The sequence below is a fragment of the Crocuta crocuta genome, unplaced genomic scaffold (genome assembly GCF_008692635.1).
Source record: "Crocuta crocuta isolate KB4526 unplaced genomic scaffold, BGI_CrCroc_1.0 scaffold256, whole genome shotgun sequence".
In the NCBI taxonomy this organism is placed as follows: Eukaryota; Metazoa; Chordata; class Mammalia; order Carnivora; family Hyaenidae; genus Crocuta; species Crocuta crocuta.
Window position 1 is genome coordinate 356,084 of NW_027530999.1, and position 111,553 is coordinate 467,636.

The following is a 111,553-nucleotide window of genomic DNA, read 5'->3' on the forward strand; positions in this document are numbered from 1 at the left end:
GATTATCTTCAGGTTGCTTTTAAAGAATTGCTATTTAGAAAAGAAGCATATTTTCATAGTAAAAAAAAAGAAAGAAAAATACAAATATATTTAAGAAAAATTATCACCTATTCATAACTCAGAGACTACTGTTGATTTTCTTACTATATTCTTCTAGTCTGTTTTTTGTGCCCATATGTAAGTTTTTATTTTTTTAAATAAAAATAGATCTACCATAGTATTATCTTATTTACTGTCTTCTCTTACCAATATATCAATATATGATTCTGCAGCCACAACCCAGCTTTACATTTCAAAGTTTCACTTTGAGAAAAGTTCTCAATTTCTAAGTGTCCTAATTTGCTTTTCTGTAAAATAGAGATATTAGTACTTTACAGTGTTGTCATAAAGGTTCATTTTTAATATATGAAAAATGCTTAGAGCAGTGCCTGACACATAGTAAATACCAAATAAATATTTAATAAATGAAAAAAATACTGGAGCAAAAGACATGCATTTTTAAAGGATTTGCATGCATATTACCAAATTACTTTGCAGAAAGATTCTACTGATGTACAGTTATTATAGCAGGATGTAAGTGGAGTACCCACTTTCCTGTTCTCCCATAGCAAAGTGGTTAAAAGTATGGGAGGCCAGCCCACCATATCTCAAATTCTGGTTTTTCACTCAGTAACCATGATATCTTGACCATGTTAAGCTTATTTTCCTTTTTGTAAAATGGGACTGACAATATCTACTTCACTGGAATGCTGTGAGGCTAAGACAAGTTGATATAAATAAAGTGCTTAGTATAGTGTCTAGCATAGAGAATGGGATCCATAAATGTGAACTATTAATGTTTGTAGTGTCTCCATTTTATTTATTTTTATGTATGTATATATGTCTTTAAAGTTTATTTTGAGAGAGAGGGAGAGAGACAGTGTGTGTGTGTGCGTGCACTTGCGCGCGTGCATACACACACACACACACACACACGAATGGGGGAGGGGCAGAGAGAAAGGGAGAGAGAGAATCGCAAGCAGATAATGTGCTGTCAATGCAGAGCCTGATGCAGGGCTCCATCTCACAAACTGTGAGAGTGTGACCTCAGGCAAAATTAAGAGTCTGACACTTAACTGATGGAGCCACCCAGATGCCCCTCCATTTTAAAGATAAGAAAAATTAGGACCAGAAAGTATGTCATCCATAGCTGAGGCACTAAGGTAATAGGTCAAAATGACACAGGAAATCCAGAGAGAAAAAGGAAATATCTGGTTTTGGGCAATACATTTTTTGCGCATGGCTGATCAACATAGACCCCTTTTAATACGTATTTTCAGAATGCCTTCCTGGGACTGCTCAGCATATGTTAATTAGTGACATGGACAGCGAGGGCAGAAAGTATGTTCATTAAACCTGCCAGTATAAGGGAGAGAGTGAGCAAACTTCATCTTGAAAGGAAGAACCAAGAAAACATGATTCTACAACGAAAAGTAGTAGATGGCTACCTGAAAATAAAATCATTTGCCTAAGTGCCAAATGGGGAGTGAGATTATGCTTAAACTAGGAAGCAAAAGTTGTATTTACCAGTCTGTGCAAAAAAAAAAAACCAAAAACCAAAAAACAAAAAAACACCCCAAAAAACAAAACAAACAAAAACTTATGATGAATATAATTCTACAACTTATATTGACCTAGGAGACTTGAGTTGATACACTGACAATGGGGTGGTATCCTTCTCTTTTTGGGCACCACTGATGAGCTTTCTATAAGTAACAGGGTGGATTGGGTTCCCTAATTAGCATCTTGCAGAGTATAAGATGTCATCAGAGATCTATAATACAAATGGCTGGAAAGATAAAAGGACCTAGCATTATTCACTCTGGGGAATTTAAGTCAGGCAATTTTGATATTCTTTCAAGTACGGACAAGACTCTCTTAGAAAGAAAAGTGTACAGTTGTTTATTTCTACTGAGAATAGAACTATAGGAAGTGGATTTCAAACTCAGCATGGAAGATTTAAGTTGGAAAGACTGAAAAAATTATTAGTAATATGAACCATAAAACATTGCAAATGATTACCAACAAAAGCTATGTAATCTCTTCAGAATTATTTAAAATAGGACTTTTTTGTATTGGTTTTAAATTATTTTAGTAGGTATTAACTAAAGGCAGGAGAATTGGCTGGGTAGACTCTCAAGGCTCCTTTCTATGATTTGATGATAAAAAAGACTTGATCCTACAAAGATTGCTCTGGCTTCCTTTCTATTGCAGCTACCCAAGGAACAGCTGTTGCCTTGACAACAAGAGACATTCTTAGGTTCCTCATATGCTAATAGGAAAACGGCCAATTTTCTTGTTCATAAAAGAAAACTGTTGGTTAATGTGTGCATCTCTCTCTCTCTCTTTTTCTCCTACCATTACTAGCTACCCTTACGTGAACCTCAGTGAGAGGTAGAGTTAAAAGAAAGAGGGTAGAATAGTTTGTATTTTCAGAAATCCTCACTGGAACTTAAGAAACTCATTCACAAAGGAGTTTGGAGTAAGATAATGACATGGAAATAACAAGAAATCAGCATTCAGTGTGCAGAGAAGAAAAACAATGGATAGCATAAAATTCTAAGTCCACAGCAGAGTATAGGCAGGCACACTGAACAGATTGCAAAAGGAAAGATTCAGTATACCTTCACAGATGTCTCAACACTGATGACATCTGTCAGGCAGTTTCAACCACTTCCAACTATCTAGGTGCATGTATATGCAGACATCATCAACTTTCGACTAAACTGAGTAGATTTTATGTGAATATTACTTCCAAACACAATTCACTAAAGTAACAGGCAGCAATTAGTTCTTCCAGGGCAAAAAACAAGGAATAATCCCTGCTTCCTCCTTTGGTATCTGAAAGATAGCCAAATGCAGGCTAAGAAACACATTGACAGCTGAAAAAAATGCTTTGAGTAAACTTAATGACATATTACGTGGACAGCTATAGTTCATTGAATAAAAGCAGGCCACCTTTCTGCAGTGTCTTTTAAAGCTTGAACTATAAGCCAAGTTTCTTAGCCCTATGGAGTGGTGATTTTTCCATATAGCAGTATAGAAGGTACAGGCTGCAACCCCATACCAGCCTTGTTTTTATACTGGGTTCACATGGATGGTGTGTACAGCATCATGACAAACACATACTTCCTTGTATCTTTACCCTTTGTTTTTCTATATAGTAGTTATATGGTGGGTATGTTTTTGTTTTCTGTTTTCACTACTCCTCTTTGCTTCCTAAGGATTCTGGGGGGTTGGATATTGTTGTTAAAAGTGTTTTTCTTCTGATTTTAAAAATAACTCATGCTCAATATAAAGGTATAGAAAAGTTTAGAAAAGAACAAAGAAGGAAATGAAGGAATCTTTGTGTTACTTTGAAAAGCAATGCTAGACGCAAAGGGGCCCATTACCAGTCCATTACCAATATTTCTTTTACTAATTGCTAGGACAGCATAAGACACAGGTTATATACTTCCTCTCTCTGTCTTTCTGTGTCTACCATAGACCCTGGATAATAACACTCTCATGATGTACACAAACATGCAGGTACCTGTGGATGTTACTATGTACTCTGATGACTTAAAGAGTAGGATTGTCAAATACATGGGAGAATACATAAGATTTGGAAAGCTAGGTGAAAACACATTTACAGTTTGGCAGTATAATTTTAAGGAATTTTGAAAACTTTGCTATTTGTGGCACAGTATTGCTGGCAGATTTTGGAGCTAGCTTTTCTTATCCCAAGCCCACTGGTCCCTGATATTTCCCACAGGATGAGGAGACTATTTTCTTGGTTAGTCCTACCTCCAAAAAGTCACAAAGTCTTACTGTCTGCTTCTTTTATTTCAGATCCTCATTACTAATCTCTTTTCCATTTGTGTCTCCCAATCACAATTATTTGATGTATCCCTATTTACAAGAAAATATTTTTGTGAGCTGGTACCTTTCAACTTTCCCTGCCTCATCTCCTGTTACTCTCCTAGGCAAATGCTACGCCACAAAAATCACCCCATTCCCCATTCAGCAGTGTTGAACTACTTGTAATTTCCCACCTCCCTTTATATCCCAGGTTCAAGATTTTCCAAAACTTTTTTCCTCAACTTTTCACCAGGAACCTTTGTATCTCATCTTTGAAGTTTCAGGTAAGACCCTATTCAATAGGTGACTCATTTATCCCTGATCCCTTCCCACCTGGAGACAGACATGCTTTTCCTGATGATTCCTGATTGCTTTTCCAAACTGTATGCACTTGGTCTACTTTAGTTAATTTGATGAAAGTTATGGAAGGTAGCATCCTAGTTTGTTCTGTTCACTGATACATGTCCCTATCACTTATTACAGGGAGCATGTCACACATTAGGTGCTTAATGACTATGCAATGAATCAGTGAGTGAATGTCTACTGTGTGCTTAATGCTGGGAAGCCAGGGTTAAATAAGCTAGACACTCTCTGACTTATGCTGCTTATAGAGTAATAGAGGATGTGGAGAAGTAAAAAGTGTAAGTGCCATGACAGTGAAAACATGATGCTGGGGAAGCACATATAGGTCAGGGAAAGTTGACATTTGCTGGGCAAATATGGGAAGAGTGCCCAGGCAGAAGAAACAGATATGCTAAGGCTTGAAGTAGGAGAGACCTTGAGGAAAAGTGAACAAATTTATTTGAGCTAGAATCCCCAGTGTAAGGTGAAGGAGAGTTAGAGATGAGACTGGGGAGGAAGCAGGGCCAGTTTGTGAGGACCTTGTAAACCATGTTAAGGAAGCCACTGAGCTGAGGAGAGGTTTTTAATTGGGAAGGATGATGTACTGAGATTTGAGATTTAGAAAGATCTTTTTTTTCTGAGGTGCGGCGATGGTATTAGGTCAAGTAAGAAGGCAATTACCAGTTAGGAGGCAGCTTCTCTACTTAATGGTTGGTTTCTCTACTTAATGGTTAAACTCTCTGAGGAAAAGAATAACTGCATTGTCAATTTTGTAACTTAAGGGTTAGGTCAATTTTTTTTAATTAAAATATTTTTTAAAGTTTATTTATTTTTGAGAGAAAAACAGAGAGAGCGAGTGGTAGAGGGGCAAAGAGAAAGGGAGGAGAGAATCCCAAGCAGGCTCTACACTGTCAACACAGAGCCTGATATAGGGCTTGAACTCACAAACCATGAGATCATGACCTGAGCCAAAACCAAGAGTCAGACACTCAACTGACTAAGCCATCCAGGCACCCTGGGCTCGGTCAATGTTTTAAGAAATGTGATGTCTCTTTTATGAATGAAAAACTCTGCTTATGTCCAATATCATATCTCAGAAAGATAAAAAGCCACTTCCTTTAAGACGCTGTGTTCCTGTGGCTCATCTAGTTATTGGGTCAATGTTACTGCTTCCAGTTAAGCTAGTTACAAAGGAGATTTAGTGGCACCCAACCCTGACCTTGCTCTCAGTAGACATATAAGTTGATTTATATTACCTTACCTTATATTATAACTGACCATATGAATTGTGTGTGTGTGTGTGTGTGTGTATTTTTTTTTTTTGCCTTTGTCATCAAGATGTCATTCCTAGATTAAGATCATGGCTTTTTCATATTGTGTAGCCTGCTTAGGAATAATTGATTCAATTTTGCCTCCTTCAAAAGGCACTGGTCAAAGAGTGCCTTTGACCTCCTTTGTTCAAGGACTGGTCAAAGAGGTAATGAAAATATGAATAAAGGAAAGCATAAATGACAAAATAGTCAACTGAAAGGTTACTTTTGACTCCCTTATATTTGTATTAAAATCTAGTCCTTAGAGTGATCTAATTCACTGAATAAAATCATTTTATTAAGCCTTTGGTCAGCAGATTATTAATACCCATATTATGTATAGAACTCATCTGAAATTAGTGACTACAGCTCTCCTTTTTCTTTGGATACAATGAAAGGAGTAAAAAAATTTAAATAATGTGAAAGGACGTTATGAAATCATATCAAAGTTAACTGAATCAAAATTTAATATAATAAATTAATACAGTACTGAAAATGTTCTAATTTTTATAGTAGTAGTTGATGTCCCCTTATCCTTGATTTATACTACAATGATTTCAAAGCATTTTGAATTTGTTAGCTAATAGCATTACAATCTGCACAGCAAAAGGAGACAAAAAATATATAACTTCTGATTCAGATTATATGTCAAGTTTAGTTGTGTTTATAATATGTAATTAACATAAATTAACCATTTGCAGGTTGCTGGGTGATACAGATTATTTGTGCTGATACCTATATAGAGTCTCTACTTTTATAAAGCTTTCAGGTTTTGATGATTCACAAAGAAACAATTTATATGGTTAAGCTTAATTGCTGATTTAACAATAAATTTTATCTTTATATACCTATGTTTTTGCCATCTTTTATCTTCTGACATGGTAAATTTACATATTGGTCTACCCATTACAATCCTAAATTTAAACTTTCATTGTTGCTTATTATCATTTTTATGGTTGCTTAATAATAATAGCAAGTAGCAATATTTAGAAGAATAAGAGGAATTCTGACCCAGCATCTGGATGTTTTTAATGGATGACATACAATTCTCTGTGACACTGAAGATTTTGTCATTTTAGAGTGAGAAGGAGCTGAGGACAAAAAAAAAACCACACACACAAAAACCCTGTTAATAGATTGTTTGGTTGGTATTTGGTCCACAATTATTTCTGGGGGGTTTTCTCCTTAAGTACATCTTTAATGCTACACCCAGAGATTTGGCTCAGATGTCAGGAATAATGAGCTTTATTATAATAGTAAACCTTGAGGAGAGTTCTGGCTAAAAAGGAGAAAAGATAGAAAAGAAAAAAATACATTTGCAGTACTTTACATATACAGACATGTAGCACCATCTACTGGATTAGAGTAAATGAATAAAATCTGTAAAATCTGTATTTCCACTAGCAAAAGGATGAACCCATGAATATCAAAGCTTCTTATAGTATTGGTTTAGCCAAATCTTTGGTTTTAAGGTTTGTTTTTTGGATAGGTGAGAATATTTTGATATGAAGGAGCTTTTTTTCCCCCTTTGTCCTTGTAGCTAAGAAATAGTCACAGACAATTGTTGGCTATTAAAGTTACCCATCTACAGAAATTGATTTTACACGTATGCACTTGTGTGTATGCACACGTGCGTGTGTGCACACACACACACATACACATACCCCTTACTGTTCCCGACTCAATCATGTAACACGTTTTTGCAAGGGAGTGGTTACCATGGGCAAAATAAATTTCGTGAACATGTATTTCTTAGAAAAGGATATTAGTCTGTAAGTAGAGAGGTTTTTCTTTTACTATATCTCTGTAATAGAAAGTGTTTTAATGGGGCGCCTGGGTGGCTTAGTCGGTTAAGCTTCCGGCTTTCGCTTAGGTCATGATCTCGCGGTTTGTGGGTTCGAGCCCCGCGTCGGGCTCTGTGCTGACTGTCAGCTCAGAGCCTGGAGCCTGTTTCAGAGTCTGTGTCTCCCTCTCTCTCTGACCCTCCCCTGCTCACGCTGTCTCTCTCTCTCTCCTAGAAATAAATAAAAATAAAAAAAAAAGTGTTTTAAGTATAGTTATGGCCCCCTGTTACCAGGAGAAATAAATCGTTGGGAATAATCCATCTTTACTTTAGCAAGCATTAAGTAATTATTGTGTTTCAGAAACAATGATAAAAACATTGGAAAAAAGAGCAATGATTTTAAAAGACTGCATAATACTGGGCTGTGAGGTGAATGTTCCTTTGTAAAGACTTACATCGATCTTCTTTATTAACAGAGAGCATCAGAACAGCCAAATATCTGAGACAGCCTTATGAAATGTACAGGTTTGCAAGATGTTATAGATAATGGTCAGTATATTCACCATTACAAAAGTGTTTCACACAGGTAGGGAGATTGAGGAACAGCGCAGTTATAAGAATCCTCTGACATTCTTCCCAGAAGACTGTTGTGTCATTATCCAAGTCATTATCTGTGTATATTATTGATTATTCCTCTGGAGGGAGTGACTACCTCAGCAGCAAAAGCGTGAAAGAATTGCATGGTGCTGAAGGGCATGTTGTAGCCACTGACGATCTTGGAAGTTTCTTCTGAATATATAATTTATATATATTTAAATATCATATTTATATGTAAATATGATATTTAAATATATATATGTATATAATTACTTATATAATATATATTTATATATATAAATGCTCTGAAAATGAATCATATGCGACTATATTAAGAATGAATTTCATAAAAGAAAATCTGAGAAAATGGAGACATTCACCATTTTTCTGAGTAGAAAGATAATAAAAGTTTTAGTTTTCTGAAATTATTAAGTATATTCAATGAAATTTCAATGAAATCCCAAGGTCCTTCTCTTCTTTTGGAGGAGGAAGAGGGACTTAATTTGATTTCAAAGAAGTGTTTGAGAATAGACAAAAAATAGTTGTGCTGGTGGTGATAGATGGTGTGTTTGGCTCTAGCATATTAAGAAGCTATGTTACTCACAACAGTGTGGTGCTTTTACAAAGATAGATAAATACATCAATGAAATGCCACACTTCCAGAAACATACCTTTGTATATACAAGAAATGAGTATATAAAAAGGACACATTTGAAACCAAAAAGCAAGATAGACTGTTTAACAAATGGTCCTGGGAAAATTACTATTTGTTTTTAAAAAGAACTATGAATCTACTTCCTCTCATCACAAACATCAGTTTTATGTGCATTGAAGTTTTAAGACATAATTATAAAAGTACTAGAAAAACTATTGGAGGTCATTTTTATAGTCTTCTGGAAAGGGCTTAGTGTGGTGCAAAACAAAAGTTATTGAAGAAGACTGACAGATTTAATTACATAAAAATTTAGAACTCCTCTTTTAATTCATATGTTTATTCTTTTGGCAGACTTTTATTGAGCACCCCTTGTATAGGCATTGTTCTAGTTTCTGAATATAGAATGAACACAGTACATGTTTCCTACTGTCATGCATATTATAGTCTAATGGCAAAGATAAAAATATAAGCAAACAAGCAAATAAAAACATTCACTACCAGTTGTGGTGAGTTGTCAAGTGAAATTACTAAATGTGAAAAACTTGCTTTAAAAGGAAACAACAGGAGGGACGCCTGGGTGGCTCAACTGGTTAAATGTCTGACTCTTGATTTTGGCTCAGGTCATGATCTCACAGTTCCTGAGATCGAACCTTGTGTTGGGCTCTGTGATGACAGCCCGGAGCCTGCTTGGGATTCTCTCTCTCTCTCTCTCTCTCTCTCTCTCTCTCTTTCTCTCTCTCTCTCTGCCCCTCTCCTGCTTATGTGCTTTCTCTCAAAATAAGTGAATAAACTTAAGAAAAAGAGGCAATAACAGGAAAAAGCTACATTGGATTAAACGGGCAATAGTGATCTATATAAGGAGGGTATCTGTAAACTGAAGACTGTGGAGCCCTGAAGAATACTATCTATCAGTGAAGGAAGGAAAATGTTCAGGGCAGAAGAATTAGCAAAAATGAAGACCCCAAGGCTCGAAGACATCTTAGTTTTTGAGACTTTAACAAAACATTTTTAAAAATCCAGAGTGGCTGAAACACAGTGAAGGAAAGATGGCAAGAGATGAGGTTGGAAAAAAAATAGGTAGGGATCAAATCACATAGGACTTTGTAGACAGGTTAAGAGTTTGGATTTAATTCTGACTAAACTGGAAATCCATTGAAGAGTTTTAACCTGGAAGTAATCTAAGTTTTTTAAAAATATAGCTCTTAAAATGGTACAACTGCTTTGAAAAAAGTTGGGCATGTTTTTATAAAACTAAACATACATTTTACCCTGTGATCAGCAATTGCATTCCTTGTTTAGGGGAAATAAAAACCTATGTCCTTGAAAAGGCTTATACTAAGTGTATATGTTAATAATTATGGAACTAGTTTAAATGTATATTGAGGTTGAAGAAATAAGTAAATGGATGATGAGTAGGGGGAGCAAGGTTTCTCACTGTCAGAGGGAAGGGCTGGAATAAACTCTGTGGTACTGGATTGGTGTTACAGACGTCAGTAGGTACTAATGCTTACTTATAGAGGTAGATAACTACACAGGCAATTATAGATATGTATGAATTCCTGGGTCAATATACATACATATATTATCTAATTCTGTCTGTGGAGAGGTCCCAGAAACCATGACAACCCCATAGCAGTATATATACCCAGGGCTCAGGCCTTGGTTTCTGAATACCATTCTCCAATAAAAGGAATCAGGGCTCCTTAGAGAAATGGCTAATTCTTAGGCTGGGTAAGGAAAAATACAGATGATTCTGGGGCATTTTGCCGTGCCAGAAAGTAAGGAGGTGCTTCAAAGGATGAAGGCATGTCGAAGAGATATGGGGTCAATGGCTAAAGATGGAACAAATTGACAACAAAATAGCATAGTTTGGATTACAATCCAAAGTATAAAGTATATATCAATCCATAGGGATATAAATAAATAATTGAATAAATAAATGGAGAAGAGATAATCTTATGTACAAAAAAATTTCAAATAATGTATGTGGATACCCTTAGGAGTTAGGGTGTGATCTCCCTCCTTGAGGGCAGGCTGAATATTGAATCATTTAGAGTTTGGAAGGGAAAATAGTAGCTTTAAAATGGGGTGAAATAGATAAAGGGGATTAAGAGTACATTTACCTTGCTGAGCACCGAGTAATATGTATAAAGCTGTTGATCATTATTTTGTGTGCTTGAAACTAATGTAACACTGTAGGTTAATTATATTTCAACTAAAAAAATGGAGAAACCTGGCAATTGCTACAAGAGGATCAAGATTTCATCATGCGCTGCCTGATATGATGTGATGAGAAGAGTCATCTCTATGGATTTCTTTCTTAGAGCCCATCATTCTGGCATAATCATGAGAAAACCATCAGATAAATCAAGATCATTCTGCAAAACAACTGACCATTGTTTCTCAATTCTGTCTGGGTCTTAAAAAAACAAGAAAAAACTGAGAACTTGCCACAGACCAGGGGAGACTAGGGAGACATGACAACAAAATGCAGTGGTACACACACTGGACTGGATGCTGGAAAAGAAAAAAGAACATTAAAGGACTGAAAAATCTAGACTTCAGTTCACAGCAGTGTATCGGTGTTGACTTCTTTGTTTTGTGAAACGTACTACAGCAATGTGTAATGATTACATAAGAAGAAACAAACTCGATGAGGAATATACAGGACCTCTATTATCTTTGCAACTTTTCTGTAAATCAAAAGTTATCCTAAAATAAAAAGTGTTTAGAAAAGACTTGTGAAAGCGTGTTTATAATAGCTTTATTCATAATTGTTCCAAACTGAAAACAATCCAGGTGTTCATCATTAGGAGAATGGCTAAACAAAGTATGTGATATTATCCAAGGGAATACTACTTAACAGTGAAAAGAAGGGGCGCCTGGGTGGCTTAGTCGGTTAAGCGTCCGACTTTCACTTAGGTCATGATCTCGCGGTTCGTGGGTTCGAGCCCCGCGTCGGGCTCTGTGCTGACTGCCAGCTCAGAGCCTGGAGCCTATTTCAGAGTCTGTATCTCTCTCTCTCTCTGCCCCTCCTCTGCTCACGCTGTCTCTCTCTCTCTCTCTCTCTCTCTCCTAGAAATAAATAAAAATGTTAAAAAAAAAACAGTGAAAAGAAATAAGCTATTGATACCACAATATGGATGAATATAAAAAATATGCTGAATGAACAAAAGTCAAATATCAAAAAGTACACACTTGTATGAGTCTGGGTACAGTCAGGAGGGAGAAACCACATAGTAATTTAATAGGGAAAGTTTAATATAAAAAATTGTTAACTATAAGAGGATTAGAATAACAAGATGTTGGCTGTTGAGATGTAAAGACCATTCTAGGGGCACCGAGCTGGCTCAGTTGGTTAAGCGTCCAACTCTTCTCAGGTCATGATCTCAAAGTTTGTGAGGTAGAGCCCCGGATTGGGCTCTGCACTGACAGTGAAGAGCCTGTTTGGGATTCTCTCTCTCTTCCTCTCTCTCTGTCCTTTGCCCGATGGTGTGCATGCTCTCTCTCTCAAAATAAACTTTAAAAAATGTAGAAATAGCAGATATAAGGAGCAGTCATCATCCTTAATGCTGAGATACGGTGTCCAAGGAAGAGGACCCTGTCGGGGCTCACTGAACGGCAGAGAACTCATTGTGCTGCTGGTGAACTTGCTATGGAGTGAGAGGGGAGATGTCTGATTAGAGGCACTCTGCTGCAAAACTGCCCAAGTTGGGGTGGGGATAGGTGTTAGGGGAAGCTGCTGTGCACTGTGGGAGCTGGGAACTGGAGAAGTCACAGGCACAGCAGGAACCTGATGCTAGAGATACTGCCTGTACAAGGCAGGAACTGGATGCTGGAGAAGCTGTGCGTGCTTCAGGAGCCTGCCATGTGGGAAAACTGGAACCAGGAAGAGAAAACACATTTTCCCTCCCCTAGTGTCTCTGCTGTGCCCCCTGTTGATAAAGCTTGATTTTGTACCAGTGGTCAAAGGAGAAGTATTTCTTTATTTATTAAAAATTTTTTATGCATTTATTTATTTTTGAGAGACAGAGACAGAGCACAAGTAGGGCAGAGAGAGAGGGAGACACAGAATCTGAAGCAGGCTCCAGGTCCTGAACTGTCAGCACAGAGCCCAGTGTGGGGCTTAAACCCTCGAACTGTGAGATCATGACCTGAGCCGAAGTTGGATGCTTAACCAACTGAGCCACCCAGGTGCCCCAAAGGAGAAATATTTAAAGAGCCCATATCTGTTTTCACCGAGCAGACAAAATGGGTAAATTTGGAGCTGAAAGGCAATACATTGTAAAATAGCACAGCATAGGACCTTTCCATTTATTTGAAGTTTTAAAAGAAAAGAAACTAATTTATGGGATAGACAAAGCATCAGAACGGTAGTTGCCTCTGGGGGTTGGGGAAGGTGAAAGCCAGGATTGACTGGAAAGAGGCAAGTGGGAACTTTTAGAGTAAGGTTAAGTTCTACATCTTAAGAGTTTAGGTCAGCCAGATGTATGCATATGTCAAAACACAAGATTTGTGTATTTCCTTGTATATAAATGTTGCTTATATAGGAAAGAATGTAAACAAAAGTAACCGTATGTGTGATGACGTATTTGGGGTGAGTTTATTGGTTCTTGCAATTTACTTTGAAGTGTATCAACACAGACGGAAAAATGAATAGATTGATAGACAAGTGTAGTAGAAAGTTAATGGTAGGATCTAGGAAACATCTAGATCAAGGGGATATTGGTACTCACTGTAAAATTATTTCAACTTTTCTGTATGCAGGAAACATTTCAAAATGAGCTGTTGGAAATAAAAATTACCTGAACTGTCCAGGGAGAATGGATTTTAGCAGAACAAGAGTGGAAGCGGGGAGATTGTTGAGGAGGCAGCTGTTGCAGTGCAGTGAGACATGATGATAGTCTGGATTGGAGTGGTGGCAGTGGAGATGGAGACAAGTAGAATCAATATAGAAGTGATATGTCCTAGTGATGCATTGGAGATGGGAGGTGAGGAAGAGGAAGGAGTCAGTATTGACAGCTGGGATCTGACTTTGTACAACTGGACATATGGTTTTGGTTCTACTGTGCTAGGGGAAACTGAGAGAGAGGTTTGAAATATGTGTGGGATGAAATCAAGAATTCTGTCTTGGACCTGTGTATTGGACTCAAGACATCTCATCTAAAAGACATCTCAATGGAACTGTTAGGAAGGCAGTTGGTTATATGTTTGGAGTGTAGAAGAAAGATCTGGGACAGAGAAATACTAATGGGAGTCATTAAAGAAATCTGTGGTATTTATCATTTTTTAAAAATTTAATGTTTATTTTCTGAGAGAGAGAGAGACAGAGTGTGAATGGGGGCGGGGCAGAGAGAGAGAGGGAGACACAGAATCCAAGGCAGGCTCCAGGCTCCAAGCTGTGAGCACAGAGCCTGACACAAGGCTTGAACCCACAAACTGCAAGATCATGACCTGAGCCGAAGTCAGATGCTTAACTGACTAAGCCACCCAGGTGCCCCAGAAATCTGTGGTAGTTAAATCCATGAAAGTGAATATGATCACCTACGAAGCAAGTGTAAAAAGAGAAGAGTAGAGAGGCAAGCTTTGGGTCTTGTGGATACCAACATTAAGAAGCTAATCAGGACAGGGGCGCCTGGGTGGCTTAGTCGGTTAAGCATCCGACTTTCGCTTAGGTCATGATCTCGCGGTTCGTGGGTTCGAGCCCCGCGTAGGGCTCTGTGCTGACTGCCAGCTCGGAGCCTGGAGCCTATTTCAGAGTCTGTATCTCCCTCTCTCTCTGACCCTCCCCTGCTCACGCTGTCTCTCTCTCTCCTAGAAATAAATAAAAATATTAAAAAAAAAAAAGCTAATCAGGACAAGATAAAGCAGCAAATGAGACTGAGAAGATTAATGGGAAACTGACAGTCCTAAAAGCAGAGAGAAGATCTAGGGAAGGAAAAGCTGACCTGAATGCAGCCCACAGATCTGGTGAGTTGATGATAAACTTACCTGTGGGAATATAAAGCATACTAATGGTGACAGTAGCAGTTTCTGAGGTGTTTATGACAAAATATACCAAAAATAAAGTTGTAAGAACCCCCAATACAGATTGGGAGAAAGATATTGTTCATGCACACGTCAGATACAGACATACACAGAGAATACTGTCCATAAAATAGAAAGCACTGCTATAATTCAAAAAGAAGAGACAGCCTAATGAGTAAGTGGACAAAGGCTATGATGCATTTTATTTACTCATTTTTATTTTTTTTAAATTCCAGTATAATCAATGTACAGTGTTCCATTGGTTTCAGGTGTATAATATAGTAATTCAATAATTCTGGACATTACTCAATTCTCATCTTAAGTGTAATCTTGAGCCTCTTGACCTGTTTCACCCATCCCCCACCCACCTCCCCTCTGATGACCGTCTGTTTGTTCTCTGTAGTTAAGAGTCTTTTTGTTTGTCTTTTTTTCTTTGTTCGTTTTGTTTCTAATTCCACGTATGAGTGAAATCATACGGTATTTGTTTTAGGATATGACAAATTCTTAGCATAAGAAATGTGATGCTCAGTCTCATGATTATAAAATGGTCAATGAACAATAAGGTATCATATTTTTCTCTTTAGGTTGTAAAATATTACTTCATAACATACAGAATATGCAAGAATACTGCCATATTCTGTTGGTATGTAAAGTCTTTTTGAGAGATAACTTAATAGTATATATCAAAATAACATTGCTTATACATGTTTTCCATTAATTTTACTTCTAAGAATATGCAACACACATATGTGTGTGTGCATAAATGCAAGGTTATATCTTATTCACCAAATTGAAGATACCACTGATTGAAATATGTATCCCAATTTTAGAGATACTAAAATGTGAAAATAAGTATACCCCAGACTTGATGAAATACAGTATTAAAAGATGTTCATTGTAGCATTGTTTAAAAAGTTAAAATTGATGGATAATATTGAATTTTAAGCTGCCATTAAACGACCAATGATCTAATGTACTGATATGGAAACATCGCCACTATGGTTAAGTGATAATATGAATCTGCAAAAGAATATTTATAATATGATTCTGTTTCTATAGAAAAAATTAATATATCTATATACTTATAGCTTTATTTTTAAAATGCTGGTAGGACACATGCCACAGTGGCAACCTCTTGGGAATGAGGTTGACATGGAGGCGAAGGTTATCTTTTCCTTTTCCTTTATACACCTTCATCCTTCCTTCCTTTTCTTTCTTCTCTCCCTCTTCTTTCCTTCCTTCATCCCTCCTTTTACTCCTTTCCTTTCCTTTCCTTTCCTTTCCTTTCCTTTTCTTTCCTTTCCTTTCCTTTCCTTCCTTTCCTTTCTTCCCCTCCCCCCTTTTTCTTTTTTTCTTTCTTTCATCACATTATTTTTGCAAAACCAAAATCTCTTCATATTTTAGCCTGAACAGTGTGATTTGGATGAAGTTATCTAGTTGGGAATGAAGCAGTAAAGGGATAGCATCTACCTTAGCATTTTTGGGATTGAGTATTTCATGGTCAGCAACAGGGCTTGCAAAACTTTGGATTTTGTGTCCAAGTCTATATCTGAATGAGTTCAAGTAGAGTTATAATCTAGAAGTTGTAGAATTATAAAAGGTGGAACTAGATGATGTGGAATGCTGTGGTGATGAGTTGGAGAAGCAGGAGTATCATTTTAAGGCAGAAATGTAGAATTAGGAGAAGGCACAGACATTCTGCACAAAATTCAACATTGTTTAATTGTCATCCTGAAATTCAGAAGATAGAATCCTTGAGATACAGGAAACGTGACTCTGCATAGATTTGGCTGCCAGACTTCTTATGTCCTCGGGCCTACAGAAGTAGACAGCAAAGACAGCTGCAAGCATGCATTTGGCAGCTCCTGCTAACACTGAGAGGGGTGGATCAACAGATTGGCGCAGGCCAAGGCAGCTGCCTCAGTATTCACATTAGAAATGGGGATGAGAAATTAGAAAGGAATGTTTAAGAAACATTAACAGTAACAACACTAATAATTTTAGGAAGCACACTGCCATAACACATCTCAAGTATAAATAACTATATGCCATCTTAATATATGCTGAATACTAACATTTTCATTAGTAGGAATGATTAAATTGTTATAAAATAGAAGATCATCTTTTATAAGGTTATTTAGACTCTAAAATTCCATTATTCCAAACAGGTTGAAATTTCCTTTACGAGGTGTCTTTCTCCTCCATCACGTTGGGAATTTAGGCATTGCATAGGTAAGGAATAATATGCCATGCTAATTCTACCACCTATTGAAGGTATTTCTAAGAATGCTGTATATGTGAATAAGTACAGCGTTTTTTAAAAAAAAAATTTTTGTTTATTTTTGAGAGAGAGAGAGAGAGACAGAGTATGAGTGGGAAAGGAACAGAGAGAGAGCGAGATACAGCATCTGAAACAGGCTCCAGGCTCTGAGCTGTCAGCACAGAGCCTGACGCGGGGCTCAAACTCAGAACTGCGAGATCATGACCTGAGCCGAAGTTGGCCCTCAACCGACTGAGCCACTCAGCAGCCCCAAGTACAGCATTTTTTACAGTGAATGATTTTTCACCACACTGTGCTGCATTTTATATGGTCCATTAAGCCACACATATCAAAATTCTTTCTAAAAATGGTAGTTGTATATACAGATAAATATAGTATTATTTCAGTGAAGGAATGTGTTCATTAAACTTTGATGAATGGAATACACTATGTATAGTCAAATGTATAAAAGTCATTGCTAAGAATAATAGAACTCCTTTGCATCTGAGTAATGCCATTCAGTGAAATAATGTCTGTTTCATTTATCTAAAATATGCCATGTGTATAAAATGTTTCTAGTGATAGGATGTATTTATTTATTAAAAAAATTTTTTTAATGTTTATTCATTTCTGAGAGAAGGAGCACAAACCGGAGGAGCAGAGAGATAAAGACAGGGAGGTTCTGAGCTGTCAGCACAGAGCCAGATGCAGGGCTCGAACCCACCATCCATGACCTGAGCCGAAATCGGACGCTTTACCAACTGAGCCACCTAGACGCCCCTCTAGTGATAGAATTTAAAAAGATAAAATGATTTTAAGAATACAAAAAGTTAAATCTAGTCTTTGAGACTAGACCAATATTCCATATAATTCAATATATAGAAACCATGTAAACACAAAGAGACAAAGCTACTACAAGATTTCAAAAGCATAATAACAGGGGTGCCTGGGTGGCTCATTCGCTTAAGCGTCCGACTTCGGCTCAGATCAGATCTTATGGTTCGTGGGTTCGAGCCCCGCATTAGGGTGTGTGCTGATAGCTCAGATCCTGGAGCCTGTTTCAGATTCTGTGTCTCCCTCTCTCTCTGACCCTCCCCCACTCATGCTCTGTCTCTGTCTCAAAAGTAAACTATGAAAAATTTTTTAAAAAACCAAAAGCATAGTAAAAAAACCAATGGTAAAAAGACATTTTCAGGACAATTGAAGAATAAAAATATGAAATGGTTATTAGATGATATTCAAGAATTGTGATATTATTTTTGACAGATGTGATAATTATACTGTATTTATGTTGGAAAACATTGAATGTTAAACATTAGTGAAGCATGCTTAGGTAGTTGGGGCAAAATATGATGTCTGTGATTTATTTTAAAATACAAAAAAGGTAGATGAAGTGAAGGTGGCAAAATATGAGAGTTAAATCAAGATAATGAGTATGTGGGTGTTCACCATACCCTGCTCTCTATTCTTATATATATATTTAAACTTTTTTATAATTAAAAAATGTAACAAAATAATGGTAAAATAAAATTCAAAAGAGCAAAAAAGGCTAAAGATTGTTGGTTATTCGATAAGCAAAGTTAATTTATGCTCATAATGCCGTAGTAGAGGGTATTTCAGCCAAGAACACCTCTCATTACAGACAGCATAGTTTGTAGTAGATTTATATCCTTGTTTAGGTCTTGCTGACTTTAATCACTTCACCTCAGGGAACCTCAGTTTATTTGTTTGGAAAATAAAAGGATTAGATTAGTTGATTGTTTTATCCTTTCCAGTTCTGAGATGCTGACCAAAAGAGGCCATAAACTCAAATACCTACCAGTGCCCAGCAGGTAACTCAAATTACTGTATTGGTGAGGTGCTTGCCACTCTAACTGGGACGCCTTTTCAGCCAAATGCCTTCATGATAATGTGGACTCAGTGTTTCCTAGCCTTTTTGGAGATTAGGAAGAAATACAGATTTTTATGTGAAATTGAAGGTTCATGTACGTTCAAAGAAAATATAGGGGCACCTGGGTGGCTCAGTCGGTTGAGTGTCCGACTTCGGCTCAGGTCATGATCACCCAGTTCGTGGGTTCGAGCCCCGTGTCGGGCTCTGTGCTGACAGCCAGCTCAGAGCCTGGAGACTGTCTTCAGATTCTGTATCTCTCTCTCTCTCTGACCCTCCCCTGCTCACGCTGTTTCTTGCTCTCAGAAATAAACAAAACATTAAAAAATAAATAAATAAAAGAAAATGTAGAGAGAAAAGTGTAGGACTGGCGAGAGCGGGGGAGACCATGAGACCCTCCTGCAGTCCACTGCAAAGGGCAGATGAACATTGAGAAGACCAGGAGATTAAAACAAAAGATCGAAACACACATCAGTGATTCCAGGGAATGAATTATTCCTCAAAATATCAGTCTCCGTCAGCCTACAAGCTTTCGTCTACGGATGAAACTCAGGAAACACCACTTGAAAAGAAAAGTCTGTTTTCGATAGCTCTCATCTTCTGCGTGCGATCCGGCAGCTGCGGGGCGCAAACGCCATTCCCGCACCCGGTGTCCCCCGGAGACCGCAGGCGCCACAGCCTTTACACTCTCCGGGAGCGCCCAGGGGGACGACCCTGAGCTGCAACTTGAGGGAAAGTTAGGCTGGGGCCGCCAACCCCCCAGAGAACCTCTGGAGTAATTGCTTCGCTTCCTTGGAAGCTCAAGAAGAAAATCGGCTCCGGATGCAGGCAAGAATTCTCAACCGGAAGGTTTGCTTTCCTGCTTGAGCACTTCCTGTTTGGTAACTAAGGACGCGGAGCGGTTGCTAGGGCTGGGGTGGTAATTCCCCGGGAGATTTGCGGGTGTAAGCGAGTTGCCTCGCGTGCTGCTCCCGGGCTCTACGAGAAGGCGGGTCTTTCCTCCACACCCTGTCAGAGGCACCCTATACTTCTGCCATCATGAGTAGCGAATTCTTGGCGGAGCTGCACTGGGACGATGGGTTCGCTATCCCGGTGGCAAACGAAGAGAACAAGATGCTGGAAAATCAGGTAAGGATCAGGTGAAGAAGGCGGGGGCAAGAAGGGGTAGTTTCTTGGTTGGCAGGAATACTTCAACCCTTTTCTTCTTCCCTTTTCCGTCCCCAGTTTTATCTCTTTTCTGTCTAACGCTCACCGCACCATCTCCTTTCTCCCAAATCTGTTTACCCCTTACGGTACTTGAAAAGCATCATTGAAACGATCATTGATTTTCAAGACTATAAAGCCTGAATTGTTACTCTCTCGGCTCCCATTCCATGTCGCCTCCTGGGCGGGAGAGGAAAGGCTGGTTGCTGCGTCCGCTTTTTCCTTCTTCAGAGTTAAGCGCGCCTGCAAAGGGCCTTCTGAGGTTTTCGTAGCAACAGTTGTTTGCGGATGTTTATAAGCAAAACACGCTCTGGTTGACATTACTTTTTGAGTTTCTGCCTATGACATTTACAGTTGAAAGTGATTTCAAGAAATACTTTCAAGAGAGACGTTCTAGTAAGAATGTAAAATGTGCAGTGTACAGCTTTTCAAAGTGAGGATGCTGTCACACAGTGATTTAAAAATATTTTACGTTGTAAGGAGTATTTTACCCCGGCTTGCTACCAGTGCGTAGTAGTTGTTAAAAATAAAATTGCAACTAGCTCAGAAAACTTTTAAAAACCTTTAGCAATTAGTCTAAAGTTCTGTCACATGGCAGTGTGTTGCGTTGAGGAGGATCCAAGAACAGATAATGTTTACATTGCTTCATAGAGTGGAAGAGAAGGTTTTCTTTCCTTGGAAAAGAAAATGAAAGTCCTTCACTGTCTTTTGAAGATTTTTTTTTCAAAATATTCTGACCTGTTTACTCATGTCTAAATTAGATAGCTGCAGGTTTTTTTCTTTTTCTTTTTTTGCTTTTAATGAAGGGCAACATTAAGAAATATATGAAATTTGGCACTGAGTATTGAGGAATAAGAATATTAAGAAGCTTCCAGCCCTGGGTTCAGATCCTATTTACCAGCAGTGGGCCTGTTTCTTCTTATATAAACTGGAAATAAATTAATCATGTCACAGGATTGTTATACAGCTCTAAGGACATTAATGTAGGTTAAAGTTCCATTCAAATATTAGTTTTTATTATTGCCATATTATTTATCTCATGATTTTATATACATATATTAGCTTTTTAAAAAAGATTAGGGAGCAATAAAAAGAAGAGTGAGGGCCATAATCACTTTATCTGAATAAACAGTGGCATTGAAAAGGCAACTCTAGTAAGTTTAAGATATTCAAACAGAAGGGTATAAAATAGAAAATAGGATATTCCTTCCTCAAAATACCCACTCTTGACTCTAGAAATGGCTTTCATGGCATTAAACAAATATTCCAGACATCATAGTCTACAGATGTATAGATAGAAAAGACAGACATAAGTATTATTTTATTAAATTTAAATCCTAGTTAACATATAGTGTGATAATGATTTCAGGAATAGAATTTAGTGATTTATCACTTACATATAATACCCAGTGCTATCCCAATTATGCCCTCCTTAATACCCTTCATCCATTTAGCCCTTCCCTCTACCCAACACCCCTCCAGTAACCCTCTGTATTTAAGAGTCTCTAATGGTTTCTCTCCTCTGTTTTTATAGTATTTTTGCTTCCCTTCCCCTATATTCATCTGTTTTGTATCTTAAATCCCACATATGAGTGAAATCATATGATATTTGTCTTTCTCTGACTTGCTTATTTTCCTTAACATAATACACTCTATTCCATCCACATGGTTGCAAATGACAAGATTTCATTCTTTTGGATCACCGAGTAATACCACATCTTCTGTATCCATTCATCAGTTGATGGACATTTGCGCTCTCTCCACACTTTGGCTAATGTTGATAGCCTGGCTATAAACATTGGGGTGCATGTGTCCCTTTGAAAGAGCACTCCTATATCCTTTGGATAAATACCTACTAGTGCAATTGCTGGGCCGTAAGGTAGTTTTTTTTTTAAATTGTTTGAGGAACCTCCATCCTGTTTTCCAGAGTGGCTACAGCAGTTTGCATTCCCACCACCAATGCAAAAGGGTTTCTCTTTCTCTGCATCCTTGCCAACATCTGTTGTTGCCTGAATTGTTAATGTTAGCCATTCTGACAGGGGTGAGGTGATATCTCATTGTGGTTATGACTTGTATTTCCCTGATGATGAGTGATGTTGAGCATCTTTTCATGTGTCTGTTAGCTATATGGATGTCTTCTTTGGGAAAGTGTCTATTCATGTCTTTTGCCCATTTCCTCACTGGACTATTTGGTTTTTTTGGGTGTTGTTTTGTTAACAGATCTTTACAGATTTGGATACTAACCCTTTGGATACAAAAATCTTTACAGATTTTGGATACTAACCCTTTGGATACAAAATCTTTACAGATTTTGGATACTAACCCTTTATCTGATAGGTCATTTGCAAATATCTTCTCCCATTCCATCAGTTCCCTTTTAGTTTTGCTGATTGTTTCCTTCACTATGCAAAAGCTTTTTATTTTAATGAGGTCTCAATAGTTCATTTTTACTTTTATTTCCCTTGCCTCTGGAGACATGTCAAGTAAGAAGTTGCTGCAGCTGAGGTCAAAGAGGTTGTTGCCTATCTTCTCATCTAGGATTTTGATGACTTCCTGTTTTACCTTTAGGCCTTTCATCCATTTTGAGTTTATTTTTGTGTATGGTGTAAGAAAGTGGCCCAGGTTCATTCTTCCTGCATCAGACAGAAGTATTATTAAAATGGAATCCTACTATGTGTACTGTTTTTAACATAAAAATTTTTATTTAATAAAAAATTTAATTTTACTTATCTTAAGAGACAAAAAGAAAGGAATTATTGAATTTCACGTAAATATTACTCTTTACAAGAAATAGTAATTGCTAAACAAATTTCTTAACATTAAGAAAAACTATAAGAAAAAATGAAATGGTTAAATTATTGTTTAAAAAATTCTTTGTTTCATTTGTAGACCGTATGGGTTGACTCCTTGCCTTTTCATTTTTCATTTTTAAAACAAATAAATTAGTTCTCATACTTCTTTGCACCATCTTTTACACTGTTAAAAAATAGTGGTTTTATTATTTTTATATTATCAAGCTTTATTTTATTTTTAATTCCATTTAGTGCCTTTAATTTACTACAAGTGTTTAGTCTTAGTTTTATATTTAAACTGGTTTAATGGTCCTAATTCAACCACTTTTACTCAGTTTATCTTTTCTTGGATTTTTCACTTTGATTCATCTTTTGCCTGGTTGGGTTCTATCCTTACATAGTTGTTTCAAGAAAGGACTATTGTTTTGTGCTTTTGATTCCTTGCATCGTTGGTTGCCAATTGGTTTCTTGCATTGTTTCTTGCATATGTTTCCCTTGGGATCTTTTTACTTGTTTATCTTGATATCTTTCACATGATGTAAATTCTGATGGTCCTTGCATGTCCTTTTATATTTAAAATAGGCAGAAAAATGGGAATTCTATGGGGAATAAATGATCAACTTGTGGAGAGTTAGTCATTATGCTTCCATTAGGAAAGCATATGCTTTTGCTCTGGGTTCATTATGCAATCATAAAAGTTAGTAACTGATGAAGAAAATAAAAGTCATAAAGCTGTATACAACAAACAAAATAGCAACTAAGTACATAAAAGTAAAAACTATTATAAATACAAGTAAACTTTGACAAAAATACAGGTGTAGTAGGATACTTCAATATTGACTTCAGAATTGGACAGTTCTAATAGACAAAAATAAGAATATAAATGTATGAATAATATCTTAAAAACATAGACAGCATATATCCCTTAAATAAACCCGTTTAAAAATATGTCCGTAAAACATTTACAAAGGTGGATCATTTACTATACCAGGATGAAAACATTAATGCATTAAAAGTGAATGATACACCTTAAGGACATTATACAAAGTGAGATAAGATGGACACAACAGGACAAATACTGTATCATTCCACTTATATGACATACCTAGAATAGTCAAGTTCATAGAGACACAAGTATAACGGTGATTTCCAGAGGCTGGGGGGAAGAGGAATGGGGAGTTAGGGTTTAATGGGCACAGAGTTTCAGTTTGGGAAGATGAAAGTTTTTAGGTGGATAGTGGCAGGGGTTGCACAACACATGAATGTATTTATTGCCACTCCACCCCCTCCCCATTCTCCTCCTCCTCCATTTATTTATTTATTAAATAAATAAAGGAGGGGCAGAGAGAGAGAAAATCCTAAACAAGCTCCATGCTGCCAGTGCAGAGGCAAGGGGCATGGGGCTTGAAGCGAGTTGGATGCTTAACTGGCTGAGCTACCTAGACAACCCAATTAATGACACTCTTCTTAATGTACACCGAAAAATGGTTAAAATGATAAAATGTATGTTTATGTATATTTTACCACAATTAGAGAAATGAGTGGTGGGAATTTTATTTTTTTTATTTTTTATTTTTTTTACAAATAGTTTATTGTCAAATTAGTTTCCACATAACACTCAGTGCTCATCCCCACAAGTGCCCTCCTCCATGCCCATCCCCCTCCCCCCACAACCATCAGTCCTCAGTTTTTGTCAGCATTCAAGAGTCTCTCATGGTTTGCTTCTCTCCCTTTCCCCCACCATTTCCCCCTTCTTCTCCCCCTTGTTCCTCATTTAAGTTCCTCCTAATCCTCCTATACGTGCAAACATATGATATTTGTCCTTCTCTGCCTGACTTGTTTCGCTCAGCATAACACCCTCAAGATCCATCCATGTTGCTACACATGGCCAGATTTCATTCTTTCTCATTGCCATGTAGTATTCCATGGTATAGATAAACCACATCTTCTTGATCCATTCGTCAGTTGATGGACACTTAGGCTCTTTCCATGTTTTAGCTATTGTGGAGAGTGCTGCTATGAACATTGGGGTACATGTGCTCCTATGCCTCAGCATTTCTGTATCCCTTGGGTAAATTCCTAGCAGTGCTATTGCTGAGTCATAGGGGAGTTCTATTGTTAGTTTCCTGAGGAACCTCCATACTGTTTTCCAGAGGGGCTGTACCAGTTTACATTCGAGTGGTGGGAATTTTATAGGCCACATTTTTCTGATCATAAACCAATAGAATTTATAATAAATAATTTTAAAAATTATCTTCATTTTATGGACTGAATGTTTGTCTGCCCCTCCCATTCATATGTTGAAGCCCTAATCTCCAATGTGTTGGGATTTGGTGGTGGGGCCTTTGGCAGATAATTAGGCTTAGATGAGATCATGAGAATGTGGCTCCCATAATGGTATTATATCTTTATGTGAAGCGGAAGAGAGACCAGAGCTCTCTCTCTCCACTGTTTGAGGATGCAGCTAGAAGGCCCTGTCTGCAAGTCAGGTAAAGAGATTTCACCAGAACCAAATTGTCTAGTACCTCAATCCTGGGCTTTCTGGTCCCCAGAACTCTGAGAAATAAATTTTCTGTTCTTTAAGCCACTCAGTCATGATATTTTGTTTTGGTGGCCTGAGCTGACTAAGACATCCATCTTAAATACTTAGGCCAATTTCTCAGAAACCTAGATAGCTCTTCTATCATGAAGAAATTGAAAGGGAAAAGTTAACTTTTAGAAAACAATAAAGACTACTTCACGTCTGTATCCACTGGAAATAGCAAAAATATTAAGGAAAACTTACAGGCTTAAGTCCCTTAAATGACTTCATTTTTATTCAGTGCTTTAGTCGGCTTGGGTTGCTATAACAAAATACCATAGACTGACTGAAAAAACATTTATTTACTTATTTATTTATTTTAATGTTTTTAAAATTTATTTCTGAGAGAGAGAGACAGCATGAGCAAGGGAGAGTCAGAGAGAGCGGGAGACACAGAATCCGAAACAGGCTCCAGGCTCTGAGCTGTCAGCACAGAGCCCGATGCGGGGCTCGAACCTACGAACCGTGTGATCATGACCTGAGCCGAAGTCGGACACTTAACTGACTAAGGCACCCAGGTGCCCCCCAAAACATTTATTTATTAAAAAGACATTTATTTCTCATGGTTCTGAAGGCTATAAGTGAAGATCAGGGTGCTCTAGTGAGAGCTGTCTTCTTGGCTTGCAGACGTCTGCCTTCTCGCTGTGTTCTCATGTGGCAAAGAGAAAAAAGCTCTGGTCTCTTTTCTTCTAATAAGGACACTAATTCCATCATGAAGGTCCTACCTTCATGTCCTAATTTAAACCTACTCACAAAGGCCCAACTCCAGATACCATCAAGTTGTGGATAAAGCATATGAATTTGAGGGTGACACAGATTTAGTCCATAGCAATCAATGTGACAAAAAAGTAAAAAAAAAATTAAGAACTGCTCTTAATAAGTTTTTGAAAAAGAATGACAAAGTGAACCAAAGAGGGAATTAAAAGGAAAACTGAAATTAATGAAATAAAAGCAAAAATACATATTTAGTATGATTTAGTATGTTTAATGGAATATAGGACATAACATACAGTACATTAGTATTTTATTACTTCCTTATTTAAAAAATTCAAATAGGGTCTTTTGCATTTCAGTCGATCTTGTTGTGCAACTCCTTGGGTTGTAGCCCCAACTTTGGGAACCACAGATCAAGATTTTTGTTCTGTTGAGTTTTTTTTTTGTTGTTTTTTTTTTTACAAATAGTTTATTGTCAAGTTGGTTTTCATATAACACCCAGTGCTCATCTCCACAAGTGCCCTCCTCCATGCCCATCTCCCCCCTACCTCCCACACCCATCAGTCCTCAGTTTGTTCTCAGCATTCAAGAGTCTCTCATGGTTTGCCTCTCTCCCTCTCCCCCACCATTTACCCCCTTCTTCTCCCCCTTGGTCCTCTGTTAAGTTCCTCCTAATCCTCCTATACGTGCAAACATATGGTATTTGTCCTTCTCTGCCTGACTTATTTCACTCAGCATAACACCCTCAAGGTCCATCCATGTTGCTACACATGGCCAGATTTCATTCTTTCTCATTGATTTGAGGGGTGACATATTCTAATTGTCCTGGGAATCTATTTTGTAGTTTCCTAAAGTTTTTTTGTTTGTTTGATTGTTATGCATTTACAATGATTTGTTTCTATTCAGGGTTTTAATTCAATGACATACAACATACATTAAGAAACAGGTCCTAAGCACATGGAAGTCTGTTGTTCTGTTAAACGTTGCCCTAAATCTATTGATTTTGAATAGTTCAAGGAGGAGTTTGTTATACCTGGTGTCCGCTACTTTTTGAATTTATGGTTCATGTTCTGTGTTTTTGTTATGTCTGTTATTATGCTCTTGTTTGTTCTAGAGATATTGTGGTTTAATTATGTAATAGGTTCTCATTTTTTCCCCTGTAAGTACTGCTGTATGAAAATTGTGTTGCAGCAGTGGTCCTTGAGAGATTTCTATTGTTTTAATATAGTACTAATTTTCCCACAGTAATGTCTAAATTACCACACGTATTATTTACAGTTGTCAAAGCTGCAGGAGGAAAGGTCAAGCTTGCAAGGTCAGCTACGTGACTATGAAGATCGAATTAATGCTATGACTTCTCACTTCAAAAATGTTAAGCAAGAGTTTTCATTTACACAGGTATGATAATGTTGACATTCATGTTGAATATGTCATGTGTGGTCATGGAACATTTCACATTGCATATACATCTGTAATTTTATTTTGGAGATACAAGAAACTTTAGCATAGCTAAACTATTGTAAACATAACCTTGAACCTGAAAGTAGATAGAAAAAAAAAAGACTTTTGAGGAACTCACTACTGTCACCAAGTTCAAGGAATAATTCATTCATTTGAAAGAAGAAATCATTCAGCCTAATGTAATATTAGGCAGCAAATTATATGAGTAGGGTACAGTGATGACAATGAGAAATGATTTCAAGCCAAAATAGACCTACATAGAATTTCCACCTTGTTTTCACTTTTACAGCACAACCCACTGCGGCCTTTTTGAGTGGAAACAAATAGTTCACACATTTCAGTAGCCCTTAGGATGCCACATTATTTTAGGATCCTGAGATAGTAGAAAAGTTAAATTATATTTAAGACACTAAGATAACTGGAGAAATGCATTTTAGAAATATTACTACAAGTAATAAAATTTAAAACTTAAGAGTGATTAGTTAAGTATATTTTTTTATGGACAATCTATTCATGTGTAGAACATCATTCCCTGACAATGCCCAGCGTATAGCTCGGCAGGTCAGCATTGGAGATTTTACTAACTTCCATCTCAAACTATTTTTTTTTAAATGTATCTGCCTTTCTTTGAAAGGTATGTAATTCTTAATAGTGAACAAAACATGTTTTTTAATAACAACTTATCATTAATATTGGTAAGTAACCATTTTGTAGTTTAAAGATGTTATTAGGAAGCAGCAAATTTATAAACTTTTAGAAGCAATACTTGAGATTTTTGGATCCTGATATGATTAATTAAAAAACTGGAACATCTTTTCTTTCTTTAAGTTATTAAACCATTGAGTTGGGGATTTGATAGTCAGAGATTCTAGGGGTGACTGGGTGGCTCAGTTAAGCGTCCAACTTCAGTGCAGGTCATGATCTCATGATTCATGTGTTTGAGCCCTACATCAGGCTTGCTGCTGTCAGCCTGTCCGCACAGAGCCTGGAGCATGGTTCAGACTCTGTCTCCCTCTCTCTCTGCTCCTCTCCTGCTCACTCTGTTTCTCTCTGTCTCTCAAAAATAAATAATGTTTAAAAAATTTTTTAAGTAAAAAAAGAGTCAGAGATTCTCTGTATGTATATATTTCATTGTAGTCAAACCTCAATTAAATCAGATAATAGATATATAGAAGACAATAAACTTCCTATAGCATTAACAGCTCTAATAATGTAAAAATAATACTGATGTTGATAACTTAGAAGCACTACAAACTCAGTAGTCGATAAATAATATTTTATTAAGTGAAGCTTAACATGAAGGCATGATTGTTTATTAATATATTCTGGGAAATATTTATAACCATCAATGTTTATGTAGTCATTTATAAATTATCTCTGTAATCAGTTTACATCATCAGTTTATAGAAACAACCCATTTCTTAAGTATTTTTAAATAAATTTTATTTATTTTTTAGGTAAGTTATAAATTATATCTTTTTAACTCCTACCACATAAACTTTGATTTTCTGCAGTTTCCCTAGACCAAATAAAATCTAAAAAAGTATTTTCTCCTAGGTCATTCCATGAACTGACACTTTCTTACAACTAGTAAGCAATACCAACTACACTGAATTACAAAATCTAACATGGCTTAGGTTTCAGTGAACTGGAATTACTAGAACTTAATCTAAGTATTTTGTGGGAACTTTTGGGGGGCTAATGGATTATTATAAATATTGTATAATATTAAATTTTAAAAATCTTTCTATCTTGTAACTTATTCTGTAGTCTCTTTGTAAAGCCAGAGAGCATGAGATTGAAAGCGAAGAGCATTTTAAGATGATTGCCGAGAGAGAACTGGGACGAGTGAAGGATGAAATCCAACGACTACAAAATGAGATGGCTTCAATACAGGAAAAGAAAAGTGACAAGGAAGTATGTGTTAAAATGTTACTTAAAATTTTGTGCTATTGTTCCTTTATTCCTCACCAACAAATACTGATTTCTTTTTTTTCTTTATGGGAAGGGCATTCATTAGTTTTCTGACATTTACAAAAAACATTGCTTTTTGGACAATGAAAGGGATGCGGAGTTGTCATTTGAATGAAACAATGGTAGAATGTTACATTTATTTTCCTACTATTCATTTGCCAAATAGTCCTTGCGCAGTACCATGTGCAGAGTACCATACTGGCTATCTACTATGCAATGCTAGGCATCATTTATTCATAAGTATCATCTGATACTAGGTATATATAATTTATTCATATATTTTAAAAGCAACATTAAAAAATTATTTTTAACATTGAGTTTCATTTTTCATTCAAAATTTTTATCTTTCATATTATTTTATCAGCCTATGACTCTAATATTAAGCCGCTGTCATCTCTTTTTCTCTTTTCCTTCATTTTTACTTACCTGATTTGGGAGTTCTCTCCAAATTTGATTCTTCTCTTTACATATGGATATACATGTAGAAATGCACATGTATATGTATATGTATGCATGCATATTTTACTATATTAATTTATACTTGTTTGCATATTCATTTGTTTTCTTTTGTGAATCTAGATTTATTAAATGAATTTACAGAAATATTTTTATTTCCTTAACAACTGTATTTATTTCAATTAGAAATGCTTCCAAAATTTCCATAGAAGAGACTACTTAGTGGCAGCTATGTGATTGGAAATGGAGCTGAAGGGGACTTGTGTTGGGCTTGAGTTAGCATATCAAGTGCACTATTTTTATTAAGATTTGGTGGAGTGACTAATATTAGAGATTGCTCTGGGGGAGTCTCCCTAAAGCCTTTTTAACCAACCTATGGCTCAACTAAGATTCTTATCTTTTATAATCTTCTCCCTTTTATTTCATAACTAAAGAATTAAATACAATGTGGTAGGTACATGATTAAATATGGTATGTTATATATACATATATATGGAGGTATAAACAGGATTTCTTTCCTTTTTAATATGTTCTATAGTATGTAATGTTATGTTTTATTTTAGTTTGTGTAGTAAATAATATTTTGTAATCTCTCCCTGCCCCTTTTCTTTGGAAATTAGACTAACATATTTAAAACTACTCAAAAATTGGATAGTTTGAAACGTCAGATGAACTGGGACCAGCAAGCCTTGGAAGCCTGGTTAGAAGAATCAGCTCATAAAGATAGTGATGCTCTCACTCTTCAGAAGTACGCACAACAAGATGATAATAAAATTAGGGTGAGAAATTACAAATTGTAATGTTAGGTTTTTTCTGAATCTGTGGTACGTGAACCATTTTACTTAGATTTATAATTTTAAAGCAGTAGTTCTTAAACTTTTTTGAGTCAGATACTCCTTGTACAATCTAATAAAGCCAAGGATCTTCTCTTTAGAAAAATGACTGTACTCAAATACTTATAAAATTTTGCTGAAACTTTTATAGATCCTCTGATACCCTCTGACTATTTCGGGATCCATGGACTCAATTCTGATTGAGAAGAGTTCTCAAAAGCATTTCAGAGAAGAAAGTTTTATACTAGAATTCTGTATAAGTATTTTAACTACTTTTGTCTAAATAACAGTTTGAAAATAACACAGTGTTTGCTGATTTGAGACTATAGTGCTATTGATCACTTACTATATTATTATAACCATTACTTAAAATCTACTTGTAATGAAATCTGTTAATACTTTTGTATTATGAAACATGCTATTTTCTAATAGATATAATACCAAATGCATTATTTTAAATAATTTAAAATGAAAAATTATTTTTTTCTAATTAAAAAGTATTAAAAATCTTTTTAGAAACAATTGAGTTTTCACTGTAACCCTTTGAGGGTTTTAGATAGCAAACAAATGTGTATCTATAATATAGTACTTAATGTATTAATGTAAGGTATGCTTAATGTAAGATATGCTAATAGCTTTTAAGTTAATAAAATAACAATTATGAATATTTTTACATGTAACTCCATCATAGGCACTGACCTTGCAGTTAGAAAGACTGACCTTGGAATGTCATCAGAAAAGAAAAGTACTTGACAACGAACTTACAGAGACTCTAAGTGCACAGGTTAGTTTAGTGAATAATTTTATTTCTTGTCAAAGTGATGTATGCAAAAGCACTTAAATTCACAAAAATGTTATTTGCTCTGTATTTGACAGTTAGAATTGGATAAAGCAGCACAAGATTTTCGTAAAATTCATAATGAAAGACAAGAACTCATTAAACAATGGGAGAACACAATAGAACAGATGCAGAAGAGAGATCAAGACATTGATAACTGTGCCTTGGTAAAGTAGTTTGGTCCTTGCAATGTTCAACTGTATTATTCTCTTTTTTGTTTAACTCATTCAGTTCAAATGTAACTCACATTTGTAGTTGAAAGTCACTTTTTTAGCAGGGTTCAATGGTTTTGGTAAATGTTTTCCAAGGCTCTTTTCATTTAGATATGTGATTTTTTGAAGATTATTTGCTTACGGTATTATGATGCTGAAAACTGGATCCTGCCATCTCTGAAATGTGGAACAAGAGAAAGTCAATAGATAATATTGGTGCCGTAAACGCAATACTCTGACTTACACATGGTTATCCACAGTGCTTTGTTTTAACATATGTGCCATTTGGTAGCAATCACTGGTGTAGGGAAATGAACCTCATGGATAGTCAGGAAACGAAGAGGTAGAGTCAGGAAAGAAACTTAAACTGTGATAAAGTTTCACTTTTGAAACTGAGGCACCCATAATAGGTTAGAAGCATGGAAGGGAAGGAATACCACGCTGAGTAAACACAGACCTACTGTTATCTTTTGCTATTTTAAGAGGTAATTTAGAAGTTTTTTTTGAAAATCATTAAGGAGCAAAATAGTGGTGAGCAAAAATGGGAAGATTAGGGAAAGTTGGGAAGGAGAAGGAATTGAGGAGGAAAGAGAGCAAATGAGGAGATGTTTTAACCTCCATTCTGAATCTACTGCATGGAAAGGCATTTGGCAAGCAGCTGAGGTCATTGGGAGTTTTGAATCCTCATAACTGTATGGGGTTTACTTGTTATATGTGATTTGTATGTAAATATGTTATTATTTTAAGTTTCAGTAAGTAACCAACATTTTATCAACAAAGTGGCCTATGCCTTCCTTGGAGGGACAAAGTAGAACCAGTTTTGACTAGGAGTCCCTCGTAATTCTTAATGCTGATCTTGGTTTCAAACATCAAGTCCTGACTGCTTTCTCTGTGTAAATCAAATGTGAAAGATCCAAGATTGTAGATCTATCTGCAATAGAACTGCATTCTCCTGCAACCCCACAGCTAAACCGACTCAGCCTGCTGATTGAGCAGAATATACAGCTTGTAGGTCTCTGGTCATATTCACATTGGTTCCTTATTGACACCTCCTGGTTGTCTGTATTGGAAGAGAATAGGGAGGGTGCTAAGAAGTGGTGTACTTGTAAGTGTTTAACAACTGGCTCCCCATTTGTAGCATTTCTGATTTCTGTGGTGAAACTACTTCCATACCAACATGACTCCGCTTAACACAGAGTTGAAAAGAGATTTGTCAGTCAGTTTTGGTGAGCCAGTGAGCCAGTTCATACTACTAGAGGATTTAATCACTTGTTCCTTTTCCTCCAAAACAGCTCCTGTCTTCTTAGTGTCTTCTTGGCAGGAGTCTGAGCATATGAACCTGAAATTAGCTTTTTTTTTTTTTTAAGTTTATTTATTTATTTTGAGAGAGAGAAAGAACGCTTGTGGGGGAGGGGAGAGCAAGGGAGAGAGAGAACCCCAAGCAGGCTCTGGGCTGTCAACGTGGAGCCTGATGTGGGACTCCACCTCACAAACCATGAGATCATGACCTGAGATGAAATGAAGAGTAGAACGCTTAACTGAGCCACCCAGGCAACCCTGAAATTGGCTTTGTAAAAGAAACTTTTACATCATTTAGAAAAGGAAAACTATTTTTCTGTTATGCTTTTATTCCAGTGTAGAAATTTTGGAATATTACTGTACTTTTCAGCATCACCTACAAAAACTTAACTGTGAGTAGATAACACAGTTAAAAAATGTGAATGTTGAATGAAGTAGGTATTAGAGTATCTGATTAAGTGGTAGAAAAATCAATATAAGGCAGGAAATTCTAGAATGGTCATTTGACATGTATAAACTTAGGAAGTTATGATCTGTCTTTGGTTGAATATACACAGTAGATATATAGAATGCTACATTATAGAATGATAATTGTTATAGAAAACATATGAATACTAAATTGAGTAAATTAAAAATGTTTTTTAAAATGTATATTTCAGATATATATCCATTTAATATGCTAGTATGTACAATATTACATGCAGCATTTCTAAAATTTACTGATTCCAGAACATATACCCTCCCCAACCTGATTTTCTGTGATTAGTTGTTTGGTGGGACCCCATTTTGGAAAACTTGAAAGAAATACATTTTAGGGTAAATTTTCCTTTTCCCTCCAATTCATTCAATATATTGCTGCCAACATCACTTGTAAAAACCATAGATGACTCTTTTATTCCTCAGCTCTAAAACTTCTTTGTTCTACATTGCTTAAAAATTGAACCTCTTATGGGATCCTGGATGGCTCAGTTGGTTGAACATCCAACTCTTGATTTCAGCTCAGGTCATGATCCCAGGGTTGTGGGATTGAGCCACGCACTGGGCTCTGCAGTGAGCATGGAGCCTGCTTAAGATTTTTCTCCTCCTCTCTCTCTCCCTCTCTCCCTCTGGCCCCTCCCAAATTCGGGCTCTCTGTCTCTCTTTCTCTCTCTCAAAAAAAAGGACAAAAATTTAAAAATAATTGAAGCTTTTTAAGATGGCAGTTGAAAAATTGAATTTCTGCACAGTTGGACCCTACGCTCTAACTTTCCAGCTTCATTCCTTTCATCTGTACCTACCTCTTCTTAATATATCCCCATTCTATGCCCGACTTCCCACCCTACACCTTAACCACATTAGAACTTTTTTTTTTTTAATTTTTTTAAGTCTGACTCTTAGGTGATGCCGTTTAATAATTCCTCTCTGGTAGACTTCATCATCTCTTTGTTCCTATGGTCCTTTGTTTACATCTCTGTTTCTACTTTGTATATTTTATCTATTTTGTATCCCCAAGACCAAAGGTCTTGAGTGAAGGTATTCCTATTGAAACCAATAACTAAAATGTTATTCTCAAAAGATGAAAAAAAAAAAAACCAACCTAGTCCTGTGAAATATTTGGAAAAACCATTGAAATCCAACTTTCTATGTAAAAATATTCAACAATGTTAATGTTCTTTTAGAGTCACCTTTTGTTTATAAAAGATTGACATTTTTCTCATCTCTTTAGCAAAGTACCAGATGAAAGAAAAATAGACTCTTTAAAGAAAATATTGTCTTAAGAACTTTTGATAAAATACTGAATATAATTTAATAGAAAAATAATAACTAGTTTCCTTTCAGTTTGTTTTGTTCATCCTATTAAATATATATTCAACATATTTTTAATCTTAGGCATTAGCAAGGATAAAGCAGGACCTAAGAGAAAAAGAAAATTTGGTTAAAGAAAAGATCAAGTTTTTGGAAAATGAGATTGGAAATAACACAGAGTATGAGAAAAGAATTTCTGTTGCTGATCGTAAAGTTTTAAAATCCAGAACGGAGTATCAGCATCATGAAGCTAATAGAAATCAGCTGAAGGATGAGGTATGTTAACCAACAAGACTGGTTTGTGTGTTTGTGACAAATTACTATAAAAATAAGCATAAAAGCTCTCCTTTGACTAAGGAATCACCTTATAATTCTTTGTCTTATATCCCTTCATGTTGTGGAAATTTTAGGGTATTCCAGTTGAGCCCTGTTTGGTGAAGGCAGCAGGGGGCCAGTCACATCACAGGTGGTATGAAGGGTTCCCCTGGAGTTTTATAGCACACACTTTGCCTGTCATACATGACGTTTTGTAAGTGACTTGAGGCAAAAGGCTCCTGAGGGGTCTAGACTGCAAATCATAATTATAACTTGTAAAGGGGCAGATGTGAAATGAATATTGTAGTGATAACCTGCAGTGGACATGATAACATGTCCAGTGCTACATGGTATGGTGGTTTTAACTCAGATTTTCAGCCTACATTCAGTTTCTCACTTTGTGAAGGGATAATATTTCAGTCTGGTAGTGAGACAGTGTAGGGGTAAAATACCTTGAACAGAGAGCAAAACTTCTGCTTTGTTCATTTCTTCTTTTGCAGACACACATGCCCAACTAGATTGTTCCATAGGGAGTGTTAGAGATCCCTTCAGTTAGCAACAAAGGGATTTTTATGAAATTTATGTCTTCAGGTCATGTTTTCTGAACTTACTGCTATTTCACCAGGAAATTGGAATATTGTAGAGCATTTCATTCTATAAGTTGTTATACTTTTTATTTCTGATACAGAAGGAAAGATTATTTTCCTGTCCAAAAAAAAAAAAAAAAGAATAATTACTTAGGATCCTAAAAAAGTAAAATAAGGAAACTTCTTACCTAAATTAAATGTCACTGCTAATCGTTCTTTCTTAAAAACTTTAAAGTTTAAACCAATTGCATAAAAGAATGCAAGGATTCATTCATTCAATCATAATTTGTTTATTGAGATATAATTCACATATAATAATTCACCCTTTTGAAATAGATCACTTAGTGGTTTTTAGTATTTCATAGAATGTACAACCTTTACCACTATCTAATTTTAGACTGTCCTTTTCTTTCAAAGAAACTTTTACCCATTAGCAGTTACTCTGCTTCCCTCCTCCTATCCAGTATGGCAACTACTAATCTACTTTCTGTCTTCATGGATTTGCCTATTTTGGACATTTCATATAAATGAAATCACATAATACAGAGCACTGTATGTCTGGATTCTTTTACTAAACTAATGTTTTCAAGGTTCATCCATGTTATACAGCATACATTAGTACTTTATTTTTTTTCTCCAAGTCTTAAATTTTTGGTAAAGTACATATAACATACAGTTTACCATCTTTTAAAAAAATATTTATTTATTTTTAAAAGAGAGAGAGCGAGTGAGAGAGAATGGGTGAGGAGCAGAGAGAGAGGAGTATAAAAAATCCAAAGCAGGCTCCAGGCTCTGAGTTGTTGGCACAGCAGGGTTCATACTCACAAGCTGTGAGATCATGACCTGTGCTGAAGTTGGGTGGTTAACTGACTGAGCCACCCAGGTGCCCCTACAGTTAAGCATCTTAATCATTTTCCAGCATACAGTTCAGTGGTATTAAATACATTCCTAATGCTATCCAACCATCACCATCATCCATCTCCATAATTCTTTTCTTCTTGTAAAACTGAAACCCAGTACTTATTAAACACTAACTCCCCACTCCCCACTCTTTCCAGCTCCTAGCAACTATCGAACGATAGTTTCTGTCTCCAGGAGACTACTCTAAGTACTTCACATGAGTCAGACAGTATTTATCTTTTTGTGACTGGCCTATTTCATTTATTTTACTTAGTAGAGTGTCCTCAAGGTTCATCTATATTGTAGAATATGTCAAGATTTTGTTACTTTTTAAGGCTGACTACTATTCCACTTTATGTGTAGACCACATTTGGCTTACCCATTTATCTGTCAGTGGACACTGGGTTGTTGCCATGTTTTAGCTCTTATGGATAATGCTGCTATGAACATGGGTGTACAATTACCTCAGGATTGCTGGATGGTAATTATGGTAATTATATTTTTAATGTTTTAAGGGGCCACCATACTGTTTTCCATAGTGGCTGTACCATTTTACATTCCTACTGACAGTGCACAAAGGCTCTAATTTCTCCGTATTCTCACCACCAGTTGCTATTTTCTTTTCTTGGCAGTAGTCATCCTCATGGAAGGGTGTGAGCTGGGATTTCATTGTAGTTTTGACTTGCGTTTCCTTAATGATAGATGATGTTGAACATCTTTTCGTGAGCTTATTGGCCATTAGTATATCTTTTGGAAAAATGTCTATTCAAATCCTTTGCTCTTTTTTGATTCAGTTTATTTTTGTTGTTGGTGGTAAGTTTTAGAAATTTTCTATATATTCTATATATTAATCCCTTAGCAGGTATATGATTTTGCAAGTATATTCTCCATTCTGTGGACTGCGTTTTAACACTGTTAATATTGTCTTTGGATACACAGAAGTTTTTAATTTTGATGAAATAAAATGTGTCTATCTTTCCTTTTGTTGCCTGTCAGATCCAAGAAATCATTGCCAAATCCAATACTGTGAAGCTTTTGCTTTATGTACCTGTAACACATATATGTGGGACCCTATAATGTGCCAGTGTCACATAATAAGTTATTGAAAATGTAATATCAGATCAAAAAGAAAAACTGTTAATATGTATTATGGAAACATGGTTACTGTGTTTATAGGTGTGATGTAGATTAAAAATTAATATGTTCAGAATAGAACTTCTCAAAAGTGAAATTCCTTTATAAGATATAGAGTACAATATATAATTTCTGTCTGTTAACTAATGAATAGCTGGATTCTCTAAAAGCCACTGTGAATAGGAGTTCCAGTGACTTACAAGCTCTGAGGAAAAACATTTCCAAAATAAAGAAGGACATTCATGAAGAAACAACAAGGTAAGAAAAATATATTTTAAAATGTTTATAGTTTTGGACTACTTCTAGAAAAATTATTGAGTATTTAAGTTTTTATTTAAAAAAACTGCAAGATTATAGCTACTAAATTATTAAATTGAAAATAAATTTTCCTGGGTTTTTCATCATAAAGGTTTAAGAATAATATTTTTATGGCTTATTAAATATGTATTTAATAAATAAGGTTTACATAAATGTAGTAAGAAGATGTATGGCAAAAGAAATCCTCAAGTTATATGAAGATAAACTATTCCTTGTTTGTACGTGTTACTTTTTAGACATGTTTTCTATTTTTTCTTCATAAATTATCTCCAGGTTACACAAAATTAAAAATCATAATCAGATTGTAAAGAAAAAATTAAAGCAAATTACTGAGAAAACTATGTCTGTAGAAGAGAAAGCTACCAATTTGGAAGATATGCTAAAGGAGGAGGAAAAAAGTGTAAAGGTAAAGTTTAGTTTCTGTTTTTAAAGAGTCACAGTACATTTAGCAATAGTGAATGAGACTCTTGCTATCAGGGGGTAGGAGGTCTTTTCAGAGGCTCTGCTTTCTGGTGTGATCACATTTGTAATTTATAATCAAACTTTGAGTTATTAGACCTCTTTTAACGTGGGGCTTCCAAAAATGTTTCTGACCTTCTCTCTCCAAGCTTCTAATTCTCCTTTAGCTTCACTCTCAGCATTTAATATTGATGTTTCCTAGGGGCGCCTGGGTGGCTCAGTTGGTTAAGCATCCAACTTTGGCTCAGGTCATGATCTCACAGTTTTTGGGTTCGAGCCCCGCATCAGGCTCTGTGCTGACAGCCAGCTCAGGGCCTGGAGCCTGTTTCAGGTTCTCTTTCTCTCTCTCAGAAATAAACAAAACATTAATACTGATGTTTTCTTTTGCAGGTTTACAGGTAGCCTCCCTACCTTGGATTTCATGCCTTCCCAATGCCTAGTGTGTCCACGTCTCTGCTTTTCCTTCATATATATGTTCTCATATTATAAATGTACTTTGAAAGATGCCTGTTTTATAATGAATTTCCACCTTTACAGTTGGCTGTCAGTTTTTGTGTGTTTGTGATCAAATTCCCCCCTATGGTCTACATTCATTACCTGTATTTCTTTATCATTTAATGTCTATGACAGTCTGGCACCATTTATTAGTAAATGGGCTCTTAAGTGCTTTACTTTACTAACTCTATTGGACTCTCTTTGACATCTTGGTAGCATTTAGGTCAGTTTTGAGGAGCGGGAAAAGGCTGGTTCACCATTCCCACTTTGAAAACTTAAAAGTGACTTTTGTGACCTGACACAATTTGCACTACTACTCGCTTTTATGCTTTCTCTGAGGGGCAGCTGAGGATCATGGCAATAATCCCCCATTTGCTAAATACCAAGTATGGTTTCACTTATATTTAGATACAATCCAGCTTCCTCAGTGTGCTGTTGTATGTTTAAATTCCAAATAATGAAGTCAAGCAGCAATATGGACTTGAGCAGTATTTTGAGTCTAAATCACATAACATTATTTTTAAAAAGTTTTGTTTTTGTTTGTTTTGTTTTTCTCCTAAGACCATAATTTTTGGTAGTCCATGAGATGGGACTGTATTAGAACTTACTAGAAATCTGTAAAGACTAAAATTCATATGAAATAGAACTTTTGATTATGACATTAAAAACAAGTGACATTGTTGAAGAAATTAGCTAAATTAGAAGAAAATAGGATTGTCAGCGTATGTGCTGCTTGTGCTATAGCAGGGTTATATTCACAGTCTTGAGTTTTGTAGCTCTTTGTCTGGAAAAATCCTAACTCTATATGTTTTGGAGATGTACTGTATTATTCACCACCAAGCACTGGCTTCAAAACACTGGGGGGTCTTTGGGAAGGAGTTAAAACTAATGAAAATAGTCTATTATATAAAAATGCATTTTATAAGATTATATCAGATTGTATTTATTAATTTGTGTAAATTTAAATGTGCCTATCACAGATTTTTTTTTTTCATATTGAAGTTTATTTGTTGTCCAAGTGAAATATGCTTATCTGGCTGTGAGAGCACAGAGAGAAATTATTTTAGCATTTTAAAGTGATAACTTTCAGGGCACCTGGCTGACTCAGTCAGTAGAGCATGCACTCTTGATCTCGGGGTTGTAACATCCCATGTTGGGTGTAGAAGTTACTTAAAAATAAATATTAAAAAATTACAATGATAACTTTCAACAGATGTTGGCAGAGAAGATCTGTTTGAAGCCTTGAGCACGTGGTTGTGAAGCCTTGAGGTTAAGACAAATCTACCTCTTGAGAAATGAGCAGTGAACTGGAAATAAGAATAGGAATTGGGGACTGGTTTCTATTTCCTAGAAGGCTACACGTGTAAGGAGGCCAATGGAGGCAAGGTGTGAGTAAAGGGTAGTACCAGTAGTGTGTTGAGCCCACTCTTACCAGCTTACAAGAGCTGATAATTAAATTTTCTGGGATGTTGCAAGTCAGCTGCTAAATGTAGCTATTATTAAAAATTAAATTATATAGACTTATAATTAAATACATAATATTAAAAACAAAGTAATTAGCACTGAGTGTTCATCACTTCCAAATTATTTTACTATATTTTACTATTACCTATTTATGCTCTTAAGTTAACTTAAGAGCTTACATCTGTACAGTGGAAATGCTACATAATGATCTGCTACTGTATATCTCTTCCCACCTCTGCATTTAGGGAATAATGTTAGTAGCTTGAAATTGGCCATATTGGGAATATTTATACAGTGAAAATCAGCTTCTTCCCTCTAACCTCCCATCCACTGGAAAGCTGGTGGTGGTGGTTAAATATTTACCTGCTCACCACTGGATAGTGCCCAGAAGAAGGTGGGAGATTGAGTGGTGTGATTTCTTCCCTGTAACACTCTCAAGATTTTAGCAACTTTTGTGAATTTACAAGCTGTGTGTCACCAATATATTTTCTTTATTTAATGTTCATTTATTTTGAGAGAGAGAGAGAAAGAGGCAGGCAGAGAGTGAGGCACAGAGAGAATCCCAAGCAGGCTCCACGCTGTCACCGCAGAGCTTGGTGTGGAACTTGATCCCACAAACCATGAAATCATGAACTGAGCCAAAATCAAGAGTTGGGCGCTTAACTAACTGAGCCACCCAGGCACCCCTATTTTATTTTCTAAGGAAACCTGTGGAATATCCAAATTCTAAGGTCAGAGTGACATGGGGTAGAATTAAAGATGATAGATGAAAGTACATGATGTGGGGATAGAAAAGTGCTATTCTAATCTGATGGAATAGAGTAGACTACAAGAAATATTGGAGATGTATTGAAATTGTGGGAAGGGCATTTTTATATTCTCAAGGGCTAAATGTTGGGAGGTTAATTTGTGTCCCCCAAAATTATAATGTTCATATAATAAAACCTTTCAAAGTATTATAATTTCATTGATCACTGTTATTCTTATCATCAGGAAGTGGATGTTCAATTAAACATAGTGAAAGATGTGCTATTTAAGAAAGTTCAGGAATTACAGACCGAGACAACAAAAGAAAAAGCCATTGTATCAGAAATTGAAGGAACCCGTTCCTCTCTAAAGCACCTCAACCATCAGTTACATAAACTGGATTTTGAAACCTTGAAGCAGCAAGAAATTATGTACAGTCAGGTAAATGATACTCTTATTAATATGTTGGTTCCATATTGATTTGTTACAGTTGTGATGGTGATGATACTGCAGTGTCCTGAAAGCACAAAGATTTTTAAAGCACTCTTGGAGGGATAGATGAATGATGGGGTTTCGTGTTTGGTCAGCCTTGAAAACTATTTTTTTTCTTGATCTCAAATAAACAGGTAAGAGGACAGACTACTCTAGTGAGGAACAACCATATTTTATTTAAAGGAACCTGGGCAGCTGGGCCTGGACAAAAATAAAACAGGGAGTGAGATATCTGACACCTGGAAAACTGTATGTTGAGTCTTAGTTGTGCAAACATAGGCGTCCCCACCTCAATCCCTAGCTAATATTTTAAAAGTTTTTTCTTATTTGTTCTATTCATAGATTTTGTCTCATGTCATTCCCTTAGCGTGATCCCTCTCTACATCTTAGTTTCCCCGTCTAATGTATTCATAGTTTCTCAAAATTACAGATGCTAAAGTATTATTTAAAAAATAATTCATTGAAGTTCATTATATTTGAGCCATTCGTGGCTAACAATTTGTGACTCTTTTTCTGTGTCCCTTGGAAAATGTACCCTCAAAAATCCATGTCCATGTAAATCCAGTGGATTTACTCCATCCTGGTCATAGGGGAAATAGCCTCCTAGCTGACTTCTTATATTTTCAGAAGATTTCTTACTTCTATGTCACTATCATGTATCTTGGTTGTTGAATAGTTTTCTGTTTCTCCTCTTAGAGTTAAGAAGGATTTTATGTTATACATTACTGAAGGATTAAAGTGACTTTAGTAAATGATGACACCTAAGACTAAACTTATAAGAAAGTGTTTATTGTGTTTTTCCATTTATAGAAATGGTTTTAACTTTGTTTCTCTTGACTATCTGTTTTTAAAATACATAATAGGATTTTTACATTCAACAAGTGGAACGCCGAATGTCACGGTTAAAAGGAGAAATTAATTCAGAAGAAAAACAAGCTCTTGAAGCAAAAATTGCTGAACTTAGAAAGACATTGGAAGAGAAAAAATCTACATTTGGCCTTCTGGAAACACAGATCAAGAAGCTTCATGTAACTTAACCAAAATACTTTTGATGCTTCAAATATCCTAGTCATTAGTCATTATGTTTTACGCTTGATCTTAGCCAAAAGGCTGAGAAGCGATTAGTCATTCTGTTTTAAATCAACATGTTCCTAAGACTTTACTTTGGATAGGATGATTGCCAAGCTACCTGCATATAAAACAAATGTATGACCTAATGTTCGTGTTTCTATACTGATTATGAGAATATAACATTATTATTGATTATGCATTTAGTCTATGTATGTATCAAATCTTGTGAAGGAGATATTATTATTCGTGTGACAGATTAAGTAGCTTGTCCTTGGTTACACAACTAGTATGTGGAGAGCTAGGATTTGAACCCTGTTCCATAGGACTTCAAAGTACTCTTAAATAGTCCACAACTTAAAACATTGATAAATTCAATTTTCAATTTTGTTTTTGCTAGAATAGCTTGATTGCTGTTTATCACTGAAATGACCCTTTATGGATCATCTGTTGTTGTTATTCATGTATTGGTTACAATATTTTGACTATTTTGTTAATAAGGTAAAAATGTTCTTCATCTTTCAGTATTTTAATATGTATGGTCATGTAAAACCTGTACTAGGGGAACCTATGTAATGGAAGAGTGAAGGAGTGAGATCATGGAGCTGAATGAGAACCCCGAAGAATTTAAGTGTCATGTACAATTTGAAAGGCTTGTGATGACTGTCCTCTAGTGGTTATAAACAGAATTGCCCTGAATTCCTTTAGGACAACCAAGGTGAAAGGGAGCTCTTTTTTTTTAAAACAAACAAACAAACTTTATTTATTTATTTAAATATTTTTTTATTTAATATATAGTGTAGTAATGGTTTCAGGAATAGAACCCAGTGACTAATCACTTACATATAACACCCAGTGCTCATCCCAGCAGGTGTCCTCCTTAATGCCCACCACCCATTTATCTCATCCCCCCACCCAACACCCCTCCAGCTCCCTCAGTTTTTTCTCTATATTTAAGAGTCTTATGGTTTGCCTTCCTCCCTGTTTTTATCTTATTTTTCTTCCCTTCCCCTATGTTCATCTGTTGTGTTTCTTAAATTCGACATATTAGTGAAATCATATGTTAAAAAAAGAAATCATGTTATTTGTCCTTCTCTGATTGACTCATTTTGCATGGCATAATACACTCTACTTCCATCCATGTTGTTGCAAGTGGCAAGATTTTATTCTTTTTGATCACTGGCTAATATTCCATTGTGTATATCTACGTCTTCTTTATACATTCATCAGTTAGTAGACATATGGGCTCTTTCTCTAATTTGGCTATTGTTGATAGCTCAAATGAATTTTTAAAGATTTAAAGCTAGTTAACCTTCTAATGAAGGTTTGCTCTTCTAATAGCAGCATGACATTGTGAAGTCATTCTGCATTACTTCTCCCATGCCACCTCTCTACTCTTTTGCATAATAGAAACTAAGTCCTGGTTGAAAATCACCTTCAGTTAAAATTTCTAAAAGTTAATTTTATGAAATGACATGTTTCTACAAAAAATTTTCTACTATCTTAACTACAATCTTAGGGCTTAAAAAAAAATTTTTTTTTTTTGAGAGGGAAACAGAATGTGAGCGAGGGAGGGGCAGAGAGAGAGAGGGAAACACAGAATCCAAAGCAGGCTCCAGGCAATGAGCTGTCAGCACAAAGCCCGATGGAGGGCTCAAACTCATGAAATGTGAGATCATGACCTCAGCCAGAGTCAGAAGCTTAGCTGACTGAGCCACCCAGGTGCCCCTACAGTCTCAGGTTTTGATTCCTCAGAGAAATACAGGTAATGAGAAAGGCAGAGGAGGGAGAGAGACAGAAAGAGAAAGAAAAGACAGAGGGAGAGAGGAATAGAACTAGATCTTGGAACTAGAAAGTTTTTGCTTTAGGTACCCAGATGGGACTGAGAGCACAAACTTTGTTCTGAGCTCTGGATGAGTGGAGAGGACAAACTGTTATAAAGCCAGAAAGCTGGTATGTGGGTATGTGTGACACAGTTAAGCATCTGATGGAATTAGATCTTTTCTAGCATTTTTCTCTCTAGTAAGATGTGATCATACACGTAATTAGATAATAGTAATAATACATGACACTTCTATGTCAAATACTACAGTAGCCCAGGGAGGTAGGTATTGTTATCATCTCCATTTTAGAGATAAGGAAAACTGAGGAAGAGATTGCCCACCAGGGTCAGATGACTAATGTGTAATTAAGGCCATCTGCTTCTAGAGCTTGTACTATTAACAAGACCCTATGCTTTTTTAGACTGTTAAGGTTTTTACCTTCTGTGACTTGGATTGAATCAAATAATGAACTTCTTCCTCATATTTCTACCCATAAGTGGCAATCACTCAGTAATTGAGGTTGAACCATACATAATATTTCCCAGAATAAGAACCTAAACCAAATCCAAAGAATTAATAGGTGATAAAATGAAAATGTTTCTATGTGAATATATCCATGTGTATTGTATTAGAGACATTAGAACGTGAAGAGTGAGATTTAAAAATCCAAGTATCATAAGTATTCAATGGAGCATATAATTTAATGTAAGATATGTTTAGTGCTATGTGTTTAATGTTATTTAAAATCTGTATTTATGTACCCTTTTCTCCTTTTACAGAACGATCTTTATTTTATCAAGAAGTCACATACTAAAAATTGTGATGAAAAAGAATCCCTCATGACCAAAATAAATGAACTAAACCTTTTCAATGACAGATCAGAGAAAGAATTAAATAAAGCCAAAGCTTTGAAACAGGTGCAGTAAAATCATATATGTATATAATATTAAAAACCACATGTTTTAATACTAATTATAGAAAAAATTTAAAATACATCAATTTATAAGTAAGTAAACTAAGTCACCATAGTAACTGTATACTAGGGAAGGTGTTAAAGGTATATTATTTCCTTTCAGTCTTTTGAGGAAAATTGTCGTTATATATGTTATTTAAAAAATTAAAAATATTTGTTTAAATAAAAATGTTTAAAACATTTTTTCTATTATGTTATATTCCATAATCTTTCTTTTTTGGATTTCTAGTTTATTATCTTGGCCCATATTTCCATAAAATATATATATGTGTATATATAAATAAACATTTTTAAATATTTATTTTGAGATAGAAAGAGACAGCATGGGTGGGGGAGGGGCAGAGAGAGAGGAACGCACAGAATCTGAAGCACGTTCCAGGCTCTGGGCCTATAGAGCCCGATGTGGGGTTCGAGCCCATGAACTGCAAGATCATGACCTGAAGTCTGATGCTCAACCGAGCCACCAAGGCACCCCAGGAGTTGCTTTGCAAAAGACCTTTATACGTAAAAATATTAACTCTGTCATAAATATTGTCAATATTTTTCCATTTATGTTTAAGTTTTTATTTAGTGTTTTGACATTAAAAATGTAAAAAAAATTTTTTTTTGTTTGTTTTTGAGAGAGGTAGAGACAGAGCATGAACAGGAGAAGGGCTGAGAGGGAGACACAGAATTTGAAGCAGACTCCAGGCTCTGAGCACAGAGCCTCATGCGAGGCTTGAACTCACAAACCATAAGATCATGACCTGAGTCGAAGTTGGACATTTAAATCAACTGAGCCACCCAGTTGTCCCATTAAAAATTTTTTTTGATATCAAAAATTTAAGTGTTTTTCCCTGCGTAAGTTTTATGTTTAGGAACTTCTTTGTCATACTAAAAATCAAACAAATGTTACATTGGTTTCATCTCTTACATTAAGTTTTTCATGCTTCTGGAATTTATTTTTGGTACATTTGAGATGTGTGGATCGAATCTATGGATCTGTGTTTTGAAATAATAAAGTCTTACATTCAGGAGGGTTTGTTTCTGTTCTGAAAATTGATTTATTTATGTATTCTTGTATTAGTACTCTATCCATGACTGAATTGTTCAGAATAAAAATTTATTTACACATATTTTGTGAGATTTAATTTAGAATATAAAAGTGTTTATCCATAGGACTTTATGTATTTTCCTGGATAGTAAATTTCAATTTTTAGGAATAATTCTTTTTTCTTTTTGTAAAAATTAAATTTCAAATTGAATTAAATAAAGACTTGAAATAACATAACTCCTTCTTAAAATAAAAACTGAAGAAAAACCTAATCATCACTCAGAGTAATTTAAATTTAATCCTAATTATTTTTGGACAGTGGTCAAAGTAGAAAATGTTATATTTTCAAGTTTGGCTTATGTGGCAATAAGAAAAAATTTTGGTTTGGGTATAACTAATTATTTCAATGTCTGACAATTTTGTTATATTGATAGGATCTGATGATAGAAGACAATCTTTTAAAACTTGAAGTTAAACGTACTCGAGAAATGCTTCACAGTAAGGCAGAAGAAGTCCTTTCTCTGGAAAAAAGAAAACAACAATTACACAGGGCTATGGAAGAAAGAATTGAAGAAATTAAGGTTCATAAAACAATGCTTACATCACAAATAAGATATGTTGATCAAGAACGGCAGAACATAAGGTAATAATTCCAGTTTAAAAATACTGCTAAAAGTTTTTGAAGTGTAAGGGTGGTGTTAGAAGGACTGACTAGATGTTTATCTTTTTCTTGTTTGAAAGGCTTTTAATATGTAGTGCATATTTTAGTCATAAATCTATTCTTTTTCCTCTCTCTTTTTAAAAAATTAATTTTTTAAGTTACATCCAAGTTAGATAACATATACTACAACAATGATTTTAAGAGTAGATTCGTTAATGCCCCAGCAACCCTCTGTGTGTTCTCTATATTTAAGTCTCTTATGTTTTTTCACCCCCCCTTTTGTATTATTTTTCCTTCACTTCCCTTACATTCATCTATTTTGTCTCTTAAATTCTTTTTTTTTAATTTTTAATTTATTTTTTTATTAGTTTATTGTCAAGTTGGTTTCCATATAATACCCAGTGCTCATCCCCACAAGTGCCCTCCTCCATGCCCATCACCCCTCTTCCCCTCTCCCCCATATCCGTCAGTCCTCAGTTTGTTCTCAACATTCAAGAGAATCTCATGGTTTGCCTCCCTCCCTCTCCCCCCCATTTACCCCCTTCTTCTCCCCCACGGTCCTCCATTAAGTTCCTCCTAATCCTCCTATACGTGCAAACATATGGTAGCTGTCCTTCTCTGCCTGACTTATTTCGCTCAGCGTAACACCCTCAAGTTCCATCCATGTTGCTACACATGGTCAGATTTCATTCTTTCTCATTGCCATGTAGTATTCCATGGTATAGATAAACCACATCTTCTTGATCCATTTGTCCGTTGATGGATACATAGGCTCTTTCCATGTTTTGGCTATTGTNGGAGTCTGTTGGGTTTTCTTTGTAGGGTATCATGTCGTCTGCAAAAAGTGAAAGTTTGCCTTCTTCTTTGCCAATTCTGATGCCTTGTATTTCCTTTTGTTGTCTGATGGCTGATGCTAGGACTTCCAGCACTATGTTAAACAACAGTGGTGAGAGTGGACATCCATGTCGTGTTCCTGATCTCAGGGGGAAANTGTATGTTAGGGTCCTTCTATCCCTAGCTGCTTTCAGAATTCTTTGTCCTTCTATTTTGCCAGTCTCACTATGATATGTCATACAGAAGACTGATTCAAAATTATGTCTGAGGGGAGTTCTCTGTGCCTCTTGAATTTCAACGTCTACTTCCCTCCCCAGGTTGGGGAAGTTCTCTGCTAAAATTTGTTCCAGGACTCCTTCAGCACCTTTACCTCTCTCTTCCTCTTCTGGGATTCCTATGATACGGATATTGTTCCATTTGATTATATCGCTGAGCTCTCGAACTCTTCTTTCATGTTCCTGGATCAGTTTATCTCTTTTTTTCTTGGTTTCTTTTTTTTCTATAATTGTGTCTGCTAAATCACTTATTCTACTTTCTGCCTCTTCAATCCGTGCATTGGATGCCTCCAGTTTATTATGTATCTCATTTATCACATTTTATAATTCATCATAACTATTTTTAAGCTCCATAGTGTTTGTAGCCATAGTTTCTCTGATGTCCTCCATGCTTTTTTCAAGCCCAGCGATTACTTTTATGATTATTGTTCTAAATTCTTGTTCAGTTATGTTGCTTATATCTATTTTGAGCAGTTCTTTAGCTGTCAATTCTTCCTGGAATTTCTTTGGAGGAGAGCTCTTTCATTTCGTCATTTTGGTTAGCTTTCTATCTCTTGTTAGTTTAAAAGCTTGTTATGCAGTCTGCACCTGTGAGCGCTGCTGTACCAAAGAAGGCTCTTTGACACTCCAGGGCCTGTCCGTTCAGAAGTTGTTCTTTGAATGGTATCTCTTGGTCTCTCTTGTTGAGACCTTGGTTATTTTGTTTTCCTTCTCATAGTGGTATTTAGGAGTCTCCATCATGTGTATTTTGGCTTGTTTCTTGAGGTAGCCCAGGAAAAGAAATCAGACAGACAAACACACAGGGAACAAAGGCACACAAACTTACAGACAAATCCAACAAACACGCAAACCGAAAGGGGAAATTAAAAAGAAAAGAGAAAAGAGGAAGGAGGGAAGGGGAATAATCAGAGATAAAAATACATAAAAAAGAAGAAAAGAAAAGGAAAAAAGAAGAAACCCAGTGGACAAAGAACAGTTTAAAGCATGTAACCAGATTTCCCAGCTACAAATAAATAGCCAGGTGTATGCAGTGCTGGTGGAAGAGCAAAGAGAACGAGAGAGATGACAGGGCGGGGATGAAGTGAAATTGGAAATGAAATGAGCAGACAGAAGTAATAAGAGGCTTTTTTCAAAGAGCGAAAGAGTGGAATATCATTGGAGAAGAGGCAAAAGAAGTGATGATGATGCTATCCAGAGAAATTATATAGTCTGATTACTCCAGAGAGAAAGAGATGAAAAGGTAGGTAGGTGTAGAATTTACATCTAGAGAATGGATTAAATGTGACTGTTTAAGCAAGCCAGTGGCCACAATTAATGAGGGCAGTGCATCCATGTTGGTCTTGCCTTGGCTCTGGTTAAAAAAAAAAAAAGGAAGAGGGCAGCTCTCTAGCAGGATGGGTGTGGTTTCATCCAGTGCGTCCCGCGGGAGTCCTGCTTTGGTGGTTGTGGGTAGAAGCGTGGCAGTGCCCCAGTCCCTTCTTGAACCAAGTGTTGCAACTCACATTTTTAGGTGTGTAAACTCCCGGTGCTGGGGGCTTAGCTGAGGTGGGCGGTGCTCTATATCCTAGGCCAGGCCTCGTTTCCAGATATCAGTCTGCTCGTCCCATTGAAATTGCCAGAAATGTAAACTCGCAGGCGAGCCCCTCAGGGTAGTTTTTCCCCCTGGGGATTGAGCCAGAAGCTGCTGCTCCCCTCTCCTCCAGGTCAAGCTGTCGGGCGGGGAGCAGTTTCCCCAGGGGTCGCCTGGGACAATTGCGTTCCGCCTAGGGTCAGCTGGAGAGCAAGAAACTCTCTGTGTCCTGTCGCCCGATTATAAACTTGTGGGCCAAAACTCTCAGAAGTTTTAAGCCTTTCGGCTACCGCCTAGGGATCCAGCCAAGCCAGAAGCACAAAGGCGCGGCAGCCACGTGTCCCCTCCAGGTCTAGCTGGTGAGTGGGGAGCAGTTTCCCTGGGGGTCGCCTGGGACGAGTGTGTCCCGCCTAGGGTCAGCTGGAGAGCAGGAAACTGGATCCCTCTGTGTCCCAAGCAGAGGTTTTTTTCTTCTCCAGCGACAGAGACAGTATCTTGAGCAGTTTCGGCCACTCTCTCCCCCCTCACCCCCCAGCCTCACCGCAGCTCCCTGCAGAGGAGGATCCCCCCTCCCCCCCCGCGTGTCTCTGGTCCTGGCCCGATTTTATCTTCCCCTGTTCGCACTCACGCTAGATGGTTTTCTCAGCGGACTGTGTCTCTTTTTCCTCCCAAACTCCTGGATTCTGTAAGGGTTCCTTTGCCTTCAGGCCTTCTCCGTGTGAGATATGGGGGCAAGTGAGATGTAAGGAGTTCCCTACTTCTCCACCATCTTGCCCTGAGGCTCTCCTCTCTTAAATTCTTCATGAGTGAAGTCATAGGATATTTGTCTTTGTCTGGCTAATTTCACTTATCATAATACTCTCCAGTTACATCCACTTTGTTGCAAATGACAAGATTTCATTCTTTTTGATTGCTGAATAATACTCCATTGTATATACACCACATCTTTATCCATTCATCCATTGATGGACATTTGGGCTCTTTCCATACTTTGGCTATTGTCGATAGCGCTGCTGTAAACATTGGGGTTCATGTGCCTTTTGGAAACAGCACACCTGTATCCTTTGGATAAATAACTAGTAGTGCAATTGCTGGGTTGTAGGGTTGTTTTATACCTTCATACTGTTTTCCAGAGTGGCTTGCACCAGTTTGCATTCCCACCATCAGTGCAAAAGAGATCCTCTTTGTCTGCATTCTCGCCAACATCTGTTGTTGCCTAAATTGTTAATAGCCATTCTGACAGGTGTGAGGTAGCATCTCATTGTGGTTTTGATTTGTATTTCCCTGATGATGAGTGATGTTGAGCATTTTTTTGTGTGTCTGTTTCGCCATCTGAATGTCTTCTTTGGAGAAGTGTTTATTCATGTCTTTTGCTCATTTCTTCACTGGATTATTTGTTTTTTGGGTGTTGAGTTTGATAAGTTCTTTATAGATTTTGGTTACTAACCCTTTATCTGATATGTCATTTGTAAATCTCTTCTCCCATTCTGGTGGTTGCCTTTTAGTTTTGCTGACTGTTTCCTTTGCTGTGCAGAAGCTTATTTTATTTTGATGAGTCCCAATAGTTCATTTTTGCCTTTGTTTCCCTGGCCTCTAGAGATGTATTGAGTAAGAAGTTGCTGCAGTCGAGGTCAAAGAGGTTTTTGCTTGCTTTTTCCTCTAGGATTTTGATGGCTTCCTATCTTATATTTAGTTCTTTCATCCTTTTTAAATTTGTGTGTGTGTGTGTGTGTATTGTGTAAGAAAGTGGCCCAGGTTCATTTTTCTGCACGTTGCTGTCCAGTTTTCCCAGCACCATTTGCTGAAGAGACTGTCTTTATTCCATTGGATATTCTTTCCTGCTTTGTTAAAGATTACTTGGTCGTATGTTTGTGGGCCCATTTCTGGGTTCTGTATTCTGTTCCATTGATCTGAGTGTCTGTTTTTGTGCCAGTACCATACTGTCTTGATGATTACAGCTTTGTAATAGGTCTTGAAGTCTGGGAGTGTGATGCCTTCAGCTTCAGACTAATTAATTTTATTTTGGAGAAGTGTCTGTTGATATCTTCTGCCCATTTCTTCACTGGGTTGTTTGTTTTTCGGGTGTGGAGTTTGGTGAGTTCCTTATAGATTTTGGATATTAACCCTTTATCTGATATGTCATTTTCAACTATCTTTTCCCATTCTGTTGGTTGCCTATTAGTTTTGTGGTTGTTTCCTTTGCTGTGCAGAAGCTTTTAATCTTGATGAGGTCCCAATCATTTATTTTTGCTCTTGATTCCCTTGCTTTTGGGGATGTGTCAAGTAAGAAGTTGCTGCGGTGGAGGTCAAGGAGGTTGTTTCCTGCTTTCTCCTCTAGGGTTTTGATGGTTTCCTGTCTCACGTTCAGGTCCTTTATCCATTTTGAGTTTATTTTTGTGCATGGTGTGAGAAAATGATCTNCATTTCATTTCGTACAATATTTGGTTTTTGTTTCCTTTCTGAAAAGTTTTGTGATGCTCTTTTTATCCTTAGGGTTTCAGAATTTCCCTATATGTCTGGATGGTTCTTTTCATTTTTTGTTTTCCATTTTTCTTGTTTGAGTTTTGGCAAGCTCTTTCAATTTCATTCATGCTTTTCTTCAGGTCAGAAAAATATTTTTCTAGTCTTTAATTTTTTTCTCATACTTTGTTTTCTGCATTTGTTGCTCGTTTTTAGTGGAGGTTGGTCTTTTTAGATCTGTCTTCAAGATTTCTTAACTTTCATTTTAAACTTTCTGTTCTTTTTATTCCACTTTTTAAGATAGTCTCATTCTCTCATTCCCTCTACTCTTCCTTTTTGCCTCCTCTCCATTCTCTGCCCCTTCTTTCTCTTCTCTCTCTCAATCACTGATTTAATTTTCTTATTTACTATAATTAAATTGAAATTTAGGTCTGTGAAAGAGTAGAATTAGATCTTTCTTGAATTTTCAAAGATCTCGCCAGCAAAGCTGTTGGAGGCCGTTTTTTCTCCTTCAGATTTTAAACTATTGGTTCAATTTATTGGCTGTAGGACGATGCATACTTTTTAAAATTTCTTCTTGAATCAGTTTTAGTAAATTAAAATTTTCCCTAGGAAAAAAATTTCCATTTCATCTAAATTTTCAAACTTATTGCCATAAAGTTGTTCACTGTATCATTTTATTATTTTTTAATAGCTATAGTGTTTGTAGCTTTTCATTCTTGGTAATGGCTTGGGACTTTTCTGTTTTAGAAGGGATAATCTTTCTAGTAGTTAATGAATATTATTACTATTTGAAAAAGAAACATTTCTTGATTTTTTTCTATTATGAGTTCATCTATTTTATTAGTTGCTGCTGTCACATTTACTGTTTTGTCTATTTTTTGTGGGTTTGTGTTGATGTTCTTTAACTTTGTGAGAGAAGTGCTTAGCTAATTATAATTTTCACCTTGAAGGCTAAAACAAGTTCTTTAAGTATTCCTTTAGCTATACCTCACACATTTTTTTTTCTTTAAGGGCCAAATAGTAAATATTCCAGGTTTTGTGGGTCTCTGTTGCAACAACTCAACTCTGCCATTGTAGAGTGAAAGCAGCTATAGATAGTATGCAAATAAATGAGCTGGCTGTGTTCCAATAAAGCTTTTGGACACTGAAGTTTGAATTTCATAGTATTTCCACTTTTCATGAAATACAATTTTTCTCTTGATTTTTTGGAATAATCTTACATTTAAAAATGTAAAAGCCATTCTTTGCTCATGGGCAGGGAGGCAGGTTTGCTGACCCCAGATTTTTATCACTGAGTAGTAATATTCCATTGCATACATTTACCCCAATTATGTGTACATTTACTTGTTGATGAACATTTGAATTATTTCTGGGTTTTGGCTATTACAGATTACATTGTTATGAATATATGTTTTCTTGGTATGAACATATACTTCCTTTTCTCTTGAGTCAATACCTAGAAGTACATCGTCTGGTAGGTATTCTTTTTGTCTTTCCAGTCTTTCATTGGTTTTACTGAATTTTGTTTTGTTGCAAGGATTCTTTTTTTTTTTTTTTCCCAAATCACATTTATTTTATTTATTTATTTTTTTAATAGTTTATTGTCAAATTAGTTTCCACATAACACTCAGTGCTCATCCCCACAAGTGTCCTCCTCCATGCCCATCCCCCCCTCCCCCTGTTGCAAGGATTCTTGTTTCATCATTGGTCCTTTCTTTTTATAGCAGCCCGTTCTTGTTTTATGGATAGTTTTGGATCAATATTCTCTCATCTTTTAGGGATACTAGAATACTTTGGAAGTTCTCTTTTGTTCCATGCATTATTTTTGTATCTCCTAAGGTATGTTCTGTGTTTGCTAAGTTTGTTCTTTTCATTCATCCCGTTAACTTCCCAGAATGTCTGATAATCCTTGGCTTTCTGTTATATTTATTAACAAATGTTTAATTAATAATCATGGTGATTGATATAGTTAGCTAGTATGTGTGTCTTATGCAATTAGGTACATCTTTTTTTCCAGCTGGTCTCTCCTCTAAAGGGAGGGCTGCTTGTAGGTGCTGGACTACTCTGTCCCTTAGGGGTCACAAGGAGTTTTTCCCTTAAAAGGTTTATTTTGGTTGATAAAGCTTTATTTTCTTTATGGATGGAACTTTATTTTTTAATAACCTCCACTTTTCTGGGGTCCTGGAATTACATCATGCTCTTTTCTACTTTTCTCTCTAGCTCCAATGTACAATGTTAGGAACTCTGGTAATTTGGGAGGTTATCATTGGAGCAAAAATAATTCCTGTATACTTTGAGGTGTTGAGAGTGGCCCAGATGTTCTGTAGGCAATCCTTTTATTAATTACCTTAATAAATGGCCTCAGAGATCATTCTTGCTCTTTTTCTTATTTCTGGGCTTGAATTTTCTACACACTTCTTTGGTGAAACATGGCTCTTTTTTTAAAAAGAAAAATTTAAATATTTATTTTAGAGAGACACAGAGCCTGAGCAGGGGAGGGGCAGAGAGGGAGAGACAGAATCCAAAGTAGGCTCCAAGCTCTGAGCTGTCAGCAGAGCCCGATGTGGGGCTCAAACCCATGAACCACAGATCATGACCTAACCCAAAGTCAGATGCTTAACCAACTGAGCCATCCAGGCACCCCAGTGAAACGGCTCTTATTTCCCCTGCCAATCATGTCCCATTTGTTTCTCAGTTTTTTCATGGATTCATGACAAAAATATGTGTCTTTCTTATTCCCAGAGCTGTGGTGAGTTTTTTCCCTTTTTATTCTTTTCCATTTTGGGAAGGAGGAGAGATATACTTGTGCTCAGTCCACCGTCTTAAACTGGAAGGCCAGTCATATAAAGGATGAGTATTTTTTGATAATACAACAGTAGTACTGTTACTACAAAACTATAACTTCTGTCACTTAATATATTTTACCACCAACTTTAAGAGTAGAAAAACTGGTAGGTTGAAGATTTCTGTTCACCACAGTTGGATGGTATACCTTCATGAGGTTGTAGTAGGCAAATGAGTCATTCTTCATGTTGCCATGCGTATATTAGCATTGTATTATTATAAAACAAGTTTTAAAAAGTTCATAAAATAGGAATTTGCTGGAATAAAAGGAAAAAATAATCAGCAGAAAAATATTCTAAATCTTGGGAGACAATTCTTCCTGGGTTTGTCATTTTTTGGTATGCCTTGCAAGGAAAGACACTAACTTTCCTATTCTGGACTATCTTTAAAATTTTTTGGTAAAAAACATAAAATTTACCATCTTAACCATTTTTAAGTGTACAGTTTTGTACTTAATATATACTTAATATTCACATTGTTATAATAGATCTTCAGAACTCTTTCATTTTCTGAAACTGGAACTCTATATGCTCTACATGCTAAGCTTCCATTTCCTCCTCCCATAAGCCCTGGGTAACCACCATTTTTTCTGTCTATGAATTTGATTGCTTTAGACTTTTCATATAAATGGAATCATGTAGCATGCTATCCTGAGGCTGTGATGTGATACTATGGTTTTGATTTACATTAAACTATCTTTAAAAAATATTTGGATAGCAAATAGCTTCAGAAGCTAGAGGCAGTATCCTCCCTCTGGAGTAAAGATTGGATATATTTGCTTAGTTTCCATTAAATTATTTGGCTTACCTAGCTTGAGGTTTCTCAGCTATGATGTAAACCTGTGGTATGTGTAGCATCCATTTGAGCCCCTTCTCACCTGCATGGGATTTCAAGAGCACTGAAAGCAGGAATTTCATGCTGCTTGGTATGCCATAAATGATAAAATCCTTTTTCTCTGACCTAGGAATCTTGTCTTCTGCCAACATCCGTGAAACTATGGCAGGCTAACTAACATCTTAGCTTTCAAATAGGGTAAAGCCTGAGACCCCTCCCACTAATTATAAACTGAAAAGGGAGAACATGTTTAACCTGTTGGAATTCAGTAGTAGTAATACAAATGTCATATATAAGAACACTGTAGTCCTTTTAAAAAAAGCATGTTATTTGTTTTTCAGTGTTTAATTTTTTTCTTTCCACATTAGCGCTGAGTTTCATGAGAGGTTAAGTAAAATTGATAAGCTGAAGAACAGGTATGAAATCCTTACTGTTGTTATGCTGCCTCCTGAAGGAGAAGAGGAGAGAACACAGGCCTATTATGTAATAAAGGTAATCTTAATGAATTCATAGTTGTGATAAAGTGAAGTATATATTTTTTGCTTCACTTTGTTAAAAACCAAAATGTCATTTTCTCTTTTTTGCCATGTAATTTCAAATTTCTGTCACTCTCATAGCTACTTATACTCGATTAGAGCTGTAAAACAGTAGCTGTTAGGTAGAGATACTGAAGGTATTATTTTTATAAATAATATAAAAATTTGACCTCGAGTTCATGAGGTCAAAGAGAGGTCTGGATGACTTGGATCCTTTTTTTTTTTTGCTATCATTTGTGTCATGTCATTTTCTCTCATTTACTCAAGATTTATAATCGGCTTTATCCTGAGACCTGCATGTCTTTAATAAATACTCATGTAACAACCTGTTCAACAGCTCAGGCTCCAAGCTTTGCTTACCCAAAGCTATCTGCTCATATGGCTATATCCTAGACTATATCATCACCTGTAGCTACACTACCTATGAAATCTTATTCTCTAGTTTACCACTGCAGCTCTGGTAAGGCGGATATCAGAGAGGAAGAGGGCTCCTTTGCCTTCATGTTAGATGCGAGACAGACAGGTCAGGTGAATCTGCTCTGTTCTGATGTTTGAGAGTTGTCTGCCATTTCATGGTTATCTTTACCTAGTAACCCATAAGGAGATATGGAGAAGTGATCAGGAATTGGATGCATTTCCTTTCTGAGTAGTGCTATATACATCTTCCCCATGTAGAAAATACCCTGAACAGGTGTGATTTACTTTACACAGAGGCCTGGGAAGTTACTCAAGACACTAAAAGAGAGTGGAAAATTTAACTTTAATTCATTTTTCCTCTATCATACACTGATAGGAATGGGGACATCTCCCAATTCACACCTTTATAGAGGATGGCCCTTGTGGATGGATGTTCCCTTTCCTTTGACTTGTACTTAATCTTCCAAGTTTCCTTCTATAGCCCTTCTTTGAGTGTGCCCTTAACACATGCACGGAGTAGGATAATGCCTGCCACTCTACCTCAGCAAATCCCACCTTTATGAGAAAGGAGTCCCAGCTATCAAACCATTCTTGTAACTACTCATCAGTCTGTATTACTTGAGGCTTTTGCCCTATACTAATGAGACTTTCCTCTTCTCCCGTTCTGAAAATTCCTGAGGGGTGAAGGCTAGGCTCTACTCTGTTCAGTGTTGAGAAGCAGGTAGATGTTGCAATTCCAGTTGTTTGCTTGTAACAAGGGCTGTGATGAGTCACCTAAACGCACTGGTGTTAAGAGTGCCTCTGTCCATATTTTGGTTCTTTCATTAAGTAAATGATCTTGAATAAGTTATTTAATCATTTGAGGGGCTTAGTTCCCTCACTTGCAAAATAAGGATATTATTAATTTTATCGTGAGAAGTAAATGAAGAAATATGTGTAAAGTCCTTAAACAGTGTCTGGAGTAAAAGGAGTCCTCAGTAAATTAGCTGTCATTATTTTTATTGCTGTGATGGTGGTGGTGGTGATAATGCATCCACTTTTCAGGAAAACAGGCACATTTTTTGAGGAAGAGTATTATGTTTTCTGCTCACAGTGAAGTTGCTAGATAAATGTCACTATAAAGGGTATATAAGATGAATTGAGATGATCAGTTACCGTTCCAATTTCCTAATGCCATTCTTCACTTTCCATCCACTCCATGGTCCACAGCTTGCCACGTTATTCCATGTTTCATTGCATAGCATATTTAAATGTTTTAACACTTCACTTGTGCCAGATATATTAAAATGAAACTTTATTTCTTTGTAACTAAACTCCATGTGTCTTACACAGTCAAGGAAACAGCTCAAATCTGACCACAATTTAATGAAACTATTAGAAAATGAAATTACTAGAACATGCTTTAAAATGCTGAAAGAATAAAAAAATTCATTCTAATATCAAATTTTTAATTTATGGTAAAAGGTATATACTCTGATTTTATTTTTAATTTTTTTTAACATTTTGGGATTGCTTATTCTAGCTCTGTGAAGAATGCTCATGCTATTTTGATAGGGACTGCATTGAAAGTGTTTATTGTGCTGGGTGGTTTCGATATTTTAATCGTATTTGTTCTTCCAATCCACAAGTATGTAATGTTTTTCCATTTCTGTGTGTCTTCAATTTCTTTCAGAAATCTGTAGTTTCCACGGTATGTATCTTTTACCTCTTTGGTTAGTTTTATACCTATGTATCTTACGGTTTTTGGGGCACTTGTAAACGGGATTGATGCTTTGATATCGCTTTCTGCTGCCTCATTATTGGCATATGAAAATGAAAGTGATTTCTGTACATTGATTGTATACCCTGTGAAGTTGCTGAATTCATGTATCAATTCTAGCAGTTTTGGGGTGGAGTGTTATGAGTTTTTCATGTATTGTGTCACCTGCAAGAGTGAAAGTTTCCTTCCTTGCTAATTTGGATGCTTTTTACTTCTTTTTGTTGTTTAAGTGCTGAGGCCTGGACTTCCAGTACTATGCTGAGCACTAGTGGTGAAGAGTGGACATTCTTGATCTTAGGAAGAAAGCTCTCAGTTTTTCTCCACTGGGGAGGATACTAGCTGTGGGCCTTTTATATACGGCTTTTATGATGTTTGGGTACCTTGTATCCCTCCTTTCTTGAGGGTTTTTTATCAAGAAGTGATGGTGTATATTGTCAAATCTTCTGTCTGAACCCACTGAAAGGATCATATGGATCTTATCCTTTCTTTTATTAATGTGGTGTTTCACTTAATTGGTGAACATTGAACCAGCCTTGCAGCCCAGGAATAAATCCGACTTGATGATGGCAGAGAATTCTTTTGATACAGTGTTGAACTCAATTTGCTGGTATCTCTTGATAAGTTTTGCATCCAGTTTCATCAGGCATATTAGCCTGTAATTCTCGTTTTCAGTGGGGTCTTTGGTTTTGGAATCAAGGTAGTGCTGGCTTCATAAAATGAGTTTGGAAGCTGTTTTTCCATTTCTATTTTTGGGAAATGTTTGAGGAGAACTGGTCTTCTTTAAATATCTGGTATAATTCCGCTGGGAAGTCATCTGACCAAGGACTCTTATTTGTTGGGAGATTGTGGATAACTGATTGAATTTCTTTGCTGGTTATGGGCCAATTCAAATTTTCTATTTCTTCTTGTTTGATTTTGGTAGCAAAAATCCTTTATATAGCAAGGTTGACATTCAGAATAGGAGGAGAGATAAAGTGATCATCTTTCCTAAAGGAGACGATACCTTGTAAGAGCGGTGGTGGCATAGACTGCATCTTTGCCCGAGCCCTGTCCTGCAGTCTGGTCAGCAGGATGGCTGGCTGGCTGGCAGCCAGCTGGCGGGTCTGTTAGAGATGGAGTCACAGCGAACCACTGCTGGCCTTCCTACCAGCGGCAATACCGCTCCTGGGCCTGGTCACATTGGCTGTTGCCTCTAATCTCTGATTTAGAACCAAATAGGATCATGGAGTTTTTAGAAGTTTAAGGTGTATATGGAATTAGAACAGGAAATATATATAAATGTACAAATTCTGCCCCTTTGACAAATAAAGAAACTGAACTTGGAGAAGAAAAGTGAATTATTTAAGATTAAATAATTATTAAATGTTAATTTAACTCACTTGTGAGAAATCCTACAGCTAAAACCTAGCTGTTTTGATTCATTCTAGCTTTATCCCACTACAGTATTTTTCAAATAAAAATCTTGCCAATTCTATATTCAATGTACAGGGATTACAATTTATCTAAGACTTTTTTTTTGCTAAGCTATATTTTTTAATATGTACTATTTACTACAAAAATATGTGTAACATATTTTGAAGCATAATAAATACAAGTGAAAATGTTAAGAGTTAAAGAATTATCAATCATTTTTTAAATGACCACTTTCTGGTTTAAATACACATACCTAGGGATTGAACAAATTAACAAATTATTAGTTGATTTTGATTAAAGATGTCTTTTGGCACACGCACGCACGAACTATCCCTGTCAACCTTTAATGAGAGAGATTCTTGAAACTTTTTGGATTCAACTCTAGACACCCTAGCCCAGTGACAGAGTTAAGCTGGAAAAAGTTACTCAGTATGTCCACTACTGAGGAATTTTTGTTTTTCAGCAATTTATAGACTGCATTTCCTCCCAGCCACATTTAGCAATTATCTTTCTCTAATTTTTAAAATGTGGTAAAATATACATATAATTGGCCGTTGTAACAATTTTTAAATGTGCAGTTCAGTGGTATTAGGTACATTCCCACTGTTGTGCAAACACCACCAACATCCATCTCCAGAATTTTTTCATCTTCCCAAACTAAAACTCTCTACCCATTAAACAGAGTCACCATTTTCCCCTCCCCTCAACCCCTGGCAACCATCATGCTACCTTCTGTCTGTGAATCTGACTACAGTAGGCACTTCATGTAAGTAGAATCATGCAGTATTTCTTTTAAAAATATGGAGTGCTTCACAAATTTGCACGTTATTCTTATGCAAGTGTCACGCTAACTTTTTCTATTTCTGAGTTTAGTATGTGCTGTTGGAGTGAGTGCTCAGATTTTAGTGTTACTTAACTGTTAAAAGATGTTGAAATCCTGGGTTGGAAATAATAAGCATTTACTTTCCTAAGTGTACCTTGCTTACCACTTTTATCCCTAAGACTTAAAATGAGAAAGTATTCCTAAACCTCTTTCGGGCTAGAAACATACATACTCCTAACTGAATATCTAGTCTGAAGCCAACTCCAAGTTAACCCTATCTCTTCTCACTAAAGTTTATACCTGGTTAACTTTCTGGTAATTTTTGTTTAAAGTCTTTAATGTAAACTTTGGTTAGTTGCTACACTTCCATCACAGTTTGTATCCTATGTGCTATATTTTGAAGGTCTTGGGGATTTAGTCTTCTACTCTATATCAAGTACAAGAAATAAATGCTTGATGCTGCTTGTAGGCCCCAAGGTAAATTGGTATTGTGAGTAAACTATTTCTTGCCCTGAAAACAGACATTCTCCCCCATAATAAATAATTTTATTTAGTCAGTTCTATTTTGTATTTCATAGGCTGCTCAAGAAAAAGAAGAACTTCAAAGGGAAGGTGACAGTTTGGATGCTAAGATCAACAAAGCTGAAAAAGAAATCTATGCTCTAGGAAACACCTTGCAAGTGCTGAGAAGTTGCAACAACAATTACAAACAGTCTTTTAAAAAAGTGACTCCATCTAGTATGTGGGAGTTACTAAAATTTTTTATGAATATATGCAGTTAAAGTTTTAGCTATTTATTTTAAAAAGAAGAACACTGTGAGGCAAGGAAAACAAAAATGTACCATCTTTGATGGAGTCATAAAAACTAATCACCTTCCCCCTTTAAAATAAGGGCTAAGGTGTTATTTCCATTATAGTTCTAGTGATACTCAATATCACTTCTCTAGGGAATTTCAAATGTGAAGAAAATTGCAGCACATTGGCTGCTCTATGTTGACAAAACAAGAATGGCTACTACATGACCAAATTGTTTTTCACTAAGTAGACAAAGAATTTAACCTATTACAAAAAATGTTAGAAGTTTAATATATAGAATACTTGAAGCTTGCTTTCTACACAATTATGTTAAGAATTTAAACTAAGATTTCTCTAATTCTAGGTGATGAGTATGAACTAAAAATCCAACTAGAAGAACAAAAAAGAGCTATTGATGAAAAATACAGATACAAACAAAGACAAATCAGGGAACTACAGGAAGATATCCAGGTAAATTCTACAGGCTTTGGTAATAAGTCCTTTGTAAAAGTTAACTGTCATTATTATTAGAGCTACTGTCTCGTTATCTTGTACAAAGAAGACAATTATTTTAGATAGTAAAAGTCTCATTTAAATGAGAAAAAAGTGACCAAAGAATTAAATAAATTAATTAAAATCACAATACTAAGCACAGGATGGACTGCTGATAATGATTTATTAATTAGCTGATGAATTTATAGCTGGTTATCTCTTAACTTTAATAAATTTTTATTTCGTTTAATTCCTTAAAGATCACCTTAAAGATTGCTACTTAAATACAATTTGAAAGATAAAAATAATCTGGTAGAACACAGTTAGTAAACCACATTACTGAAAGAGAAAACAATGTGCTTGGTAAAGCAAGCTTTATATAAAACAAATGAATTTTAAATTAAATGAATACTTGAAAATTGGCAAGTTGTAAGTTATTGATTCTAACCAGTAAGTACGTTAACACTTTATTTTCTGCAGAGCATGGAAAATACTTTAGAAGTTATAGAACATTTAACAAATAACGTCCAAGAAAAATTATCAGAGAAGCAGGCTTTTTCATCACAGCTAAATCGAGAAACCGAAGAGCAGAAGCCAAAATTAGAGAGAGTAACTAAACAGGTATTGCTGTCTTTTTAAAAACTGACCTGTCATATTTGTATTTTTTGGAGTTCCAAATGGTAACTCCAGATCCTCCTTCATCCATCCATCAAAATATATTAAGTTCTGGAAAACAGGTTTAAATAATAATTGACTACTATTGACCAACAGTGTGCAAAACTCACCAAGGAAATCCGACTTTTGAAAGACACAAAAGATGAAACACTAGAAGAACAAGACATCAAACTTCGTGAAGTGAAACAGTTCCACAAGACCATTGATGAAATGCTAGTCAATGTCACAGAAGAAAATGCTGACATCCGTATTATCCTTCAAACATATTTTCAGCAGGTAATAACCACCTTCTAGTTAAAAATATTTTTTGAATACTTCATGAAATACAGTTTCTGGCACTTATCGTAAAGTGAAGTCTAAAAATATTCTTCTGAAAATGCAATGGTACTAATGATTGCTGTTGAATATTCTTCCAGAATGGTTTAGAACTACCTACAGCTGGTAGGAAAGGCAGTCGCCAGAGTTCTAGATCTACTTCACAGACTTCACTGTTATCAGCAAGGTAAGTGGATGGTTAGAAACCATCTCATTAATAACCCTCTATCCTGTGCAGAGACAGAGCCATTGGAACTGCCCTTGCTGTCCTTACCCTTACCCACCTTTGTAGGTCAGTGTCACATATGCAGAAAAAGCCAGCAGAGTAAGACTCTTTCCTTCTGATTTCTGTCTGATGTCAGTTCCTATTAGAGCAATGGAGTGCTTTGGGACTACCAGCTACTTCGGTATGATAACAGAATGAAATTCTGCAGGTTACATCTTGCATTGTCAACCCTGAGTGGGAGAATTTTTTAAACCACAAAAAGGCAACTTATATGTACAAACATATGGAGTATGATTTTTATAATTAAAACCACATTATACATTTTTAAGTAGTCAGAATTATACTTTGTTTTTGCTGCTTTATTTTCCAACAAGAAAATGATTCTTTACTTCGGCAGTTTAGTTTTATCCAGAATTCTATCAAGTAGATAGATGTTTCACCAACACTCTTGTACTTTGCTGACAAAATGAAATTAATGATAATCCTAATTTTAAAATTTCTAATCTCCTACACTCAGTAGCTATTTGCTTTTCATTAGTCCCCATAGAGTTTTCAGAAAAAGGGAACATCAGAAAACATTATGTTTAAGTAAAACAAAACTGTTTCTAAACATGGGAAGCAGTCACCTGAACATTGCTGTACTTTCATATTTTTAAAACTTAGCATTTCAGAATTCTATAGCTAGTTATGCTTTTCAAATGACCCCCCCGCCTTTATCCTGTCAATAGGGCTCTCATTTTCTTATCTTAAATTACATAACCTATTATTATAGTTATTCTTGCCAGCACCCAAATTCCCATAGCTCTCTTCTTTTATCTTTCACACTTAATGATTGTTGCAAAACTTTTAATGCTTAATGGTTCCACTTCTAAAATGATTATAGTTGAAAATATTTTTCTCAGATTTGTTGAACTAGTTGAAACTCTATATTCTTACCTTTTTTCTTTAATTCTTTTAAGGGTTATGCTTTTAAAATTTAGTAGTACTATTAAGAATATATATACTTTCTGATCTCTTTATTTTCTTGGGGGGATTATGGTATCATTTGCTATTAGTGAGAGGGTCTCTACTAAATTAAAATTTTGCTTTTTGTTCCCTCTCTAGATCATCCAGAAGTACAAGTACTTCTGCTTCTCAGACTTCGGTTAAAGTATTAGAGCTGAACTTCCCAGACTCTTCTCCAGGAACTAGCAACGGAAGTAATAGGCCAACAAGTGCTACCAATATCTCCAGTAATGATAAAAACAAAAAGGGCCGCAAATAAACATTTTTAATCTCTTTTATAGAAGCTGTAAACACAAAAAAATCTTTTAAAATAATGACTCTCCCCTATGCTTTTGGGTGCTGTGTAATGTTATGATCGAGGCCTACTGAAATCGTGTTTAGAAATACGTAATGACTAGACAAAAGTTTTATCCAGTGAAAGATGTGACAGCTGATGGTTAAAAAAAAAAAAAAAGTCAAGCAATTTAGGTCCAAATAAGTCAAAGAAACATTTAATTTTCTTAGCTTTTGCCATACTGTTTTCTTCAAAGGAAAGCAGCAATAGCAGATTCTTAACAAGGCCACATGTTCTATAAGCATATAGAGAAAATTATGTTTTTCACTGTTCTTTTGATATTTGTTACATTATTAAATAGTTTACTTCATTATTTCACGCTAGCCACGAAACTACACTCAATTCTAATATAACACAATCTTTCTGGCCATTTATGAAGATTCACTGTCTATGAATAGTTTATAACACTAAAATTCTCACTTACCCTAAAAAATCCTGAAATTAAATTTTCTTTATTCAAAGAAACAGGTTTTTGGACTTCTGGGGGAGAAGTCTGTTAGTGTTTTCTTTTGATATGATTCTAAAACTTAACCAAAAAAAATATAGCATTCCCCACCGTCCGCACCCCCCCAAAGAAAACAATGAATAGGAAAAAAGCACTGTGTCAATAAAAATGCAGTCTAATTTCCTAGAAATTACTCAACTCTGATCTTGAAAGAAGTCAAACACATTAAACATTTTACTCTCAAGATACAACCAAGCATAAAGAATAAGAATGTATTTTAAGACTTTTTTCCCCTAAGACTTTCTTGATTTAGTAAACAAAGAGAGCTAGGGGTGATTTGATTTGCAATAAGAATTCCACAAATTTAGTGGAGGTGTCCCACCAGATTTAGAATTAGTTATTCAATTTGTACTTTACTATATAACATGTGCCCAACACTTCTGTACTCTTAGAACAGAATGTGGATTATGATTGTCATAAAACTGGCTTTTATATAAATGTATTAGAATCTATGTATTTTAATGGACAGTGTTTCTCCTTCAAACCTTGGAAGTATTTATGACAGTTGTCATTGCTTAAAAGTGTCATTTGCAGTTCCTTTTGAAAGGTAGTAGTGGCAATAAACCTGTTTTTCCTGATCATTATTTGAATATTATTATTTTTAGAAATAGGAAACAGTATAGCCAAGTCTGATGAATAATATTTTTTTGTAAAACATAGTTCTAAATGCATGAGATTTATGAGCTCTAAAACCGGGTTAATTTTATGGTCACTTTGTATGTTCACTAGCTCTTATTCTCTGTCCTCTATTACTTTGTAAATTACTTACAACTTGCATTTCAATATTAAACACTATCTTCTAAGGAGGCAGGGATTGTCTTACTAGCTCTGTGATCTTGGGAAAGTTACTTCTCTGTACTTTTTTCCTTATTTGTTATACTGAGACAGTAAGTTACTTACAAGTTTACTGAAATAAATAATATATACAAAATGTACAGGGCCTAACACATAGGAACCGCACAATCCTGAATGTAACATTAAGCCACAAAGACACCTTGGACAATTACAATGCGGGTTCACAGTGATACTGAGATTATAGTATATAAAATGGCATAAGTAAAATACGAAAGATGTACTAGCAATTCTTAAAGGTCAAAGACTATGTTAAGATAGTTTTCATGCTTTACAAAAACCACTATGTAAGACTGTACAGAAGTTATAGGAGCTACACAGAAAGAGCCACAGACTCTTTTAAGATGAGTTTTTTGGTACAAAGATGAATGTCTGAGTGACCTTTCTACTGCTATCAACTATGATTTTTGACCAGTTTTTCTCTGTTCAACTGCAAAACAAACTTTAGCTTTTTCATTAGGCTCCCAATGCTGAAGTCTGGAGGCCACAAACAGTACATACTTAGTAAGAGTGACTTAGAATGATAGCATTGAAGGTCTATTGTCATTTATAGTGTCTAGAATCTGAAATTGGAAAGATTCTAAAGACCATTATAAATGAATCCTCTATTTCCAAATCTGTTTTCAAATTTGGGAGGATCTTTAGATCCAAGTCACTTCTTCAGCTCTAGTTGCTAGAATTTAATCGGAGTAAAACCAGGGTTTGTTGACCTAGTCATTTATTCAGACCTATGAAAGGAGGCATGAAGGGAAGCATCAAGAGAGAGATATTAAGAAAAGAAGACATGCAGGCCAGTTCTAGGCTAATTTAAAACATGCCCAGTGCCTTCCCAGCTGAACACATGCAGTACTAGGACAGTTTCTGAATTTTCTTACCCTTAGGAGAAAAGCAGACTTACAGTGTGCTTCTATTGCCACTGCTGTTTTTGCTAAAAGGATTCTTTTTTATTCTGATGTATTCTTGCCTGGAACATAGTCTCTAAGCGTCTTGCCAATACTTAAGAAATCTCTTAACCTGCTAATAAGGTTAAAAAAAAAGAGTGAGAGAAAAAAGCAAAATGGGCCCCTATTCAATTTTCATGGCTTTATTCCTAAGCTGGTGCACACACCATTTTTAATTAAGTCAAGCTTCAGAGGTTGTTTAGGCAAGACAATCTATGTATAATCTTAGAAGTTATACAGAAATTGTACTCAAATAAATGATCAGTGAAAAAAAGTATGTAAGGAACAATCAAATACTGTAGATATCTTTCAAAAGCTGAGGGAAAAGAGTTTAACAGAAAATACCATAAATAATTTTTGAAGAAAACAATCCAAGTCTTCAGTGAACAAATTTAATTTTCTTTCAAACAGCAGGATAAGATGGACCCAAGAAATTCTCATACACTTTAACACAGTGAAGAAGCAACACTTTGAGAATTATCTTTAGGTGAAGTTTAAATCATCACAGTAAGAAATACTGTACACATGAAATACACATGAAAAGCCTAAAAATCAAGCTGTGAGAAGGACACCCACAACTGAAACAAAAATACTTTGAGAATAGCTGAAAAGCATTTGCTTTCTGCAATCTCTACAAATAAAATAGCTTTTGGAGCAGAGATTTCTGCACTGGACTACAAGACCCAAAACTCTCATTAACAGCCTTTTGTGTAACAGTGCTAATTCCATTGGCATATTAATTTTTTGGCTTATTTCCTTTTTCTTTTTCAAATGCAGCTATCTGATTAAATATATTGAGTAAATTTTGAGGTAAATTTTTTTTAACTCCACTTTCTGACTGCTCTTTGCTATTTAGTTCATCTGCTTCTGGAACCTCTGTTTTAATGTCCTCCTCGTAATTATCCTCTATATCATATTCTCCTTGATTTTTATTTAATTGGTATCTTTGTTCATGCCTACCAAAATCACGTGATCCAGAATAAGGATATTTTTTATATTTTTCAACTGATTTATAAGAGTAGTATGAGCTGGCTGGTGAAGTGGAGTGCCTCACGGAACCTGGCTCCCACCTTCTACAATGCTCTTTTCTTCCCTCTGTATCTTTTTCAAATCTTCTGTAACCATAAGTTTTCACCTTGTCCTCTGAATTCCTATAAAAGGAATCTGAGGAATCTCTTCTACTGGAGAAATGTTTTTCTGATTTATATGGTTTTTCTGTTTTGCTACTACTTGCCTGAGTATAAAAATCTCTTGGATCTTCAGACCTACCTCCAAAATCATCCGGAATTTCAACTGAAGATGAAGAGACAGGGCATCTATCTTTCTCTTTTACCTGTTTCTTTTGATATGGTAACCTGTCCTGCTTTTCCAGTAGTTTTTCCACTTCTTGCTTTTGGTTAAGAAAAGATGCTAAAGTATTGGTTGGAACTGGGAAGAACTCATCTTTCCTATTCTGATCTATCTGACTTGAGGATGCCTTATTAGCTAAATGCCTTCTGGAACTTCGAGAAGACTCTGAACGGTTCCTCCTATGTTTCTTATGCCTTTTGTGACCAGAGGAGGAGGAAGATGATGATGAAGAACCAGATTCATCAGCAGAAGAGACACTTGAAGAAGAGGAAGTTGATTTTCTTCTTTTCTTCTTTAGCCTAAAAAACACAGTTAACCCATCAGATATATTAAGTACAAAAATGTTTCTTAATTATTTATAAAGATTTTAGTTCTATTTTGTTCTCCTTAAAAGTTTCCTAAGATCTATGGGTTAGATAAGCAATTACTGTAATAATCTTAGTTACTACAAGGTCCAATTTTACCAGAAGGCATGACTTTGGGAAAAAATACTGTGTAGACAGTTGTCACTGAATGTAAATCCATCATTTCTGAAGACAGTCACATTTCCAACATTATCTAAAAAACTTAAGCCCGTCTGAACACATATAGAAGAGAACTGAAATTTTACATCTGGCTAGCTGTAATATACGAGGTTTCTTCACCTCAACACTATTGGTATTTTCAGCTGAATAATAATTTGTTGGGAGAGTAGGATGATGGTGGGGAGTATCCAACAACATCACTGTAGGATGTTCAGCAGCCATCCCAGACCTCTAGCCATTATATGCTAGTACTACTCCACAGTTATGATGACCAAAATGTATCTGCGGGAAGGGGGTGGGTAGGTTAAAGCTGCCCCCAGTTGAGAACCATTGCTCTAGTTCTAGAACATTTCTCTCTAAAATACAAATAATTAAAACTTATTATAGATTTTAATCCTAATTATTATTTTTTTTTTTACAGAATTCTACCTTTAGATGCCATTTTCCTTAATTTCTATCACAGAAAAACTTGTGGTATATATACTTACAAAGTATCACTTATTATGACTCAACACATTTTTTTTTTTTTACTTACTTTATGGCACTGTGGTTCAACTCAGCAGTTGCTTTAAGTTAAAAAATACTGAATGTTATAGTTTACCTTTTCTCCTCTTTTAAGAGCTTACGCAACTTTTCTGCACTTGTTTCTATTTTCTTTGTTTTCTGCTTTTCTTCCTTTTCAGCTTGTTTTTCTCTTAATTCCAAAGATTTCTTTTAGAACCCAGATATCGGAAAAAACCACACGTTAAAAATAGCAGAATACATAAAACCAAGTTTTCAAAAGACCACCCACCCCCAAGCCGGAAATCAAATGGGGTATACCCAAATCACCATATATCCAGCATTAATGAAATATTTTTAACATATAAAAATTAATCATACATGTGTTTGGCATTAATCATTGGAAGAGCCAGAACAGCATTGAGGACCATATTGCAGTTGGCAGTCCATGAAAAAAGGGGAAGCCATTGCATTGGTACCCATGACCCAGAGTGCAGGAAAGGGAAAAAATAAAATATATAATACGTGAAAAATTAATTTAAAAAAAATTAAGAAATTTAGGACACAAATTTTATAAATAAAATTCAAATAAATTCCATTGAGGTGAATTGAGGGGTATCACCATGTTCAAATACAAACCATTTAAAAAATAGCACAGCCCAGTTGGATGCATGATTACATAAGAAATCATTTTCCAGTTTGAGGATGGGGATGAGCAGCACCAGATGTCACAGACACAGCAGCAATGGTCCAATTCAGAAGAAAATGCATGAGAAAACATTATCATCAGTATTACAGGAAAAGATAGTTTAAAATATTTCTCAAAGAGGTTTTTATAATTAACTCAATTATAGCAACAACACTGAATTTGTAACTATGAAGAAAGCGCACTACAAGGACAATTCCCAAAACCACATACCACAAGTAGGTAGTAGGAATTTTCTCATAGGGCTATTTTTACTTTTGAGTACCAACAAAAAGGAAGAAGCACTATGAAACAATGTTAAATCCAATTAGGAAAAGCTGTATCTAAAAAGATTAACTAAGTAATCTAGAATAGTTTTCCCTAGAAGAAAGTTAAGTTTTGGTATTACTTTCAAATATCACTAAATTTCTAAGAGGAAATAAAGAATCACCTGCATATATTTATGAAGCTTCTGCAAAGCATCCTCTGCATCTTTAAAAGTCTCATCCAAAGCCAAAGCTTTCTTATAGTAACTTTCAGCATTTAAAAACTTTTCTTCTTCTTCTAACCTAAATTTGAAATAAAGGTTTAGCTTTTTTCAAAAACAAAACAAAAAAATATTCATACAGGTCAGAGGCTTATGAAAAAACTTAAAGAAAACCATTTTTAGCAAATCATTTTCCAAACTGACCAGTACTTAAATCATGTACTTTTTACTATTTCTTTGGTAAAAAGACCACATAGAACAAAAAATCAACTCAGATACAGAGAACATTATTGGGCTGGGGGCAGGGGGTGGGGTTGGCAAAATGGGTGAAGGTGGTCAAAATGTACAATCTTCCAGTTAAAAGTCCAGGGGATGTAATGTACACCCTAGTGACTACAGTTAATAATACTGTACTACATATTTGAATACTGTTGGGAGTAGATCTTAATAAGTTCTTACAAGAAAAAAAAATTGTAACTATGTACGATGATGGATGCTAAGCAAACATTGTGGTGATCGCTTTGCAATATATACAAATACCAAATCATTACGTTGTACACCTGAACCTAATGTAATGTTATATTATCAATTAAGAAAAAAAAAAAAACAGAAAAAAGAGAGGAATCCATTACTGGTAACTAAAGCTATACTGAAAGTCCAGCATTGGGATTTTAGTCTGATACATGAAAAAATATCATCAGCCAATGTCTTCAGTAAATTTAGTATAGTCTTGAGATTTAGCATAGATTACATAGGTTGGGGGCACCTGGGTGGCTCAATCAGTTGGGTGTCTGACTTCGGCTCAGGTCATTAAATATGAGATATGTCTCATGGGTTCAAGTATCACACTGGGCTCTGTGCAGACAGCTCAGAGCCTGAAACCTGCTTTGGATTCTGTGTCTCCCTCTCTCTCTGCCCCTCCCCAGCCTGCATTCTGTTTCTCTCTCAAAAATAAACAAACATTAAAAAAAAAAAATTTTAAGGGGAGAGGGGGGCAAGATGGCAGAGAAGCAGAGAGCTCGGTGCATTTTGCTAGCCCCCATCTCTCAAACAGAGAAGGCCTGAAGCTATAAGACACTAAGCCGCAGGAGTTTGGGAAGAAAAAGAGACAGAGTACACTGGGAAGGCAACCTCATAAGTACGTGAGTGGGACTGGGGAAGATAAAAGCTGGCCAGGACCGGAGATATGGTGGGAGGGAGCCCCGGTGAGGGGAAAAGAACGAGTGGCTGAAAATGCTCATAGAACTGTCCCTGGAGAAAAGAAAAACCTTGGCTCGGACGGAGAGTGTTCTTAGTTCTAGCTGGGATGCTTTGAACTGGGTGCCCTGGGTCCCAGGTGGCGCCCGGAGAAACAGCTCTGCTGCTCCCCCAGCTTGACACCCCCCTGGCTCCTCCCCCCCCCACAACCCCAGCAGCGGGAAGCAGCCCACCTGAGGTCGCATCGCTGCTCCCCCTGCTCGACCTTGGCAGTGGCCCACCTGAGACTGCACCGCCACTCCCCCAGCTTGACCCCTGGTGGCAGGGAGGCAGCTGACCTGTGAGACTGTGTTTTAGGCAGTATCAATAAAGCAAGTGAACTAGGACCTGGAAACGAGGTGTGGTTTGGGACACAGAACATGGCCTAACTTGGCTGCACCCAAGGCACAGGAAGACCGGACCCAAGGGAGTGATTTATGGCACTTGGTTCCAGAGGGGACTGGGGCACTGGCATTTTGCTCCCCACAACCACCAAGGTGGGACCTCAGGGAGCGGCTGGCGGGGACTGCAGTGGAGGCTAACACCTGCCTACACCAAACCATGCCCATCCCCGCTAGAGAGTTTTTGTTTTTTTTTTTTTAACCGGAGCCTGGGGCAAGATCTACATGGATGCACTGCTGTGATTAATTATAGATTAATTCTAATTCAATTCTTTTTATTCAGATATATTTTCCCTTGTCTCATTTGTATCCCTCCCCTCTGCTGGACTGGTCACTGGTTTGCTTAAACAGTCACATTTAATCTATTCTCTAGATGTATATTCTACACCTCCACCACTACCTTTCTATCTCTCTTTCTCTGGAGTAATCAGACTATATAGTTTCTCTGAGTAACACTATCCTCATTTCTTTTTCCTTGCCTCCTACCATTATTTTCCTCTTTCTTAGAATTAAGCCACTTAGTCTCTGCCTGGTCATTGTCCAATTTCGCTTTCTCCCCACCCTTAACATTTCTCTGTGTATGCTCCTCCATCAGCACTGCATACACCCTGCTCTCTATTTGCAGCTGGGAACTTTGGTTTTATACTTTTAGACTGTCCTGTTTTTTGGTTTTTTTTTTCCTTCTTCTTATCTTCTTATTCCCTTTCAGTTTGCTCATTTGTTGGATTTGTCCATACGTCTGCATGCCTTTGTTCCCTGTGTGTTTGTATGATTTCTCTTCCAGGGCTACCTCAAGAAACAAGACTAAGTACACATGGTGGAGAGTCCCCAATACCACTACAAGTAGGGAAATAAAATAGCCAAACAACGAGAGAACAAGAGACAACATTAAAAGAACACTTCCTGAACACATAGGCCCCAGACAGTCAATAAGCCTTCCTTAATATAGCAGTACTCACAGATGCAGAGCGCATAACAAGCTTTTAAAACTAACAAGAGACAGAGGCGCCTGGGTGGCTCAGACAGTTAAGCAACCGACTTCAGCTCAGGTCATGATCTCACAGTTCGTGGGTTTGAGCCCCATGTCAGGCTCTGTGCTGACGGCTAGCTCAGATCCTAGAGTCTGCTTCAGATTCTGTGTCTCTCTCTCTCTCTCTGATCCTCCCCTGCTCACGCGGTCTCTCTCTCTCAGAAATAAACAAACACTAAAACAAAACAAAACAAACCCCCAAAAAACCACTAACAAGAGAAAGAAAGATAATCAAAATGATGAGATGGAAGAACTCTCCTCTAAAGAAATTCCAGGAAGAAATGGCAGCTAAAGAGCTGCTCGAAACAGATATAAGCAACATAACTGAACAAGAATTTAGAATAGTTATAAAATTAATTGCTGGGCTTGAAAAAAGCATAGAAGACATGAGAGAAGCTATTGCTACAAAGAGTATGGAGCTTAAAAATAGTGGTGATGAATTAAAAACTGCTATAAATGAGGTGCATAATAAAGTGGAGGCATCCAATTCACAGATTGAAGAGGCAGAGAGGGCAATAGGTGAATGAGAAGTCACAATTATAGAAAAAGAGGAAGCCAAGAAAAAGAGAGATAAACTGACCCAGGAATACGAAAGGAGAGTTTGAGACTTGAGTGATACAATCAAAGGGAACAATATCCGTATCAATATCCCTATCACAGGAATTTCAGAAGAGGAAAAGAGAAAAGCTCTGAGGAGTACTTGAACAAATTATAGCTGAGAACTTTCCCAATCTAGGGAAGGAAACAGACATTAAAATCCAAGAGGCACAGAGAACTCCCCTCAGACGTAAATTGAATTGATCTGCATGACATATCATAGTGAGACTGGCAAAATAGAAGGACAAAGAGAGAATTCTGAAAGCAACCAGGGAGGGATAAAAGGGCCCTTAACATACAAAGGGAGACCTATCAGAGTGGTGACAGACCTATCTACTGACACTTGGCAGGCCAGGAAGGAATGGCAGGAAATCTTCAGTATGATGAACAGAAAAAATATGCAGCTAAGAATCCTCTATCCAGCAAGCCTGTCATTCAGAATAGAAAGAGATAAAAGTCTTCCCAAATAAACAAAAATTGAAAGAATTTGTCACCACTAAACCAGCCCTACAAGAAAGCCTGAGGGGGACTCTATGAGGGAAATGTTGCAAGGAATGCAAGGTACCAGAGACACCACCACAAGCATGAATCCTACAGAGAACACAATGACTCTAAACCCATATTTTTCAATAACACTGAATGTATATGGGCTGAATGCTCCAATCAAAAGACACAGGGTGGCAGAATGGATTAAAAAAAAATCCATCTATTTGCTGTCTATAATAGACTCATTTTAGACCTGAGGACACCTTCAGATTGAAAGTAAGGGGATAGAGAAATATATACATGCTATTGGAAGTCAAAAGAAAGCTGGACTAGCCATACTCTTATCAGAAAAACTGGATTTTAAAGTAAAGGCAGTAACAAGGGATAAAGAAGGGCATTATATAATAATTACAGGGTCTATCCATCAGGAAGAGCTAACAATTATAAATGTCTATGCACCCAATATGGAAGCACCTAAATATATAAAACAATCACAAACAGAAACAATCTTATAGATAAGAATGTGCTAATAACAGGGGACTTTAATACTCCACTTACAGCAATGGATACATCAACTAGAGAGAAAAATCACTGAAGACACACAATGGACTTGAATGACACATTGGACCAGATGGATCTGACAGATATATTTAGAACTCTACATACTGAGGCCATGGAATTCACTTTCTTCTCAAGTGCGCATGGCACATTCTCCAAGATAGATCACATACTGGGACATAAAGCGGCCCTCAATAAATATAAAAGAATTGAGATCATACTATGCACACTTTCAGGTCACAATGTTATGAAACTTGAAATCAATCACAAGAAGAAGTCTAGAAAACCTCCAAAAACATGGAAGTTAAAGAACACGCTACTAAAGAATGAATGGGCCAATCAGGCAATTAGAGAAGAAATTTAAAAATATATGGAAACAAACGAAAAAGAAAATACAACAATCCAAACTCTACAGGATGCAGCAAAGGCAGTCCTAAGAGGAAAGTACATTGCACTCCAGGCCTATTTCAAGAAATTAGAAAAAGTGCAAGTAAAAATCTAACAACGCAACTAAAGGAACTAGAGGGAGAACAAAAAGAGCACCCCACACCCAGCAGAAGAAGAGAAATAATAAAAATCAGAGCAGAAATAAATAATATAGAATCCCAAAAAACAGTTGAACAGATCAATGAAACAAGAATTGGTTTTTGAAACAATAAAATTGACAAACCTCTAGCCAGGCTTCTCAAAAAGACAAAACAGAACACTCAAACAGACAAAATCATGAATGAAAATGGACTTATTACAACCAAGCCCTCAGAAATACAAGCAGTTATCAGGGAAATCTGTGAAAAACGATATGCCAACAAACTGATCAACTTAGAAGTAATGGACAAGTCCCTAAACACACACACAGTAGCAAAATTCACACGGGAAGAGACAGAAAATCTGAACAGACCCATAAATAGTGAAGAAATTGAATCAGTTATCAAAAATCTCCCAACAAATAAAAGCCCTGGACCTGAGGGCTTCCCTGGGGAATTCTACCAGACATTTAAATCAGAGTTAATCCCCATTCTTCTCAAGCTATTCTAAAAAAATAGAAACAGAAGGAAAACTTCTGGACTCATTTTACAAAGCCAGCATCACTTTGATTCCGAAGCCAGACAGAGACCCAGCAAAAAAAGGGAACTACAGGCCAGTATCCTTGATGAATACGGATGCAAAAATCCTCAACAAGATACTTGCAAATTGAATTCAACAGCACATAAAAAGAATCATCCACCATGATCAAGTGGGATTCATTCCTGGGTTACAGGGCTGGTTTAATATTTGCAAATCAATTAATGTGATACATCACATTAACAAAAGAAAAGATAAAACCCATATGATCCTGTTGATAGATGCAGAAAAAGCATTAGACAAGATACAGCATCCCTTAGTAAAGACCTTTGAGAAAGTCGGGATAGCAGGAACTTACTTTAACATCATCAAAGGCCATCTAGGAGAAGCCCTCAGCTAACATCCTCAATAGGGAAAAACTGAGAGCTGTCCCCCTGAGATCAGGAACACTACAGGGATGTCCACTCTCACCACTGTTGTTTAACATAGTGCTGGAAGTCCTAGCATCAGCCATCAGACAACAGAAGGAAATAAAAGGCATCAGAATTGGCAAAGAAGTCAAACTTTCACTTTTCGCAGATGACATGATAATCTACATAGAAAACCTGACAGACTCCAAGAGAAGCCTACTGGAACTGATCCATAAATTCAGCAAAGCTGCAGGGTACAAAATCAATGTACAGAAATCGTTTGCATTTTTATACAGCAATAATGAAGCCAACAGAAAGAGAAATCAAGAAACTGATCCCATTCACAACTGCACAGGAAACAATACCTAGGAATAAACCCGACCAAAGATACAAGAGATCTGTATGACGAAAACTATAGAAAACTTATGAAAAATTGAAGAAGACACAAAGAAATGGAAAAACATCCCATGCTTATGGATCGGAAGAATAAACATTGTTAAGGTGTCATTAATACCCAAAGTAATCTACACATTCAGTGCAATCCCATCAAAATTGCACCAGCATTCTTCTCAAACCTAGAACAACTATCCTGAAATTTGTTTGGAACCACAAAAGACCCTGAATAGCCAAAGTAATACTGAAGAAGAAAACCAAAATGGGAGGCATCACCATTCCAGACTTTAGCCTCTACTAAAAGCTGTAGTCATCAAGACAGTATGGTATTGGCACAAAAACAGACACACTGACCAATGGAACAGAATTGAGAACTTGGAACTGGACCCACAAATGTACAGCCAATTAACCTTTGACAAAGCGGGAAAGAGTATCCAATGGAAAAAAGACAGCCTCTTTAACAGATGGTGCTGGGAGAACTGGACAGCAACATGAAGAATGAAACTGGATCACTCTCTTACACCACAGACAAAAATAAACTCAAAATTAATAAAGGACCTGAATGTAAGACAGGAAACTATCAGAACCCTAGAGGAGAAAGCAGGAAACAACCTCCTTGACCTCAATTACAGCAACTTCTTATTTGACACATCTCCAAAGGCAAGGGAATCAAGAGTAAAAATGAACTACTGGGACCTCATCAAGATAAAAAGCTTCTGCACAGCAAAGAAATCAATAAAACTAATTGGCAACCGACGGAATGGGAAAAGATAGTTGCAAATGGCATATTAGATAAAGGGCTAGTACCCAAAATCTTTGAGAACTCACCAAACTCCAGACTCAAAAAACAAATAATCCAGTGAAGAAATGGGCAGAAGACATGGACACTTCTCCAAAGAAGACATCCAGATGGCCAAAAGACACATGAAACGATGCTCAACATCTCTCCTCATCAGGGAAATACAAATCAAAACCACACTGAGATACCACCTCACGCCAGTCAGAGTGGCTAAAACGAACAAATCAGGAGACTCTAGATGCTGGTGAAGATGTGGAGAAATGGGCACCCTCCTATACTGTTGGTGAGAATGTAAACTGGTGCAGCCCCTTGGAAAACAGTGTGGAGGTTCCTCAAAAAATTAACATAGAACTTGCCTATGACCCAGCAGTAGCACTGCTAGGAATTTACCCAAGGGGTACAGGAGTATTGATGCATAGGGGCACATGGACCCCAATGTTCACAGCAGCACTCTCAACAATAGCCAAAACATGGAAGAGCCTAAGTGTCCATCAACTGATGAATGGACCAAGAAGATGTGGTATATTTATACAATGCAATACTACATGGCATAAGAATGAAATCAGGCCATTTGTAGGAATATGGATGGAACTTGAGGGTGTTATGGTAAGTGAATTAAGTCAGACAGAAAAGGACAGATACCATATGCTTTCACTTATAGGAAGATTAGGAGAAATTTAATGGAGGATCATGGGGAGGAGAAAGGGAAAAATAGTTGGGGAGAGGGAGGGAGGCAAACCATGAGACCTGAATGCTGAAAACAAACTGAGGGCTGATGGGGGTGGGGGAGAAGGGAAGGGGGGTGATGGTCATGGAAGAGGGCACTTGTTAAGAGGAGCACTGGGTTTTATATGGAATCCAACTTGACAATAAACTAGGAAAGAAAAAAAAGTAAAGTGTATGAATAAAAAAAAAATTTTTACAAGTCCGACTCCTGATTTTGGCTCAGGCCACGAACCCAAGGTTCTTGGGATCAAGCCCCGCATTAGGCTCTGTGCTGACAGCTCAGGGCCTGCTTGGGATTCTTTCTCTCTCTCAATATAAATGAATGAAGGAAGAAATGAATGAATAAAATTTAAAAAAAAAAAAAAAAGAATTACATACATTGGCTTTTTCAGTAGTTTATGAAAATTTTTCCTAGAATATTCACTGATGAAGTTGGAAATACCAACATATACATGTGCATCTCAACCAGGTTATAGAAAGAAGTACTACATTACATATATCTACACTATGAAAAATCAGAATTAGAAAGTTGGATACAACTTTGGATACAAAGCAGAAAGGATTTGCAAAGTATTTTCAGTTTTTCAAAAGCATAAAAAAGTAAATACTGTGAAACGAAAAAAAAACAAAACACAAAAACCCAAAGGTTTCAATGGGATCAATTCTGTATCTCTGGATTTGGGCAATAAGGGACCAGCTGAAGACTATCAACATTTTTGGCTTGGATAACATATACATGGTGTTACCATCCCCTCAGCTGAACACCTATATGTGGTAAGTAAGATAACCATATCTAAGTAGTTATCTACCTAATGAGAAAGTAAGAAGGTAATCCAGTCACTTGGGTCCAAAAGAAGTCCTTGAAGTTGAAAACAAATATTGTAAAACTCTTAATTTAGAATTATGGAATGACCATAAAACTGGATTAATTAGGCAAATTCACGAAACAGAAAAGTAGTAATTCTATTTAAAAAATTAGTTGCAAAAAGATGGTATTAATAACAAATTGGTTTTTAGTTACTGAAGTAGGATATTACCAAAAATATTTATACTGGAATATTATGTTTCTTCACAACATTTTATAAATTAGCCTAACCTATTAGTCATTCATGTTATCATATATATTTATGATACAACAATGCCAAGTAGTATACCAGCATCTCAGGATAGTAACAAGTTAATAGGGTTTGTTCTTAATGACTTGCTCTTCCATTTAACCTGAGTTTGTGGATTTTAGTGCACAGAGCAGAGCAATAACCTGAATAGCAATTCATACTTCTGGCATTATAACTGCTAGAATGATGAAATGAATTAGAAATCAAATTCCTCTCTATCAAAACAAAAACTTCTTGTGTGTGTCCAAGAAAGAATACTTAACCTAATTTTTGGGTCTTTCATTTACATTTCTACGTAATGAGAATATTCAAAACAATGAACTCAAGACACTAAAATATCTTCAACTTCCTATCATAAAGAACCTCAGTAATGAGGGGAAAAAAAGACTAAAAAGTTTAAAAAGGACTATATTTAAAAATCATTTTCAATCAAAATTAAAATTAGGAGTGTTCTGAATTAATGAGTTAAAGATGCTACTTCCTTAAGTTTAAGATTTTATAGTAGTTGGTTGAATATTAGATCTCTACTTAATATTTTTAAAAATCTGATACTTACTGCCCTCCTCTTTCTACAAGTGTCTGGCAGAGGTATTTTCTTGCATTCCTATGAGTTGGACAGTTTTCCAATGCAAGCTCAAAATCTTCTATTGCTTTGTTCAGACTTCCTTTTGTTGCGTATCTAGAGATATGAAATAAATTAGAGGAATTTACCTTGTGAACTATTAGTAAATCTTATATTCATTTACCTTATAAATATTCCTTAAAAGCCAAGATCCACTTACAATGCTCCACGAGCTACCAAAGCTTCCACATTTTGTTTGTCTATTTCCAGAGCCTTATTATACTCATTCATTGCATCTACGTGGCGTCCAACCTTAAAATAGTCAACTCCAATCTTCACACTAAAAAGACATTTGTAAACCATCACATGCATTTTTCAGAATATCTAAACATAATGCTGGCATAGATAAACTTTTAAAACAAATCTAATTTGGCTAATATTTAGTCTCCAATACTCTCAATACATAGACAGTATTCTGCCTTTTGATAAGTTCATAACAAATATTTATGAAATCCATATCAATATACTCTTTTGAAAACATGGAAAATGTTGGTTAAAACTTACTTCTGTTAAGCTTACAACACCATTCACACCTATATAAAAGTTAATGTCAAAAACATATCATTCTAATTCATTTCTAAACAAATTTGGTATTAATAAGGACTTAAAAATGCCTGCCTTATCCTAACCTTTAGACTAGACAATGCAATTGTTGGAAAGATAAAGTTTCATACCATTTTAAAGCCCAAGATGCAGACTGTTTCTTTCTTAATGCAGAAGCAAAATCATCTTCAGAGAAATTTTTGCTATTCAAAGAAAACAAAAGTCAAACTATATACTTTTTTTTTTTTGGTAACAATACTTCACTATGACAGATAAAACTTCAACACTGAAAAAGTAAATTACAGGCAAGAAATCTGTATTCCATGTACAAAGAATGTTCTGAAACTCTCAAGAATGACTATATTGTTAAACAGTATTTTTAACCTAAAATTCTTATAAAACTTCTGCATCGTTCTCTACACATATAATCACAACAGACTCTATTCCGGAAGGAGATGGGATCATCTAGTTTACTCACTTTTTAGTATAGTGCTGCCGCTAGGCTTAGAATAGTCAAATATGTTCCTTGGTTATATAGCTTTTGATCTCAGCACCATTTATTCACCACTTAAAAGAATAAGAACTAACTTACCTCTGTAAGCCTCGCATTAAAGATGGTGGATTAGATTCATCTATTCCTAGTTTTCCCAGAAGGAATTCAACTACTCCTGGATTAGCAAATCCTAAGGAACTCTGCATGATATTTTCATAGGATTCCAAAGAATTGCTATTTAGTTCAACACTTTTCCTTAAAAAAACAAAACACACATAAACAAAAACATAAAAATGACTAACATAATTGGCATGTTCCACTTCTATTAAAGAAATACTCATATCATTTTTTTACATGAAGGTGTGGTAATATTATTTTGGTTTCTTTTACTTAAGGGTTATAAAAATGAGCATATTTTGAAATACAAGAAATTAATTTTCTACTTTGCTGTCACAAGTTGGACACAATTTGCTATTTTTAAATCAAGCAACTTTTGCAATTAATTTGTTGAAATAATGTGGATAAATTACCTGTAGTACAAAGGTAGCTCTTCAGAACTAATTACACCTAATTTGATACCAGACAGATGTGGTGGAAGAGATGAACTATATAGAGACACTGCAAGCTTTTCATGGTATCTGTCAATATCTTTGATTCCAGCTTAAAAAAAATAAAGAAACTAAGCTGATTAAAAAAATGCAAACATGAAAACACATATATTTTTCCAAACTCTTCTCTCATTAGATAGATTTTCAAAATTAATATAAACAAAAATCTGACAACTGTTACTTTTTTATTAATAGGATGAAACTGATCACCTCGAATAATGTCACCAGTTTGGTAATATGATAAAGGATCCCCGTGGTTACTGTGAGAAGGTACATCTCTTAATGGACAAAGAGCCTGCAATGAGAAGTATTTTAAAATACCAGACATTCCATTCTTTGGTGAAAAATATCTTTTATCCTAGTTGTTCAGTACAATGAGCTAATAGTTGACATGAACATTAAAAAACCAACACTTTAAAATCTAAATTTAAATAAGGATTTTAATTATAAGCAACTTCTGTGCACACAGAACAAGATCTCTGGTTCAGTTCAAAAACTAAAATCTCATGAAATTTGCAATTCGATCAAGGAACCAAATATAAGTAGGGACTATGAAACACACAGATATTTTGTGCCTGTTAAAAACAAAACTAAAACTGTTGAGAAAGTATGAGAATTCCAGTGAAAACTAAGTGCAAATTCTCCAAAGTTTATGTCTGTTATCCAGTCTGTGATACCTTCTGCTTTTCTTCCCCTATCGTCTACACTGACAGGCAGCAAATATCAAACCTTTTAAATTGACACATTATTTCAAATTCAAGACAATTCATCTTGGGCAAAGTATCTTATTATAACTACAAATCATTTACATTTACCTACCTTAAAAATAAATTTGTTTCTAAATTATCCACATGCAAGTATCTAGTGCCAAATACTAAATAATTAGGAACATGTTCAGCTAGAAGAAATAAGCCTGTGATACCACTCAATCTCACCACATCCACTAATATCTCTTTGCGCATTTAAAGAAGGAACCTACTCCTGCCAACCAAAGGGACCAGATATACCCCCCAAACCATAAATGGAGGAAACTATGGAAGTAACTATATCACCGCTCTTTCAAAAAGAAAGAGTATTTTATTTTTCTCCAATATTTATTTCTCGAAACTATGTCAGCAGGGTACACTTAAGCATAACTGGAAGCAAAGACACAATTCTTGCACTGCGATGACTCTTATCAAAAACAGAAGCAATTAAATAACTGAAAAGTAACTTACTGTGATTTCTAAGTGGGATATATCTCTCATGATGCCACTGCCTAAACAAATCAACACCATAAAAAACCCAAATTCCCGAATAGAACTAATTCTTCCAATCACTATATCACCACGCTCAATATCTCGGAAAAACAGCTCTCTCCGGTCCATGCTAGGGATCTCCATGAACTGCTCTAAAGGTGGCATAATTGCATAACCGTCTGAAAAAAAAATTTTAAGAAATTACAACAGCTTTGTGTTTGTTTCTCAAATGCCATTAAAACAACCCAAACCGCAATCAAATTATTAACAAAGCTCACCTTCATTGTCTTCATTGACGTCAGAAGTTGCAGGTGCATCTGCTTTCCAGGAAAGTGCAAAAAGCAAATCCGCCTTTTTGGAAATGAATTTTTGTATTTCAATGTTGTCAACTCTCTTCTCTTTTCTTCAAAAAAAAAAAAAAACAAAACAAAATTTATGAAAACTGGTTTATGGGTAAAGCCTTTGTTAGCAAGTCCAAGCTTATGCCCTTGGCTTTCCTTGCCCAATAGGATTCCTCCTAAGCTCTGGGCCGCACTTCCTCTGCGAAAAAGTTTTAATCAGGGATTCCCTCATTCGCCAGCCAGTAGATGGGGGGCGGGGAATGTTAAAAAGTAACGCCCGCAGCTCCGGGTAAACGAAAGCCCAAGGGATTTTGGATGAAGACTCCGTGCCTCTGCTACGCAGTACAGGGAGAAAAGTTCTCTCCACATCCCGCGTTTCCCTCACACCCGGAGCGCGGACCCTCCTCCATCCAGCCCTCGGCACCAGCGCGGCAATCCTCACGGGCTCGCGGCCGCTGCTCTGCTCCTCCAGGACTCAGCCACCCGGCGGCGGTAGTGGGGCCCTGACCTGCGTCCCCTCCCCCGTCTCGCAGCGGCGGCGCCGGACCATTACCTGCCCTGTAACTGCTGCTGGGGCGGCGGGCCCCGGGCCGGCTCTGCGGTTGACCCCAGGAGACTCCGGAAGTGCGGATTGTCCTGCTGTTCGCTCCGGAGAAGGGAGAGCAATGACGGCCCGTGGTAATTCAGTGACTGCCGCAGAAGGTCCCGGTCCATGGCTAAAGACTGCTGGACCCAATGACAGGTGGGCTGCTAGGCGCCCCCCGCCCCCACGCCGTTCTGTGCTCACCACTTCAACCTGGCGGCCCCTGTGGCTGAGGAAACAGCCGGGAAGCCGCCGGAAGCGCACATCACTCTTAAACAGTTCCCTGCCGGAAGTGTTCCGGTTCGCCCCAAGCGGCGGCGCGGAGGAGCTCAGCTTCGGTCTCGCGAAATGGGGCGAGACTACGGAAGCCGGCAGCACTGGGCTAGGCATATCCTGAACTAAGGGCGGTCTGCGCCTCCGAGGTAGTGCTGTTTAAGAAAGTTTTTCAGAAGTTTTGTGATGTTATTACGTTGAAATGGCCCTGACTCTAAATAATAATAAACCTTCCTACTTATTGAGGCGATTTTAAGTGCCATTGCTAAGGTGAGAACCCCATACGAGTTACAAAGGTTCTTCCTCCAGAGTATTCGTGGCATAAGCCCTTCTCTACGTCTCACACACAACCGCGTTAGAGTGAGTGCTCTGGGAAAGTTCTGGTAGTCTAAGGCCAGAAGAAAGGAAGGACACTAGCATTTATTAAGTACTGGAGTTGTGTTCTCCATCCATACTCCATTCACTGTGTCGATTTTAGAGTTAGCTTAAAATCAGAATGGCTTTAATGTCTGTAGGCATATGCATACATACATTTCTCTTTTATTTCTTTAAGTGAATTCTAAAGATTTAGTGCTCATTAGATTTACTTTGCAGTGTTATGTACATTAAAGTCAATATACTGTATTTATGGGTAATTCAAGTGATTTTCAAATATAATTGTGGTTTAGGCTCCCCACCACCTAAGTTAATGACTTTAGAACCTAACGCTTTAACTCCTTATACTCTCTCTTTAGAGATTGAGAAAGCAATCCCAAGAGGCTCAATAAATTGCTCAATGCTACCCACCTGCGAAAAGGTTAGAGTTAGGATTCAAACATAGGTCTGAATAGATCTTCACAGACACAATTGCTGAAGAGTATTTTTATCATATAGAAGATCTAACTTACTCTGATTTTGAGATATTATAGCTTTGTTTTATTTCAATATGTTAAAATCTGCTCCACGTAAGTATGTATAGTTTAGTATAGTCCTCTTGAACAAAAATAAATGGTAGCAGTTATTCTACCTCCTCTCCAGCTTTCGTTGTGTCACTACTTGGATAGAAAACCCAGCCCAGGGGCGCCTGGGTAGCTCATTCGGTTAAGGTCCGACTTCAGCTCAGGTCATGATCTCAGGGTTTGCGGGTTTGAGCCCCGCATCGGGCTCTGTGCTGACAGCTAGCTCAGAGCCTGGAGCCTGTTTCAGGTTCTGTATCTCCCTCTCCCTCTGAGAGAGGCTCTCTCTCTTTCTCTCTCAGAAATAAAACGTTTTAAAAAATTAAAAAAAAGACCTAGCCCAGAATATAGTGTATGCCTCCACACTATTTTTGTGAAAAATCCAGGCAAATAGTTTACTGAGACTTGAGAAGATGCAACAAAGAAGAATGCAAGTTTAAAAGATAATAAATTTTAAGCCACTATGGGCACATCAGGAAAGTTTGATAAGTGGCACAGACTGACTTGGATTAAGCTATAACTAGAGAATGGCTGTTATTGGGAAAGAGGGAATTACCACTGAAAGGCAACCACTAAAAATTAACTATATAGATATTCTGGTAAATAGGTGATTTTAGTTAGAGTTGATCTGTTATTGAGGATCTAAATATCTCCAGAGGGACTGAGAAGCCCAGTGTCTGAGAAGCAGATGCCGGACAGTAGCACCTAGTCTGAGAAGGCCACCTTGTGAAGCCATTCTTGAGTAGCACATGTCTTCATCACTATGGAATCTGTCTAGTGTTTTTCCTGACTTTAACACCAGCATAAACTCCAACCACACCATGTCTTGAACATCTAAAATTGCTGTGGTATAACCATGAAAACAGGAATAAGTAACTGCTTTTAGAGGGAAAGCAGTATTCTTCCAGAGTGAAATTTATCAAATGCTTGCTGTATACACAGTAGTGATGAGAAAGGAAAAAAACCAACAGCTTCAAGCAGGTGTAATAAAAACTCAGGCTGGATCTTATCTTTGGTTAGTGCCAGCCTTAAATGGAGGTAGTTACAATAGTTAAGGGCCAGAGGCAATCTTGTTCTTCATTTTTCAAGTACTGCTTTCACAGGATGGGATTGAGCCTTTTACAGTTACAAATTTTTTGAATGAATTTTCTGCTGGGATAGATATCCTTTGACTTTTAAGGGAACTGAAAATTGGATCTTTGACATAGGACTGTAGGGAGTGAGGAGAGGAAGTGAGGGGATTAGTTGCTTTTCATCTTGGAGAAACTAGTCCCACAGACAGGATTTTTCAAGGTGGACATAGAAAGAAAACACTTTACTTTTCAGTTCTTCCTGCAATATTTTTGTTTACCGGTTTGACCTTAAAAGGATCTTTAAAAAATCTTTTCCAGTAAGTTTTCCAGATTAAGCATTATGAATCATCATGTGACTATATGGGAAGGAAAGAAGGAAAGGATTCAAGACATTCAGATCTTTGGTGTTTAGATCCTGGGCCTATTTTTATTGTAATATCAAATTCCATTTTTAAATAAATATATATGTACATCTCTTAACAAATACTCTTTAGGCCCTGGAAATATAAAGATGAAAAAAACTCCTGATTCTTGAGTGATACACAGTCCAAAAGAAGATTAGAGATAAGAAGAAATGTGACACATGGTAAGTACTGTTGTTATGGACGCCTACTAGGTGTCTGCTTAGATCCCTTAGTTTTCTTGGGGGATGAGGTAATGAGAGTTGATGGGGGTAAGGAGGAGAAGAGAAGGCAAGTGCATTCCAGGGAGGGGAGGGAGTAATATGATTAAAGAAGTAGAGATGTGAAAAAGCAGGATGTCTTTTGGACACAATAAATATGAAATTGAGGTGGTAGGGTTATTTTAGTTATGGACATTTTAGTTATATACATCATTACAGATAGGCTGTAGATTGGTGGGAAGAGACCCCTATTTCCTCTGTGTGAGAACACACACACACACACACACACACACACACACACACACACACAGGTTAAATGCCTGATTTTTTTAAAGCAAAGAACATAAAAACTCAGCCAGAGCAAGGTAACCACATAAAGCAAAGGCAAAAGCAGCATATCCCAAATTAGCTTTTCTTGGATCCCCCAAGTTTCCCAAAATAACATGCAGAGCTGCTAGTAACACAGTATGCAAAAGATGAAGTCTATCTGGACCTCAGAAACTTGTTTATTATCACGTGGGAAGGACTTATACAAATAATCTGTGATTATATAAGAAATCTGTAAACAGGTTCTTTGTAATTCTTGAATCTGATGTAAACAATTTAAAAAAGCATCATCCTCATCTGGGGTTGAGGATAAGATGTTTGTATCAGGAAAGTGTGGGTAGGACCAAATAAGACCATGAGTATGTTGATCCTCTTCTCTTTAATTTTTCAGTGTTTTTTTCTATTTTTTTTCCTTAAGAAAATCCATTTTTGTTGCTTAAGCCAGCTTGAGTAAGTTTATGGTGTGGAACCAAAAGAATCTTGACTATACTAGGATGCCACCAACTAGTCGCTTCTGCTGTTTCTACTCTGCCATTTAAAAAAATTAAAATATAGATATAAAAATGTTAAGAATTTGTTCAGAAGCAAACTTTAGAATCCATATTATCTTACTGTATATCTAGTACTCTTTCAACCGTAAGGTAATTCACTTAGAAGGTAATTCACTTTCTTCTATTCAGAATTATATTTGGAGTCACCTTGGGTTAACTTAAGGAAGAATAAGGAATACTGGAAAATATGGCTAGGTCAGCCAAAAATCCATCCTCATTTTTAAGGAAATAATTCAGACTTGTTCTGATAAGGGTTCACTCATCCAGTAATCTTTGTTTGAAAGGATTATACAACCTTCTCTTTTTATTTTTCATATCACAGATTAACACATCTCTTTAAGAAAAACATTGGCAAATATTTATCCACACGAGGGTGCTGTAAGATCATTGTGGATATCAAGTTTTTTATCCTTCACCAGAAAACCTACTGCCTATTAAAGAAGGGGGAATTGTGGCCTACCATGTAGAGTCATTTTAAGATAGTTATGTGTCTAACACCTTCTCCATATTTTAGGTATTGGCAGATGTTTTGAGGATATTATTTTAATGTGAGTTAGTTCATATCTCATTGTCTGGGATTGATTAGCTCTGTAATTTTGAATTTTTCCGAGAGGAAAGATCACTAATTTTAGTTACAATTTAGGCCGATTAGTTCTGAGCAGACCCAGAGGTGAACATTGCACAACTCCAGGGCAGGATGGGGTGTTTGCAGTATTAACATTTACATCATAATCCATGTATGACGTCTGTGGAACTCCCAGAGTTGTGTAATATTGGACCATGTACAGTGGCCATCTGCAGTGTTATTCCAAGCCAGCCATTTTTCCCGTGTTTGTCTTTGTTTACAAAAAGGAGTTGGGAATAGGATGAGTATATTTCAGAATGAATCTGTCATAATTATTGGGGAAAAGACAATTGAAAAGATGTGTGCGATACTGACATAGAATAGGTCAGTGTGCTTACCTTCAGGTACTTTGTAGGACTGCTTAGAAAGATACAAACATACACATTTTTTAGATTCTCATTTTGTGGCAGTTTCTCAGAATACTATGCCAGGGAACATGTCAGGATCATAACCAAAAAAGTATTGACAGTTTGGCGCTAAATAAACAGTATTCTTTGTCAATACATTCTGGATTGGTTTGATACTCATTTTGAATGTAATTTGGACATTTCTTTGAAAATGAGTAATTGATCACCTTTTAATTATTAAACTATAACTTCTTTTTGTTTTATTGATGGGAGCACCAAAGGATAATTTTAGAGACTAGAAGTGTATTATTGGTTTAGTATATTGCTGCCTCCTTAATGGAATCCACTGAAGATCTAGCATACCTGGGTAAAGACTAAACTTTGATCCTACCCACTTTAGATATGACATTTGATTATTGGTAGATAGAGTCTGATTTCTAAAGGCAATTAATTGAATAAATGCATGAGTGAATGAACTCAGCAAGTATTTATTGAGGGTTGGGCACTGTTTCAGATTTTAGGAATATAATAGTGAAAAAACAATAAAGATTTCTGCTTTCAAGAGATTATATTCTGGTGGAGAGAGACAATGAGCAATAAACATAATAAATAAGTAATGATCTAGTATATTGGAGAGTGATAAAGCCTATAAAAAAAGAAATCAATCTGGGAAAGGGGCACTGGAAGTGCAGAGGTATGGGTTTAGTAGTTTTAAATAGAATGATCAGGGAAAGTCCCACTGAGAAGATGACGTTTGAGCAAAGACATGAAGGAGGTGAAAAATTAGTCCTTCAGCTTATTTGGGAAAAAAGAGTTCCAGGCTGAGGGAATAGCCAGTACAAAGGTCTAAGGCAGGAAGGTATGTGGTGTATTGAGGAACAGTAAGTAAGACGGTGTGGCAGAAGCATGGTGAGCATCAAAGTGCAGTTTGTAGTGTATGGGAGAAACTTGGCTTTGACTCTTAGTGGAATGGGCATTGCTTCAGGGTTTTAAGCAGAAAGATCCATTATGACTTTAATTGTAAGACCATTTTAGCTGTTGTAAAGGTTGGAGTTAACTAAATAATTGTTGCTTATAATAGAAGAGAAAAACTTTTAATTTTTTTAATGTTTATTTTTGAAGGAGAGACAGCATGAGCAAGAGTAGGGCAGAAAGACAGGGAGACATAGAATCTGAAGCAGGCTCCAGGCTCTGAGCAGTCAGCACAGAACCCGATGTAGGGCTCGAATCCATGAACCATGAGATCATGACCTGAGCCAAAGTCAGGCATTCAACCAACTGAGCCACCCAAGCACCCCAGAAGGGAAAAACTTTTATAGAAGACTAAATATATCTTGTTTCTTAGGAAACATAATTTTAAGATTTACTCATCATTGCATCACTGAAAATATGACGTTTCAGTGGCTCCAAGAAGATTAAGAGTGTCAGCAACTATTATGATGAGGTAGGGAGTTATCAGAATGGAAACAGTTTAGGTCAGGAGTCCCAGCTTCATCTTGGGGGGCAGATCATTTAATCTCCCAAGCCTCATGTCACCTTTAAAACTAAGGGACTGGACCCTTTACATTCTCTGTTCTATGATTAAAACAATCTAAGTGCTAAAACTTCATGTTTCTCTTTAAGCCACTCTGCATCTTCTACAAAATCAGTATGATGTTTTTTTCCTGTCACATTGGATTACTGGTGTCAGTTCCTACTGTGGATGGTCTATTTAAGGGAATGAGTTTCTCTAATTCCAATTGATTGTGGCTAGAAAAGAGACCAGACATAATGAATCACTGTACTGTACACCTATTAACTATACAGGAATTAAAATAAAAATAGGAAGCAAGGAAGGAAGGAAGGAAGGAAGGAAGGAAGGAAGGAAGTCACACAGAGAGATTGGCTGGCCAGCCTCAGATAGTCCCTGTGTGGCAGTTCCATGACATAGTCCTTGCATTCAGCATACATTTTTCAAGAGTAGAAATTCAAGATAGGCTTTGCAAACTGATAGACACTAATGAAACAAGCTAGACACTGATTTAGAAACCATATTGATAATGTTTTAATGGTGAAATATATATGCTATGTGGACCCGAAACTCATACTGAATATCAATATATTCTCCATGAGAAGCCAACTTTAGTCAGAAATTTATTTGTGAGCCTGGAATCAGAGCAAAAGCAGTCTGTTAGGTGATGTTAATGACTAATTCCATCAAACTATGTAATCTGATGCATTTATTTCCTCTATATGAGTATTTCTCCTAAGACTATCAGATACTCTGCTCAGTAGGCACCAACCAACTCTCCCTCTCTCCTTCTCTGTCTCTTTCTCTATTAGCAGTTATATTCTTTTTCTATATATAACTGCTTTTGAAGCAGTTTTCAATGATTTTTTAAAACTTTCTTAAAATGGAAGCCCAGTATACAAAAAAGATAACAGCAGAACTACCTTTGTTGAAGCAGTGACAGAAAGATAATGAGAACTCAACCCGTTATTCCCCACCACCCCTCACCCCCACCATGCACATACTAAGTGGTGGCTGGATAGACACCTTTAAGGACAGTCTCAGACTTGTTAATGGATTACTTTTTCAGGTGGAATCTGATATCATTGATTATGTTTCAGCTTAAGTTATAATCATATTCCAGTCCTTCTTCTGTGTGTCTATACCATATCACCCTGGAACTGTTTATTTCTCAGACTTGCTAGTCACACACCATTTTCTCCTTCCAGGTTTCATTTTTTCAGAAGGCAATCTGATTTCCAAGTTCAGGAGGGCTCTGTTCTTTGCCCTAATAAAATCACTATGGATCTCTTTATGGTTTTTTTTTTTTTAATGTTTTATTTATTTCTAGGAGAGAGAGAGAGGCAGCATGAGCAGGGGAGGGTCAGAGAGAGAGGGGGTCACAGACTGAAACAGGCTCCAGGCTCTGAGCTAGCGGTCAGCACAGAGCCCGACGCGGGGCCCGAACCCACGAACCGCGAGATCATGACCTAAGCGAAAGTCGGACGCTTAACCGACTAAGCCACCCAGGCGCCCCGATCTCTTTATGTTTTGATCTCTGCCTGTGTATCCTATCGTATTTTCAACCCTATCTATAAATCACTAGGATTCAACTGCAGAGATTTCCTTTTTTGTTCAACCACATAGATTTTCTGATATTTCCAAATATTCCAACTTTTTCTCCACCTTAGAGCTTCTGTGCTTGCTGTTTTCTAAAATGTTCTTCCTTCACTTTTTAAAAATTTTATTTTCATTTTCAGGTCTCAGCCAAAATGTAGCCTCTTCTCTGTCATAGCACTCCATTTATTTCCATAACAGTTTTCATAATTTTTTTTCCTATACCCCACTAAGATCCATGGAGGCGGGGCCTTATCTGTATTGTTCATACCTCTTACTCAATAACTAGCTCAGTGCCAGCATATATCAGGAATTAAATAACTGTTTAAATGAGTGAATGACAATGTACAAATACTTATGTGTATATATCATACAGTAAAAGGTAGGTCAGAGTATGTCATTATATGTCCCCCCCCCCTTTTGTTTTCCTGGTTTACGTTTGGCTTTTGTCTTTTATCTTGTATTAGTTACTGTTAATTTCACTGTGTTTCTGACTAAGGATAGTTTCTCTGAGGTGTTCTGTGCATGTAGGACAAATATTGCATCCTTGTTGTATTAGTCAGGGTTCTCTACATAAACAGGATCTGTAGCATGTGTATGTATAGAAAGAGATTTATTTTAAGAAATTGGCTCATGCGATTATGGAGGCTGGCAAGTCCAAAATATTCAGGGTGGGCTGGCAAGGCTGAAAACCTAGAAGAGTTGATGCTGCAGTTCAAGCCTGAAGGCCACTGGGCTGGAGATCAAAGAAGATCCAGTGTTGCAGTTCAGAATCTGAAGGCTATCTGCTGGCCAAACTCTGTCTGCTGGCTGAACTCACTTTTGCTTGAGAGAGGTCAGTCTGTTGTTCTGTTTAGACTTTCACCTGATTGGATGTGGCCCACCCACATTATGGAGGGCATTCTACTTTACTCAAAATCCATCAACTTCAGTGTTAATCTTATCCCAAAATACCCTCTCAGAAACATCCAGAATAATGTTCAACCACATATCCAGGCACCATGGTCCAGCCAAGTTGACACAAAATTAACTCTCACAATTGTGTTATACTTCAGTGCCTCATTTTAAGACAGTGAAGTTTATTTGGAGTAATACAATCTCATGATGGTGAAGCAGCCACATGCATATTATATGAAGAATAGCTGAAAAAACTGAGAATGTTTAGAAATTCTCCATTGTTCAATATACAGAGTTTCACTCTTGTTCATACCTACTATCTTTCTGAGTTGAACCACCACTTTTTACTTCTACCAGAATTATAATATGAATTATAAACATTTTACTGTCTTTTGGTTTTAAATTAATGTCAGGTCAGGTTCTTTACGAGCCTTTAGAATTTCTAAGCTTGTAATGCTTTTATTTTTGCTACTTCTAAGACGTAGAACTTAAGGAGATTTCTTATCCACAACAGTGATTTCTGCAAGATAACTTCCATGTGAAGCACTGAGTAAAAAATTATCTACCGTTTTTTATGACTCATTGACTCCAGTTGACTTCCCTTTTTGAACTATTAAAACATCACTCCTAGAACCTTTAAAACATCACTCCTAATTGTTTTTTTACAATTAAAAAGTTGTAAAAATTTTTTTTACTTTGCTGTTAACTCTGTTATATCCATTTCTGGGGCTACATTTTAACCCTTTCCCCAACAGTAGTAAACAAAACCAAACACTATGATGTTAGGAAAATTTTTTTTGTTTTTGTTTTTTGAGGTTACTTTTCTATGACACTTAGATCTTTCAATAGCTGGTGATCCAGAATTTATCATATTCATTTTCATTGGTATCATGGTATCTAGCATGAATATGAGAATTGTACTTCATTCATTCACCTAATGTTTATGGACTATTTACTCGTGCCAAGCAGCTCTAGGTGCTGAGAATTCAGTGATGAACAAGTCAGAGAAACATCCTAAATAAAAAAAGGTAGCATGAATGGTTATTGCTGATGATCCTTTATTCTGTATTTGTGGACTTACATGTTGAAGAAAAGTGATTATTTTTATAGCTTTTATCAGTTTCACAGAATAAAAGAACCTTTGTTACAACTTGAAGATTTAGAGGAGAATAAAATTCACAGTAGTGTAGTATAGTATATATTTATGTAGTATATAGTATAGTATATATTTATGTATATTTATATAGTTATTTCACAATAACAAATACCAATGCATTAATTATCTCTGTATAATTAATATATTACCAAGTCTTTGCCATTGGCTCTTACTTTTGGCCAAGCTAAGGATAAGTCCCTGAGGGACCCTTGGAATTAGTGACATAAGAACCAAGTCCATGAAATTTTTATACTGTTTCCTGGAAATTTATTTTATGGTATATTCTCAGTTGACATAATCCCTTTTCCCATTGTTCAGAGAGAGAGAGAGTAGAATTGTGAGCAAATGTTATGATTGATTGTGTTAAAAATGATTAAACAAAAATATATTTTATGTAAGAAATACTGAACATATTGATACCATATTACTGCTAAAATTCTCTGGGCAATCTGAGGATTTATAAACCTATTTACCTATGTGTTTTTTTCTTCTCAGAACTCATATGTGAGGTTTTTTGGCATGCTTGTCCATTTAGATTGAATACCTTCTCTCAGTTTTCTTAAAACTATCATAAGTGTTCATTTCAGTTTCTCCTCGAATTCATGCAAGACCCATGGCCACCTGGGTCATGTGATATACTTCTCTAAGGCTTCCCTATCACATTGTATCTCAGGTCTTTGAAGGAACCATGAGACTCCTCTTAGATCTTCCTCACTGGAGCCTCTATTTGCTGTCTTGCAGTGTATTACGTTTTATTTTCCCCAAGTCATGCAGTAAGGAAACACCAGCTTCTTAATCTGTCATTGATTGTAGACTCCTGTATTATTAAACTCTGAGATGCTTCAATTTTATTAGAAAAGAGGAGAACTAAATCCCTCTTTTCTTCTTCAGGGAATTACTTTTCCTTTGTTTTCTAAGAAGTCTCTTGGTTCTCATCTTCTTTCTCTCTCCTAGTAAGTTCTCTTTTGTCTTATTTTGTGAATGAGTCTTCAAGTCCTATCTTTCTACATCATATATCTGGATTATAGTCATTAGAGTAATAATAATATTGACTAGGCAATACAGTTTATAAATCTATGGAAATTGGAGATACGGTATGACAGTATGATTTATGAATTATTGATGATTTTTTTTTCTGGTCCAAATGATTAAACAGTGATCCCCTCCTTGGTTGAGCACCTACATAGAAGGATATCCACTATTTTAAGGATTGCAAATAATATTATAATGGAGAAAATCAAAAGCCTTGACTTTTATTTGTAGCTATGACTGATTAACTGGTGCCAGACTAACCTGTTTATTGTAAACAACCAAAAAAAAAAAAATCTAGACAAAACATATGAAGTAACTGTTTTCAGACTATACAACAGACAGTCAACACCGTAGTGTCTGAGAGAAGGGAATCAAGCTGGGTAAGTCCTTCAATTGCCCATTTTCTGGACTGAGGCAGCACTGGATAATGATGCAGAGAGGTGGAACTGGAAAGAGCATGGCAGCCTCACTGAGCTGAGGAAGCAGATATCAGAATTCACAGTCTTAAGCAATTGGAGTTTATGGGACAGAGGGCCAAAGAGGAGGGGGCTAAGCATGGAAAGAACTCTGGAAATCTGCATATATGTCCCTTTGAGTATTTGACTGAATACTAAGCTATATGTATATAGGGTGAGACTCTGCAAGTCTAGAGAAAACAACTATGAGGAAGCTGTAAGCTGAACAACTATCAGACCTTTATAGTGGTTGGAAGATGTTTGAATTCTGACCAACTAGGGTGGAAAAGCCTATTAACACTCAGAATTAAATTGAGATCCTAAAAAAGATATACTTTACTCTAGTCCTAACGTAAAGTCTGTTCTAGACCTGCCTTAACAAAGTAGAAAAAGCTTAAAAATGATCAGGTTAATTTCCAAGTAAATTAATTGTCTGCCAGCATAAAACTCAACTCCATTTAATGAAACACATAAAAATCACTCAACAATAAAATTCACCATGTCCAACATCCATCAAAAATTACTAGACATGCAAAGAAGCATGAAAATGTGACCCATAGCTAAGTTAAAAAAATCTTATCAATAGAAACAGAAATGACAGAGATGATAGAATTAATAAACAAGGACTTTTAAAGCAACTATTATAAATATGTACAAAGATTTAGAGTGGGAATGGAGAGAGAGGAAAGGAAAGAGCTTCAGCATTTTGTATGTGCATTTCTCCCTCAGAATGAATTTTGAGGCAAGTATAGGGAGAGGAGGGAGTGGTGATAAATCCTTTCTTCCTGTCTTCATCTGATAGGTTTATTATCTATGAATCATCCTTTTTCTCTGGGACTCTGATAGGCTTTCTGAGTTTCCCTACACCATAGTACAATGGTATAGAGAACAATGGTATAGAGGATGCTGGAGTAATGGTATGGCACAGCAAATGCATGCTGACAATCCTAGATCTAAGAGGTACATGAAAAAGAGGGCATTTCTCTGTGTCAACAAGCAAGAAGGACTGAGTAGACTTGTAGGAGTTTTATCAGTCTCAGCCAGGGTGAGAAGACCCCTAGGGAAGATGGAGAGAGATCAAAAGAGGATGCTGCTGCATTTCAGTATATTATCAATATAGTGGAGAAACATGATCTCCAAGGATACCGCTTCAAAAATGAGACCCCTTAAAATCCAAAGTGGGCAACCCTACCTGGATGTCATAGTAGCATTATTTAGGTCCTCCAGCCCAATACCAACCAGAGAGGAGAAAGACGACAGAGGGAAGGTAATCTCAAAACTACAAATACAGTAGTTAAGGTGTGCGGAGGGGCGGAGTAGGGCTTAACCATGGTTTTACTTTCTATAGTTTCAGTTACTCATAGTCAACTGCAGTCAGGAATCCAGTGATCCCCCTCCTGATGTATTGTCAGAAGGTCACTAGCCTAATGCTAAGCCACAATATCCACATCTTACCATCTATGTGTTGTACATCTCTTAATGTCTCAAGAAGGATGAGTACATAAAGATTTTTTTTTTAATGTTTTATTTTATTTTTAGGAGAGAGAGAGACCGCGTGAGCAGGGGAGGGTCAGAGAGAGAGGGAGTCACAGACTGAAACAGGCTCCAGGCTCCGAGCTGGCAGTCAGCACAGAGCCCGACGCGGGGCTTGAACCCATGAATCATGAGATCATGACCCAAGCGAAAGTCGGACGCTTAACTGACTAAGCCACCCAGGTGCCCCGAAAGATGAGTACATAAAGTTTTGAGAGACAGACCACATTAACATGACTTTTATTCTAACATATTATTATAATTGTTCAATTTTATTATTAGTTATTGTTAATCTCTTACTATGCCTAATTTATATATTAGACTTCATCATAAGTATGTATGGATAGGAAGAAACACAGTACACGTAGAGTTCAGTACTATCTACAGTTTCGGGCATCCACTAGGGGTCTTGGATGTGTCCCCACAGATATGGGGGAGGGTATACTCTGTTAAAGTTTTCATTTTGGTACATCTCAATTTATTTCTTGTTAAATGGCTAAACGAAAATGATTTCCTGCTCCCCAATCACTTTTCTAAGCATCTAGCTCTAGATTCATTACTGGATAATTTTAGAGATGTGCACATGAAGCCAGCCTACAAACTTATGAGAAGCTAATGAACCTTGTGTAGGTAAGCAATTTAAAAAATAATATGTAGGTACATTATTGAGAGCAAAGGTAAAAAAGCACAGTAGACAACTAAAAATAGTCTCCTGTACCCTTTTAGAGATGTGGTGATTAAGTACTTGCTTTCTTTACTTTGTCTTCTCAGCAAATACACAGCTGCAATAAAAAAACTCCACTTACCCTGTCAATGTGATCTGAGAACACCGAATCCTGTATCTACCTGACTAAAGCTTGTCTTCCTTAAACAGGATGATGTAAGGATGATACACATCTAGGTTCAACCTTAATAGTCCCTTACTACTTACATGATAACATTCACCGTGGTTTGCAAGTTTATATAGTGTCCCTGGTTAAAATATAACAGCTCAACTCATTACTTTATTATACTATAATTTCTCTGGGACAGACTTTTATTTCTTTGGGATTGATTTTAAAATGCTGTCTAGTTTTAGGTCACTTGAACTTTATTGATTCTCAGTTCCTAAAATAATCTGGGCCTTTCCAGCTTTAAATTTCTGTGTGATAACACACATAAATTGACAGTGTGATAATTTGGGGTTTAAAACCATTTATGTTGGGGGAAAAAAGATACTTCAGAGAAAAATACCCCAAAGTGTAATGGGGAGATTTATATGTATACTTATATAAGTATTAACATATACAAACATGTATGTATAAGTATATACATATAAATAAATGTGTCATGGAATCATTGACATAAAATGTGGAAATTAGAAGAAAAGTGGAAGTTGTTAGTACACTTCCTTCCCTTCCCTTTTCCTTTTTGTTTTCCTCTTCTTTAAAAAAAATGTTTTTTATAGTTTATTTATTTTTGAGACAGAGAGAGACAGAGCATGAGCTGGGGAGGGGCAGAGGGAGACACAGAATCTGAAACAGGCTCCAGGCTCTGAGCTGTCAGCACAGAACCCTACGCAGGGCTCAAACTCACGAACTGCGAGATCATGACCTAAGCTTCGAAGTTGGATGCTTAACTGACTGAGCCACCCAGGCACCACTCCTCTTCCTTTTCCTTCCTGCTCCATGCCAGCACAAGACACAGTACAGGTCTTGAACTCATGACCCTGAGATGAAGACCTGACTGAGATCAAAAGTCGGTCACATTAACTGACTGAGCCACCCAGGCACTGCCCCCCCCAACTTTTCTAATGCTACTTTATCAGTCCAAACTAATCAATTCATATATTCTTGAATTCCACAATAATTGAGAGCTAAGAAGCAAATTGAGTTACCAAACAGGTCTCATTGGTCATTTGTTGTCTTAGCTTCCTAGCATCCATTTTTCCTAATTTTGGTAACCCACTTTTCCCCCACTGTCTGTCCTTGGGCTTTGGGTATCTTATACTACTGAATCTAAGGATAGGCATGTGACTTAGTATAGGCCAGTCATCATACTTGATTCTCCTGATAAATTTGATTGGCTTAGGAATGGGCAGTGACTTGATTTAGGCCAGTGAGAGTCAAGCCCAGGAATTCTGATTAAACTGTTGAAAGAACCTAAAGCTTTTAGCTTCAGATTTTTTCTGGACTTCAATCTTAAACTGCTATCCGATATTTTGCCACAACATGGAAACTTTGAATAAAGTCTACATGGAAGAGAGCAGAGCTAAGAGATGGAAAGATACTGAGTCCCAGTTGTATCCTTTGAGATCTTGGATGAAGTTGGATCTGAAGATAGAGCTACATTAATAGTTTTCAGATACATAAATTAATGCATTACCTTGTTTGCTTAGATGAGCTTGAGTTACATTTTCTGTTACCTGTAGCTGAAGAGTAGTATATTGATTATTTTCCATTTGTCCTTCAGATTCACTATGTACTCTTCACTCTCTGTACCCCAAGGTAGTGACCTATCTGGACTTCATCAAAGAGTTCTTTTGCCCTGTGGCTTCTGGTTATGTTCGGCCAATGGAAATCTCCCTATAGAATAAATCCAGGGCATTTATTCCCTAGGGGCTCTCCCTGTTAGATCATAAGTTGGGTGATCTAGTCCCTCTTACAAAGGCTGTATGTCCTCTCTGGTGCCCTTCTCTGTCCAGTTTGAGTAGCCATTTTCTCCCTTCACACCATCAGATGTAGAGCAGTAATACATTTTCACTATTGCTAGTCCTGCGGTAAAGCATTATTTGTAATCAACTTCCTATAACGCTTCTCATGCTTTTGTAGTCTATTAAAATTTCCTCAATTATCCAGTTTGAGTGAGCCATCTCTTCCTGATAGGACCTGAATGATACATACTCTATGTATTTTGGTCTTCAAAATAAGTGGAAAGTGCAGTAGTTTTAGAAGACATTATCAGATTTGCCATTTGAATATTTATTTCTTCATAGTGAATGCCCAATTGAGTATCAAGATAAGAGTTCCAATTTTTTTCAATGCATGGAATTTTAGTAAGTCTTTAGTGAAGAGAAGTTAGGGCTGTTAGTATTTATATTAGGTGGGACTTAATTTTAGATTTTGGATTCTTTTCCAGTCTGTCACTCCCAGAAACTACCTTTTAATGCAACCATCGTAGAATCCTTCTTCTTTATTGTCCATGGTAGCTTTGTTTAAGCATCATAGTGCTCTCACAAATTTACATTTTCACTTCTCCAGGTCCTAGAAAAAGGACTACTTGAATTTCTATGAATAAATGAATAAAGAAGTAATCTAGAAATGCGCACCAAATTAAATGTCAATAATGTATATGCAAGTAAGGTATTCATTTACACTCAGTGAATTTATATTTTGTGATTACTTGGCCACAATTTTCTCTTGTACCATCTACATAAAAACGTTTCCTAAGCAAATTGACAGTATTAACAAAATTTCAGGTATATGTTAAAAACTACATAAAAGAATAAGCTTTCCATGGGTCTTTATATATCCTGGAAGGATACAACTACAAATATGCTAATTTCAAATGTATTCATTGAAGCAATTTTTGAAGAACTCAACTAGGTATCACATAATTAGTCTGTGTACTTAGTAAGATTACGTTAACATTATCATTCAGATTTTTACCATGGTTAGCCTTTTCTTTACTTAATCAAAATGTTGACTACTGATGAACTTTTTAAGTGATACAATATTTTAAAAAATTAACTATACTGACCATGTGTAAAAGATTAACAATAGCTGGGTATTCAATATTAGTCTGAAGGTATAGAGTATATTAAGTAGGCAAGATGAAGCACAATATTATTTACACTTTGAATTGAGAACACTTTACTAAATTAATCAAGATACTTTTTACCTCATCTGGTTTTCTTGGCTCTTCACTTATAGCATGACTTTTGTATTTGGACAATTTGAACTGATAATAAAGATATGGTTGCCATATTTTTTTGAGCCACATCATCTATTGATAGTGGTGATGCAACAAAATATTTGAAATTGCCCTTGACCTAGGAAAAAAATCCAAGCTATTATAAGGTTAGTATGTGTATTGTGTTACATGTGTAGCATACTTCCTCTTGATTTCTCTCAAAAGCAAAATAGCTTAAAAAATATGTGCCAGTATTCAGGGAAATCTAATAGATTTTAGAAAATATGTATTATAATAATAATGTTAAACAAGTGTTCTGTAATAGAGATTAGTACTTCACTGTCCTAGGTAATTTTGTTGATTAAAAAGTACAGTAAAGTATGATTTCTGCTCTTAAGGAGAGCATAATCTGAGAGAAATGAGCTATTAACCCAAGCAACGTTAGAAGCCATGACATTTCAGAGGACAGGATTACTGAGGACTGTTAGATATAGAAAGAGGCAGTAGATACAGAATGCTAGCCCTGGTGACCTGTAATCTGAGGTTTAGTGCTGCCTATATCACATGCTAGGTATGTAACCTCAGCTACATGTTCTGGGACAAGGTTCTCTAAATAGATAGTTACTGATCTGGCTGCCTCACAAAATCATTGGGAAGATCATCTCATACCTTCAACTTCCCCCACTAAACTCTCTTTTTTTTACCCCTTCAGTTGCCTCTGATATGTCCTCTAGAATCCCATCCTCAGCCATCTTTTCAATTCTATAATATATCCCAAAGAAACTTCCTGGATGTACCAAAGGTCCCTTAAGCCCCACATGTCCAAAATCTGAATTGATAATCAGATTTTTTAGATGGAATATGTTTAAGATGATAGCACAGTTTTCCTAGTTGTAGTTTTCACACCTATAACTTTAATTACCAGTACATTTAGATTGGGAAAGTTTAAAAAAATGTGGCCATAATCCCTTTCTTCCTTCATTCTTCCCTCCGTCTCTTTCTTTTCCTCTCCCTTCCTCTTCCTTCCTCCCTTCCTTCCTTCCTTCTTCCTCTCCCTTCCTTCCTTCCTCCTTTGCTTGCTTTCCTTTCCTTTCCTTTTTTTCCTTTCCTTTCCTTTCCTTTCTTCAAAAAAGTAACAACCCATCATCAAATTGTAGGAAAAATTAGAAAGAATGGAGAGTCCCAGTAAAAGATTATGAGAATCTTGAATACAGGCAATGGTAATAGGAGTAGATCATAGAGCCAAGTGGAAGAGTTATTTAGGAGAATAGGCAGTTCCTGTGTTTTGGAACATAAGAGCATTGGGATAATCTGATCTTTGGAAGTTTCCTACAAAGGATTCCCTTGTGAGACTATTTTGACTTTGTGATTTTTGTGTGCTAGTGTTTTGATTAACTATCTCTATTTGTTTTATGGAAATTAGTTTGACATTTTATATCTACTAGGGCCAGTTGTTGGAATGTATATTTCATCTGGGTTTTGCATTTATTTGCACAGAGTTGTACCATACAATATGTTATGATTTTTAAAAGTTTTCTTTAAAAACATTTTTTAATGTTTTATTTTTGAGAGAGAGAGAGAGAGAATGGGGGAAGGGCAGGGAAAGATGTAGACACAGAATCTGAAACAGGTTCCAAGCTCTGAGCTGTCGGCAAGAGCCCAATGCAGGCCTGAGCCCACTAGCTGTGAGATCATGATCTGAGGTGAAGTTGGATGCTTAACTGACTGGGCCACTCAGGCACTCCAAAGTTTTCTTTTTTATGATTATTTCCTTATTATTTTTTATTTTGTATTTTCGTGGCTCTGTTTTGCTTGATTAATTAGCTAGTGGATTCTGTACTTTGTTAGTTCTTTCTAAAAAAACCAGCATATTTTTTTATTCATTCTACTTTTTGTTTGTAACTATTTATTTTTTGCCACTATTTAAATATTTCCTTCATTCTGTCTTATTTTTAACTGCCTTAGAGATAAACTTTATATTACTCATGAAGAATTGACATTGTTATATTAAATAAATACTATTTAAGAGCAAAGAATGTCTTTGTATTAATTCAAGTAGATATTTATTTTAATTCTTTCATATTTTGTCTGTATAACCATACAAAGCTATGATTCTTTCCTCTTGCTTTTGCTTTACCTGTATCTCATTGCTTTTGATATATAATGTCTTTATTACCATTGCTTTTATAAATTTAATTTTGAAATTTCAGTTTAGTTCTCCTTTGAATCAAGGTGTTTAATAGTTATTTAACTTGAGATACAAAGGCCTGCTTATGTTGTGATTTTGTTATTAGTATCTATGCCTTTTGCTAAAGTGATTGCTGTGAAATTTGCTACATAAATATCCAAAGTTGTTATTTATCCATAGTCTTTTGAATAATGGCTTGTCATCTCTTATCTTCATTATATATTCATGGTCTTTTGAATAATGACTTGTCATTTATTGTCTTATTTAATGCTTAAGGTACTGAGTTCTAGTTTGTAAGATATTAAGATCACAACTCCTTCCTTTTTTTCTTGTTTGTTTGCATTTTTTTGGGATATCTTTGTCTATCTGCTTGCGTGTGTGTTTGTGTGTGTGTGTGTGTGTGTTTAAGTTTATTTATTTGAGAGAGACTGAGAGAGTGTGAGCAGGGGAGGGATAGAGAGAAAGGGAGAGAGGCTCCATGCTGTCAGCACAGAGCCCTTCATGGGGCTTGATCTCACCCAAGTGTGAGCTCATGACCTGAGCTGAAATCAAGAATCAGATGTTTAACTAGCTAAGCTGCCCAAGTGCTCATGCCCATCTACTTATATTTAAAGTTTCTGGATTATTTTGTTTTAAGGGTTCTCTTATATATAGCATAGAGTTGGGTTTTGCTCTATAAGCTGAAGTAACTTTTTTCATTCCTTCTTAAAATTTTTTTTAACATTTAGTATTCTTGAGAGAGACAGAGAGCAAGCAGGGGAGGGACAGAGAGAGAGAGGGAGACTCAGAATCTGAAGCAGGCTCCCAGCACTGAGCTGTCAGCACTGAGCATGGTGTGGGGCAGGAACTCAGAAACCACGAGATGGTGACCTGAGTTGAAGTTAGACACTTAATCAACTGAGCCACCCAGGCTTCTTCTTTTAATATGTTAATTAAGTCCATTTGAATTTGTTAATATTATTGGTAATTTTGGTCTCTGTCTTTCACACTTGTCATTTTCCCTTTGTCTTTTTTTTATATTCCTTTTGATATTTAGGAAGGTCTATATTCTTTGTTCTTGTGGTTACCTTTACACTAATTGCAATAATTTTTTAATATAATGCTCTTAGTATTACTATTTCTTATTTAGGCTTTTGTTTAGCTCATGAGTTTCAGATGATATGCTTTGACTCTCACCTGTTTCCTATGTTGATACATAGACATCTTATAATTTTGTCTTAATTTTTGATGTAATTTTATCTTTGTTAAAAAAAATTCTCCCAATGTTTGGTTAACTACTTCACATCTTTCTGTTGCTTGTTCATTTATAGACTGAATTTAAAATTTTCTTGTTTAATTACATTAATTTATGTTGAAGCATTGCTGATTTTCTCTATTTTGTGGTTGACATCTGCCTTCTTTCTGTAGGTCTTTTTGCCTTTGTTTTGCAATTTCTGATAATGTTTGATTTCTTTTCATTTTTGAATGAGATTATTTAAGGTACAGGAAAATTTAATGACGAGTTTGGGAATTACTAATTAATGAAAGAAAAGAGATTACCCAGATCTTTTGACTTCCAATGTACAAACTTCCTGAGCTATACCAAATTCAAAAGGACACTATTCCTGTGAATAATAGAAGCAAGGCTACTGAGAAACTGAATATGCAAATAGACATTGGCCAGACCATATATATGAATAGAATTCTGATCCATAATTTGTAACATCTTGTGCAGGAACCTAACCTATTATATACAATAAGCAGTCCGGGAAGCCAGCTTATTATAAATCAGACTTACAGGAAATCAGGCTGTTATCTCTGGTAACAATCAAGAAAACCAAAAATACCACCTGTTACAATCTGTCCCAAGTGACAAGAACTTGATTAATAACTAATAGCTAATTTCCTAATTTTTCCCGTTTCCAGTTTAGGACCAACCAGAGAAAGCTACACATGTACTAACCAATCCCATAGGATCTCTCACTTCTAGTTAGATAGCTTATAGCTTCCCCGTGCCAACAGCCTCTGTTCAAGGCATACATGAAGGCTTTCCTTTTTTTCCACTATAAAGCTTTCCCAGTCTTCTGCTTGTCTTTGAGTCTCTGTCAAAATGCAAGTAATAGTGGCTAACTCCTTTGCTATAGCAAGCTCTAAATAGCCTTTGTGACCTACATGCAGTTGGTCTTCGTTTATTTACACACGGCTATTACTTGTAATGAAATATTTCCTTAAACATAGCTCAGATATAACTCTCTCCAATAGGACTACTTTCCTCTTAACCTGTTTACAGTGGCCTTATCTCATTTCTTTCTCCCCCAGTGTATTGAACTACCAACAGAGGTCTACTTGTTGCTTCCTAATGTCATTTTTAAGACCTTTATCTGCCACTGTTCTTCCATTTCTCATCCAAGTTTCAGAAAATCCCCACTTCCAACATTCCAACTGGCTTCCATGACCTATTCCTGTCTTTACTATATTGCCTGGATATGTTTACATTCTCTGCTCTGAGTTGTCCAGTGAGGAAGCTACTATTCATGTGTGGCTCTTAAACACTTGAAATGTAGCAACCAAATTGAGATGCTGCAAATGTAAAAAAATACATTACATTTTTAAAGATGACAAAGATACAAAGAATGTAAAATTCTCAATATTTTTTCTATTAATTGCAAATCGAAATTTTGGGTTAAACAAATATATTATTAAAATTAATTTCCTCTATGCATTTTACTTCTTAATGTAGCTACTAGAAAATTTTAAGTTACATATGTGGTACACATATATCTATTGGCCAGTGCTGATATCACTAATCTTTGACTTCCTCACTATCCTAAAATCTGGCTCTACTGAAAAATATTAATAGCTTCCAAATTTATAAACCTAATTTTTTCTTGGACTCCATTTTCATTCGTCTTTTTTTCTTGTGCTTCATGCAACTGAAATTCTCCTTTTTATGATTTTCTTTGTCCCTTGACTTCTACTTAGAGGTACTGCAATTCTTATCCAATTTCTTTGACTATTATTCTCCTGTTCCTTTCATTGGTTTCTTTTTTTCTTACCTTAAGGGTCTAGAGCCATATGCCCTGTTTTTCTTCACTCTTTCCCTTTAGATGTTTCATCCATTTTATTGCCAAACCATTGCATAAATGAAAATAATCAAATCACCATCTCAAGGGTTGCCCCCTCTTTTTAGCTGTCGTATTGTATCTGCGGTTGTCTGTTAGACATTTCTATTTCGGCATCCCATCCTGTTATCAGTCTGAGAATTTTGTATCTTTTGAAACACATCAATTTGCTCTCAAAATCAGTTCTCCTTTCTATTTCTGTTGGTGGTATCATGATTCTCTTTATTACTCAGCTTGAAACCTCTGATTTAAGTAGGACTTTAAATCTCTTCCAAGGCTCTCCTATCCTTGCAGTCAGGAAGAACTGAAGGCTGTTCCTTCATACCAGTTCTTCCTTCATAATGTCCCTCCTATCCATTTTTAATCTGTGGTGCCACAGACGGATGTTGCTCAGACAGCTGTTGCTTTCTGAACCTCGAGAACCTGGGAATATTTCATGGGGATGGAACACCAAGTGATGAGGTGGGGCGAGATGATGGCCATTTCCTAGATAATTGCTCCAAAGTGATTTACTCACAGAATTTGTTGTTGTTGTTATTGCTAACAGATATCATTTTATCTCACAAAGGAAATTAGGATAAAAAAGGTACCATCCTTATACAGTTATAGTCAGAGGCAGCATTATACAAATAAGACTGACCCCTAATTATTTTCTATTTAAGATGTTAAAAAAATGTCTTCTAGAAGAAATACATATTTTAACACCATTTAAAAACTTTTCTTTAAACCACTATAACCTTCATATATCAGGTAGACTTTTACTTTGCTCCTAAATATTTCCCACAGCTATGATATCTGAAATTCCATGTATAGGGACATAAAAATAGTATTCTACAGTAGAAAATAGCAATTAATCTGCACACATGACTTAGGAAAGGGAATGCATTTTCTTAAATTTGCTAAGCCAGTTTTGCTCATGGTATGATCTTAATAACATCCTGCATCACAATAACTAGAGAACCAACTAAAATTCTTATCCTAGACCCACTGAGTCATCATCTATTAGATGGGTGACTTGTAACCTGCAGTTTAAATTAACTCCTCTGAGTTGTATTTATGCACACTAAGGTTTGAGAACCAGTAAACAAAAACATATAAATGATACCAGTATGAGGAGTATCTCTCTTTAGAAAAGCAGATTCCTGTCTGATTACAGGACAGAAACATGAGACTAGGTACATGGAAATCTAAATCAGAGCATGTCTTTGCCAAGCCTAGCCATGTAGTTACTGATCTTCTAAGACAGACAACATTGGACCAACTTACATAACAAAACAAAAGAGCAAAAACTTTCATGGGGAGATGCACCAAAGGGAACAGTCTGTCTTTATGAGGTGTTTTGCAGAACTTGAAGGAAAAGCATAGTGTGTCATGTATCAGCGGCAGGAACAGTGACAGGGCACAATCCCTTGGCATTTTCCTCTTTGACTCACCTGCCCAAACTCAGATATAACTTTGTAGTCTCCCTCCTCCCTCTCTCTCTCTTTATTTCTCTCTATATATCTATATCTATATCTATCTAGAAGAATATATATTCAAATTTTATTTGAATTGTCTAACTAACTTGTGTCCAGAGCCCCCAAAGATCTTTTTGCTTAACTTCCCTACAGTTTTCTGTCTCACATCTTTGAAAATGGTGGATTATCTTTTTGTGGGTGAAAAATATCATATAGAAGGTTCAAAACAATTAAAAGACTGCATAAAGTGGTTTTTGTCTCTTTAGGAGCTACTTTTCTATCCAAAAGGAAAAAAACCAAAACAAAACAGGGAGGAGAGGAGGACTTAAAATCCATACTAACAGAATGTTAAATAGTTAAAAATACTGTCAGTGATGCAAAAGCAATAGTGTTTACACAGCCTTTTTCACAGCCCCAATATGTATCCTATAACGAGGATTTCAGAGCACTCTGACAGCAGTATATTTCATAGTCAATGTGGTTTGAGTGCTAAAGCTCATGTCTTCCTTTAAACTCTTCTAATGTCTGTACTGTGCTTTCATTCTGTCTTTTCTCCCTGTCTGTCTATGTTTAATTCTTTACCTCCAAATAAGGGAAGATGCCTCTGACTGTGACTATTTAAGAACAGTGCCTTTTAAAAATCCTAGTTTCCCTTGTGAGATAAAATGATATCTGTTCATTTCTGAAAGTTTATATGCTATTTATATATGTAAAATTTCTCTAGCCCCAGAAACCTGCTTGTAAAGTGGGTATACGTGCTTGCAGAACACAAAAATCCCTGGGTGGAACGTCTGCTGCATTATTATTTATTTATCTTCTGTTCTGACACAAATAACATTCTTGCTCAACGGACAGTGAAGTCTGCAAGTGAAATACCACTCCGGAAATGGAGTACAGGTTTGCCAGCCAGTGACCTGGAACCAATCCATATGCAGTAGCACCACAGCATACATAATACAGAGGTGTAAGAGAAAAATAAAAATATATCAGAGTACCCATTAAAGCCGTAACAGACTTGTTTCTAGCTCAGCTGTTTCTACCCTTAGGAGGAAAAAAGGAAATCTTATCAATGAAGAACCAAAAGGATTGAGTATAAGGTGGATGCACTTTCAAAAAGAGTTGTAAATATAGGCAGAAAGAAGATAAAGAGATTGAAGCCTTTGTGGATAACTGGGTTCAGCAGTGGCCTAGCAATGAGAGAATGTTGCTTTGGGTATCTTCTCTGGGCAGTCTTTCACTCCTCCCATCTGTGTCTGCAATCCCACAGTATCCTAGGAGTAGCTCCTCATACCACCCCTCTCCTGGTTTGAAAAGAAATAAAGCCCTCTTCTAGTCCCTCTTGATTATGGAGAAAAGAAATAGTTCAATAAAAGCAAAGCAACGAAGACATAAGAGATATAATGAACCCAGAGACAATGCTGCTTTAGAGGAAAAGGGAATCGATATGGGCTGATGCATTTAGAAGCTGACTCAGGCTGAAGTTGGATGGGCTGGGGGAAGGGCTTCAGCTGGAATTGAAGAACAGGTAGGGTCTGAATAGGTGGTGACAAAAAGAAGTTCTCTCTGAGATATGTTAACTGGTATCAGGCCAAAGATGGAAAGCAAACAGATTTTTTTTTTTTGGGGGGGGTGTCAGTACTTTAATATTCTTTCTTGAAAGAAAAGAAAGAGAGAAATAGAGAGAGAGAAGAACATGAATGACACTTAAATACAAGCAGCTCTCTATAAACACTTGCGCAGTTATAAAAAAAGCTTCCTTTCCTTAAGTTTTTTTTGAGATGACTAGACATCACAGCTTGACAAGATTATCTATTTTCAAGGACTTGTTATAGTGTCAGGAACAATTTAGTCACCTCTTTCAACTTTGCAAACTGGGTCAATCTGTGTAAAACTTGCAGGTTAAATTCTGAGTACATGTCAGAGGTTCAGGGTGGGGTTTGGCAGAATCATGTCTTTAGATTCTTTGAAAACTTCTTGTGCAGAGGTTGTCAGAGGAGTTAAGCACATGAAGGATCATAAGATTCTCTATATCTGGTGAATTTATTGGTAGTTTTGCAGTTTTCCTCTTATCATCAAATCAGCAATTCTAATGAGCAGCTTGCGAATGTGCACAATAAATACTCACTAAAGAGCAATTAGAACAAATAACCATTGAACATTCAATGAAGAGGGAGTTTACACATTTCCCTAAAGTAATTAACACTCCTTTGCCTTGTTTTGTTTAAATTTTGTTTTTACCTAAATTACCTTAATGCTGTCCTTAGTGAAATAGTTTAAAATAAGAGTCACTGGAATTAGATCTTTCTTGATTAAGTGCTAGAAATAAGGAGGTTAATGAATACAAAACTGTATCTGAATCTGTTGAGTACAGATCAGTGGCTCTAACATTAAAAAAAGTGTTTTTTAATGTTTATTTATTTTTGAGAGAGAGAGAGAGAGACACCAAGTGCAAGAGAGGGAGGAACCGAGAGAGATTTTGGAAGACAGAATCTGAAGCAGGCTCCAGGCTGTGAGCTGTCAGCATAGAGCCTGATGCAGGGCTCAAACTCACAAACTGCAAGATCATGACCTGAGCTGAAGTCAGATGCTTAACCGACTGAACCACCCAAGCACCCCAGTCCTGACATATTTAAAGAAAGTCTTGCTCAAGTCTCACATTATTTTGTCTGCTTTTAAGACATGGAGGTTTGCACCATCATCCCTGGAGCTCCATTTTGTACCTGCATGTTTGCAAAAGCAAAATACACAGAGAACTAATGACTTGGAAGCATTATCTTCAATTGGGAGGATTTTTTCTTCCTCATATCTTGCCTTAGAAATAGCCAGTACCAGTTATATTACCTCAAGTGGAGCTGAGGTGAGGCTTAGCTAAAATGTTCTGTAAATCTAGTCTTACAGTAGACAAGAAGCATGAATGAAATGTCTATGAGCCCTGAAACAAAGAGTGTCAACTAAAAGATACATGTCCCTAAAATTCACAAAGCATATCCCTTGTAAATATGATGGCTCTCAAATCTTTTGACCATTTTCCAGTGGAATAAGAACTTAGAGGTAATAATAAAGCCTTAGCCTTCCCTCTCTATACTCTTCCCTTCACCCCAGGTGTAAATTTCATATAACTTTTAATAATAGAAGTGTGAATGACTCATAACTACACTTCATTCTTGTCTTCAAGACCTGTCAGTGCAAAATTATAGCCCAAAATACTGTGGGTACAAACATGACATTACAGGCAGTGGTGTAAACAGACAACCATCAACAAACTAGATTGATGATTTTGAAGCTAAGTGAAAAGTTATTTATAATTGAAAAACAAGAATTGAAGCATTAATAACCAGAAGCAATTCATTAATTCATTCACCTAACAAACCTGTTTTTGTATGGCCTGTGAGCTAAAGATGGTTTTTACATTTTTAAATGGTTGAAAAATGTATTTAAAAAAAACAGTCTTTTGTGATATGTGAAAATTACATAATATTCCATTTTTGTGGTCCATAATAAAAGTTAATTAGGACACACCCACACTCTTTCATTTATGTCTTGTCTCTGGCTGAATTTGTGCTACAAAGGCAGAGATGAGTAGTTGAGATCTTATGATGTGTAAAGCCTAAAATGTTATCATCTGGCCCTTTACAGAAAAAGTTTCCCAACCTCTGGCAAAACTGTAACTATTTATTTATTTATTTCGCTGTTTAAAAAATTTTTTTTCTGTTTACATCCAAGTTAGCATATAGTGCAACAGTGATTTCAAGAGCAGGTTCCTTAATGCCCTTTATCCATTTAGCCCATCCCCCCTCCCAGAACCCCTCCAGTAACCCTCTGTTTGTTCTCCATATTTATGAGTGTCATATGTTTTTGTCCCCTTCCCTGTTTTTATATTATTTTTGCTTCCCTCTCTTATGTTCATCTGTTTTGTATCTTCAAGTCCTC

General features: G+C 36.4%; 2 protein-coding genes across 2 annotated transcripts; one reads left to right on the forward strand and one right to left on the reverse strand.

Annotated features, from left to right (window-relative positions):
* The first annotated feature begins 19,718 nt into the window (after positions 1-19,718).
* On the forward strand, positions 19,719-65,175 carry CCDC39 (coiled-coil domain 39 molecular ruler complex subunit). Its single transcript, XM_077770563.1, has 20 exons — positions 19,719-19,869; positions 27,310-27,429; positions 29,263-29,409; positions 30,543-30,701; positions 31,447-31,539; positions 31,632-31,760; positions 34,974-35,165; positions 37,980-38,083; positions 38,417-38,549; positions 41,555-41,749; positions 42,664-42,828; positions 45,471-45,608; positions 47,132-47,340; positions 56,547-56,670; positions 61,705-61,864; positions 62,286-62,392; positions 62,894-63,034; positions 63,185-63,364; positions 63,505-63,590; positions 64,734-65,175. The coding sequence occupies exons 1-20, from the start codon at positions 19,780-19,782 to the stop codon at positions 64,891-64,893; spliced, it is 2,832 nt and encodes a 943-aa protein (XP_077626689.1). The 5' UTR covers positions 19,719-19,779; the 3' UTR covers positions 64,894-65,175.
* Positions 65,176-67,636: 2,461 nt separating this feature from the next.
* Positions 67,637-84,515, reverse strand: TTC14 (tetratricopeptide repeat domain 14). Its single transcript, XM_077770564.1, has 12 exons — positions 84,025-84,515; positions 83,409-83,533; positions 83,110-83,309; positions 82,103-82,187; positions 81,815-81,944; positions 81,384-81,539; positions 80,923-80,994; positions 80,409-80,528; positions 80,183-80,305; positions 70,778-70,895; positions 69,742-69,851; positions 67,637-68,915 (listed from the first exon to the last, which is right to left on the reverse strand). The coding sequence occupies exons 1-12, from the start codon at positions 84,183-84,185 to the stop codon at positions 68,003-68,005; spliced, it is 2,313 nt and encodes a 770-aa protein (XP_077626690.1). The 5' UTR covers positions 84,186-84,515; the 3' UTR covers positions 67,637-68,002.
* Positions 84,516-111,553: the final 27,038 nt, after the last annotated feature.

Coding starts and splice junctions, on each gene's coding strand:
- TTC14 (XM_077770564.1), bottom strand. CDS start 84,185: ATGGACCGGGACCTTCTGCGGCAGTCACTGAATTACCACGGGCCGTCA. Junction 83,534..84,024: donor CAGCAGCAGTTACAGGGCAG/GTAATGGTCCGG, acceptor TTTTTTTTGAAG/AAAAGAGAAGAGAGTTGACA. Junction 81,945..82,102: donor AACTGGTGACATTATTCGAG/GTGATCAGTTTC, acceptor ATTTTTTTTAAG/CTGGAATCAAAGATATTGAC.
- CCDC39 (XM_077770563.1), top strand. CDS start 19,780: ATGAGTAGCGAATTCTTGGCGGAGCTGCACTGGGACGATGGGTTCGCT. Junction 31,540..31,631: donor CAGAGACTCTAAGTGCACAG/GTTAGTTTAGTG, acceptor TGTATTTGACAG/TTAGAATTGGATAAAGCAGC. Junction 62,393..62,893: donor AACTACAGGAAGATATCCAG/GTAAATTCTACA, acceptor TATTTTCTGCAG/AGCATGGAAAATACTTTAGA.